This window comes from Castor canadensis, chromosome 11, assembly GCF_047511655.1.
Source record: "Castor canadensis chromosome 11, mCasCan1.hap1v2, whole genome shotgun sequence".
Lineage (NCBI taxonomy): Eukaryota > Metazoa > Chordata > Mammalia > Rodentia > Castoridae > Castor > Castor canadensis.
Genome location: NC_133396.1, coordinates 25,416,338 through 25,553,452, shown reverse-complemented (window position 1 = coordinate 25,553,452; position 137,115 = coordinate 25,416,338). Strand labels below are relative to the sequence as shown.

Genomic DNA, 137,115 nt, shown 5'->3' with positions numbered 1-137,115 from the left:
CAGTCGCCAGGCGCCAGAGAAGAACTGGGGAGAGCACTCGCTCCATTTAGAGAGGGGATGAGCTGAGAGGCTGTTCTGAGAAGTCGGCTCTTCCAACCGCTCAAATCTGGCTCTTTTGTTCTTTGCCCCACACCAACAATCCCCATGGACTTTTTTTCAGTACTGGGGTTGGAACTTAGGGTCTACACCTTGAGCCACTCCACCAGCCCTTTTTTGTGATTTTTTTTTCCAAGTTAGTCTCATGAACTATTTGCCTGGGCTGGTCTTGAACTGTGATCCTCCTGATCTCTGCTTCTTGAGCAGCATAGCACAATCATCAAAATCCATGGGGAGCGGGGGCCAGTGGCTCATGCCTGTAATCCTGGCTACTCAGGAGGCAGAGATCAGGAGGACTGAGGTTTGAAGCCAGTCCAGGCCAATAGTTAATGAGACCCTATCTTGAAAAAACACCAATACAGAACAGGACTGGCAGAGTGGCTCAAGTGGTAGAGTGCCTGCCTAGCAAGCATGAGGCCCTGAGTTCAAACCCCAGAACACCCCCCCCAAAAATGCTCTGGGGGAGAACAAGAAGCTGGGAGAGGAGGCTGAGGGCTGCTGAAGTCCCTGAGGTCACATGGGACAGCATTCTTGGGATACTGGGAGCATTTTCTCAGAGACTTCAGTGTTATCACATTTGCCATTTCTTATTCTCAGTGAATGTCATAAGTCACTTAAGACTTATTCTCAATGAATGTCGTAAGTCGCTAAGATGAGTCATTAAGCTGATTTACCCAATTTATCTTGTGAACATGCTAATAAAAAGATTGTTATTGAATCCCTGTGATTTAAGTAATGAAAGGGTGGTAGGAGTTTTAGGAGATACAATAAAACCCTTTAATTAAACTTGACAATGGCCATTAGATCAGTAATTAGTGTCACTTGCTTAGTAATTGAATTGTTGATATGAAAAATGGCTTTGTATAGGACCTTTCTTTCCTTTCCTCCTCTTCTCCCTTTTCCTTCTTTTCTGGAACTGGGATCAAACTCAAGGTCTCACACATGTGAGGGCTCTGCCTCTGAGCTCTGGCCTCCCCTGGGATTCATCTGGGATAGTGTAGAGACTTCTGCATTTCTTTGTATTTCTTGTGTGTCTGTTACACACCGGGAACTATATTGAGTAACACTCAGAGCAGTGAGCAGGGCAGACAGGGTCCCTACCCTCCCAGAGAGTGTACCCAAGTGACCTGGTTTCATTTCATAGTCCACTAACTGGGAACGTTTCTATGTTTCTTTTCTTTTCTTTCTTTTTTTGTGGCACTGGTTTTGAACTCAGGGCCTCACACTTGCTAGGCAGGTGCTCTACCACTTTGCCACCTCTGTTTTGTGTTGGATACACGAAGAAAGAGGGTCTGGAGAACTATTTGCCCGGACCGGTTTTGAACCGCTATCCTCCTAATCTCTGTCTCCTGAGTGGCTAGGATTACAGGCATGAGCCACAGACACCCAGCCAGAATGTTTTTAACAATTGGAAAGTGCCAGTTTTCCCACCAGGATTCAGGTCAAGCTGCCAGAGAGAATAAGAAAATAATTCTTTGGAAGGGGCTGGACGGACAAAAGTAATATAGTCACAGTGGGGACCCACTGAGAAACCCTTTTGGACATCAACTTAAATATTAATAAGAAGACAGACTGTAAAATAGGTACAATGTGGAGGAGGTACTAGTGGGAGGGCGGAGGGTGAATGAAGGAGATGAAGATGAGGGAATATGGTGGATGGACTTCATACACTTATCTGAAACAGAGCAAAGAGACCTCCTGCAATTGCTTTAAGTGAGGTGGGGAGTGGGTTGAGGGGGAGAGACGATGCGGGTGATCTAACCAATGTACAATATAAGCCTAATTGGAATTGTTGCAATGAATCCCTGCTGTACAATGAATATCCTAATTAAAAAAAAGAAAGAAACTAATTCTTAGTTTTAATGCTCACTGTAGCCCTGAGAGGCAGGATAGCAGGTGGGAACCGGGAGACCTGGGTTCTGATGCCTGCTCTGTGCAGTTTTCTTCTCTTCATTTCACGGAGCCCCACTTTCCTCATTTTCAAGCCCTGAGATGATAATACGCAGCGTGTATGGCATATAAATCGCAGGTATATGTGTACCACAGCCACTCTTAATGTTTTTATTAGCTCATTTTTGAAGATGAGAAACTTGACATAGAGAAGTAAAGTGACTTGCCCAAGATTACACAGTGGTGAACGGCAGAACAGAAACTTGAACCCGGATCTTCCAACTCTATGTCATGTGCTCTTTCCATTTTGGCACCACTACCTGATATGAGGCCAAGAAACAATTCTCCTGAGGTCTAGTGATGAATGCTTACCGAGAGGGTGCAATGGCGACTTGAAGAACTAGGAAAGGTGTGGAGGCTTGGCAGGTGAGAACCAGGCCAGACCCAGGCAGAGGAACGGCGGCCCGCTCACCTGCGGCTCAACACTGACCCCTGCCGCCACTCACCGCACTGCTCCCTCAGCCTTGTCCAGAGGACGCCGGAGCTGGGGGTTTCTCTGCCATGGGCCCCACCCGGGCATCTCCTGGGCCAGGGGCGCTTCCAGGACTGAATTCGAGCCTCGCGGGGAGCGGAGGAAACAACGCTGGAACAACCACTACAGCTCTCGGGCCCAGGGGACACTGCAGGCTGCCACCAAATGAGGAGTTCCTAGTCCTCTCGTCCCCGATCTCCCCTCCTGAGTCTGGTCAAGACCTGAGTCTGGAAGGGTTAACCTTGCAGAGTGAGCTCACAAAGGCTTCTTTTCCCTTCCCTTTCGAAAACAACCAAAACAAAATGGACTGGAGGTGTGGCTCAATTGGTAGAGCACCTGCTTTGCAAGTGTGAAGCTCTGAGTTCAAACCCTAGTCCCACCAAAAAAAAAGTATTCTTGGCTTTTAGACTTTATGAGGCTGAGCACCTCCTTTGCTGTCTGCTAGCTGGGCATTTTTTTCCCTATAACTTGGATAAAAACAAAAAGAAAGGTTTGTTAGCAATTCAAATATATTGATTGAGGAGGTCAGCTCCTAAAAGATTTCAATAATTTCAGAAAGTAACAAGGTATTTTCAAAAATGAGGACTGACATCAGATCTTTCATTTTCTTTTCCCCAGATGAAAAATGTGATTTGGTCTGGAAGAATCTGACAGATTTCTGTGCAGGGAGGGGTGGTAGGCTGAGTTGACCTGCCCAGGGAAAAGCCTGCAATTTACATGTGTACAGAACCTTCCAGCGCATCCATCCACATGCCCTCTGGGTTCTGTGAGGTAAAGGGATGCGTCTGATGGAAAGATAAGGTCAGATGCAAGTTTTTGACACTTTCCAATCCAGCGTATTATTATTTGTGCCTTCTTTGCTGTATTTTTTTTTTTCAGTACTGGGGATTGAACCCAGGACCTTGCACATACTAGATAAGCACTCTATCTCTTGAGCTAGGTCCCCAGCTCTCTTTCATACAGTGTGACATGCGGGCCCAAGGGGAGATGGCTTTGCTCACCCTTTGCAAAGGGATGGGAGCTCACCCTTTGCAGGACTGAGCACTGCATTTTAGCAGGCACTGCCACAAACCATCCCCTCATCATCACTTCAGTCTCACCTCAAACATCTGCTCAGGGAGGTCTTCCCTGGTGGCCCTAGTTTATCCCCACCCCAGTAATGGTTTTTTCACTTTTAGGACAATTCCATCTTCAAGTTTCTTGTTTTATTTACTTGTGTACATGTTGACTACTTGTTTGCCCGTGTCACGTTACCTCTGTAACAGCAGTGGCCTCCTCTTGTATCTTCCTGTGTCCCAAGCGCTTAAGACAGGGCCAAGAGCAGACAAGGTGATCCAATGGAATGTCTGAGTGAGTAAATGAATGAACTGGAGCAGCGGTTCTCAAAGTGTGGTCCACGGCTTCCTAGGGAGCCAGAATCTTCCTGCGAGTCTGAGGGGGGAACACAAGCGCATTTGTCTGTTTCCTGCATGGACACTGATACTCTTGGCAATGACCATGCAAGAGCTTCTGTGGTACCAGATTGTACTGCAGTCACCATGCAATGACAGCAGAAACAGGATAAAGCCAATGCCAGCTGCACTGAGGAAAGCCCTTGATGAGGCCATACAGGTGATTCACTTTATTACAGCTCAACATGGGAGTGCATGAGATCAGAAGCAGAGAGTACTTCTGCTGCCCACCAAAGGACAGTGATTGTAGCCACTCCAGTCCTGCACTGAACTAGTTGCCTTTTTTATGGAACATTGTTTTCACTTGAAAGAATCTGTAATCCTAGCTACTCAGGAGACAGAGATCGGGAAGACTGAGGTTTGAAACCAGCCAGGGGAAATAGTTCCTGAGGACCCAATCTGTTAAAAAAACAACACAAAACAGGATTAGTGGCGGCTCGAGTGGTAGAGCACCTCCCTAGCAAGTGTGAGGCCCTAGATTCAAACTCCAGTGCTGCCAAAAAAAGAAAGAAAGAAAGACAAAGAATGAGCAATAGAAAATTGGAAGGTGAACAAAACAAGCCTTTCCTTTCAAGGAAAACAACTTGCTGTGTTCACTGCCAATCATGAAATTCAAGTTTTACAGCGAATAGTGGAATGTTGGAAAATGTTATCGGCCACCAAGAGCTTAACAGCTTTCCCCAAACCTAAGACTCTTGGAATGAGGTTGGTGGTAAAGTTACCTAATGTGGTATTTTGATACTGAATCATAAAATATATCAGTGTTATAAGAGCAACATAACTCAGTGACATAAATATTTCTCAAAAGACCAAATGAACAATGTTCCAAAATAATGCATGGATAAAATATCCATTAAAAAATATGATGGGTGTGGTGTGGTGGTGCACATCTGTAATCCCGGCATGTGGGGAGTAGACGGAGGATGGAGAGTTTCTAGGCCTTCCTGGGCTACATAGTGAAACTCTGTTTTAAAAAGGAGAGAGAGGAGAGAGGAGAGAGGAGAGAGAAGGAGAGGGAGGAGAGAGAGGAGAGAGAGGAGAGAGGAGAGAGAGAAGGAGAGGGAGGAGAGAGAGGAGAAAGAGGAGAGAGAGGAGAGAGAGGAAAGGTTTTTGCTCAACCAGCAAAAACCCTTGTTCCTTCCTATTATTGCTTATACTCTCTCTACAACAACATTAGAGATAAGGGCAAAATAGTTTCTGCTGGGTATTGAGGGGGGAGAGCGGGAGGGGGTGGAGTGGGTGGTAAGGGAGGGGGTGGGGGCAGGGGGGAGAAATGAACCAAGCCTTGTATGCACATATGAATAATAAAATAATAAAAAAAATTTTAAAAGTCAGAAAAAAAAAAAATAAAAAAATAAAATTAGAAAAAGGTGTGTTTTATGCTCCAGAAAAAAAAAAAAAAGAAAAGGAAAGGAAGAGGAGGGGAGGGGAGGGAGGAAGGAAGGAAGGGAGGGAGGAAAGAAGGAAGGAAGGAAGGAAGGAAGGAAGGAAGGAAGGAAGGAAGGAAGGAAGGAAATGGCAGACCAATAGATTTTAATGTAACAGAGAATGAAAGTTTCCGGTTTCAAGTTTCACATTTACCACTAACCTTGAGAAACTACTCCTTGTCTAGGAGTATATTATTTGCAAAGATGTTAAAGTACTCTTCTTTTCCAATTCTTTTCTGTGAAGTCAGAATTTTCACATATTTCAATCAAAACAATAAATTTCAACAGACTCTAGGAAGAATCTAGAATCTACCCATCTTCCATTAAGCCAGTCATATGAGAGATTAGCAAAAATGCAAAGCAATGTCACTCTTTTCATTATTTTTTTGTTTTGAAAAATAGAAATACTTTTCATAAAGTTATATATGTTAACATGTGGTTTATTGATGCTACTATAAATGAATTAATAAGTACTTAAATCTTTTCTTCAAGTTTTTTTTTTTTTTCACTCCAGGGCCTAATGCATGCTAGGCAAGTGTCCTACTACTGATCTATCATCAGCCCTCTCAGTTTTTGTTTGCTAATTTTTAATTTTTTTGTGGGACTGGGGCTTGAGCTCAGGGCTTTACACTTACAAAGCAGATACTCTATCAGTTGAGCCATACTGCTTGAGTCACACCTCCAGTCTACTTTTGCTCTGATTATTTTCAAGATAGGGTCTCTCAAACTATTTGCCCAGGTTGGCCTCAAACTGTGATTCTCCTGACCTCAGCCTCCTAAGGTTGCTAGGATTACATGCGTAGAGCACGGGTACCCAACTCAGTTTTTATTTTTAACATGGTAAATGTCAGTGGTTAATGAACATAAACACACACACAAAAAAACCAAGCCAAACATACACAAAAGCTGTTTGGGGCCCCCAGTAATTACGAGGATAATGGGATTTGAAGATCAAAATGTTTGGGAATCACTGAGTTGCAGATGAATAAAATATCAAATATTTTTCTTTTTGAGATATAATTCACATATCATGAAATTTACCATTTGGAAATGTACGATTCAGTGATTGTTCATACATTCACAAGGTTATTCAACCATTTACCATGTCTAATTCCTGAACATTTTCATCACCCAGAAAGAACTCCTGTAACTATTGGCAGTTACTTCCCACTAAACCCTCCCCTCCAGCCCCTGCTAACCACAAATCTCAGTGAATTTGCTTCTCTGGACATGTGATATAAATGGAATTATACAATGTATGCTTCTTTCACTTAGCATGTTTTCAGTGTTCATCCATGTTATAACATGTTTCAGTATTTCATTTGTTTTTCCATTGCAAGGATACATTTTGTTTATCCACTCAACAACTGAGAGGACACTTGGGTTGGTCCCACTTTTTGTCTGTTATGAATAATTCTGCCATGAATATTCATACACAAATTTTTATGTAAATATGCTTTTGATTCTCTTGGGCACACGTGTAGGAGTGGAATTGCTGGGTCTTGCGGTAAATGTGTGTTTAAGATTTTTTGTGTGTGAGACAGGTTCTTGTTATGTTACCCAGGCTTGTCTTGAACTTCGATTCTCCTGCCTTGGCCTCCCAAGTGCTGAGATTTCAGGTGTGCCCCACCATACTCAGGTATGTTCAGCTTTCTAAATTAACTGCTTCCCACAGTGGCTGCACCTTTTTAATATTCCCTTTAGCAATATTTGAGGGCTCCATTTCTCTACGTTCTGCTAACACTTGCTATTGATTTTTTCCAGCGCTGGGGATCCCACCCAGGACCTCGAGTACAAGGGCAACTACACTTCCACTAAGCTACACCCCACCCTCCATCACTTTTGTATTTTTTATTATAGACAGGACAGTAGGAATGGCTTTGGTCATTTCTCTAATGACTAGCAGTGTTGATGACGTGCTTTTTAACCATTGGTATATCTTCTTTGGAGAAATGTTTATTTTAATCATTTGTCTAATTTTGTTTTATTTCTTTAATTTATTTATGGGACTGGGGTTTGAACTCAGGACTTCACACTTGTAAAGCAGGTGCTCTATCACTTGAGCCACACCTCCAGTCCATTTTATTCTGGTTATTTTGGAGATGGAGTCTCTCGAACTATTTACCTCAGCTGTCTTGGAACCTCAATCCTCCTGATCTCAGTCTCCCAAATAGCCAGGATTACAGGCATGAGACACCAGCACCCAGCTTGCCCAATTTAAGTTGTGTTATTTGTCTTTGAATTACTGAATTGTAAGAATTCTTATATTTTCCAGATATAAGACCATTATAGGATCTATCACTGCAAATATTTTCTCTCATTCTGTGCTTTTGCACACAAGTCTTTAATTTTCATGAAGTCTAGTTGTTTTTTTTTTCTTCAGTCGCTATACTTTTGGGGCCATTTCTAGGAAACCACTGCTAAGCCAAGGTCATGAGGATTTACACCTGTGTTTTCTTCTAAGAGTTTTATGGTTTTAGTTCTTACATTAAGGACTTTCATCCAGGTTGTGTTAATTTTTGTATACGATGAGAGACAGGAGTCCAAATTCATTCTTTTTATTTATTATTTATTTTTTAATTTGATTTTTATTAGCGTATTATTGTTGCACTGGGGGTACCTTGTGACATTTACATAAGTTCTTACAATATATCATAGTTGAATTCATCCCCTCCATCATTCTCTTTTATCCTCCCTCTGCACTTCTTAGAAGTTTCAACAGGTCTCATTTTTCCATATTCCTATGAGTATATCATATTTCTATCATGTTCACTCTCCTTCAACCTTTCCTTATGTCCTCCCCCTTCCCACTGATACCAGCCCTCAAACAGGACCTGTTTTACCTTTCTGGTCCTCGTTTTTGAAAGAAGGCATTCTTATTTGTTTAATATATGTACACAGGGCGTTTCCTTGTAACATTTCCGTGTATATATGTATTATGATTCAAATTGGTTTATCCCCTCAACTCTTCTCCTTTCTACCTTAGTCCCTTCTTATGGTGATTTCAACAGGTTTAAAAATTCTATTTCATTCTTATGTAGAAAGTACATCACCCCTGTACCTCTTCTTTATTTCCTTCTTTTAAACTTACCCTCCCATTAGTGCATGACCTGTTTTTCATTCTTGTCCTTCTTTGTTTAGGTGTCTGTTCATTGTTCAGTGGGGTTTTGCCTGAGTTTTATACCTGCACATGTATTGTGCGTAAGTCAATGTAACCCTCCACTGTACTTCCTCACCCTTTCCCCAGTCCAGTGTTGGACAGTTTTCAGTGTTTCATTGTGTCTTGTCCCTCCACAGGGGTGACGTACTTCATTCTTACTCACTGGCTTTATTTCCTTCTTTTTCTCCTCTCTTGGTCTCCTCCACCAGTCCCACTTTTGGATACATGCTCTCTATATATTTCTATGTGTAACATTGCTTGTTGAAAACAAGTGCTCTTTGGCTTTCTGAACCTGGATAACTTCACGTAAGATGAAGTTCCATCCATTTACCTGCAAATGACAAAATATCGTTCTTCTTTATGGCTGAATAAAATTCCATTGCATATAAATGATAAATTCCATTCATCAATTGTGGGCTCTCTTGGCTGTTTCCCAAGTTCATTCTTCATAAAAAAATTTTTTTGAGTCAGTGTCTCAGTATATAGTCCAGGGTGGTCTCAAACTTGAAATCCTATCTCAGTCTCCCCAGTGCTGGGGTTAATAGGCATGAACCTAGCCCAAATTCATTCTTTTGCTTGTGGGTATCCAGCTCTCCAGGCACTATTTGTTGAGAAAAAAAATTCTGCCCTCTCCTCATTGAATGATTTTGACACCTTGACCACGGACATATATGTTTATTTCTGGACTCTCAGTTCTCTCCTATTGATCTCTGTCTGTCTTTCTGCCAGGATCACACTGTCTTGATTACTGTAGCTTTTGGGATTGGGAAGTGTGAATTCTCCAACTTTATTTTTTTCAATATTGTTGCTACAGGGCCTTCACCTTGAGTCACTCCACCAGCCCTATTTTTCGAGATAGGGTCTCACATGGCTTTGAACCAAAGTCCTTCTAATCTCTGCTTCCTGAGTAGCTAGGGTTACAGGCATGGGCCACCAACACCAGCCAGAGTAGCAGGGTGGTTTTTTTTGTTTAATTTCGGTACTGTGAGTTAAACTCAGCACCTCATGCTTGCTAGGCAGGAGTTCTACCACTTGAGCCATAACGCCAATCCTTTTTGCTTTGGTTATTTTTTGAGATAGGGTCTCAAATTTATGCCCAAGTTTACCTAGGCCACAATCCCCCTATTATGCTTCATGAGTACCTGGGATGACAGGTGTGTGCCACCATGCCCTGACCTAAAAGCACCTTTTGAAGCTAGACTATCTGATTCAAATGCTGGTCCTGCTGGAAGTATAGCTTAAGGGGTAGAGCACTTGCCCAGAAAGCATGAGGCCCTGAGTTCAAACCCCAGTGCCGCCAAACACGGGTCCTGTCACTCCCTGTCAGAGTGATCGTGGCCAGTCATGAAACCTAGTCATATCATAATCCACAGAATCCGGTAATAGCATGAGCATCACAGGGTTGTTGTGATGATTAGGTGAGATAAAGAGATAATTAAATGAGATAATAAAGATCACAGGAGAAGCATGAGCTCATAGATGTAAACTGTTATTTGCCTTTCCTGCAGTTCTACAGGGAACCATTGACTTGGTGAAATCATTCCACGGGAAGAAAATGAAGGAAATGGAGCATGAAGCTATTTTAAATATCTAAAACCAGATGTGAAAGAAAATATCTTTTTTTGTATACTCCAGAGAGAACCCAACCTCCTGGACTCTGACCAATCCTCCCCAGTCCCCATCCCTCAGGCACCCCCCCAATGCTCAGTGGCCATTTCCAACACTTACTACATTGTAATTTTCTAGGTCTCAGATGTCCTCCAAACACTGGCTACTGGACACTACATGTGTTAGGCTTATGGTTTAATAAGGTACTGCCCGCCCTCCAGGTCACTGTCCAGCAGAAAGACTCAGAAAGTCTGAGGGAGCCACATTTCTGTCTGGTATAGGCACTCGCCTTTCTCTCTTGTTTTGAGACCAAAGCAACAGCTACTTTTCCAGGATGAGTCACTAGACCCAAAGGGAAAGTTTCAGGGAAAGCAGGACAAGCTTTGTGGTCCAGGTCCCTGGACCTGGGAACATGCAGCTTTCTGAGCGCCCAGCACCCTCTAGTGTCTGTCCTTGGTAAGGCACGCCAATGCGAGTCCTTCTAACACTTCTTCCCTCCAGTTAGCTTAGGGCTGCTTAAACCTGAGCTGTTTTCAGTTCTCCACTGCAAACACCATTGGCAGTTTAAAAATAATAAATAACATTGTGGTCAACATTTTTGAGCAGTCCCTGCATTGATTTATTTGCTGGCTTACCCAAGAAGGAGATATTACTATTTACGTACATTCCATATGATGAGGAAATTGAGGCAGGTGGGACAGCCAGCTGCAGGCAGAGCCAGGATTCCACCCACATGGTCAGATCCCATAACCATGGTTTTAAATTTTTGATTTACTGACAGAAGAGCAAGAGCCACAGGCACCAAGACAGTTCCAGTCAGATTTCTCCTGGCTACTTGGAAAATTATAGTTTAAGTAAATTCAGCAGATTTACATCCGAACATCAAGCATGGAACAATAACAAAAGCCTTTCTCAGGCTCATAATAGAGGGGATAGAAGGAAGTAATCTAGATTGGGATTTTAAGATGATGGAGTTTGACTCCTTGATGAGTTGGATAATCACTTTTAGTGGAAAACTAATAATAATGAAAAAGTAAGAAAAATAGAACAAACAAAAACAATTAGTGAATTGCAATCAGCAATTTCAGAAACTGAAATTTAGTGGATCAAGAAACTAATAACATGCATAGCAATCCAGTATACATCTCCATATCACTCCTCTTTCTCCTCGCCTCTTCTCTTCTCCTCTTTCCTCTTTCCCCCTCCCCTCCCCCCTCTCTCCCTCTCTCTCTGTCTCTGTCTCTCTCATTAACTACAAACATTCAGTCCATAGCACTGGTCAAGCATGCTGTCTTTCTCACCCAGGGCAAGAACCAGGCTTCTGCCTCTGTGCAGTGCTGTGGGCAGATGGATGCTCTGACAATGGGGTTGGAGAGCACTGGCTCACTCTCCTCCACCAACACCCTGTCCTCCAGCACAGGCGGCTCCGGGTGCTCCAGTGATCCACCTTCATTTTTCCACAATTTTGTCTGTGTGGTTTTCTACACATAGGGGACCTCTATTCATCCTTTGACATCTACTAGACCAGGTGAGCTCATCACGATGAACGGTAAGTATTTGTAAAATGGTACAAAGAAGGTACATGTGAGAGTACGTGTTTTTCCCCAGTTGTGATGGTCTGTGGCTTTCATATGATTCTCAAAAGAGTATGTGACACTCCCCCAAAATGTTACAGCCAACCACTGCATTTGTTGTAAGCTCTCATGGCTAGGGGCCTAGCTCTCTTAAGCATTTGGTATTTCTTTAGCTCCTAGCAGACAAACCCATAATAACTACTACAGGATGCAGCTAGACCTTGACTGCTCTGTCCGCTCCTGCTGTCACTGGTCACCTGAGTCCAAGTGGTTTCTCCACCTTGACTGCCACAGAAGCTTCCTACATGGTCTCTTCCTCTGCTTGTTCCTGTGAGATTCCACTCCTCACACAGTGCAGTGACCTTCCAACCAGAATCATGCTACTCCCTTGCTCAAAACCTCTCAGTGCCCTCTCATGCTTAGAACAAACTCCCAACTCCTCACTGCACTGCCTTCCAAGGCCCTGATGGTCTGGTCTCTGCCTGTCTCTTCAGTCTCATCCCATACCACTCTCCTCCTCTCTGTCTCTTTAAAATACCTCATATATTTAGCTAATATGTCCTGTCAGATGCCTGTTTCAGCCAATTTGCCTTCATCTTTGAAGGAACACATGGATCTTCACCCAGCTACTCATGGGCACCTCAACAGACCTGCCATTGCACATAGGCTTCACAGCCCAGCACTTAAAAACATCCAACATCATAACAGCTTAGTTAACCAAATTAAAATTTTTTTTGAGTGTTGAAAAGGATACTTTTTTTTAAAATTTTTATTGTTTTATTATTCATATGTGTATACAATGCTTGGGTCATTTAACCAAGTTTAAATTTAATTAAAAGAAACGTGAGACTTTTCAGTCATCCATCAAACATGAGGTGTCCTCCCTTGGCTCTGGCAGGGAAGTCCAAACCACAAAACCCTGGCTGGTGCACAAGACCCTCGTCCAGGCCTCACCCTTGACCCTAATGAAGCCGAGAGCCACTTGCACCTCTTCCTTGTTCTCAAGCCACTCTCAGGCCTGCTTGAGGGTCTGATCCGCTCTCCCAGAGAATGTCATTATACCAGAACTGACTTTGGTGCCCTTGTCGTGTGTATGTGGCATCATCAGTCTCCACCTTTAAACTGAGTTTGGGGTGAGGGAGCTGATCCTTGCTTTTGCAGGGCGATCACAAGAAGTGTCAAGAAAGGAAGCCTAGGGAATTGTCCCAGATTAAAGGAGATCAAGGAGAAAAGACAATTAAATGCAATAAACAGTCCTGGACTAGATACTGATCCAGAAAAAGGACAATGGACAAAAATTGAATAAAGTCTCTGGATTAAGTCAATACTATAGTATCAGTGTTAATCTGATAGTTTGATAATTTTGTTACTATGTAGGTTGTTACCATAAGGGGAAAACTGGGAGAAGGACTTTCAGGAATTCCTGGAGTAATTTTGTGACTCTTTGTGTTTGCAACTTGTAAACTTAAAAAAGCTTTTAGCTGGGCACTTGGCTCAAGCCTGTAATCCTAACTATTCAGGAGGTGGAATGCAGGAGGAGTTCGGCGTGAGGCTAGTCCTGGTAAAAAGTCCACAACACCCTATCTCAATAATGGGTAGACGCAGTGGTGTGCACCTGTCATCCCAGCTATGAGAGGAAGCACCAATAGGATTGTAGCCTGAGCATAAAGTGAGACCCTATTTCAAAAGTAACCAACACAAAAGGGGCTGGGGAAGTGGCTCAAATAGCAGAGCTCCTTCTTAGCAAACACAAGGCCCTGAGTTCAATCCCCAGTACTGCCAAAACAAAGTAAATAAATTTTAACCTTAAAGGTGAAATGACTTTTTCATATAGACAAAAACTGAAAGAAACCATCACTGGCAGACCTCTACCATATAAAATGTTAATGAAACAGGATAATATGGTGGAGCATACCTGCAATTCCTGCACTTGGGAGGCTGAGGCATGAGGATCACTAGTTTGAGGCCAGCCTGGGCTACATAAAATATTCTAGGCCAGCCAGAGTCTGTCTCAAAAAGAAAATTGTCAGAAAGAAAGAAAATGGCCAGCACCAGTGGCTCACCCAAAACAGGGCAGACTTCAGAACAAGGAACAGAGCCATAGGTAAAGAGAAGTATTTTAAGAGTCATGGCCTGGCATGAAGTCTTATGCCTATAATCCCAGCTGCTCAGGAGGCAGAGATGGGAGTATTGTGGTTTGGGGCCAGCTGGGGCAAAAAACTAGTGAGTTCCTATCTCAACTAATAAGCCAGGTAGAGTGGTTCATGCCTGTAGTCCCAGCTATGTAGGAGGCCAGAGATAGGTGGATCACAGTGCAAGCTGGCCTGGGTAAAAACAAGAGACCCTGTTAAAAAATAATAATAACCTAAAATGCAAAAAGGTTTAGAAGTGTGGCTCAGGTGGTATAATACTTGCTTAACAAGTGCAAAGCCCTGAGTTCAAATCCCATACCACAAAAAAAAGTCATCTTACCAAGAAGACACATCAACCACAAATGTGGTACACTCCTAATAAGAGTTTCAAAATGATATGATAAAAAAAATTTAAAAAGCATGATAGAACTGAAAGTAGAAACAGTCAAATCCACAGTTTTAGTTGGAAATTTCAACACTTTTCACTTAGTAACTCATAAAAGAACAAAGTCAGTAGGTATATCAGTACATAGAGGATTTGAGCAAAATTAGCAGATAACTCGACCTTATTAGCATTTACAGATATTCCACTCACAATGCCAAAATGCACGTTCTCTCCAAGTGCACATGGAATATTCACCAACTCTCTCACCGTGGCTCACACCTGGAATCCTAGCTACTCAGGAGGCAGAGATCAGGAGAATTGGGGCTTGAAGCCAGCCTTGGGCAAACAGTTCTCAAGACCCTATCTTGAAAATGCCTAACACAAAAGTGGGCTGGTGGAGTGGCTCCAGTGGCAGAGCACCTGCCTAGCAAGGGTGAGGCTCTGAGTTCAAACCCTTGTACTGCCAAAAACGAAAAGAGATTATACAAAATATATTCTTTGACCAAAACAGAATTAAACTAAAAGTATCAACACTAGACAAAACTTCCAGAAATTAAATATTCCTAAAGAATCTATAGATCAAACGAAAAATTGCAGAGGAAATTAGAAATTATTTTGAACTGGATGAAACTGAATACTATAGCATATTACAGTGCATGGATGCTTGCAGTGGTGAAATGCTGATACCAGAAAAGATGAAAGGTCCAACAGCAATACTGTAAGAAATTAGAAAAACTCCAGGTGTGGTGGTACACACCTGTAATCCCAGCACTCAGGAGGCTGAGGCAGGAGGATTACAAATTCAAGCCAGCCTGGGCCACATAGTCAGACCCTGACACAGAAAATCAAAATCAAAAGCAAAAATAGGAAAAAAGTGAAAGAGAAAACCAAACCCAAAATAAGCAGAAGGGAAGGAATAATAAAGATAAGAATGGAGATCAATGAAATAGAAAATGAACATAAAATCGAAAAAAAAAATCAATGGAACCAAAGGCTTCTTCTAAAAATAAAATATCAACAAAATTGATAAAACCTTAGATAGACTGAGGAAAAAAAGAGAAAACACAAATCATCATTAGTGGGAGCAAATGAAGAAAATCACTACAGAACTGGAAAAGAATACTAAGAAAATGTAGGTCCAGGTACTGGTGGCTCATGCCTGTATACCTCGATACTTGGGAGGCTGAGATTGGGAGGATCATGATTCGAGGCCAACCCAGGTAAATAGTTCTTGAGACCCCCATCTCCAAAATAATCAAAGCAAAATGGACTGGAGGTGTGGCTCAAGTGGTAGAGTGCTTGCTTTGCAAGTGTCTGAGGGCCTAAGTTCAAACTCCAGTCCAATAAAAGGAAGGAAGGAAGGAAGAAGGGAGGGAGGGAGGGAGGGAAGTTAGGAAGGAAGGAGAAAACATTCTACTGTAAGTTACTTGCATTTCCCTCGGGGCAGAATAGTGTTATTTGAGTATGAACTTACACAGTTGTAAATGTATATTCTAAACTGTACAGCAACAATTTTTTTTGTGATACTGGAATTTGAACTCAGGGCCCTGCACAGCATATTTTCATAGTCATATGAAGAGGCACAGCCCCTCCCCCCAACATTCAAGAAAAGGAAAATGCAACAAAGAGAGTGATGGTTTTCATCATATTGGCACAAGTGATAAACCCACAGACATAATCTGTAGGAATGAGGTGCCGAAGCCTTTCAAGGAAACTGGGCTTATGGCATAACTTAGTGCTTAAGCAAACTTTGCATGTACAAGACCCTGGGTTTGATATCCAGCACTGCAAAAAGAGAGAAAAAAAAAAGGGGATGAGGACTAGAGGCAGTAGATCTCCTGACTAGCTTGAAGCCCTGAGTTCAAACTCTAGTCTCTCAAAAAGAAAAAAGAGTAAAAGAACTAGCAACAGCCATTGAAAGCTAAAATTGCATGTTACCACCAAAAAAGTTAAAATTGTATGTACATTATGTACTATGTTTTTCAGAATATTTCTGTGGTGGTGCGCACCTATAATCCCAGCACTCAGGAGGCCAAGGCAGGAGGATCAGGAGTTCAAGGCCAGTCTGGGCTACATAGTGAGATCCTTCCTGAAACCAAATAAACAGATAAGACTTGTACACGTATGTGCATATGTATGTGTAGAAGATCTCCTGCTCTCAGCATCCTACAAGGTATGGAAAAACCACCACCACCGGAAGGCCAGTGTCGATTGCATCTCAGGAATAAAGCTTCGCTTTTATTCATCTTTTATGGGTTTTGTTTTGTTTCGTTCTTACTTGTTACCAAGTAAGTTACTTGGTATATATTAATTGTATAATTTAGGGGGAAAATAATGAAAGTTTATTTTAAAACATACACTAGGACTGGCAGAGTGACTCAAGCAGTATGAGTGCCTGTTTAATAAGTGTGAGGTTGTGAGTTCAAATCCCAGTTCTGCCAAAAAAACCAGAAAACAACCTAAAACACACACACTAACTTGCCAAAAGCACACTGCGTGGTTCAAGCAGATGCTCAATAAGTGCATGGAAGAGCAAATGCACTTTAACTAAATCAGAGACTCCCTCTCCCACCTCCCCTTTCTCAGAGTAAAGGTCTTCCCACCTTCCAAGGTGATGTCAGGCTTAATTCCTCTCTTCTCTAGAGGCCCTGTTATGCCTGTGTACTACACCCCCAATGCTTAGCAGTTAATGATTTCAGAATGAATTCTTTTTCTTGCCCGGGGGGGGGGGTGGTTCTGGGGTTTGAATTCAGGACTTTGTGCTTAAAAAGCAGGCACCCTACCGCTTGAGCAATACCTCCAGTACATTTTAGAGAAGGGATCTTGACAAGTATTTGCCTGGGCTGGCCTCAAATCACGATCCTCTTTATCTCAGCCTCCCAAGTAGCTAGGATTACAGGCATGAACTGCTGGCACCCAGATGAATGAATTCTCTAATGAGAAAAGACAGTCACAGAAAAGAGCATCTGAATGACCAATACACCTATGAAAAATTACTTACTTTCACTAGTCATCAAATAAATGGAAATGAAAACCACAAGGAGGTATCGCTTCATAACCATTAGGATAGTCATTATATTAAAAACAAACAAGTGATGGCCAAGATGCAGAGTAACTGAAACTTTTGTGCATTGCCAAATGGACTGTAAAATGGTGCAGCCATTATGGAACACAGTGTGGAGGTTCTTCAAAATTTTAAAGTACAATTAGCATATAACTCAGTATAACCACTTCAGGTCTGCATCCACGAGAATTAAAAGGATTTTTTTTGTGGTGCTGGGGTTCGAACTCAGAGCCTCAAGCTTGCAAAGTAGGTACTCCACCACTTGAGCAGCTCCACCAGCCCTTTTTGTGTTGGGTATTTTTCAGATGGGATATCAGGCGCTACTTGCCTGGGGCTGGCTTTGAGCCAGCTCTGAACTCTGCCTCCTGAGTAGCTAGGATTACAAGCATGCGTCACTGGCGCCAGAGTCTATTTTGAAAGATGACAAGGTCTAGAGTTCTGAGGCATGGCAGTGTGCCTGCATTTAATACCACTGAACTGTATAATTAAAAATTGTTAAAATGGTAATTTTTGTTATGTGTTTTACTGCGATTTTTAAATGCATAACCCCAAATGAATAAAAACATTGCAAAGTCACTTGTAAGTCCACTAGAATGACTAAGATGATTATGACAGACAATTCCAAGTGTTGGAAGTGATGTGGAAAAAGTGAATCTCTCAAACATTACTGGTGGGAGTGTGAATTGGTCATTCACTGCAGAAAACTGTCAGTACTGAGTAAAAATAAACATATTCCTACCCTGTAGCCTGCATCTCCACTCCTGGGTCTCTAAGTGCATAATGTTCACGGAAGAGTTTTCATAATAGCCCCAAACAAGAAGTAACCCCAAAGCCCACCAGAAGCTCAGTAGGTAGATACATTGTGAGGTGTTCATATAAGGGAATGTGACACAGCAATAAAACGGAATGAATTCCTATTGCATACAGCAGCATGGATAAGGGTGTCCCCACACACACAAAATGCTGAGCAGATGAAGCCACACATAAAAGAGTGCAAACTTATGCCTTCATTTATATGTAGTTCAAGGATAGACAAAACTAATCTAGGAAAAAAAACTAATCTAGATGACAGAAGACTGAATAATGGTTATTTGGGAGGTAGGTGTTGAGAAGATGGTTAGGAACTGGGAGGAGTTACTGAGGAGACTTCTGATAGGCAAGTATTTTGATCTGGGTGCACACATCCAGTGCAAAATGTTTTCAATTGGATGTTTTGCACACCTTCTATGCAAAAACACACTGAACCACGCACTTTGTTTGAGTGCTCTTTATTGTGTGTACATGAATTTAAAAGCATAAAAAAGATAATGGGAAAATGAACTCAGTCATGGAAGCAAAACTTAATTGGTCATATTTCTACATTCATGTTTATGTGGATATAGAGTAAAATTGCCAATTGAATGTTTTTTCTTCCATAGTTTGACAGGGGAGGAGGCTACAAAGGCAAAAAAGGAATCACTCTCCCAGTTCCCATTTTACAGAACAAAAACTGGGAAAAAGAAGGGGTAAGGGCTGAAGGGCCATAATAAGTTAATGGCAGAGCCAGAATTCAAATCTACCCACTTGTGATCAATGCTTGAAGAAAGGGGCTGACTGAAAGCTGAGTCCTCCTTAGCCGCCTGCTGGCTTAGGAGGAAGGTCTGGGACTGGGGTCTGGGGTCACACAGGTAGGACTGCTGCTTGGGACTCAGGAAGGCTTGTTTCACTGATTCTAGGTAAGTTGAACCTCTATTTGGGTCTCAGAGAGAAAGAGCTTACAGTTTCAGAACGACCCTCAGGGCTAACACACACAAAAGTCTCCAGGGCTGGTATAGAAAGTGAACTTCCAAGCTCTTCCTTTGACCTTGGCCAAGGTCGTTCTCTCTGGCCTCAGTAGTCCGGTTCATTCAATAGGGACAACTCCCATTTAAGACCCTGAGGAAAAAAAAAGAAGGCAGGTAGAGGGGCAGTCTTCAGCCTGATGTCGCCCTCCATCCAGACAGGTCTCGGTGCAGGGCGGGAAACCTGGGGTTGAGCTGGAGATGGGCTGCAACAGGGCGGAGGGGAGCGGGGGAGGGACCCGCGGAGACCCGCCCTCTCTCGGGTTCTGTGTCCCAAACGTGAATCGTCACCTCCCGCCAAGGGTCTGCGCCCCCCTTCCTTTCTCAGGCTCCTCTGGGCTCGCCCCTCCCTCTCACGTTCTCAACTCCCAAGGACAACTTGTCGCTCGCTTTAGACGCCTGGGGCTGCTTTCTGTCCCCCGACTCAGCTTTCTGTCGTGCTTTTGTCTATTTTTTTTTTTGCATTTGACGGTTTTTCTGGGAACGTTCCTTGGACCCATCTCCTCTCTCTCTCTCTCTCTCTCTCTCTCTCTCTCTCTCTCTCTCTCTCTCTCTCACACACACACACACACACACACACACACACACACACTCTCACTCACTCTTCTCCCTCTCGGCCATCTCGGCGCGGTTCCTCCCCAGCTCTGGCCTTGCAGAAGAAGCGCGCCAGGCCCATCCATGGAACCCCCCCGCCACTCGGTGATCCGACGGCGCCCCAGGGCCGGGGCAGGTGAGATCGGCGGGAGCCCCGCCCGGGCAGACGCAGTGGAAGGGGGCTGGGTGCCAGTCCTCCTCTCCGGCCCTGTCGCGCCCCCTCACTCGCCGGCGCCACACACACAGACACTGCCCCAGGGGCCCCACGGGGGCGGGGCGGGGGCGGCGACCGGGGCAGCCTCTGGCCCTGGGCGCCGTCACCTCGGTCCCCAGACGCCAGAGCTTCCTGCAGCCTATGAAGACGCGGAGATCGGCGGGGTCCCAAGAGGTAGGTGAGACGCTTCCCGCCCTCGCTCTCGCCGCTGGGGGCCGCGACCACGCAGACCGAAGCGGCGGCGTGAAGTCCCCGCTCCTGGCCGGCGGCCCGATGGCCCGAGCTTTGAGAACTGGCTGCTCGTGGCGGGCACGGTCTGCCGCGCCATCCGCTTAACCTTGAGCTCCAGACCGACCCCGGTTCCCGGGTGGGGTCTCAGGGCGAGATCTCGCCCGGCTCCCCCTCTCCCAGCGAAGGTGCACGTGCGGGCAGGGGGTCGCCTCCCGGTTCTACCCGCAACTCCGCGTCCCCAGAGCCGGGTGCCGAGCGCCCCGCCCAGCCTCAGGCCCGCTCCGCCCGATCTCGCTCGCAGCCCCCGGCTCCGAACGGATGTGGTTCGAGAGCCAGGGGTGTTACCGCTCTGAGCGGCCTTGCGGGTTGGGGATCGCTTGGAAAGGGAAAACGGCCATTCTTTCCCAACAAAAATTAACAATTTCCAACTGGAACTGTGGGTCCAGACGGGAGCCCCCAAGTCTTCGAGGTGCTTGGCCGCCCTCTGCAAGGGCTAGGGGAAGAAAGCTTAGGTAGTCTTTTGCTTCGCCTTTTGGGTCTGCAAAAGGACCTACGTTTCCTTCCCCCCCTCCGTTTGTGGACTGTGATGGGGCTCTGGTGACCTCCTGCCTGTGGCCTCTTCCCTGGGAGAGCGTGCATCTGATTCTGAGGGATACCAGGCGCCGCCATCTTACTTGAAACTCACACTCACAAATACGCTGCGTGTGCATTTTTGTGGAGAGGCCTGTTGTTTATGGGAGAGGGTAGGAGGCAGAAAAAGGTTCACAATCTTTACGGAGTGGCTTATGGGTCAATGTAGAAAAGATTCGCCTTTGCAAAGGGGTGCAGAGAAGCCGCATTGAATGGTGTGCACCTCGTGGGTATTGTGGAGTCTCCAAGGCATTGGGAACCTCAGGAATCGGGGAGGAATCCTACAGGACGGCAACTGCCTGCCTCAGAGTAGTTAACCGCCGTGTGAAGATTGAGAAGTCGTACAAATAAGCAAGAGAGACATGGAATTACGTGCTACCAGTTGTGTTGTGATCAGTAATAAAGGTAGCGGATGAGAAATTCACATATTCACCTATAGTGCCACTTCCTTCCCCAAAATAGGACAGTCCCCAGTGTGTTTCACATACTCCATTTACAATATGTGTGCCAATGTACTGCACCAGGCTATGCTGTCCAGGACAAACAGAAACACAAAGATCCACAGTGGAGAAGAAAGTCCTCTGAGGCTGTTTGAGAAAGAGAGGCTGGGATTTTTCCTGGGATTCTTCCCTTCAAATCCTCCTAGGACTGCCCTTTCTCTAGAGCATGGAGCACTTAACTCCAAGTTCAGTCCTCCAGTCCAGCAGGGATGAGGCTTTCTCCATTCCCAACCCCATCACCCTTGATCCCCTGGAGAACTGGCTGTGTTTTGGCATAAGTTGGAACCAATCTGACACACCTAAACAGGCCCACACATACACACTGCCCAGCAGAAATTTGGGGAAAAGCATTCCCAGCCCCAGATAGGGCACTGTGGAGAGACCCAAAAGACCTTTAGGAAAACCCTACACTGCAATTTGAAAGATTCGGGACATTCCTTCTACTCTTACTACAAATGGCTGTCCATTCTACCTTCCCCATGATTCCACATGGGAGTGGCCATTAGGCTGGAACTCCTGCTCAACCTTCTGCTCTTCCTGGTTGGATCAAAACAAGCACGAGGATTCCAATGCTGTCAGGCTAGAAAAAGGTTGATTATTGGAATGCTCTCCCTCATCCTTCTTTCACTCCCAGGGTTTCTTCTGTTTCTCTCCAAACAAAGAGAAAATTCATGACTTTTCTGGGCTTGGAGAGAAGGAATGGAGAGAGAACGGAAGGGAGAGTTGACCCACCCAGGCAGCACCCAGAACTGTGACTAGGACCACAAAATCATCACAATATACCCTGCTTTCCCAGTTTTAAAGATTATTTGTTTCTATACTCCCTCTCTCCACACCAAGATCCAACAAAACCCTCTTCTCCTCTGGAGGAACTAAGAACTTACTGCAGTTTGCAAATATGAAAGAAGAAATTGCTGTAGTTATTCAGGTGGCCAGATATGGAGGGAGAGTTTGGCAGAGCTGGACTTGCAGAGAAAGGAGTCCTGGGGGCTGGAGTGGAGTGAGCCTTGGCCTAGGGCAGGCGTGGTTCTGACCCTGCCAGTGAGGAACCCTGGGCTCTTTACCAGGTGGAGGTGAGATCAGGCACTGGAGAATCAGGTCCCTGTCCTGCCTAGTTGCTCCAAGGGTCCTAGAATCTACTCTAAATTTATGAATAGTTGAAAGAAAGGGAGGACCATGAAAACATCCAGGTATTAATCTGCTTATACAGACACATCCTGAAAGCAGTAGGAAAAAATTGGTTCCTTGGGCTGCCTTGCAAATTTCCATTCAATTTGGCAATGTGGATGGGACCAGCCTGAGTTTCTGAGCTTGGGGGTCCGGAACTCAGTGTCTAGGGAGCTAGACAGAAGGGCTGGCACCTCTCATCTCTTTTCCCCATGTTTCCTCTTGCTTTCTTCCCCTTGCTTCTAAGAAAGTGACATCTGGCTTTCTTGTAGAACCATAAAATCCCACAATTTCAGAGGGCTCCAGACTCCTTGAACCTCAGGTTAAGACCTCCTCTTTAGACTAATCAGAAAACTTTGTGTATGGAAAGTGCAGAGACCAAACATGGTTACTGACCACAGAACTTCACTTTTTTTTCCCTTTACTGAAATCTCCCTGCTAATCTGCTAATCAGGTCAGCCTTCACCTTTAAAAACACCCAGGTGGCATTTTGTGTGTGTGTGTGTATGTGTGTATGTGTGTCTGCCTGTTGATTTACAAAGGGCCTCTAAAAGTTGCACCTGGAACTCAAATGCCTTCTATCTCAGGAAGATGCAGGGTGCCACCCTCAGCCCACTTTCCATCCTTACCTCCTCCCACCCTCTCCCTGGTGGCAGTTATTTGAAGAACTGCTTTTACCTTGCAGGAATAATTAAGGCCAAAGTGTTCCCACCACTGGTCACCAGCCCTGGGGCCCAGTCTGAGTAGCTTCCGTCCTGGCCCTCCTCTTCTGTAGTATTCTGACTACCATTCCAGTCTGGATCTAGAGAGAAAAGACTACATTAGTCTGAAATAGCCTGCATGATAATGATGGGGGGAGGTGGCCCAAATAATGTATATGCATGTAAGTAAATGCAAAAACGATAAAATAAAATAAAAAACAAAACAAAAAATAATGACAAAAAATAACCATGAAGTCCCAAGCCCCCAACACTTAGAAAAGTTACCCACTAAATTGTCGCCGGGGCAGGCGCTTCAGTGCAGATTTGCCAGGACTGGTCTGAGTGCTGGAAACTCATGGAGAGAGAAGTCAAAACCAGACACCTCACGTTTTAGAATAAAAGAGAGTGCCCAAATTTTAATTCATTAAGCAGCTTACCTCCTTACCTCTTCATCATTCCGTTCACTCCTTGGCCCCGGGACCCAACCACAGGGATCTTGGGTCCACGCATCATCCTTCTCCCTCCTGGGCTCCTTCTGGAGGACTGAGAGGTCTTTTTCTTGTTGTGGCTCTCTCAGGGGAGAGACATGTCACTTAACAGTGAGACACAGTCTCTCGGAGGTAGAGCGGACTGGGAAGTCGTGATGGGGGATTAGAAGCAGCTGCATCTCTCTGCCGCGGACAAGGGATTGCTAGGGACTGCGCGGATGCAGGTCCTGGGTCTAGATGTTCCAGTGCAGACCTGCACGGACCCCCGACGGTGCGCACCGCAGTGTCCGCCTTCGACTTGGGGCTGAGCGGAGTGAAGATCTCTGTGCAATCCGCTGGCAGCCACCGCGACTGCCTCCCTGCTGCGGGCGATAGGACAAGGCCTCGGGACCCGGAGGTGGCAAAGTCAGGAGAAGGATCGGATCACCCTGGCATTCTGTGCGCCACGAACCCAGGCAGCCAAAGTGCAGCGCCACGGGGCTAGCGCCGCATGGGGACCGGGAGGGAAAACTGGAAACCTGAGAGCGCCTAACTGGAAGCCCCCGCAGCCCGCAGGCGTGGGGCCTAGCAGAGTCGGCCTTGGAGTCTGGAAGCGGCTCTTAAAGGGCGAAGAGAGGTCGCGATTACTGTGGTGCGCCCTCGCCCTCACTGCTACACCAAGGACCAGCGCACCCAGAAACTCCGAGCTCAGGGATGGGAGGAGATGCAAGGGGGTGGAGAGGCTCCATCTAGACACCAGCGCAGGGAGCGACTGTGAACGAGGACCCAGTGCCTCGCCCCACGCGGGATATCGACCCGCGGGGACCCAGCAGTCGCAAGAACAGATCGAGCCCAGAGTCGGACTCCCCCGTCGCTAGGCTCCCTCGCTCTTACCGAGTGAGCGTCTTTTGGATTTTCTGCCCAGAGTGGGCAGAGTCCTAGTCTCTGGATCTCAGAGCTTCGGAATACCTGGGCTGCCCCTAAGGAACAGTTCTCTCGCTCCCTCCATGCTCCTGGCACCAGCATCGCGTGCCCCATTTCCCAGCTCTGGGGTTCCTCTTCCCGAGAGGAGTATTCATCCCCACCATTGACAAACGATCTAACGAAACCCCGCCGGGTCACCGGCAGAGGGGCATCTCCACCCTCAGGAGCCAGTCAATTAATCACAGAATATTAAGGAGCCAGAGGAGTTGTAATGGGGCGGTTTGGAAAGAGGGGGCGCCGAGGAGGTCGTTAACCCTTGGGTAAAGATAGGAAACCGAAAAGGGCCTGGACACCTCTGCTGCCCCTCTGAGCCCTTCTCAGCATCCGGGTTTTGGCCACTCCATCTGCCCATAGCGCCTCGGCTCTCTCTTCCTGCCCGGCTATTTCATTTCTTTGTCATTGTTCCATCTTTTTCTGACGTTTGTCAAGGGCCCCTTTCTTTGCCCCTACTTCTGTCTGTCTATCCAGCTGTCTCTTCTTGCTCCCTTTCCTGGACCCTTCTGGAGCCAAAAGAACTCAAAGGTTCTGGCGTTCTCCTCTCTGATCTGGGGGTCTCAGATGCAGCTCCTTAGACCAGATTGTATCTGTGATAGCTGGAGACATCCCCTGGAAACCAACCCCTCTTCAAGAAGAAGGCATTTTCCAGGGAGAAATGGTTCCTGAACCTTTCAGTACAGACCAGCTCAGGCCAGGCCAGCAAATGGCAGGAGGGTCAGATGCAGAAATACTCCATGTTATTTTGATCAGAGACACAGAGTCCTTGCAAAGTATCAAGTGTGCAGGAGGTAAGGAGGGATATCCTAGGCTTCCTTGCCTCAGTTGTAGAGTCCTCAGCACCTGTGAGCAGGTGTGGGATACTCCAGGGAAGGCCAGGTGCAGTACCCACTTGGCCTTGGGTGCAGACCATTGCTCCTTTTAATTTGTCTCTTCAGGCACTGTATCCACTTCACTTCCTTCTCCGACTCACATTTTTGGTTGCCTGTATGTGAATGGTGGAGCAGAGGTTCTTAACCTTTTGGGGGTCACCCACTGATACTTTAAAATTTGATTTAAAAAGGGGGGGGACTGGCAGAGTGGCTGAAGTGGTAGAGGCATGCCTACCAAGCGTGAGGCTGTGAATTCAAACTCCAGTACCACAAAAAATAAATAAATTAAAGGTGCCAATCTCCAGGGGAAAAAAATACACTTATGTGCACCATTTTAGAGGGTTTCAGACTCATCAGAACCTGGGTTAGATTGATCAAAGTAAGTGTCCAGAAAATGCTGAGATCAAATATGATCAGTTTATGTAGGCTTCACTTTTTTCCTTTGGCTGATACCTCTGTGGTTGCTAAGTCACCCTTCACCTTTCAAAATACCAGGCAGCAGTATTCCTGTCCCACACTGCCTGTAGTGTCTGGGCTTCCAGTGGGAGTCAGTCTTTCCTCCTAGGGACCAAGGGGTTAGAGACTGTAGGAAAAGCTTTGCTGGGAAAGTTGATCTTGGATTACTCAGCCATGGTATTTGCCGCTTAGGGAAGTTGGGCTTGGGCAATCTTCTAGGTGCTAAAAGCCCTACTGGAACTCCTGGGAAGGAAGGTTACCTAGAGACAATCCCCTAGCTAATGCCTTGAACCAAGAAAAGGGGATTGCTGAACATTAGAATGTTCCTTTATGCCCCTTATTGAGCCTCCTACTTGGTTTCCTCAGGGACCCCAACTCTGCATGGGACTGAAGGCTTGGGCCAAGATTAGAGGCTGGGGAATACCAAACTTTAGGCTAAAAGGGGAAGGTTTTGCTTTTAAATATTTTTATAATCTGTGTGTGTGTGTGTGTGAATGTGTGTGTGTGTTTATGTGTGTGTGGAGGACTGGGGTTTGAACCCAAGGCTCTGAACTCAGGACTTCATGCTTGCAAAGGAGGCGGTCTACCACTTGAGCCACACCTCCAGTCCATTTTGCTGTGGTTATTTCAGAGATGGTGGATCTCTGGAACTATTTGTTTGGGCTGGTCTGAAACCTGGATCCTTCCAATCTCAGTCTCCCAAGTAGCTAGAATTATAGGTGTGGGCCACTGGCACCCGGGTCATTTTATAATCTTTTTCGTAGGAGTCAAACTCTAGGTAGCCCCTGATAATCCTGGGAGACCTAGTTTTACCCAACTTTTTGTGTTATAGAGTCAAGGTGGGGTTCACACTTCTTGCCTCATGTAGTAAAGGTGTCCTGGCCCTCTCTCCCACCTGTGTGAATTGACCCAGAAGAAAAATCAGGCTTCTTTGAGGTCCAGGAAGAAAACCAACTTCTTTTTTCTGGAATTATGTTCAGACAAATCAGGGGAACTAGAAATTACCTGGTTTGTTGTACATTTCCCCTACACACATACACACACACACACACACACACACAGACAGAGAGAGAGAGAGAGAGAGAGAGAGAGAGAGAGAGAGAGAGAGAGACTCCAAGCCCTCTTGGCTGTTCTCCATTGTCTGCACATTTCAAACAAAGGGGACTTGGAGCAGGTAAGACCCTGACCCATTCCTGGCTCACCCTGTTCTAAGCCAGCACATAGGCCACATACCAGCCCAGCAGTTCTGATCTGTGACAAAAGGCTAATGGTTGGTTAATAGTATTTAAACCCCTGCCTGAAAATAAAAGGAAAAAATAAACAATTTTCTGCTTGGGACAGCTTAAACTGAATCATCCTGGCTCTGAAAACCTGACCTAAATGCTTTTAATCAGAGCAGAAGAAATATATGCCCATTTGCTCCCTACTTTACTAATTAAAGAAAGCTAATTGGTGTTTTCAGGAACTTCCTGACAGAGGATCAGGAGCCTCCAGTCATCTTTTTGCCCCTCCTTGCTCCCCTGTGCCCCACTCCTCCCCCACACAAGGCCATCCCCACCGTGGAGTTGGCCTCTTTCTGGCAGACAATGGGAGGGGAGGGAGTGCTCCCAGCCCTCTGGCTCCACCCCTGCATCAGGACTTTGGCCCTGAAAAGGAAATGCTGTGATTGGCCAGAAGTTCTTGCTCAGCAGGGTTGTCCCCAGTCAGGTGTCCCTGGACTTGTTTCTGGGAGCAGAGACTTCTCAGTGGCTGCTAACTCAGCACTGCCAACTGGTGGGGTGTGGCTCCCACTGGAGCCAGGAGCTCAGCCCAGGGCTGGGCACACAGGAGGCGCTCAGTAAATGTTTGTTGAAAGTCTCCATCAGGCAAAAGTCTGTGACTTGTTTGGAGAGTTTCTGGGGCAGGTGGGAAGAGAGCTACACGGCCTCCTGGCTGACCCAGGAAATGGGCAAGACCTGGTTTTCTCAAGCATTTCTCATATGCTCTGTTTAATTCCAGCCTCTGGCCCCCTATTTCTTTTCTATTCATTTTCTATGGCAGGACTCTGGTCACACCAGCAAAGGGAAAAGGGCTCACCTAGAAGCCAAATAAATATATGCCATCACTCCCCAGATCTTTCCCCCATGAGATCCAGGTACTTCAGGCTAAAGGGAGTTTGAACATGCAATGAACCAGATAATTGCCCCAAATTCTCTGTTCCTTATTGAAGATGTAGTTACAGACCAAGAGGTTCAAGGGGCCTCACTTTTATGGCCATTGCTCTAAGTCAAAAGAATACATTATACACATGCAGGTTGAAGCTCACACCCTCCAACCTCGACTGGGTCTCCAAGAACAACGCAGGCTTCCTCCTCCTCTTCCTCCTCTTCCTCCTCTTCCTAGGCACATAGTACTTGAATCAGTCATTTCAACAACCTTGAGTTAAGACATAAAGCTTTTGCAGATGCAGAAACTAAGAGTTACTTTTAGGGCATGAAGCCGTGTGTGTGTGTGTGTGTGTGTGTGTGTGTGTGTGTGTGTGTGTTGTGGGGGAGGGGTTTGGTGTGTGTGTGTGTGTGTGTGTTCAATAAGATTGATGTGGTACTTGCAGATCTGAATGTTCAAGGATATAATGGGGTGGAAATAAAGAAAACTGAAAATGAGAAGATCTGAAAGTTTTGAAATACAGAATGTTTTAAGAGAAGGCAGAGTTTCTCCTGCCCTAAAGTGAACAAAGAAGTGAGACAATTAACTGACTAATTCCGAGACCCAAATGCTTTTCCTTGAAATGGGCGGATAATGAGGCCGACAGTATGTTCGCAGTTGAATTCGCCTGATGGTGCTCCATTTCCCCCCTAACTTTTTCGAATCCGTTGGGCAATCACAGTGAGACGCACAGACGCCGCGCGGACGCGCATGCACTCAGACCCAGGAATGCTGACATACACAGACCCGACTTTATTCTGCCTCCAGAGTCTTTTATGACTCAGCCTTGGGAATGAAAATAGGGTTTGGAGCGAAATAATGTGCCCGAGGCCGGGTGGGGCGCAGCTGCTCCAGATGTGCGCTGGTAATTAGACTTCCGTGAGAGCCGTGCCGGCTGGGGAACGTGCATCTCCTAGGACCAAAGACCCGCTAGGAGCCACACCAGTCTGTCCTGTGCTGTCCTTTGCTGGCGGGCTCCGGTGGCCCCTAGCCCCTACTCCTCTTCCTCCCATGCTGGGATTCTCTGTCCCCTCTGTCCCAGGGATAACTTTGGCGGAGGACTCCGCGGTGTAAAATGGCGTCTCTGCCACCGGGCAGGAAAGGGGAAGAGGGACCTTAGTTTCTCCCATCCAGAGCTTCCCAGGTCCTGAACGTCTCTGAACTCGGACTCAGATGGGCAGTGTCCTGACTAAAGTTTCTTTGCCTTTGCCCCACCTAGGACTTAACAGAGAGGCCCCGAAATTCCGACCAGGAAGAAGAGTGACCGGGTCACCTGCCTTAACTGTTCCAGGCTTTTTGGCTTAGGAAGCAGTCGTACATCCATCAGGGCCTCTCACAAAATGTTCAAACTTCACAATATCCCTGTTCAATATGTCATTTTCATTTGGGCCTTTGGGGACCTATGACACTTGGGTAGGATCACACAGCTAGGAAGGTTATAAGCTGGCCATTTCCTGGAAGGGAAGGGACGGATTTGTCTTGGCTCCGAATCCTAGCCGAGCCTCCCGTTATCCAACACCAATTTTCTTATGTGCCGCCCCAAATCTGAAATCCAAGAAACCCCAAACTTCCAGCAAAGACAACCTCGGAAGGCTGTCTTTATGGAAAGGAATTTTTCTTACAAAGAAGGGTCGACAGTGTCGTAATTTGGGGTAAAGGCATTGGATTTGGAGGGTCCAGCAGTTCTTCATCACTTTTAATGGCTGCTCTGATCTTGGGCTAACGACTTAATTTCTCCAGACCTCAGTGTCTTCTTTTGCAAGTTAGAAGTCCTGGGAGCTAAAGATGCTGGTGGTGCCCTCCAGCTGGCTGCAGGGGAGATCAAAGGAGATTCGAGCTGTTGGAAGGCTCCCTAGCGTCGGCGATCGGATAGGGGTGGGGGTTGTGGGCGGGTGGGGCCTTGCCTAGCTGTCCATTCCTTTCCCAGCCCGCCACTTGTTTAATCTTGTTTTTCTTGCTTGGCAGAGGGCGCCAAAGGCGACACGCCGGCGGCCAGCTCCAGGCCAAGCCCAGCGCATCGGCAGGAACCTGCCCCTTCACCCGGCGAGGGACGCTGAGCTGCGGGAGCATCTTGGCCGCGCGGACTGGACACCAGGGCGCCGCCTAGAGGTCGCTCGCCGCTTCGGCCTCACTTGCCTGCGACCACAGAGCTGCTTCCCCAACCGCAGCCAGAAACGCAAAAACAAACAAAACAAAATTCCAACTTGGGTCAGGAACTGTGCTTCTGACACTTCTGAGTTCTCAAAAACTGTCATCCCTCAGCCCCGTAATGAACCCCAGAAAGGGAAAAGGGCCATTAATTCTTAGAAATATTTATTCTTGTGACTCTCACTAAATGGAAGAGGGTCTCAATTTCTTTGTTTTCTTTAAGGATTTTGTGTTCTGCGCCTGTGTCTACAATGTCTCCTCTCACCATCCAAATTGTCCAGCCCCCTCCATTTATTCCACGACTGTGCTTTATCTTCAAGGAAGAAAGACAGTAGGGGAAATTACCCCTAGAACGTGCTCGTCGCTTTTCTGAATAATTTGGAAATCAACATGCTTTTGGAAAAGTATTTGGAAAACATGTGGGGGTGAAAGGAAGAATTACCTAAATGACTTTTATTCACTGCACAGTCACCAGCTCTGCTAGTGTCTAAGCCATGGTCAGGAGAGTACTGGCACTAGTACCCCTGCCTGTTGGAGCCTGTGCTGAGCATTTGAAAGCTGACTTCTTTCCCCACTAGGTGACCTTGGAAGGAAACAGCTGGCATCTGCAGAATGAATTTGAGGTGTCCTTTGGTTCCATGCAGAGTTTTAGTTTTTTAAACTGAGCTTAATGGCCTGAGTTCTGGGTTCTGGGTTCTGGGAATAGGAGTAAGGGAAAGCCATGAAGCCCATGAAATGATTGCAAAAGTGCATCGCATAGGTGCGTTGTTCTAAGGCTGCAGCCTCTTCTGTTTTTCCAAAGAGCCTCCTTAGTCAGCCCAGGAGCCAGCATGCTGACATAGCCCTGGGAAGAGATGGAAATAGTAGTTCTAACAGCCGGGAAACTGCCCTCCCCTTCATACTGCCCTGCACTCCTCCTGTGCCTCCAGGAGGCACATCCTAATAGAAGGGCTGACAGCCAGTGCCATCACAGTATTTTAAATAAAAAAATAGCATGATAAAGAGCAAAATGAGGGCACATAATGAGAAGGGGAGCTGGAGGATCCTCCCCCTGCAAATCCTGGGGTGGGAATGTTGGGTAGAGGATATTTTGTGTCCTCCAGGTGTTAAGAGTTCCCCCTTCCCTTCTCTTGGTGCCAAGAAGCCCCTCCAGGGCACCCCACCAACCCTTACCATACCACTGCTCATCTCTGGTCATGCTGGGGTGAAGTGGGGTTGCCTGCAGCAGAATAAGCCTTTCAGAAAAATTTAAAGCGATGGAACACAACCTGGTATTTTCTGAGCTTATTCCATTTTTTAAAAACTGTTTTAAAAAAGTCTCCAGCAGACTTTGGCACCATTTCTTGGAAGAATGGAGTTAGCTGCTGGGTCAGGGCCGCACCTGTGTGTCTGCAAGATAGGGTGCTGCTCCTGGGCCTGCAGCTGGGCCTCAGCCCTGTACCTGAGCAGAGCCTGAGCTAATTTCAGCCCTTCAGTGGGTCTCTCACCTGAAGCCTTGATGTCTGAGGACTGAATAACTTCGGGATAGAATGAAATCCCTTTGCTTCCCTCCTTCTTCTCCAGAAAAGCACCTAACCAGGGCCCTGAGACAAAGGGAGCGGGAAGTCAGTAAGGTTGCTTCCTGTTCTCCGAACTCCAGGTCAAAAGGAAATTTTCTAAGTTTTGTTTCACAGTGGCCTGGTTAATGGAATCTGGATTGCAGAAAGTTTTGGGGGAAAAAATCAGAGTAGAAAAGAACAGTAGAGAGGGAAGTTGAAGCCCGAGTAGAAATGGTTTTGTTTGATTTTGAAGCTTTTTTGGTGAAGCGGGAGAGGAGCGGGTGGTGGAGCTCTGTGCGACTGGACTCTATCCGGCGCTGGCTGTCACTTCCACCCGGACTAAGAGGCCCCTCGCAATTCTCCTCGGAAACCCTAACCCGCTCAGTCCCCTTCAGGCTTTGAGAATTTTCTTATCTCCTGTCCCTTCTTTCAAGTACTTTACAATAAATGGGCGGGATAGGGCAAAGTCTGGCCGCATGAGAGGAAAAAACCCTAAACCCGCTTTGAGCGGAAAGACGCAAAGAACGGAGGCCACAGGGCGTGCCGGGGAGAGCCGGGGCTTTAGCCAGGAGTGCCAGGCGCCCGGCTCGGCCTTGGCGAATTGCTCGGAGCGCAGCCTGAGCCCTTGGCCGTGCACCGGGCTCGTCAGTTCTCGGTTTAGGCGACGGCTTCCATCCTGGCCGTGAGGCCACCGGCGCTGCGCGGGCCGGTCAGGCTCCTCGGAGACGAGGGCAGGCCTGGCGGCCGTCCTGGCCGAGGCCAAGGCTCGAGGGCCGAGGCTGCTTCTCTCCACGCGGACCAAGTCTGTGCAAGGCAAAAGAAAGAAGCCGAAATGGGTGCTTCTTCGGCTCGTAAATTTGTTTCCACTTCCTTTTAACCCGCCCCTGGCCGTCTTTCTTTTCAGGACAGGAGGGGATGTAAACCATTTGAAGTTCATCAACACGGTGAAGTTTTATTGTATTTCCGGTCCCCAAGATTTATACCCGGGAGGGGGAGCGGGCGGACAGGCGGATTTACCCGTTACTTCGGATTTCCCCCGCCGGACACGTGGCCACTCGGACGCTCGCCTCCGGGGCGAGGGCGGAGGGAGCCGAGTTGGACCCGCTGAGGATGGTCAATTGCTCCGCACCTTCCGACGATGCTCCTGCCCAGCGCCCCCGCCGCCGCCGCCCAGGTAAGTCCCAGGTGGGGTGTGGGTCCGTGAGCAGCTGTGAAGACGTGGGAGAGGTAGTGGTGGTGAGTGGGGGACGTCGGGGGCGGGGGCGGAGGCCCCAAACTGAAGGTCAGGGAGGAAGAGGCAAATTTGTTCTCTGCGTCCCAATCCAGGTCCTTAAGGTCCCGGTTCCAAGGTAAATGCAGAATGGATGTCTTACCTGGGGCTTCTCAGCGTCTGTGGAGCCAGGGCCCCAGGACATTTCAACAGGGTGACTTCCCAGCAACTGTTCAAGTCAATCTGCTGTCACTTTCGAATCACTGTGCCTGTTTTTCCTCTTAGAATTCTTGATACTTTCTGACACTCTTTCTTTTCCATCTTTCTCTCTGTCACTTTCTTGGCTCCAATCTCCTGTCTACCTCCCAGTGTCAAAGCTGGGGTTTTGGTGTAAGGCTTGAAGATTTGGCCTCTCAGAACTGCCCTGGGAGGCTGGATGACTCTGGATTCCAGGGACTGACCAGATGGTGAGTGTAGACGCACCTTCCTAACAGTTTGAAGTTGAGAACCCTTTTCATCTGTGGAGATCTCCAGCTGCGGAGAGAGGCTGAGAGGCAGACACTGAGCAGGTATATCAAAGAGGCCCTGCCCAGGCTTGGAGCTGAGCCCAGGGACATCTCCTCTGGCCAGGGCTGCTGCTGGAGAGCAGAGGTTACTGGAATCGGAGCTGCCAGGACCAGCTCCAAGACGCTTTTGCCTGGAATCCTGGGTCCAGTTCTTCCGAATGAGTTTTTACTAGTAACTGGGCTCTGTTGGGAAGAGGTGGAGGAAAATATAAGTTAAGTGGCTGTTTTGGCCCACAGGATGGTGGCAGGGGCTTGCCCCAGTGAGCCCTTGACTTGGAGCTTGAACTGGGACTGCTGAGTGAATTAGGTAGTTTCATGTTGTTGGGCCTGGGTTTCTGAACACAACAACATCAAACCACCCGATTCACTGCAGTTACTGCTCCTCGCTTAGCTGGAGGAGTGGGAGGGGGGGTAACTTCAGGACTGGTGTGTCACCCCTGCAAAATGGTAAAGAGGCTTGAGGTCCCTCATCCAGGAGCAGCAAGAATTTCCCCAGAGAAGAAACCTGGGGAGTTCTGGGGTGTCTTTCCACTTCTGAACATTTTCAGTGCTTGCTTGGAGGGAAAGGGGTAATGGAAGATTTCAGTCCTACAAAGGCACCTTTCCAGTGGGCAGTTCAACAGAGCTAAGAATGGGGGTTCAAGTTTCCTGCCTTAGTTTCTCCCACTCCTGTCTACATTCAGAATCTTCCAGGGAAGGTCTCCACAACTGTACAAAAGCTTAACTTCAACGAAGACACATGGAGGGGGGGCGGTCCTTGAGGTCTGTTTAATCTTTGACTGATGGAGCTCCACCTCAGCAAGAAGTTTCAGATCCTCTAGAGGTTCCTATAAGTCTCATCCTGAAAGACAAACATCAGAATCCTTTCCAGTCTGAGCCTCCAGGGCTTGGGGTGCCTCCTAGGGCCCCCTAGTGGGACAGAACTTCCAGGCATAGGTTAAAAAAAGAAAATCTTTCTTAGCCAGGCACTTGTGATTCATGCCTATAATCCTAGCTACCTGGGGACTGACATTGAGAGGATCCTGGTTTGAGGGCAGCCTGGGTAAGTGGCTCTTAAGGTCTCCATCCCAAAAATAACCAGAGCAAAATGGGTTGGAGGTGTGGCTCAAATTGTAGAGTGCCAGATTTGCAAGTGCAGAAGTCCTGAGTTCAAACTATAGTCCCATCCAAAAAAAAAAAAAAGTCCTTCTTTTCTTAAACTCCAGTTGGCCCCTTCCCCATGGAGTGGCCAAGGGCTTCTTACTGACCCTTGGTCTGGGATGTGGATTCATGTGGGTCCTGAGGCCCACCCTCTGGGAGAGGGGCCTGACTTGTAGACTGTTGGGGAAACCAAGCTGTTAGATAGTTCAGTACAGACTGATGTAGTGACTGGGATGGTGCAGGGGGCTGGAGCAGGACAAGACTGTTACCCTTTCTGACCCCAGCCTTAAGGCTGCTGCTGGCTCTGTGCCCAGGAAAGGAATAACTAGAAGTACTGGTGGAAAGAGGGAAGACTTGCCAAAGCATAAGCTAACTTTTGTTCCCAAACTTTCCCCCTGCTTGAAGCAGAGGAAATGTGCAAAGGGGCCCTGAAAAGAGGCCTGACCGGATGGGGCTCTGGCGCCAGGCTGACTTTAGGGCCAGGGGGGTCTTTGAACAAGGGGCCTCTGCTAGGGCAGAGGAGCACTGGAGAGACCCACCCCCAGCACAGGGAAAATTCAGCCTTCAACCCAGTGTCTTGATAAGCAAAGGTCAACAACACTGTCCCTAGACATTTTCTCTTCCTTAGGTCTGGGTGAAGAGGGTCTGGAAGCCCCCGCAGCCTTACCTTGCTTCTCCGGCCTCTCACCAACCTGACCAGTCACTCAGAGCCTGACTGTCTTCCATCCCTGGCGTCCCTTGGCCACCCCCTCCCAGGAAAAGTGCTGTAAAACAAAAAAAAAGTGGGGGGGGATGTTAGAGAGAAAGGAGGAAATAAAGTCTTTGGAAAGCAGAGAGTTTTACAACAGCCACAGGTTTTATGGAAGCAATTCCGTAATAACCTTCTACCTGCTCGCCTCCTTTCCGCCCGCCTGCCGCCCACCCCGTTTGGCCTCCTGGATGCCCCTTCCTAAGGAGTCAGCCGCCCCCACCGCCTTGGATATCCACAATGGCTGAGAGTTGGTAAGAAGATTCCCGAGGCCACTGACCTCTCTGTTCCTCCTTTCACCTCTGATACCCTAAGAGGGAGGTTGGCAGAAGATCTCGTTACTTTTCAATTAGGATCCCCACTTGGGGGATCTGGAATCATCTATTGGAACCTAAGTGTGGAGATTCGATGCAATGCCTGTTTTGGAGGTCCTTTTGTATAGAGGGTGCGGGTTCCAGAATCTTGATTTCCTCTCCCCATAGAACAAGTGTCCCCATACCTCACTCTTTCCCAGAGTTGGTCTGGACTCTAATCCTGGGGTCTGAAGAAATACCTCCTATGCTCGGGGACATAGACTGGGGACTTTGACAATTTGTTGTATATAGCAGTGTTTTTGCATGACCTCCACAGTTACCTGAGGACTTTCGCACTAAGCTCATGTCTGTCCATCTCTTCTGCACACTTGTGCAGGACACATGTGTGCACCAGTAATGGTACATCCACCCCCGTGCCCATCATTGTCATGAAATAAGCATCACACAGTACATACTGTCCTTGCAGTTTGGGTCAACAACATACACAGTAAAGGATTTCATGGTTAGAAAAAAAAAATCACAAAATTTCATGGCCTCTCCTGGGACAATTTGAAGTATTTCCTTCACCTTCCAGAGAAATGTACTTCAGGAGTTTGTAATAGAATCCAGCTTTGAGTCACAGTCAGTTGTTGAAGGATACGGTATATATTTTGCTTGAATATCAAGCTTTTCAGTGAGGCTTCTAAATCATCTCATATTTTATAGCCACAATTCAAGTATGCAAACACCCAGATTTTTCCATTCTCCATAGGTGTGTTGATGGTTATAAAAATATACACACAAGGTTTTGGGTCATAGTTCTTATTATAGGAGAATTGTTAACCCATATCATTCACAAAGGTTATACACGTATTCACATATGCACAATTACATATTATGTGCAAATATCCAGGAGCATTCAGTATTATAGTTGGGCAGATTTACTCATTGCATATTCTTTTTTTAATTTTACTTTTTTTTTTACATTTACTTACATGTATATACATTATTTGGGCACTTATTACATATTCTGTACACAGTATAGAGCTTAGCACATTTGCATGCTATTTTTCCAATTCAGAAAGAGTGATTTGAAATAGACATACAGGGTAAGTATCTGTTCAAATACTGCATTCCTCAATTTCATCTTAGCGTATTAATTAAAACCAAAATATTTCCCTTTTCTCATTTATTGCTTTTCTTTTTCTTTTTCATCTCTCTTGTATTTCTTTCTCTACCTCTAGATTTTCTGCCTTCTAATTGACAAGGACCCTTCCAAAAGTCCCCCTAAGGCACAGGAACTCACCAGCTGGTTCTGGCCAGCAGTGGCCTCTTCTTCAAACCTCAGCCTCCCTGCTCTTGCCTGCTTTGGGTCTCATTGTGGCCAGGGGCTGCTGCTTTCTCCTGCTTGTTCTTCCCATGCTTCCAGCCCAGAGCCAGCTGTGTTCAGGCGAAGCTCCAGTCCAAGGAATGGCAAGAGGCTGTGGGGAAAGCAGAGTTTTCCTCCTTTCTCTTTAGGATTGGGGGTGGAGTGTGGAGCAGTTTTGCTCTCAGGACAAAGTGACTCCCACTGAAGTGACCCCTCTATCAAATGTCTTTAGAAGCTGGGCTCCAGGGGCCACAATCCTGTCTGCTCCCCTCTGTCATGGTAGGTACCATTGTATGGAGAAAAAAAAAAGATTTGGGGTGCCCATGAGTTCTCAGGGCATCCAAACAAGGGTGCCCTCCCAGATGACCCTTTAGTCATTTGCCATAGTTGAAGTTGAACTCCAATTTGGTGCAGCAGTGCTTTCTAAAAAGCTTGCCTGGGGTGAGACTCATTGCTTGGTGCATCCACGTCCCCACCTAGGGGGAGATGAACTGGGGTGCAGATTCCAGGGACTGGGGGCATCTCTTCCCTCTGGATTACCCTTCTAGGGAAGACCAAGACCTCCAAAACCTGTCCTTTTCAAATTGTTTCCACCTTCCAGCTTCTTGGAGAGCAAAGACTAAATTCTTCTTTCAGAAAAGAGGCCTGGGTTCCCTCCTCACCCCACACTAGGAGCCCCCAGGGGTTGAGGCCGACCCCCCAGGGGTTGAGGCCGACTCCCCAGTTAATCCACAAAGCTGAACTCTAATTGCTGGAACATTTTACCCTTGCAGGGCACAAACCATGAGCCCAAATGTTCTTCCTCTAACTCCTTCCCTAAAGTAAGCGGTCCTCTTGACTTCTCTCATGTTTCAGAGGGGCTGCTGGCAAGGCAGGGCAGGGAATGGGAACCAGCGCTTGGAACAGCCCATCGCTGTGACTTTTTCATAAATAAAAAAGCCCCAGCCCACAGGTCACATGTCCTTTTGGGCTCTAATTTATATACTACAGAAAATCATACACTCAGCCCGCCATGCTTCATAACGCTGTTATTTATGGCGGGGGAGGGGATTTTTTTTTTTTTTTGCCTGAAGAGTATATTTATTACAGGTAAAGCCGACAGCAGACTCCATACGTCTGGCAAATCGGGAACAGGTGCTTTGCCTTAACTGTGATTCATTCGCTGGGAGCCCAGCTTTCTCGCTGCAGTTTTCTCGCTGGCGAGTCCAGGGAGCTTTCTTGACTTTCCCAAGCGGCCAACAGCTACTTAGAAGAATTTGCGTCAGATTTCTGTTTCCCCACTTGGGTCCTATGGAAAAAGCAGATCTTCACGCTGTTTGGTTCCGGATCTGCGGGGCTGTTGCCCTCAGAGAGCGGGGGTGGAAGAGGAGGGGGCCGGCTGGGCGCCAGCATTGATCTTTAAAAAATCATTTTGAAATCGCCATAATGTGAAGAAATATGGCGCTTCGCCCTCGTATTTCACACGTAATGACACGAGATGGCTTCATTTGGAAAGAAAAGCGGGCGGGAGTGTGTCTGTGCGTGTGCGGAGGTGATCCGCAGGCTTCCGCAGGACAGAGGGGTAATGGCCAAAAAGATAAAACCCCAAGTTTAGAATGCTCCCGCTTTTGTTAAAAGGACTGGGGTGGATGGGGGAGCCAGGCCATGGCTTTGGGAACAGCCCGCCTTATAATGACCCACAGTCAGAAAATTGCTAAGAAATCTGTCCCTAAACCCAACCCAGGGGAACGGGTCTGTCTAGGGGCTGCGCCTTCCGGAGCCCCACCAGGAGAGGCGACTGCACCCAGGCAGAAACGAGGAGCAATGGCTGAGAGAGGAACCAGGAAGCCAGCCGGTGGCCCCGGGGGAACCCTGATCAGGGCCGCAGAGCAGATTCTAATAAAACGGACTATTTGGAAGCTCCTGAGAGGGGATCCACGGGAATGAAAGAGCGGGTGGGGAGGACTGATTCCCCGGACTTGCTGCGCAGGCTGGTGTCCTATTCCGGTATTAGGAAGTTGTTCTGAACAGCGATTCGGGGTGAGAAGAGCTGGACAGGAGGACAAAAATTTGGCCTCAACTCCTTTCTTTCTCGGTGGAAGGAAAGATAACCCCGGACTCCTTTCCTTGTTAGTTGGGAACCCTGGTGATAGAGGAGCTCCCTTAATCCCTTCTCATTTTAGCTCCCTTTTCTGGGCTATTTTAGGGGCCTGGGAGACTTCTCAGTGAAGGAAAGGAGAAATGGCCGTACCCTCTCACATTCATAAAAGTCAAAGAAATTTAAAGCAGTGAAATGTGCAGACTTTGGTTAGTTGTATGAAACTCTTGTGGATTCAAGTTCCAGGGCCTGATGAATCCCTTTGACCTCAGGCAGGTTCTCAGTTCAGGACAGAGAGTGGATCCTCAGACATGTATTTTATTCCGTGTTCTCCTCCATCACCCACTGAGGCATCAGAGGAAGCTCCCAGTCTTGTAAATCTCCCCCAATAGTGGACCAAGACCCCCCCAAAAAGCGGATAACATCCTATAACCCTTCTCCAAATTTCTCCCCCTACCCCTCGTCCCTTTTACTTCCATCTCCTGTGGATTGCTGCTGGTGATTTTAATAAACATCTTCTGTCAAGGGAGCAGAGGAGAGGAAATGAGGGCCTGCAGGGTGGAGGTGGAGGTGTTGGGGGGGGACAGGACTACCTCCTCTTTAATTATCCTGTCGGGCCTCTCTGGCAGTTCCCAGGGCTGGGGCGCGCTCGCGCTCGCTCTCTCTCTCTGTGCTTGCTCTCCCTCCCTCCTTCTCCTACCCGCCAGGGGAGAGGGCTCCACAGCTAGCGTCCCTCCCGAGGCAGCCCGCAGCTTGCCTCCGCCTCTCCTCCGCCCCCACCGCCCCATGTCGAGAACCGCCCCCCCCCTTCCTGCAACAGCGGGAGGGGTCTGGGCGGCCGGCAGCTCGGGCTGAGGTTACGTGGCCGCCCGAGCCCTGACGTGATAGCACATTGCATCAGCATAAAACAATCCATCCTCGATATGGAATGCGGTGCAGACGGATGACAGCGAGAGCGCAGCCCCCTCGCCCGATTGATTTATGTCGGAGCTGACGCTTTATCAGGCAGTCGGAAAAACTTTGACCAATCATTTTGCAAGGAGCGCTGAGCCGGGCTGCTCCACTGTACTTTGTTGGCTGAGAAGTTGAGCAGGGGGTGGGGGTGGGAGGGTGGGGGGCTGGGGGGGTCGCGTCCGAAAGCCCTCACACCGGTCCGGGTGCCACCTCTCCCTGCTTGGGCGCCGCCGCGCGAGCGCTTCCCTTCCCCCTGCGAGCGCCCGGATAATGTCTGAGAATGTCCATTTCTGGGACGCTTAGCAGCTATTATGTCGACTCGATCATAAGTCACGAGAGTGAGGACGCGCCTCCAGCCAAGTTTCCTTCCGGCCAGTACGCGAGCCCCCGGCAGCCGGGCCACGCGGAGCACCTGGAGTTCCCCTCGTGCAGCTTCCAGCCCAAAGCGCCGGTGTTCGGCGCTTCCTGGGCGCCGCTGAGCCCGCACGCGTCCGGAAGTCTGCCGTCCGTCTACCACCCCTACATCCAGCCCCAGGGCGTCCCGCCGGCCGAGAGCAGGTACCTCCGCACCTGGCTGGAGCCGGCGCCGCGCGGCGAAGCTGCCCCGGGGCAGGGCCAGGCGGCGGTGAAGGCGGAGCCGCTGCTGGGCGCGCCTGGGGAGCTGCTCAAGCAGGGCACGCCTGAGTACAGTTTGGAAACTTCGGCGGGCAGGGAGGCCGTCCTGTCTAATCAAAGACCCGGCTACGGGGACAATAAAATTTGCGAAGGAAGCGAGGACAAAGAGAGGCCGGATCAAAGTAAGTTATAAAAAGTGAGGAAATACCCAGGCCGAAGGCCAGGCCAGGGGGAGGGGAGGGGAGAGGCAATAAACTGCGGACAATGTGAAGGAAAAAGAGCGGCGGTGGCCCGAGAGCCAGAGGGGGTGGAGAAAAGAGGAAGGAAGGGAGGCAGGAAGGAAGAAGGGAAAGGAAAAGGCTGGATGCCCCAGAAGGGGAGACTGAGGCCGCTGGAGGAGCGCCGCCCCCACTACTCTTACATCCTGCAGGGAGCTGGGGCTCAGGGACCAACTCGCTGCTCTCTCGTCCTCCCTTCCCCCTCTTTCCCCGAAGCCCGTGCTGAAAGCCGGTTAGAGACCCGCGACCGCGGGGAGAGGCACTGGAGGGGGCCGGAGCCGGTGGTCAGGGGAGCCCGCGGTCAGGGGAGCCCGCGCTGGCATGGGTTGGAGCGCACGGGGCTGCCGGGACCGCGCGGCTGGCAGAGGTCCCCGCGCCACGCGCAGACCGTAAAAGCCGGCCAAGGGGAAGGGGGAGGGGGCTCATTAGGATTTTATTTGCGATGCAACAGCTTGGCGGAGGATTGTTCCTAGCAGATCTCGCGCAGTAGCCGTGCAGGGTCCGCAGCCGGCGCCGGGAGGGGCGGGGGAAGCCCAGGATGCGGTGACTGAGCCCCCTCCCCGGATGCGCCGGCCCCTCCCCGGGAGCCTACCCTCCGGTGGCCCCCTCCCATCCTCGGCATCCTCGCCTGGGTCGCCGCTTCCTTTCCTCCAGCACCCGCAGCTCTCCGCGGGGCTCCCTAGCCCTAGCCTGGGCTGTGCGCCTCACGGGGAGTCCAGGAATCACTTCCGAATTTCGGGGCCCACAGCCGAGTGCTGAAAGACATCCCGAAGGGACCCCGGGGAGAGGAGGGGTGGGGGAAGCGGGGGTTGCGGAGAGGCGGAGAACTTTACCCTGCGTGGGTAGTTTCTCATCGCCTCTCACTCCTCCAAAAGCACTCTTGCAAGAACCCCCAAGTCTGGCTAGTTTCGGGAAGGTGCTGCTGGGTGAGAGAAGAGGGTTCTATTTTTTGTTTTTAAGGTTGAGAGGAGCAACGAAGTTGGGGGCTTTTAGCCCCAAACAATACCCACAGGTCAAATCCTCACTTCTTATTCCTTTGCGGAAGTAGGAATCAGATATTTTAGTCTTTGCTTGCCCTACTGGATTTCCCACCAACAGAGCGCCCCACCGGCCTTTGGGATCTTTGCCGGCTAGAGAGTATGGAGCTGCACCACTCCCCTGCAGACCCTGCTGTCTGCCACCTCCGACCTGCCACGCTGAATCATTAAGAGCTGGCATTGGGGGAAACGCAGCTTTTTCCCAAATCCTCCTGTACACAGCCACAGACCCCTCACCCCATACCCCCAAACTCTGCCTGGAAAGCCCATTATTGCAAGGCGGCCATTTGGCTAGGATCAATTATTAACAATTTTCTCCTCTTTCATATTTAATGCAGCTGCGGGTCCCATCCCAGGCAATCACATTAAGGAAATAAAGCTGCAACTTGGTAAGACAGGATACTTAGGGTAGGATGAACTGATTTAAAAAAAAAATTATTCAGTGCTTTTCATTTGGGAAGAAGGAAGCTGGCAGAGGCTGGATGTTATTTTTAATTGGTTCAGCTTTATTTGACAACTTTTCTGAGTCCTAGGGTCTGGGGATAGACGGTGAGGAGAAAGAGAGAAGCCTGATATATTTTTGTGTCCTCTTTTTGCTCCTCTTCTACTTAGTTACCCCTTTCTCTGCCTCCCCATTGCCACACCTAGATAAAAGGCTAGATGTGATGTGAAGGCCTTCTGTTACCCCACCTCATCTCTGGCTCCTACCTTGGGACTGGAGTAATTTTACTCCCCAATTTCCCTGAACTTGTATTAACCAGACTTCGGCGAGCTGAGCAGCAGAAAAAGAGAGGCTATTGCAACCATAAGTTATCTGTGAGCCCCGGCGCTCCCATGTCCATAGGCTGGAATTGATAAATGGTTGCAATTGGGTTGCTTGTGAATTGGAGTGCGATGGGTGCTTTCGGCTCTAACTGTAGACCCTTATTTGTGGTGTGTGGTGGTGGCAGGGAGGGGAGAACATGCATGATGCACATGCCTGCTGCTGTGACCTAGAGAGCAAAGCTCTGATCAAGGCATGGCGCCCTGGGACTTGACTGCAGGGCGAGGAGGACTCTTGGCTGAGGCTGAACAGAAGCCGCCCATCCAACCCTCCTTTATCCTCCTAGACCTAGAGCCACTCCTAGCTAGTCTGGTGGTGCTGATTAGTGGGGCTTCAGCCATGCTGGGCTCTGATCTGAGTCCTAACCAGTTTGAACATAAGTGGAGAAAGGTTGAGAGAGAACTTGAGGCAAGCAGTGCTTTGGAAATGCTGAGGAAGCCCAGGCACACGTTTGGCTCCTCAAAGAACCTGTCAATTTCCTATAATAACTGACTTCTGGGGGCCCTTTCTGGGATCTTGAAGGCCCAGATGCCCTTTCTCCAATGCAAGATGGGGAGTGGAGCTCAGATGCACACCCTCTCGGTCTGGGGCCCCTCACTCTCTTCCTTTCTTTGATTCTATCGCTGCTTCTCTTTCAGCCAACCCCTCTGCCAACTGGCTGCACGCCCGCTCTTCCCGGAAAAAGCGCTGTCCCTACACCAAATACCAGACGCTGGAGCTAGAGAAGGAGTTTCTGTTCAATATGTACCTCACCAGGGACCGCAGGCACGAAGTGGCCAGACTCCTCAATCTGAGTGAGAGACAAGTCAAAATCTGGTTTCAGAACCGGCGGATGAAAATGAAGAAAATGAATAAGGAGCAGGGCAAAGAGTAAAGACCACCCCGCCCTTCCTAGCCCTTCCCCAGCTCACTCTTATTTATGTGAGGGCTGCAAAGCCAGGCTGTCTGGATGTATTCAAGTGAATGGGGAAGGGTGCCTCCTCTTCAAAGTCCCTGCTCTGCACCTGGAGCCTGTCTCCTCTCCTTTGCCTGTACCTGTCCCTCTCTTCTCCCTGAGTGTGAGGAGGAAGTTTTGTTAAGTTAGAAGATAGAAGTAGTTGGTTCCTAGGAAGGTGATGGGCCTCAAGGAAAGAAGGACCCTAGTCAAACTCCTAGCATCCCCTGTAATTTTTTCTGGGAAGCCCCAGCCCTTCACTTCCAGCTTGCTTGTTCCCTCCCTCCACCTATCCAGAACTCACCCAGGGACATTCCAACTACACACAGCTTAGCAGATGCCCACAGACATCAAGTTTGGAGGCCACACTTATAACGGGGAAATGAAGTCACATCCTAGCTGCAGACTTGGAGTTCCAAATCTAGCAGTCCAGCTCTCAAAGCACTAGGCAAACTCAGGTTCTACCCCTGATGCAAATGCACACCAGGAAGATGTCTACAGAGACTCTGCAGCCGAGAGCCTGAGCATCCCAGTACCATCCCCATGGGACCACCAACTACACCCCAGTCTTGTGGGCAAATGAGCCAACACAGCCCCCAAGCTGGAGAACTAGAAAGGGCAGGAAAAGGCAGCAAGTGGCTTTATGAAGGTATCTTAGGTAGAGCCCTTCCCCCAACATTTGTTGCAGGAAATGTTTAATTCTGCACGATATTTTCCTCTACTTCCAACTAAAGGAGGTCAAACTGTGGGTCACAGAGCTGTGACAATGGCATCCCCCTCTTCATCTGTGCCCCACTTGACAGAGACTGTAGCTCTTCTTGCTGTTCCATGGGTCCTGGGTCCTGCATTCTTCCTTACACCCTCCAGCTCTGAAATGAACTCACTGTTCGGCCAAATCCACCTTGCACCAGCAAGCTAAGCCTCCCCTTGTAGAAAGCCCCCTCCACCCTTCACCCCCTGCTAGGTCAACCTCACTGTAGACAAGAAGGCCGGGTCAGGAGAGTTTGATTGAGAATTTGTTGTGAATCGATTCCCCAGCTCTTTTCTTGAGTAAGTTGTCTACTGGGGGGCAGGAGGGGACAGGGAGGAGCCAGGACCCCAGCAAGCAGAGCTGGTCAGTTTCTCCCCATCATGCCAGCTTCCTGACCCAGGGAGAGGAGCCCTTACCTGAGCCTGCCCCTGCACAGGAGGTCAGTCCCAGAACCTCGCTTCTCCTGCCTCAGCCTGGGTGTCAATCAGCGCTTGGTGGATCTTTGCAGTCCCGCATGCAAAGGAAAGAGGCAAAATTGCACCAAAACACCAGGTGGAAGCTCACTGTCAGCTTCCCTGCTCTTTTGACCCTCAGTCCCCTCCAGTTTAATGGACTCTTGTTCCTGCTTCTCCTGATCCTGCAAGGGGCCATTCCTGTAGAACTTTTTTGCTTTGTCAGTGGCTGTCGTGAAATTGTGCTTGTGTTTTGTGATTTCTTTGGGAGTGATTGTTTCGCCTGTTTTCAGTTGTGGCTTATAGGGGAGGGTTGAGGGTGGGACTGGGGAGGGCAAGGGGCCTAGAGCTCTAATTGTTTGTTTTGGAAGAAAAAGAAAAAGTACAAAAATATATATCTTAGAAAATAAATCTCCTGAGTCTTACTCTGTGTTGGCTCTCTTCATCTGGTCGTAAGTAGAGCTCCCAGTTGCAGAGAACATGGCTTGGAAAAAAGAAAGATCACTGTGTCTCTGAGATTTTTCCTTACACCTTGCAGAGCCATCTCCCTGCAAGCCCCTTGCTCTGGTGGAGCTGACAGTTGATCCAGACCCAAGCTTCAAGACCACCGCTTAAACTAAACAAGAGTCTTTCAGTAGGGAAGCTAGGAGACTGGATAGGGAGGAAAGATCTGTGGTTTGGAAAGGCATCGGCTCTTCCCCCAAAGTTGCTCTGGAGTCCTCCCCACTGACTTGACAGCCAAAGATGCTTTGCAGCTTCTGTGGAGCAGCCCCTCTCAACTGACTGGGACCACCTTGATCTGGCCACTTTAAGATGCGTGCAAGGGAAGAAGGCAGCAACCTGGTTCTGTTCCCGGTAGAGGGGGCTGGGTGTAGACAGAGGCCTGGGGGCAAGGGGAGGCTTGGGCTGCTCAGATGGAAGAGCCCCTTAGGATTCTCTGCCCTCACCCCACCCCGCTGGGGTTGGAGCCAGGGGATAGCAGCCTTGGGCTGAGGACAGTTGAGTTTGATAGTGGCTGAGGCCTGGGGACACAGCTCTCAAAGGCTGGAAGAGGGCATTGAGTGTGGAACACAAACGTCTCAGGGGGGAAAAATATTACTTCTCAAACGGACCTCAGAATTAAACTTGGTATCAAGAGGTACCTCTCTGTTCCACTCAGACCGTGGTGTTCCCGCCAGAGCCTCTTGTGAAGACCGCTGTTGGTAGCAGCCCTGCCGTTCCCACCCAGACATTAGGATTCTGCGGCTACAGCCTGGCGGGCGCTCCCGAGCCGGCCTCCTCGCGAGCTGCTCACCCGCTCCACCCTCGCTCCATTGCAGCCCGCTGAGACCCCGCGGGTTGGAGTACAGCCGATGACAAAAGCTGGCCCTAGTGAAAGGAGCCTGCAAAAGGCCAGGCCTACCCCTTTCTAACGAAAGAATGCAGGGATCGGAAAGATAGCAGGAGGCCAGAGACAGCGGCGCTCCCGGCTTCTGAGGCCGGGCCAAGCTCCCTCCAGGGAGGGTTCTGATAAGGATGGGAAATGAATCTAGCTTTAAAGCCGGTGTAGACTAGGCAGTCTCCCCAGTCTTGGCTTCCGGGGATCCAGCAGGCACAGAGAGTGAGCCAAGAAAGCCAGTTTCTGCCTAAAGGAAACGCAAAACGCGGGGCTTGGAGCCGGAGTGAGTCCTGCGGGGTAGTGGCGAAGGAGCCTGGAGTAGCCTCAGGCAGTGGCGTCTGGGTCCCGAGCCCCGGGTGACTTCTTTCAAGACAAACAAAGGCGAAGATGCAGAGGCTCGGAAGGCAGCCAGAGATGGGAGAAATCAGTTGTCATAAAAGAGAGAGATTCAGAAAGAGAGACCGAGAGAGTGCGAGGCAGAGAGAAGGCAGGAGAGGAATTCAATGCCGTGTGCGCAGCAATAAAAGAATATGACCGCTATAAAAGTTTATAGCGTATAAATTTCTGAAGGTTAAGAAACTAAACAGCAGCAAAGCAAACAGTGAGGGGAAAGTTTCCGGAGCTAAGAGCTGCAGCTGGGCCTGGGCTCCCGGCCTAGTGGGGCAATGGGTGGGCCCCGCTCCGGCAGCCCCCACCCTCACCAGTCCAGAACTCAGGGCTCGGGCTTCCCGGAAGGGCAGAGAGAAGGGGGGAGGGAAGAACACTTTGTTGTCACAAATGCTTCAGATCGAAATGAGGACTCTTGTCTTTGTTCTTTACACCCCCTCTAGAATCAAGCATCATAAACAGAGAAGCCCCTGCGCGCGCGCGCGCGCGCACACACACACACACACACACACACAGGTCCCAGGGCCAGACGTCTGGGCCAGAGCAGCCTCTTGGTCCTTTACAGTCCGGATCTATCCTCTCAGGTCTCCTCTCCCCTCTCCCCACAAAAAGCGCAAATGTTACTCCCTGGAATTTGAAACAATCATGTGGGGTTTGCAAAGTGCTTGATCCCCCTTTTACCGGCCATAAATGGCGCACTGCTAAGCGGTCTCTGACAGAAATTAGTAGCTGGATGGATCAGTGGAAAGAAAAAAGCTTATTGCTTTTTTCCTCTTCCCGTGTTTTTTTCTTGTAGTTTATCTGCACAATTTCATGAACAGCTTCCTGGTCTTGATGCTTTTTCTCTGGCCCGCTTTCGTTTTCCTCCCCCTTTTCTGCTAATAATGAAAGTTTCTCTCCTTTATCGCCTCTGCTTCTGGTTCTCAGATAACCTAGCAGAGCGGCTGGCGGGCGCTTTTTGCAAAACGACCGCTAGATGGCACCCTTGCTCCACGCGAAAATCTCCGGTGCTGTGGTTAAGGATTCAGGCGGCCCCACGCTGCACCTTGTTCGGGCCCAAATGTAGGAAATGAGCGCAACCAAAAGTCATGAATAATTTGCACGTAATAAAAAATACAGGGTTTGTTATGGCCCTTTCCCCCATTTTATAGATTTCAGATATAGTAGTGTTCTTCTCTCTCCTCAAATGGTCAATTTTCTGTATTTCCCCCTTGAGGAGGGCTCAGTGAGTCTCACCCAGTTGCTGTGTTCGGTGGGGCAACAAATGCGTGGAAATGGGGAATATTAGTAATAATGGGAATAATGGGTCCAAATCTAAGAGGAGAATTGATTTGGAAAAGCGAGATTTTCCGTGAGGGGGCGAGAGGAATGTCGACGGATGAGAGTGAGCAGGTCAGGTGAGAGGAGCAAGAAGGCAGAAGAAGGTCGGTTGGAGGGGAAGCTGCCCCGAGCCGGGCTGCCCACACCGCGGGAGAGGGAACCCAGTGAGCCATCCCGGGCCCCCCAATTTGGTGGGGGGGAATGGAGCCTTAGCTTTTATGGGGATTCAAAGGTGCCCCAAACCGGCGGGGCCGCTCCGTGTGGGCTCAGGATCCAGGGCCTTTGTACATGTCCGGGGCTGGGCTGGATGCGGTCCTCGGCGACCCAGGTGCAGGGCAGGGTCTCCCCAGGATGTCATGGTGCGGGAAGTCTCGGCAATATCCTTGGGAGGCTCTGCGCGCCCCAAGTTGGTCCCCCAAGAAAATGCGCGTTTTGCAGATAGATGTGGGGCAGGCATGGCGGCAGGGAGGGAACAAGGGGCTCGACTTTCCCCCCCGCGTTCCGCGGCTTCCAGGTGAGAGCTGTGGCTCCCGCGTGCCCTGGCTCTAGCCTGGTCCCCCGGAGCCTGGGCAAAACTTGGGGACACGGGTCCTCATGCAGCTTAACAGCTGGAGGCCTGAACTGGGGCTCTTTTCGTTCTGAGACCCGGCTCTGTCTGTCCACAGACCCCTGGATTCTAAATCTTCCGTTTCCTCGCGGCCCAGCTTAATTCCTGCCCGCCACCCGAGCAAATCTGCGCGAGAAATAGACACCCACCCCCTTGAAATACCCCCAGCCTCGGCCTCTGTGCTTTTCCCGCAGGACCCGGGAAGAAACAAGCGGAGTTTCTCAACTTGAGTTTCTCTAATAAATCTGCACTCCGTTGGGTGTTTATAAATTATCTCCTCGCTCTTTCTTGTTTTTTCTTATAATAGAAACATTTTCCTTCCACCAGAAATTTCTGGCACGGTGTAGGGATGATTTAGATCAAGCCATTGAATTTCTACTTCGCCAGTGAGTCCTCAAATCATGACCATAAAATCCCCCGCACTTGATAAAAATGTTTGCTTCTCCAACAACTTGACTCTGCCTTCCGCTTCCTCGCGGCCCACTCAGGTCTGGCGCTGAAAATTCCAGAGCCCCGTTCTCTCCCCTCCTCTGCTCCTTTCTCTCTTCCCCTTTTTGTCCTTCTCCCATTCTCTGGACTTCTGAAGAATTGAATGACCCCAATTCCCCTTGGAAAGGTAGTAGTTTCATTTTTACAAAGGTTGAGGCATAAGGGAGTCCCCAAAAAGATGCTTCTCTGAGCGCAAAGCCACTCTCTTTTGAATAAACAATGGATTGAATGTACTTGAAAAGCGCCCTGCCTTTGTTGCTAGAATATTCTTTCTTTTTCCTTGGCCGATAGGCTGCCTCAGGAGGCCATTGGTTCTGACTTTCAGTCTGGGTCTTCTAAAAATCTGACCACCATCAGTAGTAGGCCAGGTATGTCAAGAAGGCAGTGGGTATGGAAGAGAGGCATCCAGTCTCAGCATTGAGCCCCTTCTGTGTTTCAGGCCTCATGTCCCCAGGTCTGCAGGGAAAGCCAGGTTTAAACAGAGGTTCCCCAAGGGAGAGAAGAGAGAAAATGGGGACCTCAGCTGCCTGACTCTGTCTGAGTTTCCTCATTCTAAGGTCAGTGCAGGTGGTGACTGTAGCTCAAAGGGCCATAGGGAGACTGAGATGCGCCCCCCAAACATACATCAAGGGCAGTGGAGGGCCCAGGACAGCGGTGACCAAGGCCAGGCAGCAGGGCCTGGGTGGCCAACATGCCTCTGTTGCTCTTCCCTCTTTTGATTTGCTGCCGAGGTTGTAGGTGCTCTCTCCTGGGGGCCTGCATGGAAGATGAGGGAGATTGGGAAGCGTGGGCACCAAATAGGCTTGGTTCCTGGGTCCCAAGGCCTGGGCATAGATGTGGAGAAGACCAAGGAGGTGTTATCCTTTTGGTGGCACCAGACCCTTTCACCTCACACAATCTGCCTTCCAATGGTTGACTGAGCCAGAGCCCCTCTCAGTCCAGCACCTCCCCACCCCCAGCAAGTAGAGATTGTGCAAACTGCAGACTTAGCAGTTGCAGGGTCAACTCTGCTGTATACAGAAAGTTTCCTCTTGCCCTCCCAATCCCTCCCCAGGACTCTGACCCCTTCTCCGAAGAAAACCCTTGCTTGTTTGCTTAATAAAGAGGGAAAAGTTAGTGACTGGCCTGGCTGGGAGAGAGCAGGGATGGTTTGGAGGTCTTCAAGAGAGGGGGTGGTGACAGGTGTCAGCCAAGGCTGAAGGAGGTGAAAAATCTCAGAGAAGTCACCGTTTGCGCCGAAATAATAATAATAAAAAAAAACCCAAAAACCATAATCGTTCTCATTTCGGCTTCATCACCCCCACCGTGCTGCAGTCGGGCGGCGGGGGCGATCGAAGCTGCAGTTTTATAGCTGTAGAGGAAAGAACTCGTAAAATGCTAACAGCTTTTATGCGCTGCGGCGTAAACAACAACAGACTCTGGCTTTATTGCGTTTTATAGTTTGTTAAAGAGTTTACAGCCGTTTTTTGGGGGCCGGTTACCCAGCCAATTCCCTCCACACGATAGTTAAACCTTTATCAATAATAAGGAAATTGATCATTAAAGCTTTAAATATGACTACCTCGTTTGTTTGAAAATATGTTTAGGAGAGGAAGCTGTATGATTTGATAACTTGTATTAAAATACCAATTACATTTATAGGACCTTTTAAAACTCGGCGCAATTAAACCGTGTTCTTTTACATTTTTCTGAAGCGACCCTGACATTTAGAAAGACTCCAATTGCCTCGTTAAAATCGCGAAATTAACAGCGTGCCTACGCCTGGCGCGTTGTGTATGTGAGTGCGTGGTTTTTTCCGTGACTCCCCTACATCACTCTTTGGGGGTGGTCTGCGAAGGTATTTGATTTGTTGTGAGGCGAGAGATATCTCATTAATGTAGGTAGTTAAACAGATTTAATCCGTATTCATTCTCTCTCACCCCCTCTCCCTCTCCCCCTCTCTCGCTCTCTCTCTCCCCCTCTCCCCCTCTCTCTCTGGGTGTTTTTTTTTTTTTTCTTCCCCTCCTTTTTTTTCTCGCTCTCTCCTCACTCCCTGGCGCTCTCTCGCTCTAGCTCTCTCTGCGCTCTCACCCTCGCTCTGCGTTCTGTCCGGGAGGAGTACGGAGAAGCCAATAGGATGCGGGGTCTCTAATGGATGCAAATGATCATGAAAAGACAGTGCAAAATATGAAACAACTCATTTGCAGGGAAGTAAATCACCGAAAACTCTTTATGAACTGGCATTCCCTTCTTCGAAATGTAAAGCGAGGACCTCTTTAAGCGGCGGTATATTTTTGTTTGGGGGGTGGGGGGTGGGGGGAGGGCTAGCGAGCCGCGGCTGCCATGCAAGCTTAGACTTTTGGAGGCTTCTCTGTCCTTTTCTATTCCTGGAAATCTCAAAAAGTGTGGTGGCTTCGAGATCTTCTTCGCCTTTTCTTTTCTTTTCTTTTTTTTTTTTTTTCCTCCTCCCTTTCCCTCTCCTTTCCTGGCGAGGGTAACTAGGAGCCGGCGAATCCGCGTTTTTTTTTTTTCTCTCTCTCTCTCTCCCTCCCTTTCCCCCTCCCCACCCCCTCCCCAACAGCCCCCAACTACAGCCTCCGCCGCCGCCGCCGCCTCAAAATTCAATAAAATGAGCTCTTATTTCGTCAACTCACTGTTCTCCAAATACAAAACCGGGGAGTCCCTGCGCCCCAATTATTATGACTGCGGCTTCGCCCAGGACCTGGGCGGCCGACCCACCGTCGTGTACGGTCCCAGCAGCGGCGGCAGCTTCCAGCACCCGTCGCAAATCCAGGAGTTCTACCACGGGCCATCGTCGCTGTCCACGGCTCCCTACCAGCAGAACCCGTGCGCTGTGGCGTGCCACGGGGACCCGGGCAACTTCTACGGCTACGACCCGCTGCAGCGCCAGAGCCTATTCGGTGCGCAGGATCCAGATCTGGTGCAGTACGCAGACTGCAAGCTCGCCGCTGCCAGCGGCCTGGGCGAAGAGGCCGAGGGCTCAGAGCAGAGCCCGTCTCCCACACAGCTCTTCCCCTGGATGCGCCCACAAGGTGAGCTCCCGTCGGGGCTAGCGGGGGAGGAAGGGGCCGGGAGGGCCCTAGGCCGGGCAGGGGGCTGGGCAGGCCCGGGCGCATTTTCTCCAGCTCCTGGAAGACTTGTGGGCTCCGTTCCAATAGCCTACCTCTTCCTCCTTTTTTCTCTCTCTCCCTCTTTCTTTTTTCTATCTTGCTTTCCTTCCCTTTCTCTTTTGTTTCCCTTGAAGGGGGGTCGCTAAGCGACATTTCCTGAATCCATAAACCCCTCACCCAGCTTTACTTTTTTTTTTCTTCTCCTTCCCCTCCTCCCATCCTTTTACTGTTTTATGGGGGGTAATGGAAAAAGGGTAGTGGGAGTGGGGGCGCTCAACTTTTGCACTTCTCAATTGCTTTATAGTTTAATTACCCTGAAGAAACTTTTCTTCTGGGGCAGAGGCTCTGGGGGCTTTTCAAGGTGGGTCCATTCGTCCCCACCATGGCTTTTTTATTCTTAGCCCCCCCCCCTTCCTTTACATCTTTCCTTCTAAACTTTATGGCACTTTTAATAGATTTGAATCATCCCCACCCAACTCTGGTGCTGGTTACCAGGGGAGGGGGCTTCCATTTCTGGCTCCCTTAGATTCAGTGGTGTCTGATCCCCCCCATCCCTCCCCCAACCGCAGCCTCCCCGTGCCCCCCGCCCCTGCACGGGGTAGAAGATCCCCTGCCCTTATTATACTGGTCTTCTAGGCTGGTTCACCAATCTTCCAACCTTCTCTGTCTCTGCCCCCTCCCCCACCCTCCCCTCCCCTCGGTCTCGCCCTTTCCCCCCTTCCCAGCAGCCGCCGGACGCAGGCGAGGCCGACAGACCTACAGCCGCTACCAGACCCTGGAGCTGGAGAAGGAGTTCCTATTTAATCCCTATCTGACTCGCAAGCGGAGGATCGAGGTATCGCACGCTCTGGGACTGACTGAGAGACAGGTCAAAATCTGGTTCCAGAACCGAAGGATGAAGTGGAAAAAAGAGAACAACAAAGACAAGTTCCCCAGCAGCAAATGCGAGCAGGAGGAGCTGGAGAAACAGAAGCTGGAGCGGGCCCCAGAGGCGGCGGACGAGGGCGACGCGCAGAAGGGTGACAAGAAGTAGGCTCCAAGCTGGGACTACCAGGGCCGCGGCTGTCCGCACGTCCGCGGGTCCCGCGACCTCGTCTCGCCGCCGCCTGCTCCCCGCCTCAGAGAGCTCTGGCCCCGCGAGCGGGGCCAGGAGCTGGGCCTCCCACCGCAGCGTCCCCCGCCGCGCCAGTCCCCGCTAGTGGTAGTATCTCGTAATAGCTTCTGTGTGTGAGCTACCGTGGATCTCTTTCCCTTCTCTTGGGGGCCGGGGAAAAAAAAGGATTTGAAGCAAGGACTCCCTCGCTCTGCGAGTGTGAGCGGCTGCGGCCTGGTTGAACCCCCTCCCCCCGACCCCCTACCCGTGTAAAAAGCCTCCTTGTGCAATGGTCTTTTTTCCTTTGAACGTGCTTCTTTGTAATGACCGAGGTACCGATTTCTGCTAAGTTCTCCCAACAACATGAAACTGCCTATTCACGCCGTAATTCTTTCTGTCTCCCCCCCCTTTCTCTCTCTCTCTCTCTCTCTCTCTCTCTCTCTCTCTCTCTCTCTCTCTCTTCCTCTCTCTCTCCACGTTCTCATTTCCCCTCTCAATCCCTCTCTCCCCGCTGCCCTCCTAGCTCGCTGGCTTACTCTCTTGCTTCTCTTTTCCTCCCTTCCCCCCCCCCCCCCCCCCCGCCCTTTGGTTTGACAATTTCGTCTTAAGTGTTTCTCAAAAGAGATTACTTTAGTTAGCATGCGCGCTGTGGGCAATTGTTAAAAGTGTTCTTAGGTTTACTGTGAAGAGAATGTATCCTGTATCCGTGAATTGCTTTATGGGGGGGAGGGAGGGCTAATTATATATTTTGTTGTTCCTCTATACTTTGTTCTGTTGTCTGCGCCTGAAAAGGGCGGAAGAGTTACAATAAAGTTTACAAGCGAGAACCCGAGACTGGCCCGGCCCGCTCAGCTCTTTCGCTCCCGGGCGCCTTGCAGGGCTGGTGGGGGGGGAGCCAGCCCGGGGCTCCCGGGCCAGCCGAGACTTAGGTTGCAGAGAGGAGGGGGCGGGGGCTGGAGGCAGGTGGTGCGAGTCCCTCGGCCCAGGGGGGCAGGGGGTGAGGGAGGAGGCTGCACGTGATTGGAGGAGAGAGGAACGAGGGAGGGGAGCTGAGAGAAGCCCCCTCCCCTCGCGTTCCGAGGCTGCGGGGCCCGAGAGACCTCAGCTCCCAAGGCCGCGCTGGGAGAGAGATGCGCCAGGGCTGGTGGCTGTATCCCTTGTCATTTCTCTCTTTGTTTTCGAGTGTGTCCTGCGGTGGGGGGGCCTAGATAAAGAAGGAGCGTAGGGCTGCTGAGCACGCTTATATATATATTTTTTATTTTTCTCGGACTCAGGTCGTGGAGCAGGAGGAGAGAGATGTTCCTCTCCACCTCTCCCTCTCTGGGACGTGACCACCTTTGCCCAGCCCCGAGGCCGTGGCTTGCCGCCTTCCTTCCTTCGCTGCCTTTGCTTCTCTGGCAGCCACGCTCGACTGAGGCATCCGCCTCCCGGAACCGGGAAAGCGGCTAGCCCAAACCCAGGCCGCCCTCCTCCCTTCCTTTCTCTCCCCACCCCCACCCCTTCCTTTTTTTTTTTTTTTTTTTTTTTTGCTTCCAAACCCTTTTCTTTAGCTACCAGAAACCGCACTTCCAGCGCCAATGGGCTGGATCCCTGCCCTAGGAGCACCTACCGAAGCCTTGTTCCATCTCCTTCAGAATTACGTGGGGCACCGAGAGAGAACTGTGAGGCCAGGCTCACCTCTAGGGAGAAGTGCACCAACTTCTCCGAAAGGCCCAGCCGGGATGAATTAGCCCAGATTAATAAAGACCTGACCTGCCCCCACCCACCCACCAAGTTGCTCGCATTCAATCCCTGCGTTTGTCTCTCACTCGGTAACGGACAGGGGAAGATGGGTGTGGGGGAATGACAACACGGATCACGCGAAGGTTATTTATTTTCCCTTCTACTCACTCCCTTCCTCCCCAAATCTCGCCTGCAAGCTGCCTACACCCCGCGGAGGTCGATAGCGGCCCTTGAGCCCCCAGCCCCAATCCACAGAGCTCGGCTTTCCCATTCATTATTGATCATATTTTATAAATCCAACGCCACACAATTTTTTCCACATTACCGGGAGCCGTGGGGAAGCGGTCAGGCCATTGGCCGAGGGGATGTCACGTGGGCGGGGTCACGTGGTCCGGAGAGGAAAAAGGGGGTCCTTTTTGGTGTAAATCTGGACTCTAATTCTGTAATATATCAAGGAATCTCGTAAAACCGACACTAAAACGTCCCTGCCTACAAATCATCCGGCCAAATTATGAGTTCATTGTATTATGCGAATGCTTTATTTTCCAAATATCCAGCCGCAAGTTCGGTTTTCGCTACCGGAGCCTTCCCCGAACAAACTTCTTGTGCGTTTGCTTCCAACCCCCAGCGCCCGGGCTATGGAGCAGGTTCGGGCGCTTCCTTCGCCGCCTCGATGCAGGGCTTGTACCCCGGCGGGGGGGGCATGGCGGGCCAGAGCGCGGCCGGCGTCTACGCGGCCGGCTACGGGCTCGAACCGAGTTCCTTCAACATGCACTGCGCGCCCTTTGAGCAGAATCTCTCCGGGGTGTGTCCCGGCGACGCCGCCAAGGCGGCAGGCGCCAAGGAGCAGAGGGACTCGGACCTGGCGGCCGAGAGTAACTTCCGGATCTACCCCTGGATGCGAAGCTCAGGTAACGCAGCGCATCGAGCTGTCCAGAGCCGCAGCGGCGGGGGGCACACTCCCCCGGAAGGTGCCCCCCCTTCTCGGCAGGGCGCCCCGTTCCGCGTCTAGAGCGCTCTTGGCCGGAGGTCACCCCTGGGGACGCGGCATCCCCCGGACTGCGACCCTGCGCGCTGCCTCCCACCCCCCCACCCCCATTTTTTGCTCGGTGCTCTCAGGCTGGCTCTGCTTTCCCCAGGCGGATAACTCTTTGCCGACGCCAAGGCGCTCAGAGCCCCCAACCCGCCCCCAACCTTTCCTCCCGGCCTTTTAGCTTTAAATATTTATCAGTAGCGCCGGCACGGGCTGGAGACGAGGCCGTTTGTCTTTCGGAGGAAGGTTGGGGTTTGCAAAGAATAGCCATTAGGATCTCCCTCCTCGCTCTCCCCCCGCCCTTCCGCGCCTGAGATCTCAGCTCTGGGTGTGTCCCCCAGCCCCAGCTAGGATAAGATAAGAGGAAGGGACCATAGCGCTAAGCAGTTCTCTCCTCCCCTTCCTTTCCAGCCAACCCTGCTCCCCCATTACTCCCATCAGGACAATTAGAGGTGGGCTCTAGAGGCCTAGCTGAGGACTCAGCCAGGGACAGAAAGCCAGAGAGAAAAGTGGAGGAAGAAAGGCTGAGGTCAAGAGGGATGAGGCTCCTGATCCCCCAGTGAATTTGGCGGGGGGAGAAACTAGAGAAAGGAGCAGAGGCCTCATCAGTATAGTTGGCTTCCTCCGGTGCCATTTCTGGGGTTCCTAAGCACCCCTGAAGAATTGACCAACAAGTTTGGAGGTGTCATTCCAGAAGAGTCTATCTACTGACTCTTTGGGAGGGGCCCAAACTAGACTTAGAAAGTTAGTGCAGGCCACCCAGCAGCTGCTACAGAAACCCCAAGATAACCAACACTTCCATGAGATCTGCCAAGTCTGGCTCAGATATCCGTTTTTTAAACACTAGCCCATGCAGATGGACTTGGGAACCAACCCCAAAGCTCAGAAGACCCAAGACTTGTGGTCCGAGGCTCTCAACCTAGTCAGGGTTGGGAGCCGAGAGAAGCCCAGTTTTCTCACAGTCCCCATTACCTGCTCCATAATTCAGCTGCCTTTCCAGTTGATTTATCAAAGCCCAAATTTTTCTGCTCGTAAACATTTCAGCTTGGCTTTTATCTGACTTGAAATTAGGGCCCCCAGCCCCTCCTTTCTCCTGTCTACTTCCCAGGAGGACAGGCACCAGCACCGCCCCCCCCCACAAGTCTCCTCCAGGTTCTGGGCTCAAACCTGAAAGTTCCTATCTGTCCTTCAACCCCCACCAAACAGATCCTTCATGTTCCTCCCTAACCCATGCAGCTTGCTCTCCTCTCTCCTCTTTGCTGTACTGTAGGCCCAAAGGTTGCTTTGGAGAACCAGGTTGTCTGGGCAGACAGGCTGGCAGACAAGACAGTCTGGCCCTGACTGACCCTCAGCCACTCACTGGAAAAGAGTCTTCAGAAGACAGCTGTTCTCAGACCAACTCAGAGCACCAGGCTCCAGGGAAAGCTGCAAATTCTCACCTCCTCATTCCACAGCAGGCTTGGGCAGAGACTAGGCCTGTGAGGTCCCTTTGTTTCCTTTTTTTTTTTTTTCTTGGAAAACACTTAGGGTAGGTCTGGAGCCCCCTCCAGGATCACTTGTAGGTTGTCCATGGCTCCTTACCCCAAAAACCATCAGAATCAGCATCCAAAAGAGAAGACTTGGAGCCCCTGGTCCTAGAGAGTGACTCAGGATTAGCCTCCCCTCATCCCCCAACACCCCTTAGGAGCCAGCTGGTTAGATCTACCTGTAGTCAGAAGTTGGGCTGAAAAAAAGAAACTTTTTGGATGGAAATTGGAACGTTTCCTTTGGGAGGCCTTGTAGAAAGTTTACACTGAGGGAAAAGGGAGGGATGAAATATGGGCTGAGGTATGGAAAGCATGAATCTAGTTTAGTGGGAAAAAGGGTTTTTTAACCACCTGCAGATCTCAAGTCACAAAATCTAAAAAGGAATGGGTGCCGTCTTGGCATTGTCCACACTCATTTTTTTTTTCTTCCCTAAATTCTATGCACAGGGACCGACAGAAAGCGAGGCCGCCAGACCTACACGCGCTACCAGACCCTGGAGCTAGAGAAGGAATTTCACTACAACCGCTACCTGACGCGTCGGCGGCGCATCGAGATCGCCCACGCGCTCTGTCTCACCGAAAGACAGATCAAGATCTGGTTCCAGAACCGGCGCATGAAGTGGAAAAAGGAAAACAAGACCTCAGGCCCAGGGATCACCGGCCAGGACAAGGCTGAAGCAGAGGAGGAAGAGGAAGAGTGAGGGGCAGAGAAAGGGCAAAGGAGGAGAGAGATGAAAGAGGGAGAAGCCCAGTCATGGGAACTGAACCAAGAAACTCAAATAGGAGGGGGGGGGAACTCTATTTAAATGAAGCAGTTTTTTTAAAAAAATGAGAGAGAAAGGTGAATTTTGGTTTCTCAACACTGTAAAAAAATACTACCTATAGGAAAGTCTGTTGAGTTTGTTTTTGTACAGCATGGGAAGGGCATCTACCTGTTCTTTAGCTTTCTGGAATTTACCTTCCCTTTTCTATGTTGCTATTATAAGGTCTTTGTAAAATCTTGCTGTTTTGTAAGCTCCCTTTGATGTCTTTGTGGACGGTTGGTTTGGACTATGTGGTTTCCTGCTCACCCACTCTCTTGAGCTTCCACCTTCCCAGTAGCAGCACTGACAGGGCTTTAGGGAGCCCCACGGACCCACCAACTAGCTCACTAGCTCATGTGTCTCCTTGCACTTGATGGCTGCTCCTTGATCCCATCAGCTTCTTCCCCCACCCTTGTGCTCTTTTTACTCTATGCGTATTTGAAGGATGGAAAAATAAAACAAGATTAAAAATAAATAGAAGCCCTATTTTGTGTGTCTGGATGAGTCAGGGAGGGTCAGGGCTAGCAATGAGTGGGCGTCCCAGAATCCCCTTGCCTTCTGCTGCCAGACTTTTCTTTCTGTGCTGGATCTAACTCTTTACCCCATGTCCCATGCTCTGGGGAATGCCAATTAGTGAACCCACACACATACATATTCTCTTTAAACTCTTTTACACATAATGACATACACAAGTGCACACAATCACACATATTTACAGGCTGACATCACATAAATATACACTGTCACATACAGCCACAAATAAACATAGATGTTCCTATGCTCACAAATACACAGGCATTCATACAATCCGGCCCCATGCCCAGAACACATGCGTTCACATTCACACACACTCACAAGTAAACACACATTCACAGTCACTCACAGACACGTTGATAGAAAGCAACATGCATTCACACATTGGCTTACAAACAGACATTCACATTTGCCCCCAAGAAAATACATCCGGGAGCCCATATGCTCAGCCACGCGCTCACAAAACACAACAAAACAAAAATAAAAAAATTAATCTTCCAGTTCTACAAACTCAATCTTCCTTCTGCAGGCCTTCAAACCAGGCTGCTGCGCGATCTCTGCTGCACCCAGCCACAATTACAGAGTTGAAATCCAAAATGCTAGGCCTCTTAAGAAGGAAGGGCGGATGGAAAGAGAAGGTGAACACCCAAATCCACTCCCACCTCTTTGGCGGTGGTTGGGCAGAGGCCAGGACAGCGCCCGGGGCAACTTCCTGCTCCAGGGCGCTCGGTTTTCTGCTTATTCGGCAAACGTTTTCGGCCAGAGCTATGCTGTGATTTTATTTCAATTTATTTTACTTACATTTGTTTTAAGCCATCTCATTCTAAATTGACGCAGGCGACCCATATTCAAACTTAAAAATGGGGGAAAAACGAGTCTCACGGAGGAGAGCCGTGCTGAATTTACCGGGCTGGTGTGGCCGCATCCAGTTCGCCGTGAGCCTGGCCGCGCCGCCCGCCGGGGCTTCCTTTTCTGCCTGCTGTGTGCGTCGCTGCATCCTTAAACCTTCTCAAGAGCAATCAGAGAGAGAGAGGAAAAAGAAAAGAAAAGAAAAATATCTGGGGGGAGGTTATTTCGTTTTCTGCATTTGGACGCCAGTAACCCAACTCAAAATAGGGATATCGGGGATATTTCAGAGAATTTGGAAAATACAGGGTGAGGTTTTTTTTTTTTTTGCTCCCCCAAACCTCTAATTGTCCGACAAAAACATGAAGAACGGTGTCTACATAACTAACTCTGTGGAGCTGATTTTTAGTATTTATTTGATTACATACCCTAATTGGTTTAAATGTAAAGGACATCTTGAACAGAAAGGGCGGGGGGGGGGGGAATTAGTTTTAGGAAAAATCTATGTAATTTGAATTTGTAAATAAAAGGCCCCTAAACCTGCAGCTTCCTCCATTAAGGACCACTGAACCCAGTGGAGAGCCAATGGAGCTGTCACAGCCAAGGTGGACAAGACAAGCCAGTGTTTGGGCGGGAAAGGCCGGGATCTAGCTTTATCCTCCCTTAGTTACTAGGGTGCCTGGAGGTGGACAATTCGGTTGTTAAAACATGGCTCGCATCCAGGTCACCTTCTCTCCTGGGACAAAAACTAGGCCCTAGGGGATATAGGGTCCCCATACCTGCACTGCTAAAAGTCTCACAGGTGCGTGTGTGTGTGTGTGGGGTCCCTTCATGTCTAGAGCTAGGAATGTGGGGGCAATTCAAAAGGGGTGAGTGAAGATTTCATTTTGCTATGATGCAGATGGCAATTGGCGACACCAGGCTGCTGCTTCCACCTCACCCCCAAATGGACTCAAACCAGTCCCATGCGGAGAATCTGGGGTACATTTTTACTAGAAAAGAGGGGTAGAGCTCCTGAGAAAAATAGGGAGGTTGCAAAGAGAACCCCCTTCCTAGCTGGACCCTTGTGGCTTCTCCACCCCGAATCCTTACACCTCAAATTTCACCCATTTTCAGATTGGGGTTTCCCCAAAAAGAGAGAAGGAGAAGAAAAGAAGATGGCGACTGAGAAAAGGGTTGCTGGTGGAGCAGCCATGAAGAAATGCAATAAATTCCTTGTTGTTTTATGAAAATTTACAACTTTGTGATAGAAGTTTATGAGTGGTTGAATCCAGCGATTGGCCGGCGCCGGTCATGTGGCCGGGCGATCGTGAACATGAACTTTTTATCATTTCCCTGGTGGTTATAATGCAGCATTCTTTTGGACACCACACCTAGGTCGGAGCACTGTCGTCCTTCAGGGCTCCAGCCTCTTGATATTTTTATACTTCAATATCAGTTCGATAGAGAAAAAGAGGGAGAGGAAGAGAGGGGGGAGAGAGAAGAGAAAGAGAGAGAGAGAGAGAGAGAGAGAGAGAGAGAGAGAGAGAGAGAGAGAGAAAAGAGAAGGAGGGGTGAGAATAACACAAAAGAGAGAACCAAAAATAATTTTGATTCCTAAGTTAATTTGCTTGCTGATCTGGGATTTTAGTCATCATGAAGGGTAAATGGACAGTCTGCCCAGGACCGCAGCCCGATATCATTTTTCAAAGCCAGAACTTACTCCATTTTCTATGCAAATGTCAGAAAAGCGAAACAACCTCTCTCCCAAGTCTGAGAAGGGGAAACGACGGCTCTCAGGTTGGGACAATATTATCTGGAAGCTGAAGAAGAAACCGAACGCTCCTTTTTTTCCCCTCCCTCCCACCCTTTTCGATCCGGAGGGGGAAAAAAATCCCCAAGGTCTGCAAAGGTAAGGGAGATTCTACAATTCTTATTCTTTTGCATCGCTTTTTGTAGGGGGTGGGGCTTGGTGTCCTCTCCCTCCTCCCCCCACTCAAAACCGGGCTGAACCCCACCTCTGGGCACTGCAGAGGGAGGCTTCCCAGGAAATTCGGTGGTGGGGAGAGGGGTGGCTGCTTCCTGGAGGGGGAGCTAAGGCAAGGAAGATGGGAGGAGGAACTGAAAGGGGCCACGGAGATCAGCTTCAAGTCGCCTTTTTTTTTTTAGCTGGGAGGAGAGCTCAAGTCAGGGGGCTGCCAAAGAAAGGATGGGGTGTCAGGGCTTCAGCGGCGTTGGCCAGAAGCAGCCAGTCGCTATGGCCTCTGTGGGTTTGTGCCCCCTCCCCCTCCCATCCTCCTTCCATCCTCCTTCCTGGTCCCGGTCTCCCCCAATTTCCCCCGCGGTTTTCTTGCCCAGTGTGGGTATCGGCGGATTTCCCGGCAGCATTGGCACGAGGGGCGATGGCGCTGAGGGACGTCCTGGTCTCTGTAGGGCCTGGAATCTCCGCAGAGGCCCGCAAGGGCGAGGAGGTGGCTAGAGAGACACAGAAAGAACAATTCACAGAGAAACGTTCACTATCTCCCTTCGGAGACATTTCTGAAATTAAAGAGCTGTGGGTGGAGACGCCCAAAGAGAGGGAGATTCCCCAGGAAGCCTGCCCGAGAATGCCCTGGTCTCTCGCCACTCCCGTCGGAGGGAGCCTCGCTCTGCAGAAAGAGAATTTTGTGGTTTTAACGCGGTAGGTTACAGCGTGTTGGTTTCGGTGCGATATTGATTCTATTAGTTGTGTTTTATTGGTATGGGATGTGTGAATTTCGGTGGAGGAGAAAATTGTCATTTGTATCTGATAACGAAACATTTCAAACTTTTCAGGCTCCAAACGTGGTGATTGTGATGAGCTGTTTAGCATGTTGTTCTTTTGGGTTGTACACAAAAATAAAAAAAAAAGAATGAAAGAAAAGAAATGAGAAAAGAATAAAATTAGAAAGAAGCCCAATTAGGGAAGCTAATGGTGTCCGGACAGTAATGTCCCTAGCATTGAGTTCAGAGAACTAGTCCTATCTGTCTGGCGCCCAATTTTATGCCCAGCCAGGCCTGGGGGGAGAGGCTGCCAAGAATGGCTGGGGCGGGAGACAGATTCTTAAAGTAGGTGGAGGAGTGGAAGAAGGTGCAGGCCGACTGGCAAGAACTAAGAAGTGGGGTAAAGGACCAAGGAAAGCTGCAAGCAGAGGGATAGGTGACGATGGGCACAGCGGGCAGGGGCATTGTGATTGTTTGGTTTGCATGACTTTCTGTTTTTTAAAACCAGATGCAGTGCGTTCAGCCTCAGGGCTACTGTGCCCCAGGATTGCGGAGTCCAGGGCGTGTATGAGTATATTGGTTCTCTCTGTCCCGAGCGGGGAGGAGAGGGAAACGCAGCCACTTGTGGCACAGGAGGGGGGCCCTTAGGGGCCCAGGTAGAGGCCCTTAGACACAGGCCTGGACTGGGCTCCCAGAGAGACCCTTTTAACAGAGAGATTCCTTGGCTTTGTAGCAAGACAACTTCTTCGCCAGCACCCATGACACTCGGGGCCAATTCTCAAAGGGAAAATTCCCCCAACCCACTCAGACTAAAGGTCTTTTTCTCCTGTAGTCTTGGTGGGTTATAAATCGTCCTTTGGACAGTTTGCTCTGACCAAAATTATGCGGTTTGCTGCCATCTACCGTCCGTTCCGAGACACGCGGCTCCGGCACCATAAGCCCGGCGACACTGCTGGAGCCTTACGGGTTGCCTGGAGCCCTGTCTGTGCAGTTCGGCAGGATTCGGGGACTTTTGGGCCCACACCGACGTTCTCCACCGGACATTGATTCCCAGGTGTGGAATGGAGAAGAGGCTAAGTCTCCCTCCACATTATCCTCAACCTCTCCGGTCTCCTCCAAACCCCCACCCATCCCAGCCCTAAACCTGGCGGCTGGCAGAGAAAGCGGCTTCTCTTTGGGCATATTAAAGAGGACTAATACTGCAACTCACGGACTGGGGGTATTGAGCCAAACGGGTGGAATATCAAGAGCCAATATCACCACCCAATGCATGGGAGAGGATGGGGCCGCTGGAGAGATCTGAGGCCAAGTCTGTTCAAGGTTTATTTGGTTTTCTTCTCAGCCAAGGGAGGGGGCCCTTTAGGGGAGGCGCCGACCGGGCAGTTCCACTCGGTTGTCAAAAGACAAACCAAGTCTGTGTTCTTCCAGTTGACTGGTGAGTCTTGCCAGTTCCTTAGCTGGTGGGTCCGTGGTGAAGGAATTGAACCGAGTTTTCTGGAAACTGTTGGTGTCTGCAAGTGAGTGTTGATCCCCTCCCCCATTCTCGATCGTTTCAAGCGAAATCGACGCAATATGCTTTTGGGGGAAATTGGGAGTGGGAGTGGGCAGAAATCATTAAGGAACCCTAATCATTTGTAATTTCTGTTTCTGCCGGACCCCTCACACCCGGCTAACGCGACCGCTTTCCCAGAAGGGGGTGGCGAGGGCGGGGTGCGCGCCCCTGCCGCGGCGTTGGAGTATTGGCCCCTGTCTCACGGGTTACTGATTAGCTCGGGCTTTCAAGCGGCAGGAGGAAGCTCTGGCCGCTCTTTTCAAGGTGCTGTGGCCCCAGTTCCTGGGCGGGGGCTCCAGGAAATTGCCTGCGGTGCCAGGCAAGCCGAGGTGTTAGCAGGGTCTGGCCAGGAGCTGGAGGAGCTGCCAGGTCTAGGGGTCAGTCGGTCCTGGAAGCAAACACCATCGCCGCGGCCCCCGCGCCCTCGGCGCCTCTTGAGTCTGGGCCTCTGGAGCAGCTCTTTCAGCTTTTCCGCAGCGAGAGTGACTTTTTGGCGGCTGCATGGCCTGGCTTAGTGAGTCGCTCTGCGGGAGGCCCTGAGAGAAGCGGCGGGAAGGTCTTGGCCCCCCTTGTAGACATTTCTTTGCGGCAATGAGAAAGACACACGCAGAGAGGGGAAGTCGGGCTGTACAGAAGGTTGAAATACTTCATGGCTCTTAGGGTGCCCGTGGACCTGGGAAGAAGGGAGAAGGAAGGAAAGGCGCTGATTGCCACCGGTGGCCCACTCCCCCTAGAAGATCAGAGAGGATGCCTCTCATTTGCATAATGGAAATGAGCTCTTTGTACCTCGATTTGGACCAATTTTAGGGCGGAGTATCCAATGTAAGAGCCTCTTCCAATCTATGGGAGCCACCACATTGCACCTTTGGGACATTTATGATCCCTCAGCCCAGACAAAGTCCAGGGGGAGAATTGAGATGTTTCATCTGCCCCACTCCAGGCAAAGTTGGGGGTGGGGTGGGGAAGGGTACCCACAACGCAAGGATGAGAAGCCTGGACAATATCTCAAACCGCCCCCTCACACACAGGCCAATTTCGGTCACTGAGGTTACCTCATGAGAATTTTCCTCCTGAGCTGAACACAATTTTGGGAACATTTCCCTGGGAGCTGGAATGTGTGTGTGCTTATCCATGGGACTGCAAACTCAAAGTACAGAGAATCACAATTATAAATCCTGCCTGTGGGGTATCCAGAGAATCACTCTGTTGTGAACTCAAGAGTCGGTACACATTTATATCCATCTCTCTTTCGTTGAGGCAGGGAGACACCGGGGACTTGCAGGCTGGCTGTGCCTGCTGTGTATTTACATATTCCCCCATGGAGACAGACAGACAGATGGCTCTGGACGGAACCACAGACAGATTCGTAGAGATCTGGCTCCAGAAACCAGGCGGTCTCTGGCCAGGCCCTGCTTGCCTGCTCTTTTTCCCAAACAAACGGATCAGATGAATAAACGCTCATAAATACCTCTGGGCTTAGATAAGAGCGATGAGGCGCTATTTCCTTTCATGCCCGACTCCAGGCGCCCAGGCCCTGCCCATAGTGGCTCCATCTCCAGACAGGCAACCTGCAGAGGTGAGGTTAATTTAGGGGCTGCAACTCTAAGGATAAGACAATCATTTTCCTGCTTCTATCACAAGGGAAGTCCTCTTCCCTCACCACTTCTTACTTTGACCACACTCTATAGGGAAGAACACACTGACTACTTCTAGGATGGGGACATGGTGACCAGGGAGGTGGGTTGAGGCCCAGGGCCCAGCCTCACTGGTAGGGTGGAGGAAGTTCATGCAAGCACCCTTCTCCACCTTGCTACCCCTGTTCTAATAGCCTCTACTCTCTAGGAAGCTCAACTATTGCTAGATTGGAGTATTTATGCTCCTCCATCATTAGGAGGTTTGAGTTTCTTTTCTTAAATCCTCCTAAAAACCCCCAGAGAGTCAAGGTAAGAAGTGATTGGAAGGACACCCAGGGATGGTCACTTTGCCATGAAGATGCAGCCTAGAAGTTGCCCTAAGTTCAGAGGCCACTTTGCAACCAAATAAATCTTCACTTTTGGTCACCAACCTCAGCCTTCTACCACCTTTTCTTATCGTCAGTGGGCAGAGCTGGCCCACAAAAAGCCTGAAGAGCATGGCTCCCAGCCTGACGCAGACATCTGCTCACATCCTGGCCCCTTCCTATGCCCAAGTCAGAAGGAAGGTTGTTACCCTTCACTGCCTGACCTAGGTATACATATTAATTAGAATGTTGAAACATATTGTGGTTCTGTGTCCCAGCCTGGACTTCCAGCTCATTTTGCTTAGATGAGAGAGAGAGACAGAGAGAGAGAGAGAGAGAGAGAGACAGAGAGAGAGAGAGAGAATGAATGTACTCTCTCACATATACAAGCTTATATGGCAGCAAAGCTGAGGATTCAAGGATGAGACATTGCAGAAAATATAGAGAGGCTGAGAGACAGACTGAACGGTGTGAGTGTCTGGAGAGAGGATGCCCACAAATGGTTGGAAGGTGGCTGGGGAGTCCTCAGGAAGAATGGGACAAACTTCCCTCCTTATAAAACTAAACCAAAACCAAGTCTTGGGAAGGAAGTAATTTCAAAATGACTGCCAACTTCTGGAAAGACCTGGAAAAGAGGTGAGGGATCTTTTCAATGGTTTCTGATTTTCTCCATCATTAGGTGGGTTTCAAGATCCACAATTAGAAGATGACAATTTCTTCCCTGTACTTTAGACTTACTGGGACATCATTGATTCCTAAAAATCTCTAGCTCAGGATATTGCTATGTCATTGGGCAGGAGGCTGAGACCGAGTGAGGCAGGTTAGAGAACAGAGAAATAAAGTCACCTAGGCTGTGGGTTCCTCCCTACTCCTCCACGCCATAGCCCCAAGTGAAGGGATGGCTAGTCTCTTTCCCTTGAGTGAAAGCGGCTGCATACTGCAAACAGACGGGCTGTCTCGGGCATCAGGAGCTGCAGACATCTGAGAAGCCACTAGCCTACCCGCAGAGCCAGAGGAGGAAGCTTGGGTTCAGACCCTGCTGCCATTCCTCCCTCTTCTGGATCTTCTAGGCGGAAGGATCTTGCTTGCCCCCTCATATCAAAAGAGTTGTGGAGAAGCAGAGAAAATAACCCAGTCTTGATGGGGAAAGAGCAAACCTGATAAACAGGAAAAACGATTTTCAAAATCTGGAAAGAGGGTGTTTCTTCTTCGTCTGTTTCTGAAATAATGCAAATTAGCGGACAACTCTGCTTCCTTTCTACTAACACAAAATCCTAGAAACAAACCTTCCCTTTAGTTCTCCCTCATCGAGATTCAGGGACATTTACCCAGCCCTCCCTTGAGGGAACGGGCCCAAGCAACGCAGGGGTTAACTTTTCTGAAAACACAATTAACTTTTTCCTATCTTCAGTGGGGTGTGTGTGGGGGAGGGACATATTTATTTAATCACTGGGGAATGGGGTGGTCTCAACCCAAATGCTCCTTCGTCTCTCAAAGGCACAGACGCCTCTTTCGCAGATCCTACGTAGGTGGAAAAGGACGCGTTGTGCTATTGGAGAGAGAGACAGAGAGAGAGGAGCAGGAGGAGGAGGAAGAGAGAGAGAGAGAGAGAGAGAGAGAGAGAGAGAGAGAGAGAGAGAGAGAGAAGGGAAAGAGAAGGAGGAGGAAAAAAAAAGGTTGATAGGTTTGTGCGCGGGTCCCTCGTGCGGGCTGCGCTCCTCCTGGGTGCTATTTGACAATTCCTGCCTCTGCCATTGGTCAGTGTTGGATCAGATGGTTGTATTTCCTTCTGGCCCTCACTGGCACCTCGCCATCCCCCCTCAGCTAAAACCCAATCTCGGATATACTACTAATAGGCGCGGCGCTCGGACTATAAAACACAACAAATCATAAACCCGGCGGAGCAGCAGCGGCCGTGCGCGCCTCCCCTCCCAATGAGTTCCTATTTCGTGAACTCCACCTTCCCCGTCACTCTGGCCAGCGGGCAGGAGTCCTTCTTGGGCCAGCTACCGCTCTACTCGTCGGGCTATGCGGACCCGCTGAGGCACTACCCCGCGCCCTATGGGCCGGGACCCGGCCAGGACAAGGGCTTTACCGCTTCCTCCTATTACCCACCGGCCGGCGGCGGCTACGGCCGAGCGGCGCCCTGCGAGTACGGGCCTTCGCCGGCCTTCTACCGCGAGAAGGAGTCGGCCTGCGCACTATCAGGAGCTGATGAGCCGCCCCCGTTCCATCCCGAGCCGCGGAAGTCGGACTGCGCGCAGGACAAGAGCGTGTTTGGCGAGACCGAGGAACAGAAGTGCTCCACTCCTGTCTACCCCTGGATGCAGCGGATGAATTCGTGCAACAGTGAGTGACACTTTCCGCTATCGCCGGGTCCCCCGTGATCCTCCACCCAGGGAGGTAAAACTAGCGAACACCCCACTCCTATTCTTCCATAGGGGGCTGGGTGGGCATCTCAGTTAGGAGATAGGGGATTTTTGGGCGCCTGCACGGGGTCTCCCGCTCTGTCCTCTTGTCCGCAGGAGTTGCAAAGTTTGCAAAGTCCCAGCTGAGCAGGGAGCCAAGGGGGAGTGAGTGGGCTTTCCCGAGGGTCAGGCCAGAGACAGGATTCTTGGTTAGGGAAGGGGGTAGGGGACCCAATGACTGGTTTTGCTTTCCTATGCGTCAACCCCCCCCACACACACACACTGCCCTGTTCAGGTTCTCCACCCAAAGACTGCTCCATTAAAAACAGAGTGCGTCATGCAAGGGGTGGGGGCGGCATGACGCTGGCAAGGGCGAGTTGAGTCTGTCCCGGACTGTGTTTCCCTGGGGGTGGGGGCTGGGGAATGGTGAGGCACCAAGAAAGGGGTGGTAGTCAGAAGAGGGAGGGAGAATAAGAGGGAGTAGGCGGAGGGGGAAAGAAGGAGAAACAGGCGCCTGGGTCTCAGGTTGGATTACTTGTCGGTTTTAAGTCCCAATTGATGTCCATTAGTGGGACACCAAAGTGAAGAGCTGTTAATGTGGCCTGTGGATCGATCCACGTCATTACGGATTAAGGGCTAGAATCTATCATTGGGTGGGCCGGGGGTGGGGAAAGCTAGATGGATGGAAAGGAAGGAAAGAAAAGATACAGATAGGAAGACACACACCTGACCAGCCCCTCCCCCTAGGCTCAGGTGGGAGTTCAAATTGCTCCTCCCCTCCCCCACCAAAAGTCTAGCCTGAAAGAAAGCACAGGCCTAGGAGTCCAGGAGGGAATCTGGAGGGGGCGCTGGAGGAGTGGGGAAGGGAGCAGGGAATGAGGAGAGTGGAGGGCACCCCGGGACAGGCTGGAGTCCAAGTTGGAGGGTCGAATGGAGGAGGGGGCTTTGGGCTGGGTGACCCCAGGCCTCAGCATCTTCACTATGCGTAACAGGTTCCTCCTTCGGGCCCAGCGGTCGGCGAGGCCGTCAGACCTACACGCGCTATCAGACGCTGGAGCTGGAGAAGGAATTTCACTACAATCGCTACCTGACGCGGCGGCGGCGCATCGAGATTGCGCACGCCCTGTGCCTGACCGAGCGGCAGATCAAGATCTGGTTCCAGAACCGTCGCATGAAGTGGAAAAAGGAGAGTAAACTGCTCAGCGCGTCTCAACTCAGCGCGGAGGAGGAGGAAGAAAAACCAGCCGAGTGAAGGTGCTGGAAAGGGAGGGGGGACGCGAAGGGAGAGGCCTGTGGGGAACCGAGGGCGTCGGAGAGCCGGGAGATGGCTCTGCGGGCGGGGGAGCCTGGGGACCTGCTCTCCAGCGCGAGGCAGGCGGGGCCCTGCGCGCTCCTGGACGCCCCCGCCCGCTGAGCTCTTGCCGAGTGCTGGCAGGCCGCACGGCCGCAGTACCCCAGCGCCTCCTCCCTCCGCGAAGAACCCGCCTAGGCCCGATCAGGCTCCCTGGTGAGAACTGAGGATCGGACTCACTTGATGTTTCCTGCAAGCAGAGCAAACGCTCTTGTCCGTGTCGAGTCTCATTTCGTCCATGTCCCCCGTGCACGGTTCAATGGTAGATTCGCTGTCCCCTCAGCAGGGGCCTCGAAGACTCCCTGACCCCAGACTTGTCGTCTCTTCCATCCCCTCCCCAAAACCACTGGAAAGAGCACATACTACCTAGAAGTAAGAAGAGGAGCCTCAAAAGAAAACAAAGTTCTATTTTATTAATTTTCTATGTGTTGTGTTTGTAGTCTTGTCTTAGCTCTGGACGTGAAATACTTCGGTAATAATATTAATATTAATAATAATAATAAAGACGTGAAAACTCGCCGCTTAGTCACCTCTAATCCTCCCCTGCCATTTTTTCCCTTCCTCACCCCTAGCCATCCCATCATCCCAGAGCCTGAATTCCGCAGTAAAGGCGAGAGCCTTGGTCCGCCCCAGGGCCTTCCCAGCCGCCAGACTTGGAAGTTACAGTTGAGATAAAGGCTGGAGCGATCAGTCCCGCCCCAGACCCCAGCGCTGTGCCTCGCGGATGCTAAATCTCACAGTCGCCTCTTCCCACGCAGAGTTGGGGGGACACGGAGAGGGGCCCTTTTTCCTTTCCTCTTAATTCTCCAGCCTTCCCTTCCCTGCTGGTTCGCCTCAGGAGGGGTGCCACTAAGGCCCCCTACCACAGAGCCCCTGCGGAGACCGAGCTGGGCGGATCCGGGCACCTCTGCAGTGCTTTCGGTCCTCAGCTCGCCAAGGCCCCTGGCCTTTGGTCCGCTCACATGGCTCTGTCTCCACCAGCCTTGGCCCTGGGCTCCCGGCCTGTGATTCCAGAGACTGAAAAAATGGGGCCACTGGGCATCTCTCCTTGCGCAGCTGAAGGCTCCAGGGTGTCCCTGCCCACTTCAAACAGGATCTCAGTGACAAGTACGAGAAAGTGAAGCGAGGGGAACGGCCCGACGTTTTGCTCTTTGGAGCCTTAGGGCAGGAGGCCAGGTGATGGGGCATTTGGTCTCATCCTCTCAAGCAATATGGCCCATTCTCTGCTCGCCCCCCGCCCCAAGCGGCAAGTTTCAGACACTGCTTTCCTTCCTTCCTCCTCCTCTCCTTTTTTATTTTTAAAGAAAATAGTCGCCTGGCAGAAGGGGCCCAGCTGCGGCGATCTCTGGCCGCCCAGCGTGCTCAGCAAGGCGCTGATGGTCCTCAAAACCCTTCCCAGGGAAGGTGGTAGGCCAGTGGGCAAAGTCTCAAACAGCCACCAGCAACGGACCTCAAGTGGGGCCTCTGAACGCAATAGCCGGCATCTGTGGAGAAAGCAAAGGGGTCCCGCTTAACCCCAGACTCAGATACATGTTCCCACCCAAACCTAAGCCACTCAGGCTTTGACCGCTGCAGTCTTTGGCAACCAGGCCGCTTAGCCTCAGCTGTTACTCTTCTGGGGTTCCTATCCTGCTCTGCCATTCCTAGGCCAAGGCTAAGAAGGAGAGGAGATCAGGGAGAGAATTCCAAACTTCCCAGGGGCTCAGGAAGAGTGAAGGCTTTTTGGCTTCTTCAAGCCTCCAAACCCAGCCCTGCGGCTTGGCGGGAGCTGTGGACCCGCCACTGCAGCCCGGCCAGGAAGCAGGCCTGGCTGAGCTTGCGGGGGAAAACTCGTTGTAATAGTTTTTCACACACAACTTCCAATCCTTCCTCCCATTTCCGCCCCCAACTCGGAGACTTGCAAAGCCTGAGTAAGGAACAAGCAACTCAATCTTGGATCATCTCATCCAGAGTCAAAATAATAATAATGATAATGGCAGAGAGAAGGACACAAATAGAGACCAGCCCTACCCCCAAGAAAGTAGGCAAAAGGCTCAAGCCCGTCCTCTTAAAGTCTCAACCCTGCGGTTTAGCCCCAGCCGGGTTTCTTTCTTGCTCGGCAGTTACAGGGTGCCAGCAGGAAGGCAGCCGCCGCCGCCGCCGCCGCCATGGCTATCTGCGACCCGCTCTCCCGTCGATCGCCGGGAGGTGGCGCGCTCTGCTCAGAGGCCAACGCCAACCTTCTCCCTGTTTCTCCCCCTTCTCCTTTTCCCCCCTCTCTTGGAGGTTCGCATTGAATCGGCCCTAACGATTCTCGGATCGTCATTATTTGTAACCATAGAGCATGAATTACCTCTTGAGGTCATCAGCGAGAATTTACGACTGGTCAACAAAAGCACGTGATTCCCTAACGCCCCCCCATCCCCCTTCCAACCCCCCCCATATTTGGCCGCATACATAGCAAAACGAAGTACAGTGCATCGCTATAATTCATTAATACATCATAAATCGTGAAGCATAGGGTTATAACGACCACGATCCACAAATCAAGCCCTCCAAAATCACCCAAATGAGCTCGTACTTTGTAAACTCCTTCTCGGGGCGTTATCCAAATGGCCCGGACTATCAGTTGCTAAATTATGGCAGTGGCAGCTCTCTGAGCGGCTCTTACAGGGATCCCGCTGCCATGCACACCGGCTCTTACGGCTACAATTACAATGGGATGGACCTCAGCGTCAACCGCTCCTCGGCCTCCTCCAGCCACTTTGGGGCGGTGGGCGAGAGCTCGCGCGCCTTCCCTGCGCCCGCCCAGGAGCCCCGCTTCAGGCAGGCGGCGTCGAGCTGCTCCCTGTCCTCGCCCGAGTCCCTGCCCTGCACCAACGGCGATAGCCACGGCGCCAAGCCCTCTGCTTCGTCCCCCTCCGACCAGGCGACCCCGGCCAGCTCCAGCGCCAATTTCACCGAAATAGATGAGGCCAGCGCGTCCTCGGAGCCTGAGGAAGCGGCGAGCCAGCTAAGCAGCCCGAGCCTAGCTCGGGCACAGCCAGAGCCCATGGCCACCTCCACAGCCGCGCCCGAGGGGCAGACTCCGCAGATATTCCCCTGGATGAGGAAGCTTCACATCAGCCACGGTAATTCTCTGTCTCTTTTTTGTCTCCTCGTCTTTCCTTCTCTGTGTTAGGGGGGCGGGGGTGGCAGGACAGCTTGGCTTTTCCTCCAATATAGATTTAATTTTTTTTCCGCTGGGGAGAAGTCTATGAGAGGGTCCTCACAGCTCCGTGGACAGAGCCAAATAGGGTTTTTTTTTTTTTTGCTGGGGGGGTATTTAAAAACATAATTTGTTCTCAGGCTCGGCTTGGGTTTTTATTCGCCCAGCCAGTAACCAGCTTTAGGGTGAAGAATGGGGTTTATGTAATTTGGGCAAGGGTCCTGCTTATCCCCAAAATTTTGAGACTGCCGCTAGCAAACGAGGGATGAGCAGTAAAAGGAGCTTTCTAGGGCAAAAGTGCAGCCGCTCTCCTCCCTCCCGGGGCGAGCGGCCGCCTGAGCCCAGCGAAGGGTGAGGCACTGGGAGTGAGCAAGAAACAAAGCCAGGCGCATTTGCTGCCATCAGAATTGGGGGCTGCAAGAGAAGGGGGTGCAGAAATGAAGCCTGAATGCGGGCATCTGGAGTAGAGAGGATTGGCGCTGCGGTGAGCTAGATGCTGGGGACGCCTGGGTCCTGCTCCCCGCCCCCTCCCACCCAGTGCCCCCCTCCTTTAACCGGAATAACATTGCCCCGGGGCTTTACTCTATCTGCTCCAGATATGACCGGGCCAGACGGAAAAAGGGCCCGGACCGCGTATACCCGCTACCAGACCCTGGAGCTGGAGAAGGAGTTCCACTTCAACCGCTACCTGACCCGGCGGCGACGCATCGAGATCGCCCACGCGCTCTGCCTGTCCGAGCGCCAGATCAAGATCTGGTTCCAGAACCGGCGCATGAAGTGGAAGAAAGACAACAAACTGAAAAGTATGAGCTTGGCTACAGCCGGCAGCGCCTTCCAGCCCTGAGCCCGCCCAGAGGAGCCCTGGGCGGCCCAAGAGCCCGCGCCACCCATAGCCCCGGCCCCTCCAATCTTCCCTGTGCTGCGGCTGCCCGCTGGGGACCGGTTCCCACGAGCCTGCCTCGCCCCAGCCTTGTGTTACGACTTTTCGTTTGGTTTTAGGTCTTCCTGTGGCTCCCTCTCTCCTGGACTGGTTATCTTGTTATTATTGTTAATAATAATAATAATAATTCTTATTATTTTCCCTCCATGCTCCCCACTTCCCTCTGCTCACCCCAAATCCGCCAGTGTTTCTGAATGTTTGTGTCCGTGGTTGCACTCCTTCCCCCAGGAAAGAAAAGAAATTCGCATGTTTAATGTGAACTCTCCCCTCCCCATCTGTGTTCTAACTTATTTATAAAAGGATGATCGCTGTATTTTGAGTTTCAGCTAGAAACTTCTCTAAGGAGCAGCAGTTGAGTTGGGGCAGTGCCGCAGCACAGGGCCTAGCTGAACTGGCCTCAGAGATGGGGTCCATGACTGGGTCTCTTTTCATCCTCCTCCCATCCTCTTCCTCCTCCCTCCCCACTCCCTAGGCCCAAGTCTCCCAATGGCTTGGTACTGGGGTGGAAAGAGGCCTGGGAGAACCAAAGGGTTGATGTTGAGAAGAGGGAAGGAAAACAGTAAGATTTAAACTCCTGCTGTCTGGTAGGCCCCACAAGGCCTGGTCTGGGAGTGAACCGAAACAGAAATAATCCTGTGTAAAATGTCTTGTGTTTTTCTGTGTGAATTCATGGGTCTGGCTAGAAGGTTCAAAGCTTGTAAATATGGGAATAGTCTGGGTCAGACCCATCTCTTCCTCCCTACCCATTTTGCTTCCAGGACCATTTGTAGTGAGCGAGTGGATGCTGTGCTATGTGTGAAATCTGTCTTTGCCAGGCCTGTCTCAGTGATTCGCTTTTGGTATTTGTTTGTAGCTTTCCTTGGAGTCAAATAAATGTTTCCCCTACTCCATTGCCCTTCCACTTGTCTTTTCTCCAGGGGTCTGCCTCTCCCACCACTGGGCACACCCTAGACCTCTCAATAAAATATAGGGTAGCGGGAAGGGAAAGTAGGGTGTTAACCAGCAACCCCTCTCAGTCACCTAAGTCCCTGCTTTGGTCAATGGTGCTTGGGCTGGGGGTGGGGGGGACACAGACTTTCATACCTGGGGACTGAGAGACCAAGGCCCAGAAACCTCATGTAAGACTGAGATGGACTCCATCCTGGCCTTCCACCAACTAGCCAGAAAAGCCTCTAGATAACTCTCCAGAGAAAGTAATTTGGGCTTAAGTCCTGAATAGAGGCCTGCTCAGTTGCCTGTCCTCTCCTCCAAATCCCAATTCAGCGCTGCCACACAGTAAAGCCAAAAAAAAAAAAAAAAGAAAGAAAAAAAATCAGTTTAATTTGGAAAGTTTCCTCTCACCCTCAGCCTTCTCTACAGTTTTCAAGAGCTCCTTCTCTCCAGGGGCCCAAATGACCTTCCTTCTTGGTTAAGAGTTTGGGTCCCTCCTGAAAGATCTCTGGGTTCCCCGTTCAGCCTGGCCCAGGGCCAGGGTCCAGTCCTCCTCCATCCAAGTCAGTCTCCACCCTGAGCACAAGAGTCAAGTCTGGACACTTACCCGGTCAATCCCTTCCAGCTGGGCCCAACTTCTTACAGGGCCTGGGGGGAGGGGGAGCTGGTGAGGAGGCAGCGAGGGTCCTGGAGGCAATATTGGGCCCTTCTTCCCCTTCACCCCTTGACTTTGTCCCCCTTTGCGATAGCAAACTATCCCAAAAGTCGCTATGACATTTAGATGTCAAATGGATAGGGGTTTTATCTCGAAGTTAGATCGTAAAAATCGCCGAGAAGTCAGACAGATACCCCTCACTGGCTCGAGAAAGTCACGTGAGGTCCATAAAGTTAGTTTTATGGTTTTGGGGAGTTGACACCGCGCGGTATATTTCACATTCTCCAGAATGTTAAGTGACACTTTAACTGCTCGCTGTGGTGGGGAAGGGGGCAGAGGTAGGTGAGCGTTCTCCCAGCTTAGAGCAGCCGGACCAGCCCAGAAGGCGGTAGCGGTGGCCCTGGCCTAGCAATCTCACAGTAAGTCGCTTCCAGCTTTCGCTTTCTCCCCATGCAGTTTTGGGGCTTGACTGGGGGAAGGAAATATTTGCTTCCAGCAGGGCTGTGAGTGATGTAGAACAATTTCGTTGGTTTTTGTACTAGTTCTGAGAAATTGGGTGCCTGAAGTGGGGGTGCTCAGGTCCATAAGACTTCAAGCAGTGAGAGGGGGGAGGGATGACTGGTTTTTAATTATAGGCGTGTTGGATTCTGTGGGGGAAAGGGTTGTCTGGGATCCATGTTCCTTCAGCACCGTTGGAAATTTAGGGGGTAAGAAGGATTAAGCGTATTGCTGGAAGAAGGCCTGATGGGCCTGATGTGGGGGGCCATTTCACTGCTGGCTATCTTCAGACAGATATCACTCCGCTCCCAGGAAAGAAACTTCCATGACATTCATTTGTCAGAGGTGTGTAAGGGCGCGCCGCTGGGCACTTTTATCTAGATATTTAAGCTGAGAAAAAGCACCAGGAAGGCAGCTGCTGTGGGCCGCTTTGCTCTGGGATAGTCTCTGGCTTTCGGATCTTTGAACCCCATGAAAAGCAGTTCTTGGTTCTCTGTGGTCTCATGAGGGTAATCCAGAATGGGGAGCGCAGATGTTTTGCACCCAACTTTGGCCAGTTGGTCCCAATTAGTCCCTTTTACTGGGTTCAAAGAAGGATCCTGAGGTCAGGGAGTACAGAAGGTAATCTCCAATGACACACCTAACTCCTGACAGGAGAAGAGGCGCTTTGGCTCTGTCCTACGGGAGTTAGGTGTTTAACTAGATCTCAGGCAAGCTTTCCACAAATAAAACCTGCTCAGAGGCATGGACCCCCCAACTGTGGGGAGACAGCAAAACGATGCAAGAGCTGGGAGCGGACATAGAAAGGTGCTCTTTTCTTTCTCCTTTTCTTCTTCTCTACCCGCTAGACACTCTGAGGGCCCTTTGTTTTGCCACACCCCCAAACCTAAGGGACTTTGATCAAATGATCTCCAGGAAGCCTATATTTTCTAAGGAAAAGTCACCCTTCTTCTAAAAGCCAGAGGTCTCTTCTCCATCAAATTGACTTTCCCCCAATTTTAAGATCTCTGGGGCCAATGACTCTGTTATTCCTGCTTTTGCCAACCCGCTGTCTCAGTTCAGATCACCAACTAGGGTGTACGGTCCCTGGTATTAGACAAGTGGCATTTTGAGGGGCTTCCGATCTTTGGGACAAGGAGGGAGGTCATGAGATTCCCTCTATTTCCCATTAAGGGACACTGGCACTCTCTTCCTCTCCTGCCTCACTCAGTTTTCTGAACTTGGCATTCCTTGCCCACGCCCAACTCACAGGGAGGCCCTTCACAGGCTTTGAGAGCAGAGGAAGGGGACAGAGGACTTGGGGTCCTTGCCCGGGTTTGAAGACATGTCTCTCCAAGAATGATGGGCATTTGCATCCTTTGGAAAGGATGCACTGGTCAGCTCCCAAAGGATCCCCAGCAGCATTAAAATAGGAATAAAATTTGGAGGCATGGCTTCTACAGGCTTCCACTCTCTGCATGGCAAAGGAGTTGAGAGAGGTGCAGAGGAAGAGTGTACAAGGGGTAGAGTCTGATCTGAGGCCTCCAGAGGAACTCCATTCCTATTGTTCCCTTGGCCTCACTCTTGCTTCCCTCCCGGAGGCTCCTCTTGAACCTGAAACCCAGACAACCAGGTTTGCCCAGGAAGACTTTTTTTTTTTGTCCCCTTGCATGTCTATTCTGCAAACACTGATAAAGAGTGTGTGAGGCCTAGGGACATCTATTGGGCATATCTGGACAGATTTCCCGAATGGCAAAGAGCAGCCCCGGACAGAGGTGCCACTTCCGCCTCAGAGACCAAACCCTTGGAGGATCTCCTCTGGCTCTAAGCCTCTAAGCGGAGCCCTGGCTGGGCTTTTCTCTTCTCCTCTTCAGGCTGTCTGGGCAACTGTCTTTCAGGGCAAGATGGGGAAGAGGATGAGAGATGCAAGGGGTTTCTGAGGCAAAGATTTCTCCTTGCCCCAGACATGTACCCTTCTCCTCCCTCTGTTCTCAACATGTCTCTCTTTGGAAATGCTGCTTCACTCTCTCCAGATCTCTTTCCCTCCTCGCCTGCCCACTGCTTCCTTTCCCCTGCAAGGCCAGGCCTCAACCTCTGAGCTAGGAGCTAGCACCCTCTGGCCAAATCCTTCATGTGAGGGGGCAGCCAGAGATGAAGACTGCTGTTTCCCTTTTGCTCCAAGGCCAGCCTAGCCACCACTCAGTGGACAATTTGATTTTCATTTTTGGTTTTGTTTTATTTGGTTGTTTGTTTTGTTTTGTTTCTCTGTGGCTACGGGGTGGGAGGAAGTATAAAGAAGTGTAAACAGGAAAGCCAGCCAGGCCTGGAGTTCCAAGTGCCCATATTTCATCAGCTTCCTCTCTATAACTGCGGTGGGGACACTTAACCCTTCCCTGGCTGTGAGAAGTTATTTACTGAGGGATGAGAGAGCAGGAAGTGCAGATCCAAGAGCAAGCTCCTTTCCCAGCCTGGTTCCTTTATCCCTGGGATCTGGATGCTGGGGCAGAAGCCAAAGATTCACAGCAAAGGAGAAGACAGCCGGCTCAACACAACCTCCTCATAGTTCAGTCCCTTCCCAGGACTGCTCTCCCAGCCTGGGCTTCCCAGTTTGGGACCAGTCAGGCCAACAAGACGCAGAAGGCTAGTAAGAACAGGCTCCCCTCTTTTAGGGGAGGGGCCAGTGGTCACCCTCCATTTTTGGAGCTTCTCAGAGTAATCGGATTTTGAGAGTGGGATCTGCCCACAGCCGTGTTTATCGATTGCTGCAGCGCTGTTACCCATCCATATTAATTAACCCAGACACCGCCTGGAACCCGAGCTGTTTGGGAAGGGGGAGGGGAGAAATGGGGGCCCCTTAATGAGAATGGACATTTCTCCCTAAGTGCGCCTGAGGCCCAGATTGGAGAGTCACTCCCTACACGAATTATGCGTCCCTCACCAAGTCCCTGGACTTTTCAGCAAGGGTAAGGGTGACTCAGTCGCTTCAGTGGACTCCACACAAATCTCTCGGGGATGGAATTAGCCACCTCCCAGGCCAGTTCCTCACTGGCTCTGACCGGACTCCACCTTGTCAGAGGTCGGTCTCCTCAGCCTTCTGATGCTCTGTCTCTGGTGGAGGTTCCCAAAGCGATCTTTTTAGAGGAGTTAACGCATCTCCCCACCTTCCTTTCAACTTCCCCAAGGTAGAAGCTTTTGATGGTCTTCGGGTTTGTTTTATCTTGTTTTAATGTCCCGTTTGTTGGTAATGGTGGTGATGGTGTTACGGCCTTCCCCTTCCTCCTACCCCTCCCTCCAAAAAGTGATTAAAATCTGTTAAAGGATTTAATTAAGACAGTTAAATGAAAAGGAAGGAGGCGCAAATGAGTTGGGGGAGAAAACCCACACCAAAGCTATTCTCAACGATTAAATCGCCATTTTAACAATATAATGGAGTTTGCATCCTGAAAGGGGAAATCAACGCTCATATCTCATCAATAATTCATAGAGTCAGGGATCACGCAGAGGTCAGCAGACGGGGGCCGCAGAGCCTGCCTACGTGGGGCTCCGCGCCATTGCCGCATACATTACGCGCCGGCCACATCGCCGCCACCTCCGCCGCTGAGGCCTGGGGGGCATGCCGACAGGTTTAGGGGATCTTTCCTCCTATCTTTTGGCGAATTCACAGAGACCCAGACTGCAAGCTCTGAGGGGGGTGGGGAGGGGGAATCTGTCGGATCCTTCTCAAGTTTTAATCTTTTCCTCCCTCCTTTTTCCTTTTTTATGGTTTAGGCATCTCCCATCCTGCTGTTTCCCTCCCTAAATTTCCTCTAAGAGAGGGACAGGTACTCTTTGAAGCATCCTGCAGCTTCTCCTCCCTGGAAATGGCTTCCGGTCCTCCCGGCCGCGCTCTGGCCTCACTCTCCTAGTGGGTTGGGGTTGAGCCCACGGGTTTGCAACCTGGGCGATGGTTGGCTTTGGTGGTAAGGGGCCCTGACCTCAGAGGCCAGTTGGGTAGAGATGAATCAGTGAAGAAAGACACCGCAGGCCCCAGGCCGGTTCGCCTAGCCAGCCACCAGATGACCTCGGCCAGGTGGGAAGGTGGGCAGTCAGCATACCAAGAAGTATTTAGCCTACAGGTGGAGGGAAAGTTCCAGCGTGGGAGGGGGGGTTCCCTCTGAGGGAATATGGAGGCACCACGGGGATAATCCCTATATTTGGTCTCTCTCTCTCTCTCTCTCTCTCTCTCTCTCTCTCTCTCTCTCTCTCTCTCTCTCTCTCCTGTTTTCTAACTCCCAAGGGCCTCCCCAGGGAAGGAGAAACGAGGCTCTTTCCTGCAATAGACGTGGGCCTGGGAGATAATTTTGGGCAGAAGGGAAACCGAAAGGACGCTGTTGCGACCGCAGGGCTGCTGTTCTGGCCGAGAGGCAGAGGCTGTAACATCCCCGAGCTGCCAGTAGAGTCCGCCTTAGACCAAGTTCACAGCCAGACTGGGGCCTCGGAGGCGCCAGCGAGTGGCCGCGCAAGGTGGCCCCGGGTCCCGCTGGGTTTCGCATTGTTGGGACAGAGCTCTTCCCCCAACCCCAAGGGCACAGTGATCACCTCTGCTCCCAAGGAAACCCTGCTCCAAACTCTTTCCATTCTTAACTCCAGAAATCATACCCTTCTCCAGGTCAGCCTATTCTACTGCTCCCATAGGCGCCTGAATGAAGAAGGGTGGGTGGTCAAAAGCCCTCGTAGGCATTTCAGCAGACGAGATGGGTGAAAATGTGGGAAGTGGGGGTCGATTTTTATTTTCCCTAAGGAGTTATTTAATAATCAGACTCCTATTTCCCAGGTCTAAGGCTCTTTCTTGGGCAGCAGAGGCAGCAGGGGTGGGGTGGGGGGCAAGGTGGCGAAGGGGGAGGAGCGCTTGGGTTTCTGCAGCCGGCTCAGCAGAATGAAGCCCTGGGCGGTGAGGCCAGTGTTATTGCCGAAGGGGTCGCAAAGTTGGAGGGTCAAAAGTTTACAGCGTGCGTGTGCGAGGCACAGGCGTCTAGCGGCGGGGGCGGGGTGGAAGAGGGGGAGGGGGCTGTGTGTGTGAAGAGAAGAGAGAGCATGGGATGCTCGAGGTAAGGGAGGCGTGTGGGCTGGGAGAAGTTGGGGAGGGGAGCAAATATCTGGGGAAGGGGAAACTGAGGAAGGAAGAAACCCCTGTGCAAAAACTGCACCACTTGGTAGTGAGGAGCTGCACAAAAGACAGAGCTCCCGGGCGTGGCAAATTCTCCTCGCAATTTTCTCTCCCAAAGATAACCTTTGAGTCACCATATAAAATTTAATTAAAACCTACCCAGCCGCACACATTTAAAAAATCCAATTATCCACACGTCCTTGCAGGACGTTTGGCAGGGCCAAAGAAGGCTTCCAAGGTGAAGGCTACATTCTAATCTACATCAGTCCCACCCTGCTTGCCCAAAAAGGGCCAAACTGCTGGCTCTTCCACACACCCCACTCTAGGGATGTAGGCCTGTTGTCTGAGATCCCTAATCCCCAGGCTAGATCCAGATAGCTGGGGTTCAAGACCACAGGCCAGCCCCAGAGACTTTCTAAATTCCCATTCCTCTCTTCGAATTGCTGGGTTTAAGAACTGAATAGTGGTTTGCTACTTCTCTGACTCTCTCCTAAACCTCCATCATCCTGACTCCCTTCTTTCCTGTCTCAAAGAGGGAGAAATGGGAAGGAAAAATACTGAATGGCCTCCCAGAGATCTTTGTAAGGAGTTGAAACAGGCGACCTGAAATGAACCTTCAATCCACGCATTAAGCTTAGCTCATAAAATGCTTCAAGAGAGACCATAATTATAACACCAAGGCATACACCTATTTTGGGTGTTTAAATGACTGTTGCATTATGAGATGTTATCTTAGTCTTTTCTGAGCATTTAATATAGAAGGTGCACTGTGGGCATTTGTTCTTCTGGAATGGAGATAACCTGAGAGTGTTTGTAAAGAAGGCATTTGAAATATGGTCAGAAGAGAAAGGTTTAATATGAAACTTCAAATCAATTTGACCCATCTTTAATTAAAACAATTGAATGTTGGGTCCTATTTTTATTTAGTTCTCAAGTGAGTTTCTCTGGGGTGTCAGGCCAGAGAGAAATTCCTAGGGTCCTGAGGACACAAAGGTCAAAGCCTGAACTGAAGAATCCATCTCTTTCTGTCTCCTTCCTTTTCTCCAGGACAGAATGGTGGTCAGTGTAGGCATCTGTGGAATAGACTAGAGAGTCGGCCAAGGTGCTGGGATGAAAGGACCTGGGGATGGGAAAGGAGTGGTCTTGCCTTCCCAGACCAAGGTGGGTGCCATAGGTAGCACTTTCCAGAACCCTCTATAATAGGGGTATACCACGTGCCAGCTCACTGAAGGAGTCACCTGACCTAAATCTGCAGGTCCACTGGGGGCTAGAGAAAGGGAGAGGTGTGTTGTAGACTTTCCACCAGATTTTAATCCTGAAGAAACAAGCCCTAGAAAATTTTTGAGTGTTTTAAAACCTCTTTGATATGCTCCTGAACTTCCTTGTGGTGGTGATAGAGTAGGCAAAGGATATAGATAATGGTTTCTTAAAAAAAAAAAAAAAAGAGGGGAGGACAGTTAAAGCCTCCCCAAAGCCAAGTAAGTCCTCAGCTCTGACCATTGCAATCCAGCCCTTCTCCCACGGTTCTGTCTTTTCCAGATGCCTGGCTGTGGACCAAGCGCTTCACCCAAAGAGGTGCAAGACTCATTCCTGGGGTCCTGGAGCCTCCAAAGTTTTGGCAGATGTGAGGGTGTTTCTGGTACTTAGGGGAGCAAATAGAGCAGATGAACTGGGTAATAGGATCAGAATACGGGCCCTGCCCATGCACGCACTTAGGGCAAAGCTTAGGGAACAGAGCCTCTGGCAGGCCTGCACTCTGACGTCCAGATGTCCAACGCTGCATTTTCAATTCTTCTGGTACCAGCCTCTTCTTAGGCCTCAAAAGGATCCCTCTCTCTCTTGCCCAAGAAAGCAGAGCCAACAAAAATATAGAAATGATGGAAAATCAAAGCAGGGGCGGGGCGCCTGAATCCTATCTGAATAGGGACTTTTTGGGGTTGGGTTGGGGGTTGGGTGAGGGAAAGAGAAGTTTCTGGCAAAAAGTGGAGCGGGAGAGGATGATCTGAATCAAATTCCTGCTCTGTCATTTTTCTCCCAAGTAATGACCTGCGCAAAATTCAATATGACCGAGCGAACTGCGTGAGCATATTATAGTAACTGCCTGCTCGTGGGGGAGGTCCGGAGAGGGGTGAACCGCAGGTCACGGCGTCTAAAAATTATTAAAATGTTGAGAGCCTCGTGACGCGCCTAGCTGTTTAACAAAGACTGCCAAAGTATGAGATTAATACGAAAACTTGAGCTTCAAAAACAAAAACACACCAAAAAAAAAAAAAAGTCTTGTTCCGGCCGAGGGGCCAGTGGCTCCACTGCCCAAAGCCGCGGTTCGGTTTTCCGGACACACAATAGGGGACAAGAGCGAGCTCAGCTGTTGCTCAGCGGGTCCCGGCGGATCGGCCCGGAGGGCGCAGGGAGCGGTCCGGTGAGTACTCCTGCCCGCTCCCCTTCTGGGCCTTCCTCTTCTCAGCGCGGCTGCCAGTGCGCCGGCCGGCTGGAGACTCGCCTCGGCTCGGCCCTTCTGATTCTCCTCCTCGCGGCGCTCCTTTCTCCGCGCCGACAAAAGGTAGATGACTCCTCGCGGCCTGGGCACTCCCAGGATGGCGGAGAGGGGCTGGGCAGTGAGAGGTCACGCTAGCAACCTGTGGCTGCCAGAAGGCGGCCGGGAAGACTCCAAACAACCCCGGAGCGCTGGAGAGGTGGCTCGGAACGCGCGCGAGCGCCTTGTTCTTGTTATTTTGCGTATGTCTGTTGATATTCTTCTGGGTGTGGAGGGGAGAGGCAGTCTCTTGCTCCCGTGAAAGCCGTCCTGGGATTCGCAGATAAACTCAGTCCTCCGACCCAGGAGGCTGCACCCAGCTGGACTCAGGGTGTGTGTGGGGGTGCGGCACCATGGTGAGATGGCAGGTGGCGACTCCCAGCGTGCAGAGGAGAAATCTCTGGGCTTTGGCCCCATGATCAACCATACCCAACCCCGAGGTGGCTCTGACCCTTAGTCCTCTTTCTTGGCTTGCTCTGGGCACCGGGGCCGCGTCCCTTGTGAAGTGTACAGCAGCAGAGAGGCCTGGCGGCCAGCCTACCGGCCCTCCCAAACTTCGGAAAAGCCGACGGGTTGGACGGGTTTCCGAGAGCTGGCGAGTTGAGAAGGACAGGAGGTATGGGGTGGGGGAGGGGCCTGGCCGGTTGGAGTGAGTCATGGAGCCCCCTGATTAAGTGGTGTTTGAGAAGATTTAAAAAGGTCTTTGCTTGGTGCCAGGGAGCTGGTGGGATCCTAACCCACTTTCTCTGTGGGCCCAGGGCCCATCTCCAGTCTCCCTGGGTGCTCAGATGGGGTCTGAGATTATCAATTCGGCCCTCTCTTGGCAAAGATAACAACTACAATGTAATTGTTTTCCCCCAATTATGTGTGGGTCTGTCCTAGTTGGAAGAGCGTTGGTGTTAGAAATCAGGCCCAGAGGCCAATATTGGCAATGCCTAGACTTGAGACAAAAAACAAACAAACAAACAAAAATCAGAGGATCTCTGGACCTAGTTACCTGTAGGTGTGAGCTCTTTTGCAGACCTACAGAATCCAGGACTGGGGATGGGCAGAGACCTCTGCAAGGTGGTGGTTAGAGGATTGTTTTGCTTTTGTTTTTTGCTAATGAAATTGATAGTATTCTGACTTGCTCAGTAGGGACCCAAACCTTGGGAGATGGGGGAAGGAGGTCTGGGTTAGGAGAAGGTTTCTTTGGGCACACTTCCCCTCACCTGGTGACAGCTTTCAGTCTAAGCTTCAGTCCCCTCCAGCCCAGTCCCCAGTCTCCCACTTTAGTAAACTCAGCAAGTTGGTTCAGAAACTCCAGATTCCCATTTTGGCCGCAATGCCAGCGACCCAGGCAGGTGGCTAGGATGAGTTAGTGGGTGTGTTTAGACAGAAAGCATCAGCCTGAGGCTAGGGAGGTGGGCAACCCTGGGTCTTCCCCACACCTCTGGGGATTGTCCCCTTATTCTGGTCCCCAGAATGTATGGGAGGCTGGGAGGGGCCAACCCATCATCTGGCTGCATCTTTTATGGTTCCTCATTGCCCTTCATTCGGAAATGAAACGCCTTTGATCTTTTTCTCAGGTTGTAAACGGAATTGCCCGTCATTAAATATCCGGGACCCCATCTGCTTGGTCTCCCAGCATTTTTCTTTACAGCTGTTTCTCTCTCTTTTTACCATTGAATTTTTCCAAAAGGACTTTTATTACACCCCTTCACACCCAGCCGCCTCTCCCTCCTCCCTTTTCTGAGACGTGCTTTGGAAAATATCTAGATATTCGTTTGATCGCAAACTAAAGGCAACTAAAGGCTGTGAGGGGCACGAAAGGAGCTCTTGGGGGTTTTTTTTGTTGTTGTTTTGTTTTTTTGGTTTTTTCCCCTTAAAAAAAAAAAGTCTAGGGGAAGGGGAGGGCGGGAGGGCACCCAGAAGGGCCTGATTCAGACTTCGCGGCAGCCTCAGGATGACCCTTCCTCCTTTTGTGCTTAGCTAGTGTTGTTTACATCTCATAATTCATGCGCCAGAGTTGCGAGAGTTGCGCGGCGGCCACGCGGTTCGAGTCCCTTTTGGGACAGACTGCTTCTATTTCTAATAGAAGAGAAGAGTGGAAAACCTTGTAATCCCAAGAACGGACCCTCAGTGCCTTTTTTCTGCTCCCAGAGCTCAAAACTAGAACAAAACGAAATAAAACGAAAGCACTCAAACCACCCCAAAGGAAGAACGCGCTTGGAAAGTAGGAGAACTGGAAAATTTTTCTGGGCAAAGAAGATCTGTCTGTCTTCTGTATATACCCTGTAGATCCGAATTTGTGTAAGGAATTTTGTGGTCACAAATTCGTATCTAGGGGAATATGTAGTTGACATAAACACTCCGCTCATTTTTTTCCAGAAGAAAAAATATTATTTTTCTAGGTGAGGACAATCCAGTGACTGACCTCGAGAAGATTTCTTCCTTTTTTTTTTTTTCTCTTTCTTTCCCTCCCTCAACTGGTTAGAGAGAGGGGGATCAACTACCTGAACTCTCTCCATGCGCCCTTGGAAGCCTTGTTCCCTTTTTCATTTGTCTTCAGAGGTTAATGTGATTTTTAAAAAAATTTACCCTCCTATCCCAAGCCCACCTATTTTCTATTCTGGGCTGGGGGGGTGGTATTGGAAATTCCGAAAAAATGATTGTTACCTACAATGGGCAAAGGAAAGGAAATTCGCATTTTAAACGGATGCTGAGGTCGCCTTTCCGTTTAGGTTTAGAACAAGATGCTCTGGAAATATGGGATTGCCAGGGGTGTTATTGAGTGTGTGTGTGCAGGGGGAGGGAGCGGGGGGTCACCGCTAGGGCTCCTATCCCCAGCATCACAAGGATGTGAGATTTCTATTTGCCGCGGAGGCGGCGTCGACTTTAGTGGCAATTAGAACGTCTCGGCGCCATGGTTAGTATTGCTCGGTTGGTTCTGGAATTAGCAAATTGCTATTCAATTTGCTCTCAAAAAGTTGCAGGGTTTTTTACTCTAGCGCTTCAGTGTGGGAAATCAAGTCGTTTCTCTGAGCTGGGGCTATGTGGGGGAAAAGGAGGAGTGGACAGGAGAAGGGGGACAGACGGACTGACTGATACGGCCAAGTTAATAGCGCAGCTAAATGCGATTTGGAAAGCAAGGTCTCCCCGAATTAGTGCATGAATTTCCTATCGATCCGCCCGCGGTTCCATTCATCTCTGACAAGTCCCTCGCGCACCGCCCTCTAGCTCCCCACGCCTCCTCTCTCACCCCCTACCCCTCTGCATCTGGCTGCGGAGAAAAACCCCAAGCTCAGTGCCCCTCGCCCCCAGTGGGTGCCCCTTTTGAAGCGGAACCCTCAGCCCACCAGTCACTTAACTCCCCACACAGACGCAGGTTGCATGGATCCCTCTCGCCCTGGGGAGGAGCGGAGACCCTAAGGGAACAGAGAATGCTGGGCGGAGGTAGGGCAGGACAGGAGGGGATACACCGGGAGCCTCAACTTCTTAGGGGATCCAGAGATTGCGCTCTGCCCAGCGCCCCAAGAGGCCCTCCAGTCACAACCTGCTCGCTCTCGCGCTCTCCCTCCCTCTGCCTCTCTCAGACGTCGGAGGCAGCAAGGCGAGGAGGGGGTCGCCCCGCAGGAGCCCTATGTAAATCCTGGTGTTGGGTGGGTGGGTCGGGAGGGGGGGAAGAGAAGAAGGGGAAATAAACCTCTTTGGCTGGAGTAGGGTCCGGGTGAGCAGATTTCCTTATCCGGGAATCGCAGGCGGGGTGGCCATTGGCTCGGAAGATCACGTGGTCCTCTAACTTTGTTCACTTGACAGTAAGTAGGAGGGCTTTCGGAAACAGGAAAACGAGTCAGGGGTCGGAATAAATTTTAGTATATTTTGTGGGCAATTCCCAGAAATTAATGGCTATGAGTTCTTTTTTGATCAACTCAAACTATGTCGACCCCAAGTTCCCTCCGTGCGAGGAATATTCACAGAGCGATTACCTACCCAGCGACCACTCGCCCGGGTACTACGCCGGCGGCCAGAGGCGAGAGAGCAGCTTCCAGCCGGAGGCGGGCTTCGGGCGGCGGGCGGCATGCACCGTGCAGCGCTACGCGGCCTGCCGAGACCCCGGGCCCCCGCCGCCTCCGCCACCACCCCCGCCGCCCCCGCCACCGCCTGGGCTGTCCCCTCGGGCTCCTGTGCCACCACCCGCCGGGGGCCTCCTCCCGGAGCCCGGCCAGCGCTGCGAGGCGGTCAGCAGCAGTCCCCCGCCGCCTCCCTGCGCCCAGAACCCCCTGCATCCCAACCCGTCCCACTCCGCGTGCAAAGAGCCCGTCGTCTACCCCTGGATGCGCAAAGTTCACGTGAGCACGGGTGAGTGCGTGGGCACCCCTTCCCCTCCCACCCCTGGCTCTTTACACCGAAGGGACCTCGGAGGCATGGGGGCGGGAGCTGGGGGAAGCCAATTGTCCCCGCTATAAACTCGCCATTGCCAGAGATTTACGGTCGCCTGTTTTCAGAACCACATAATTACATCCCCCATAAATTTTTATGGCCTGGTGGGCCCTGCGCCTTTGAAGTCGGTTCCCCATCCTCTTCCCCATTCTCACCAGCGACTTTTTCGCCAGGGAGATGCAGTCTCAGTGAAGTTGGAAGTTGGGGAGGGGTATGGGAGGAGGGGAGGAGAAGGAGGAGGAGGTAGTAATCCGTATTTAAGCAGAGTTGAGTCAACTCCCGGTATTTATTTTTTTCCTTTCTTCCAGTCTGGCTCCTTGACTGGAGAAGTGGGCAGAAGTTTTTACTAGGGGAAGGCACTGCTTGGAATGTGAGCAGTGAGGGTGGGAACTAGACAGAGGCAAGGTTTAGGGAAACACCCCTCCCTGTTCCACCCCTCATTCTCCCACCCCGGGGCCCCAGGCCCGGGAGGAGAGAGGAGCGATTGAAACCTTAGGACAATTCCTCTCTGCCCCTCCGCCCCAAGCAACACCAACGAGGAAAGAAAACACAATCTTCCAAAACTTTGAGGTCTTTCTCTTCCTGTGTCCCGCTTTCTTCCCCTTTCGCCTCCCCCCACACCCTCCTCCCAGGAAGAAGAGGTGGCGAGAGAGAGGAGGGAGGGCGACACTGTTAGCTGGAAGAAAAGGCTCTCCCCCCTCCCTTTCGGGGGCAATAAAACTTTCTCTTTCTCCCTTTCTCTGTGTGTGTCCAGTAAATCCCAATTACGCCGGCGGGGAGCCCAAGCGCTCTCGGACCGCCTACACTCGCCAGCAGGTCTTGGAGCTGGAGAAGGAATTTCACTACAACCGCTACCTGACGCGGCGCCGGAGGGTGGAGATCGCCCACGCGCTCTGCCTGTCGGAGCGCCAGATCAAGATCTGGTTCCAGAACCGGCGCATGAAGTGGAAAAAAGACCACAAGTTGCCCAACACCAAGATACGCTCGGGTGGCACCGCAGGCACAGCCGCAGGGTCCCCTGGCCGGCCCAACGGAGGTCCCCCCGCACTTTAGGGTCCCCCAAGCAGGAGCCGCGAACCTGGGGAAACGGGGGTGGGCAGCGAGCGCAGAGGGGAAGGGTGCGGGGTGCGGGAGGGGGCCCCACCCTCGGGCTTGGGCCCGGAAAACCTATCTCCCCTCCCCCACTTTATCTATATATGAATAAACACAGAGAAGGAGGGATAGGGGAGCTTTATTTATAGAAATGACAATAGGGAGCCGGGTGAGGCTCCCCAGAAGCAAGATTCAAGTCTCTTGCTTTCTTCCTTTAAAAAAAAAAAAGAAAGAAAGAAAAAGGAAGAAGGAAGAAAGAAAAAGACAGAAAGAGAAATAGGAGGAGGCTGCAGCTCCTCGTTTTCAGCTTTGGTGAAGATGGATCCACGTTTCATCTTTAATCACGCCAGGCCCGGGCCCATCTGTCTTGTTTACTCTGCCGAGGAGAGGACGGGCCTCGGTGGCGACCATTACCTCGACACTCGGCTAACAAATGAGGCCCGGCTCGGCTGCCGCCGCCTTTGCTGCTGCCGCTGCTGGAAGACAGCCTGGATTTTCTTTCTTTGTCCCCCACTCCTGACACCCAGCCGAAAGCACCCTCTGACTGCCAGATAGCACAGTGTTTTGGCCACGGTAACAAACACACACACAACCTCCCTCACTCTGTGCTTATTCATGGGGGACAATGACTGCTCCCCCCCTTCCACCATGGGGCTGGAAGGGGAACAGAAGGAAGAGGGGTGGCCTTGACAACGCAGGAACGGGCAGGGAAACTGAGTCCGAGAAAAAGAAAAAAATAGAGACCAGGACACCCCGGGAGGAGAGGGGAAGGCGAACCATGCCTGACAGGGTGAGGTTCCAGTTGAGTTCTGTGAGCTGGGCATGACCCTCTGGCCAGTCCAGAGGCCCTCTCTTAGACTGAAAATGAATGTGAAACTAGGAAATAAAAATGTCGTGGCCCTCCCACCCTGGGGGGGACAATGTTGCAGAGCTCTCTCCCACCGTTTATCATGTTGCCTCCTTTATTATTATTATTAATATTATTATTACTATTATTTTATGTCATGTGTGTCTTCTGTTCTCTGACATTCCAAACCAGGCCCCTTCCTACCTCTGGGGCTGCCTGAGTCTAGAAACTTTCATTGGTGTGAAAATTTGTGTCCTGTACAGAGTGACAATAGAAATAAATGTCTGGTTTCTTGTGACCATCACATCGTGTTTTTGTTGGAAACTTGATGGTAAAATATGGAGAAATGCCGCCCAGTGAATATGTTAAGCACCTAGTGGGTTTAACCTCACTGTGTATGTGGTTGAAGTTTTTTTGTTTTGTTTTGTTTTTTTAAGACTCTGATGGGAATTTCTTTCTCAGAGGATTCCAAATTGTGGTATAGCAGGTTTGTTTCCCTTTTGGGGTGGGTGTGTTTGTTTGGGTCTTTTAATTTTTTTCCCCTCCAGCCCAAAAATGGATTGGAAGGACTGGGAGGGCTGATTCCAGTCCCTAATGGGGGGGGGGTAATGTTTCACTGTAGGACACAAGAGGCTTAAGTATGGCAAAGCCTTTCATATCGTGATTTATTTGTCATAAGCAAATAAAATGCGGTTAAGCTGTCTCCTTCTAGACAGACGGCTCTTTGGTTATTAAAGTTTGGAGAGGATTCCACCAAGCCGGCCTCTTTCCTCCCTGCGTAAGAAGGTATTGCTTTCCTCTGAGGTGTTTAAGGTTTTAATGAGTCTAATTTTTTGCACAGATGTTTCTGGGTGTTTGCAGGTTTTTCAGAGTATTTTTATATTACAAAGGAGCTAGCCGGTGCCATAGCTCAAACTCTGACAAGCAAATAGATAATCAAGAAGACAAATGGCCTCTTTTGTGAAGCCCTGCTCCTGTATTAATTTTCATTTTCTTTCTCATAGAAAGTATCGAAAGTATGACTGGGGACCAAATAGCTGTCTGTCTCTGAGGTCCCAGTCACCCCTAGAATGGAGTGGGGGAAGGGAAAGGGGTGCAGGTGATGCTCAGAAAGCTTGGACTGCTTTTGTGCAACACTGCTAAGAACTTCTAAGGTCTGGGACTACAGCCTCAGGGTCTCTGTGGTGGTCCAGGGTGCCACCACCCCTCATCCAAAAAGCCTGGGACTGCAGAAAACATATGCAATTATAAGTTGTTTTGGTTTTGTTTTTTTGGTCCCGTTTCCTTCCAGAAAATAAAGAACCAATCTCATCCACATGTTTTATTGTTATTTATGTTGCATTTCTTCAGTTTGCAGACCAGTGGTTGGAGGCTGGGTAGGGCTGGGGAACCCATCGGGCCAGTATCCCCAGTGCGGGAATGGGCGATTCAAATACCGGTATTTGATTAAAATTAATAATAATAATAAGACTCGCCCCAGACCTGGAGGAGGGTGAGGGGGTGAGTGTTGGTTCCGTCGGATCTTGGTGTGATGTTTTAGATGCAAGGGGGTGCAGTGGCCTGTAGCTGAGGGGCAAAATAGTTCTTAAAAAGCAATATGCACCCCCCAAGAATGTCTCTATAGAACCAAATCAAAGCTGTTCCCTGGAAGGTATGAATAGAATTAAAAAAAAAAGATTTCTATGGAGCTTAAAGTTCACAGCCATTCTGTGTAGACAAGAGCTAAGAAAAATGTGAGAATTATACAGAAAACCATTAATCACTTCTTTTCTTTAAATACGTATCCTCTCTCCTTTGTTATTATTCAACAGCAAATCTCCGCAGACCGGCTGTTGGGGGAAAAAAGTGTTAGCCGTCTCTCCCAGATCTGCGAGGGGGACAAAATTTGGAACCATAAAGTTGAAAACTTTTTTCTCTCAGTTTGGAAGAAGCCGTTCATCATGAATGAGACCGGCAGAGCTCAGGCGAGAAGAGGCAAGAGGAGCAAAGGTAACAAAGCCCCAGCCTGGGCTGGTGTGGTTTTTTTGATCGTTTTATGAGCTCTTTTCACAAACAAAAGAAGAAACACTCTCTCGCCTTCTCTCCTTTTTCTTTTTCAACTATCTTTGTGGGGCTTTTATGGTGGATACCGGTGCAGGTTTGCTGCCTTTTATGTTGACTGATGTTTTGAGAGAGAGAGAGAGAGAGAGTAAGAGAGAAGCCTTGCTGGACACCTGGAAAGTGTTTGAACTGCTTAGAACTGAGGTGTCAGGGCCACTGAAAAACCCCAGAGAAGAAAATTGTGAGGCAGCTCAGAAGTGCTTTTCTGCTTTTGGAAAGCGCAGGGCTAGGGAAGAGCCTGCCTGTGTGTATGTGCACGCGTGTCTAGCAAAGTGCGTGTGGTCCGTGTATTCCTAGGACTCTGTTTGCATTCTGCATTGAGGACTTATGTCCCTATGCCTGTGTACTGGTGAGAAGTTGTCACTGCTGTCTCCTGGAAAAATGGAATCAGTTCTTGGACAGAGTGCCCTAGTCTTGGAGCTGATAGAAAGGGACGTGGCCAGTTTTTTCTTGCGTCTAGCTTGGGACTCTAGGCAAATCTGTGCTTTCCCGTGCTCCTCTCTGGAGCAAGAAACAGCCCAGTTCCCAGGCGAGGTGCACTGACAAAGAAATATTCCTCTTTGGCTCTGTCCCCTGGCCTTCTTCCTGGGGCTCAGTGTTCAGTATGGCTTCCTTTGGCTTTCTCGACTTGGGGGCTCTGTTCTTTCCACTGGGGCCCAGCTTCTCAGGCTGAGGGAGTCATGGGCTCTGAGTCAGACCTGAATGTTCTGGCTCTTTTTCCCTGAGGCCTCTCTTAGTTTGGAGGAGGGAGGCTGGCAGGAGAGAGAGTTCATGGAGAGGCCACGTTTTCTAGGCGATTAGCTCAGTATTAGAACCACAAAATGACCTCGGAAGCCCCTTGACCTCTCTTAGACTGGACATTGTGTTGGCTCTTGCCTCCTGCCCAGGAGGGAAAGTCACACCTCTGCAGGGAGGGTCCTTGAGCTGTCATATGTCCCATCTTCTCCATCCCCCTCAAGTCCCCAAACCCTTCTTTGTCACCTTAGAATTTCTGTATTATTTTTCTATTTATGGTCCATTGGGGAGAAAACATAAAAATGTTAGCCAAAAGGTTCAGTGGGGGGCAGGGGCAAGTAGGGTGCTGGTCTGTCTGTACATAGCCCTTTCCTTAAACCTCTCCCCACCATGTCCAGTTCATCTCTCTTTCCAGCTTCACTTGAAGGAAACTGAGGATAGAGAGACAAAGGGATACAATACAAGATATTGGACAGGCTCAATCTACCGGGCTCAGGAAGGTCAGACGAATAAGCCCCTGAGCTATAAGGAGAGAGAGGGCTCCTACAAGAACATTTCTTTGCAAATCTCCCTTCCCTTCCCTTCCCTTCCCTCCCTTCTCTCTCTCTCTCTCTCTCTCTCTCTCTCTCTCTCATCCAAATCCACAGCCTCTCAATTCATTATCTGAAGTTCCTTTGTTTAGGAAGCTATTCCAATAATCACCTTTTCCCTTAATTCCCACTCCTACCCCAGCTACTCAGAATCTTGAGTGCCTCAGCTACTAGGGGAGGGGAAGGAAGATCAGTACAGGGCACTCTGACCACTTCCTAAGGCAAGCTCTGCCAAGCTAACCAAAGTTTGCAGCAACTTTTAATGCTGAGAGATGGGTGGAAGCTTTGCTAAGAGGGGAGCCTAGAACATAGAACCTTTCCCAATTGTGCTATTTGCTGTATCTTAAGAAAAAAAAAAAAGGCAGCCATGGGTGTGTGGGGGAGAGAGGGGAAGGAGATGGGGAGAAGAGAGAGATAGCGATAGAGAGAGACACTGATTGTGGTTTTACTCTGGCTGGAAAGTAGAAACGCTCCCCTTGAACTGAGACAAGGAGAGATAGAAACTTTCTGGAATGTCTGTGAGGTGTTGGTTTGCATTTTATAAATTGTTTCCTATAATTTGGGGACTCTTTTAGGGAAGACATAACCTAACGGGGTGATTGGTATCCTCTTCTTTGTCCCTGAGTGGCATAAGGAGGAACTGGAAGCCTCAGGAAGGAAAAGGGTGAGCAGAAAGGCAAGCTGGGCTACTCCTTGACTAAAAATATTTGGGACTTGGGGAAAATGTGCACTCATTATCAAAACAGACAGATAAACAATTATGGGCCCCCTCTGTAGGACCAGTGACAAAGACCTAGTCACCTATGATTTTATGAATTGCTCTCTGCAATATGAGGATTAGGGATCCACCAAAAGGAAAGAAGAGAGTTGGGGATGTAGCTCAGTGGTAGAGTGCTTGCCTATGAAACCCTGGGTTCTATCTCCAGCACTGACAAAAAAAAAAAGAAAATTTTAAAACTGCGATGTGCTCCTATAACCCCAGAACTCTGAAATCTGGGTGGGGTTCAATAGAGGCCAACCTGGGTTATATAGTGAGACGTGACTCCAAAAAAAAAAAAAAAAAAGGCGACTGTAGGAGAAGAAGGCTGGGCTTCATTAAAGGGTCTTATCCTCCTGCCCTATGCCAAAACTGCAAGATCTCCCCTTTCCCCCATTCCCAGACCCAAACCTTCTTAGAGACAGCTTTCTGGGCTCACTTTGTACAATTCTAGGGCCACCCTGAGCAAGCGGGTGCTAGGCCTTCCAATCTTTTAACCTATCTTTCCCCGCCAATTCCCTGAGCCCTCCCCACTCCCTTACTTCTACCCTCCAGCCTGCCAGTCTGGGCAGAGGGGCTGCCCAGTGCAGTCAGAGCCCTGGAAGCCGCCTCAGCGCCCCGAGGTGGGTCTCCTTGGGAAGCTGCGACTGGGGAGGGGGTCTGGTTGGAAAACGGAGTTGGGAAGTTTCCCAGCGTGAGTTGAGCGCTGACGGATTTGTGATCGGCCATAAAACCGGTGTGTTCAGATGCGTAAATCAATCTTGCCTTTCTCACAGTCTAAACGTCCGCTTTATCGGCAGCAAGAAAGCGCTCAGCTCGAGCTCTGGTGCTTGTTTATTTGAACGTGGACATTCCCAGGATCCGAAAAGAAGTGCGGGCATTTTAACACGACTTGCCCGGAGTGACTTCGTGTCATTTTGCCCTTCTTTTTCTTGTCCTTAAAAATAATTTCTAGATTTATAAGATTGCTGTGTTCTCATGCTCTTGCATATAGTCTCATTTCTCTCTCTCTCTCTCTCTCTCTCTCTCTCTCTCTCTCTCTCTCTCTCTCGGTGTTTGTCTTTGGGGAACTGTTTTTAATGGATTTGTAGCACCAGGAGTGCGGGTGCACATGAAGCTGAATTCAATACCAGCCTGTGTTTTGTATCTGCACAATCAAAGCCGACCACCTCCCCTACAGAGTCTGGGCCCCGCCGGCGCCCACACCCTGTGGGCTGGGGTCAGGATTCCAGTCGGTTCAGTAGGGGCCCCGGTGCCGCTGCCTCTGGAACCTTGAGGCCCACATGGGACTGCTGTTTCTTTGGGGTTTGTTATGGGCGCCAAGAGGTCCTCAGCCTTTGCTTTTGGCTAAGACCCCTTCAAACAAACCAATGGAGGGCCCTCAAGCCCAGGCTCCCCTACCCTAAACCGTACTTGTTCTTTCCCAGTACGTGCTGCCCGGCGACTGTAGTCTGCAGGCTACCCAAGAGCTGCTGAAGCTAGATAAGGCTGGGAATGTACAGCAGAGGGCTTCTTAGGAATGTCTTTTCTGTTTTCCTTTGCACCCACACCTCACCCCCTGCTCCAGCGGTGGACTCAGATTCTGGTTGTAACTTGTGAAGTTTAGGGAATTTGGGTTTGTTTATATGTGCAGTGAGGGAATCTGTGCATTTCTTTCTAGGCCTAGGGGATGGGTTTTTCCCATCCTGGATGTTTAACTGTTTAACATTTACCCCTCCCCATCTTTAGTCCTCCATTGATCAGTCTCTGTTTTCTGCTGATTGGAAACCCAGTGTACTAACACCTGGGAAATAGAGACCCAGGCTGCCACACCAGCCTCAAAGCTTTCCTTCTCTTTTCCTCTGTTGTTCAGATCTCCAGCTGTCTTCACTGGTGTGTTGTGGGGACTGAAACAGGGTGTGACATAGGTAGAGAGAGTCTGGGTGACCACTGCTTTTGTGTAGAAACCTTAGTCCTGGGTCTTTGTCTCTGGAGCCTAATTTCAAATTGTCAGTAGCCTTTGCTTCCCTATGGCAGCACTCATACAACAGGGGAAGTTCCCCTTGCAGTTATTCTCAATGTAGGGAGCTCTGTCTTCTTTCTGTCCCTTCCTTGCCCCTTCATAGGTACTACAAAAGATAAAAAAAAAAAAAGAATTAAAGCCAGAAGTCCCATTCTTGATACATATGTAACAAGGACTTATGGAGTGTTTCTTTTCAAACTGATCCCTTTAGGAATCTTGTTGGTTATTTAGGAGAAGGGGAGAGTGGGTCCCACTAAAATAAATACCCCAAGAGTTGGGGAGAGAATGGGGTTGGAAGAAAATCTTTATCCTAAAGGATACACAGGACAGAAGAATTGGAAGCTGAGAAAACCAGGGGCTTGGGGAAGGGCTCTGCGCCCACCCCACCCCCACCCCTGACGCCCCTGCAGACTATTTCTGCACCTCCAGGAACTAAGCAGAAGCAGGAGGAGAAGGGAGAGAAGAGAGGTGGGCTGTGGGTAAGTGTGTCTGGAGTGTAGGAGCTGTAGGTCTAGTAGCTGTAGATGTGGGAGCGGGAGAAAGGAGACTTCACTGCTGTTCCATTGGTGGGTTGGGGGGGAACCTATTTTGCAGGAAAATTTCTCCTCCTGAAGGGGAAGGTCATAGTGGTCCTTTGAGCCTGAAATCGAAAGACCCCCTTCCCCCTCCCAGTCACGTGATTCATTAAATAATTAATGCCGAGGTTGCAGAATAGATATGTATTCGTCAGGAAAATCACAGGCTCGGTCTCCCTGTTTCTGACGTGCAATTCAACTGTCCTTTGAAAAACAAGCCTGTACCCCAAGAAAAAAAAAAGAGAGGGTAAGAGGGAGAGAGAGAGAGAGAGAGAGAGAGAGAGAGAGAGAGAGAGAGAGAGAAGAAAGAAAGAAAGAGAGAAAGGGAGGCAGCAATAAAAGAGCCCCGCAGCCGGAGCCACACCACGGGCTGGGGTATTGTAAGTAGAAGGGATTTCTCACTACCTACCGCGTCTTATATGTCCATGTAAATTTATTGTTTGTTATTAATGTTATTGTCGTAGAATGTGACAAATAGCCATCTTCATTTCCTGCCATTTCTCTTCACATGGTGCTCTGTGTGTTTATACCCATTGAGGCATTGCGTAGAGATTTTAGGAATATTCTTCTCTCTCTCTCTCTCTCTCTCTCTCTCTCTCCACCCTCTCTCCCTCTCCCACTACTCCAACCTTTTTCTTGATTTATAGCAATATGGGTGTCAGCTTCTCGGCCAGCATGCCAGCCATTGTGTGTGCGTGTGTGCGCGCGCGTCTGTGTGTGTTTGTTAGCGAGTTGTGTTGTTTACGGCCATGTCTTCGATAAATCATTTCTCATGGAAAATGATGTGGAAGCTGGGCTGGTTCTGCGGCCGGGAAAGAGTTGCTCTCTGAGGCACTTCCTCCCTCTCTGCTCTGCTCCCAGGAGTTGGTTATTTCAAACGATTTACAGTAATAGATCCGCAGTTAATATGAAAGCTCTATAGCTGGAGGTCTTAAATTACAGAGTCTGTGATTATCAATTAAGGCGAGATTTGTATAAATTTGGTAAACCAGGAATGCCTCATTGGCATATAAGCCCAGTCAAAGACCACGACCTAACGTAAAAATTATATTTCTGGGCCTGATAGAGCCAACATTCCTGCAGCAAACAGAACTTCTTTTTTTTCAGAGAGTCCCTTCACGAGTGTGGCTTTTTCAACTCCTACCCTGGGTGCCTAAACCCAACTCTGAAGGCAGCAGGAGCCTGGGGGCCAGAGAGGTGGAAGTGGAGGAAGAAATTAGTGGAGTTGAAGGCAAAGATTTTTGTAATTGATGGAGACCCGATAGAAAGACTGCAATTGGAAGGGGACAAGAGGGTTTCTATTGTAATATTAAAGCTTCATTTATAGGTTTGATACATATGGGGTGATACTGAGGGTACAGAAGAAGCTACTCAATTTGGGGGAGACAAAAGAGGGGCAAAGGGTAAAGGGTAGGGAAAGAAACTGAAAGCCTTAGCTCCCCACCCTCCCCACTAACAAAACAAGGAAATGAATTCACACCCTAGGAGCCTTCCTTCGACCTTCTGAAACAAAGAAAGTTTCCTCTGCGGTGAGAGACTCTGTGTGTGTGTGTGTGTGTGTGTGTGTGTGTGTGTGTGTGTAGACTCTGTGTGTGTGTGTGTGTAGACTCTGTGTGTGTGTGTGTGTGTGTGTGTGTGTGTGTTTAGGTCTAAAGCAGGAAGAAGTTCTCCTAAGTTTTTCTACAAAAACAAAACAAAACAAAAAGAGCACTGTAATCAGGTGGTCCTGGGAAGTTGAAGAGGTGTTTGTGCACATGGGGTGGGGTATTCCTTTCTTAAACCCCCATCCAAAGAGGGGGCAAATGAGGTGTAGACTAGGAGGGGGAGAGCTGGTAACTTTTCCCTAGGGTTTCATGTAGAGGTCACAGTCCTTCCTCCATTAGGGAAAAGGTTGCTGATCAAGAGCAAAGCCAGAGGTGGCTTCTGGGGATATCTTGTACTGTGCCCCAAAGTTGTGATGGATGAGGGGCAGAAGACCAGAGTCTTTGTCAAGTCAGGTCCAAATTGCTGGCTGCTCGCTCCCTGGCTGGAATCAGGCCAACTGACTTTATAGCCATTATTATTTATGATATTTAACTCTGCCTGCTAGTGTAAACCTTTGAGCAGGAAAATTAGAGCGCTGCTGCTCCCAGGTGTTAATTATTCAGAGCATCAGCCTCAAGGAGTGGCAGCACAGGCCCCAGCCCTGGCAGCATCTAGGAGCTTGCTCCACACTCTGCTCCAAGTAGGCACTGAGCCTCAACCTTTTTCACAGGACATTTGCGGGTGGGTGGCAGTGGGTGAGGTCTCCCAATTGGGAGTCTGGGTTGAAAAAGGTATGGAGGGGAGGAGAAGGTAAAGAGGCTGGGCTGAGATGGATAGGGGTACTGCCTAGCCTGGATAAAAGGAATTGTATTTGGGAGCAGCTTTGACAGGGCTGGATTGTGGGAAGGTAGGAAGGGTTGGGGGTGGGCAGCATCCAAGAGACCTGGGGATAGGGGCTTCTAGTCTTAAAGACTAATTTCCTACCCACACTTGAATATTGAAGAATCCACCACACACTCAGTGTGGGCGGCAAGTAAGCACTTCTACTTCTCCTTCATCTGGGAAGAGGTGAGTGTGTGAAGAAGATGGTGGATTCACCACCAAATTTAGGCCAAAGTCTTGGAGTCCTTGAGAGAGGGGGGAAGGAACACATCCTTCTTGGAGAGGAGGAAGAACATGACGAAGAAGAAAGGTAGAATTGCTTGTATTAGCTTCTGAATTCAGCCAGCTTTGGAGGATGGGGAACAAAAGTGTGTGTGTGTGTGTGTGTGTGTGTGTGTTTCTGTGGAGGGTGGGCTAAAGGATCTGCATTTTGGGCCAGACCATAGCTAGCAGGGGTCTGCTGGGAGCTGGCCCCACAGGCCCCTAGCCCCATGTTTCCAACTCCTCCTCCCACCCCTTTCCACTGTCCCTCTTCCTGCTACCTTTGCCTATGACTTGGAGGCCAGACACACACACACACACACACACACACACACACACACACACAGCTTTTCCTCTTTATTCTCTCAGCCCCCCTTTACTTCTTTGTCTCCTCTGGCCCTGGGGAAGGGAAGTGGCACTGATACCCCTCCCCCTCCCTTTCCCCAACTTGCACACAGACTTCCCCAGGAGACAAAACATGGAGAGCATCCCTTACCATCTTTCTTTCAGTCTCTGGTCCACTGCTGAATCCCCATATGAGGCCTGATGCTTTCCATCCAGACACCTAAACCAACTGCCCCCCCCCCCCCGCAATCAGCAAGTTTGAAAAGACTTTGTTGCTCCCTATATACGCATTTGGTTCAGTTTGACATTAAGCCCTGCCTCTTATCAGAGCTGCATCCTTTGCTCTGATCTGTTCTTGTGTTGTTCAGGAGATGGGGTAGAATGCATTTGGTAGACAGGGCTCTTGGAAAGCTGCTGATGCCATCTTCTCCCCAGTGTCTATCATGTCCTCTCTCATCATAGCATCTTTCCCTGTGCCTTAAAGATGCCAGGCTGCTGATACTTTAATGACCAAAGGAACTGGATAAAAAGATGAGGCGTGAGACAGAGGATGGAGAATAAGGCAAGGGACCCAGAGAGACAACAAGTAGCATCTCTTGTTTCTGGGGTGGAAAGTCAAGACTGAGTCCAAGGAAAGGATGCTAGGGAGAGTGGAGACAAAGGGGAGTAAGAGGAGAAAGGAGGTTGTTCTGGAAGGACCCACAACTTGGAGGGACACACAGACACAGAGTTAAATGAAAGAAGGGAACTGGAGAGGAAGCTGCTCACTTTGCCCCCTTCTCTCTGGAAGAGGATCTCTCTGTGACAGAGGGTGGGTTCCCCAGAGGAAAGGGCCCCAAGGTGAGGAGGAGGAGAGGAGCAGCCTAACGAGTGAGCCCAGAAGTGATTTCTAGAGACACTCAGTAAGTCCTTCGCTTGGCTCAATTCAAATTCACTTGAGTAGCAGGGAGAGGCAGAGTAGAAGACAAAGGGGCTGTGAGAAATTGACAGAGAGAGAGAAAGTTTTTTGAATTTTGTTTTCCTGCAGTAAAGAGGAAGAGCCTAACCTCCTTGGGGGGCAGACACATTGGAAAAGTCCTCCAGATGCCATGTGCCCTGTTTTTTTTCTGGTACACGCTGCTTTCTTTATAGGAAATTGTCCGAAGCTGAGACCATCTCAGAAGCCACTGTCTATAGAGTAGGCCCTGGGGGTGCTAAATCAGGTGTCAGGCAGCTGGGATAGGAACTGAAGTGCCTGGGGAGGGCCGAGATGCTCTGGACCTCCCTAAACAATGCCTTGGTGGAGCGGGAGGACGGGGCCAAGTCTCTCACACCTGGACTGGGGATCCTTCCACAGCTTCTCCCCTTCCCAGATCTGATCTCTTCTTTCCATCTTTAGGGACTAGGGTGGAGTTGATCCTAAGCCGCCCAAGAACTTTGACCTCCAATCCACATTACTTCCCTCAACCCCCAGATTTTAACGGATACTTTCCTTACTAATTTCCCTCCCTCATCTTTCAGGAAAGAAAAGGAAAAAGGGAAAGTTCCTACCAACCTAAGCAGCTTAAAAAAAATTCCAGGGAAACGGAAAATGCAATCCTTTCTCGCCCTCCAGCCCTTCTCATTACCTCCTCATTGCTCCGCTCCTTCCATCGCACCCCACCCCCTCTCGTCCTGCCCAGAACTGTCTCCCGTTCCCTCCCTTCTCCGCCGGGTCGGACATATGGAACCCATTTCGTTGGTGACATTGAAGAGCCGCCGGTGCGCCCGCCTTCCGCCAAGGCGCCCCCGAGACCCCGCTTCTCGCTGTGCCCCTGTCAGTCGCCGCTCCTCTCGCCTGGCAACTTGGCCCGCGCTCAAAGCCCGAGCCCCGCTAGGTGCCAGACCAGCCCGGGTTACCCGCAGCCCCACGCGGGCCCTGGCCGAGCGGGCGCCGGGCTTTTCAAGCAAGGGGCACAGGCCGGCGGTACCTCGAGCGCAGGATCCGCGCACGCCTTGGTCCCCGCGGCCGCCGAGGCCGAACAAAGCCTGGGGCGGGGGCGGGGGCGGGGTGGGGGCGAGCGCATCCGGGCCTCTCCCCCAGCTCGGCGGGTCGCTCGGGGGCTGCAGGGGCTGGTGTGACCAGGATGCGACCGGCCGCGGCGGCACAGCCCCAGTCGGGGCCCAGGGTCCCGGGCCTGGTCATCGGCTCCCGCGCTTCCACCGCGCACGGGCGCCCGCAACTGCCGGCGCTCTAACGGGAGCCCACACAGGTAAGTGTGGAGTCCTGAGCTGGGCGTTCTGGCCTGGCTGGGGTGCCGAGGGGAGTGGTTGAGACCCCGGCTCCCAGGTCTCTTTCAGGTCAGGCCGGAATAATGGAAGACAAAGATAAGAGCAACTCAGAGGGGTGGGGTGAGGCTGAGAGAGGGTGTTAAAGCCATGAGTGTGGGGGAATGTGGAGCTGTACCTGTGGATGTGTGGACAAGATTGGGTTCGGGGTTGGGGAAGCTCTTCCCATTCAGGAAGGGTGCAGAAGGGAAGGTTTTCCAGGAGAGAGTTGAGAGCTGTAGGTAGGGAGGGAAAATGTGCGGGGATTCACTGGGGGTGGTGAGGGGGAAGGCTGGGCCCAGCTCCCACAATCCAGCTGCCACCGTCGTCCAGTCCTTTAGCACCTCGGGGTTATTTGAAGCTGAAATTACAAGGAGTTGCGCTGAGGCTGGGTGTTAAGCTTAGAAGGTAGGAGAGGGGGTGATTTATGGCTTCAGCGGAGCTGTGTTTACTATCTGCCTGCCCTGGAAACCAAAACCCAAACAGAGCAAAGGCAGTAGAAGCCCCTTTCCTTGGAGTGGGAGGTGATACAGGCTGATGCACTGGGATTTATTTTCCCAGATGTGAAGAGATAGTGGGAACTGTCCCGCTGCAGGCACAGGGTGTGGTGTTTCCGAGTCAGGCATGAAGAGTGTGTGCAAACAGGCACACGTGTAGAAGTGTTTGTGTAAATGGATCTGCACATTGAAGCATGTATGTGTGTGCTCTGATTGGGGTTGGTTGGGTGCATTTATAGGATCACTTTGCAAGTATACACATTGGGGGGGGGGGAGCCAGGAGGGAGACTGTGGTGTTCTGTGGTCCTGGTACCCTGGGTGTAATTTGCTGCCTCTTGCCCTGTATATGAAGTTGTGCTCCTTCTTGCCTGGGCTTTCCTTCCAAAGCCACAGGCAGCAGAGCCCACTTGTCTTGGCTCCTGGCCCTTGCTCTTCTGCCCTTTCCTCACTGTGCTGTCTGCCCACGCAGCCTGATCTTCGCTTTGTATTTGTAACTTTGCAGTAGGAGACATAACAATTAGTGAACATGGTTGGGTAGGGAGAAGAGAAAAAGACCAGGTATGGTAGGGGAGATCTGCAGATCTGTGGTTTGAGGCTGGGCCTTGGCAGGGTTGGATCCCACCACTACTGCACAAATTCACAAAGGTGAACAAAATAAGGGAGCCATGCAGGATGATGGGGGTGGAGAGAAAAACATTCTGACCCCCAGATAGTTATTTCCGCAGGCCAACTAGTGGCTCTTGCATTTCTGTCCAGACGCCGACCCGGCTTTGCCTGGAAATTGTTTTGCATTAAATTTTCTCAGCCGCAGAATTATCTTTCCTCGCCTCCAGCTAAACTTGCATTTTTCCACCAGACACTTGGGCCCCGCACCAATGAAATCTGAGAGGAAGCGGCTGGGCCCTAAGTGGCTGTAATTTAATTGATTTTATCATAAATCATCAACTTGATGAAGAACCCGAGGTTTCAGTGAAGTAAATTGATATTAATGGGAGTTTCTTGAAATGCAAACTCGCTGCATTGTTGGGGCATCTTGAGCTGAGGAGGTGGATTACATGTTTCCCAAGAGCTGAGAGAGGGACCTGGAGCCCAGCACCGCTTTGGGGGTAGGGCAAGCAAGCAAGCTGCCAGGGGCATCTGTCCGCACACAGATTTCTGTGAGGGAGCATAGCAGAGAATGGAACTTTGTTGGGATGGGAGCTGACTCTGGCTCTGTGGACCCTTCTGGCCATTCTGGGAATGCTATTCTCCAGTTTTGGGGAGGGGAGACTGGGGAAGCTGGTAGGTGTGTGGGCAGGGGTGGGGGTAGGGTGAGAAGGCCAGAGTGGTACAATGGGTGCATTGATGCCTGGTTAAAAATTGCCAGGTCCAAGCATTCCTCTTCTAATTATACAAATTAATTATTTACTGCTCAGGTTGCTGGGTCCAAAAATAGCACTTTTGATTTGGTAATGAGGATAGAAAACAACCCATCCCCCACCTAAAAGAGGACCAGTAAAACCCAGTGCATGATCCTCTGCAGGGGGAGGGAGGCCAGGAGTGGAGTTTGTGCTCAATGGTAAGGGTGTAAGCATTTACATACCAATTGGAAATGTTCTGCATTTGATCACCATGCCTTATTGTCTGAACTCAGTTTATTATTGTTTATTGTTATGCATTTTTCTTATCAGTACATGGAGAACCACTCAAGTTCATCCCAAAAGGAAACTTTTAGCCCAATTGCTCTACTGTACACAAATTCCTAGGCTTTACAGAAGGGCATACTGAGGCCCAAGGAGTGCCCTGCCTCATATCACACAGCCAAGCTGGAACACCTAGAATTCAAGCCTCCCAACTTCCAAACTTGAGACAAATCTCTTTCCTTTTCTAGACCTTGGTTTCCCTATCTGTAACAATGGCAGAGTTGGACTGGATAGTCCCTGAGTCCTTCCCATTTCTGATTTTGGGTATCTCTCTGAATATCCATCCTTCTTGGGACAGTACTTGGGAGTCACTTCCTTGGATGTCCTAGAGTTCTCTGGGCATCTGGCTGTAGACGTTACCACATGCTTTATTAGCAATATTCAGAGTTTGTCTATGCCCAGAGCCATGGATGGTTACTTAGACTGGCTCTAGGAAATTCACTGGGCTCTGAATTATTCCTCCTCCTGAAGGTGTACTTATTCTCAGCAAAGAGGAGCCTAGGCTGAGAACAATGATAATAAGAAGGCAATGGAGAGGGCTAGCTGATTAAATTGGGCTTGGACTGGCATTTGGAGAAGGACTAAGGGAAAAGGGACTCAGCCTCACTAAACAGGACTTTTTCCCGGCCAGGTGGTAAGCTAAAGCTGACATTGTTCAGAATGCAGCTTTTGGGATGCTTCCTACCCTAGCCTAGAGCCTGAATTGTGGTTTCATTTCAGGGAGTTTAGAATCTGTGGCAGCAGGTGCACCCCTACCCAACCTCACCCTTCACCTATGGACCTTTGGACTTACTCTTTCTGGGAGGGCACATACAGGGTGCCACAGCACACTACTAGGTCTCCTTCCATGGCAGCCAGGACAGAAGGCCTGCAAGATGGAAGACCCTTTCTCTATTCTTGCTCTTATTTTCCATCTCTTCCTCCACATGGGGGAAAAGAAAACTTGAAAGTAGTGGCTTCTCAGTTGCATAGCTGTGCGCCTTATTTCTTACGGGATTCAGGATATGAAGAAGCCAGCAGGGAAGGGAAAGGCTTCAGGTTACCTTGGGAAGTATGGCTTGGGGATATGGATTCTAGGGCAGGAAGTAGGACGAAATGAGCAACAACTTCATCTTTGGAAGCCTCAGTCTCTGGTTAGATAATCCACTTCCCAAAGCCTCACCCACACCCTATTTTGAGAGAAAATAACAGAAGAGTTGGCAGGCCTAGACTCTGGCCCTGTCTCATTCTGACTTTGGAGTTTTATATTTGGGGGCCTTCCACTGATTGGTCATTAATCCAGTGAGTGGATTAATTAGTGTCTGCTAAACTGAGTTCACTGGGAAAGAAATGTCCAGTTGGTCAGGAGAGACCGCACAGCCATTCACAGTGGAGTCCGGGCCCAATTCCTTTCTTGCCTGCTTCTCCCTCTCTTTCCTAACACCCTCCCACAGTGTCCAAGATTTGCAGCCTCCCCCACCCTCTTCTCTTTCCAATTCGTCCACCTTTGTCTCCACACTGGATAGGGGTGGGGTTTGCCAGGACCCAGCTTTTTGATGAGGCGGGACCGGGATTCAGAATAGGGTCTTTGGATACCAAGGAGCCAGAGTGCTCCAACCCTGCCGTTGCCTTGTTACATTCAGGCAGGCTCCATGGTCACCTAGAAGACTTTGCAGACTCTTTTGACTACTGTTTCTTCCTGCCTCCCCCTCCAAGCCTCTGCCTGGGACAGGGTAGCAGCCCCATGCTTGTGATAGGGGGAAAGTACAGCTTGGATTTTTCTTCTTCCACCATGATGTCCTTTTTCTTCTTTCCTACTGAGCTACTGCAGAGCCAGATCTACACCCGCCTCGCTGGGCTGTGAGGCGCCCAGTGCTTCTCCTTCCAGATACCCCTTTGTTCCCTCCCACTCTGGCATTTTAGAGAGCTGGGGACTGAAGAGACAAATGCCAAGAGCCACCTTCATTAGCAACCCCCCTTTTACAAACCATACTTTGAAATCTTTATTAATATTTAAGAGGAGACGGAGATTCTGGTGCGTTTGTGGGCTTTACACCACTCCGTTGTGGTCACAAAGTCAGGCAGTGAGGCCGGAAAAGAGTGTAGGACAGGGGACCCAGACAGGGCCGGCAAGAAGTAGATTCCTAAATTTCTCACCCTAGACTTCTAGCTCCCAGGGGTCCAGGGGAGGTGTTTTTTCTTTTTCTGTTTAAGCTGGGGGGAGGATCCTTGGTCACCCCAAGGCTGAGATCAGAAATTTGTTTTTAAAGGAGCCAATCTATTTGCCCTTATCGAGAGAATTTTTGTTTGCCCTTTGATAGATTTTTTTAGGGTAGGGAAATAGGCAAGATCCCACCAAGGTTTAGTGATTGTTCATGGGACATTTTCAGTGCTCCTTGTCCCCCAATACTAGGTACTCAACAGAAGTGGGGGAGGGAAGTGCTGGAGACACTGTGAGACCGAAGAGGAATGGATGTCTATGAAGGGGGACATTTCTCCCAATTTTTACATTTATTATTTTATGTCTCTTATTAGTTTACTTTAGTGACTGTCTCTTCTCTCTCTCTCTCTCTCTCTCTCTCTCTCTCTCTCACACACACACACACACACACACACAAACTTACCTATTCTGGATGAAGAAGTTGGAAGTTGTTCTTTTTTTTCTCTATGTAGTCTACCCCTAAATCATTCTTCTCCCCATCTTCTCTTTTCCCAGACCCCAGAGTCTTCCTGCAGGTCCCTCTGAGGTCACCACCCAAGTTCCCTGCCCAAGCTCCTCACTACCCCACCTTTGTCCCTTGAAATTTGAAAGATACCTAACCTGCTGAAGCACTCTAACAAAATAAGCACCCTCAGGGCTGCCTGTTCCCCTCATCCCCGCCACCCTCCAGTTTCCCAGCCCCAATGAGGGGCAACCAGCCTGTAGCCTAGAAACCTCTGGGAAAAGAAGAAAAAAGGCCAGAAAGAAACCAAACTGAGATCTGATTGCTTTCCAAGCACTCAGAGTGGGCGCTGTTCTCCACTCGCTTTATCTCCTACCGCTTTTGGGGATGCATGTCCTCTGAAATTTTCTCCAGGCTCATTTTGTTTTCTTGCTCCCCAGTCCTCCTTTTCGCTCCCACCCTGTGATCTCCCACCATCTGTGCAACCAGAAGGGACCACAAGGTTTGAAGTGGCTGGGGAGGAGAGGGTCTCCTGCTGTCTTCAGAGCACTTTCTACACCCAGCGCAACTCCAGGCCCGGCTCCAATCACAGGCACTGGTGAGGTGCCTTCAGGGCTCTTTCTAAAATTCTTCCAGGCAAAGTTGTGCAGTCAGAAAGTGGCCAGGTTGTCCTCTCAATTTCACAATGACCTTCTGTAGCCAGTGGTGACCACTGTTAGAAGCGCTGAAGTACATTCTTGACTTTTTATTTTGGGGAGCAAGAGAAGAGATCCAAAGGTACTGGTTTTCTTAAGTCTCTGAAAGCCTGAGTCCCTCAGGCTCAAAGTTCCTTGGTGTCTAACCCTGCAGGTCTCCAGACCACGAAGGTGTATAGGTCTCAAGAGAGCTCCTTGGAGTCACAAATTCAGGCATCCTAAGCGGACTCCTTAGGAAGGTCCTGGCTTGAACCCCAACACTTCTTCAGGATTGGGTATTTTCTTTTCTTGATACTATCAATTAACACAGAAAAATGCCTTCCATCTTCCACCCTCCCCTTCCTCCGCCACCAGCTCTGGGCAGATGATAGGATCCTCAAAACAGACATGTAAGGTTTTACATGTGATTCCTGATGCTGAAGAGTAAGGAGGCCACAGGTTCCTCCTGTTCAGCAGGACCCCAGGAAACCAGCTTCTCCAGCCCACCTGGCCTAACTCGGTGGGTCTGGAAAAAGTGGGAGACAGAATTTAGGGTCATTCCAGACTCAGCACCCTCCAGGAGGGAAGATAGCTGGAAATCATCTCTCACCTTTGTTTTCCCCAGTCCCATTGCCTGTCCTGGTACATCCAGATGGGGAAAGGCAAAACCAAGCATTGTAACCAGGAAATCACAGGGTGGTGGTTGGCTCTGTCTACAAGAAGTTAAGAGAACCAAGTTTCCAAGCTGCCCTTATGGAAGAGAGAGACTGACTGCCTTCTATTTTATTCCCTAAGCCCCTAGTCAGCAATTAGGCTGTGTTGCCAGCACTCCTCCAGGAAATGTCCCGGTGTCTTTTTGTCCTCTCCCTCCTTCGTGAATGGCTCTTCCCCACCCCCCTCCCCAAATCTGCAGACACCTACATTCTTGGCTCCTGTCTTCCTCCTACAGACCTCCTCCTTGCCTTTTCCTACCCTGCTCAAACACACCCTAAGAAAACTTTAGTTTTTGTAGCCTTCCTCACTTGTGCCAAGAATCATAAATCTCGAAGAGCAGAGAGAAACAGGTTTGTTCTGACTAATAATAATAAGAGCCATCCTCCATCTCTTCTGCCAGTGCATTTAAAATGAAGCCATTCGGCTAGTTCGCCTCATCTTCTCAGAAGTACAAATGTCTTCATCACCTCTTCTTAGCCCCTTCTACTCCGAGGTGAGAATCTTAACAGAAACTTCTCTGTGAAGTTCTTACAGCCCCAGTACTGCCGCCTCTTCTGGAGCTCAACCTGAACGGCAAGGGTCCTCCTTTTGTCACATCCCCCAACCCCACTCCCCCTGCAAGATGTTCTTGGTTTTTTAAATCATCACTCACCTCTAGTTGTCTGTTCTCAAAGAAAAAAAGGGGGCATTAAAAAAAAAAAAGGTCTGGCTTTGCTCCCTCCCGCATTAGAGACTGGGCCTGGAGATTGGGGGGTGGGGTGGGGGAGAAGAGAGGATGTGGAGGAGAGAAGGAGCAGAGATTGGAAGATTCAGAAGGAAGGAGACAGACTGAGAGCGGGAGACCATCGGTCCCGAAGGAGTAAAACTACTTAAAAAAAAAAAAGTCCTGGTGTTGGTGTTCCGTCTATGAATTAATACGGACAGGCACCCTGCACCCCCACACCAGTATTTGACTAGGCCTTCTCAAATTAGCATAATGGGTCACTAGTAGGGTTTGAGGGGGGGAGCTGAGAACACTCCACCGTTTTTCTTGGCATTTGCTCTCCTCTTCCTCGCCCCCTCCTCCCACATCTCAAATTTAAAATTGACCTGCTTTAAAAAAAATAAGATTTCCTCTACCTTCTTTTCTTCCCACTTTCTGGGGGTATTTAAAATACACCCCCCCCATCACCACCATCACCTTCCCTCTTTATCAGGCATCTAAGCTAGCTAAAGGGGGAGAGGTGGGGGTGTGTGTGAGCTTGTGTGTGAGTGAGTGAGTGTGTGTGTGTCTGTGTGGTTTTTTTCCCTGTGCAAAAGCAGAGGCCATTGTTACGGAGAGTAGGGCGTACCAGTCTTATAGGGCAACCACACTGTAGCGGCTTGGCCGTGCTGGAGCCCGGAGCTGGATTCTCGGCGAGCCAGCGGCCCTAGCACCTTTCGGTCTTCTATTTTTTTCCCGCTCCCCAGCCCCCCTCCCTCCTGCGCACCCCCGCTCCTAAGCCGAGTGAATTGAAGCGGACGCCGCGCGGCTCCTCTGGCCGGTCTGCCCCTCGGGCTCCCCAGCCGGGGTGGCTTTGGGGAGGGGGGGGCGACGCAGCTTTAAACAGTGGTCTTTTTTTCCTTTGCCTTCAAGGAGGGGAGATTTCTCGCCTGCCGCTCGCGCTGGGGCTCGATGTGAATATATATTATGTCTGCCTGTTCTCCCCTCGTCGGTGGCTAAGGTAAGCTGGACTGAAATAGGCTATCAGTTTGTGAATGGCGGAGAGTATGTCTCAATGATTTATGGCCCATATGACTCCAATCTCGGTTCAAGAAGAGTTCACAAGCTTTAAGCTTCCTTCCACGCAGCGACTGACTCTCTCTCTCTCTCTCTCTCTCTCTCCCTCTCCCTCCCTCCCTCTCTCTCTCCCTCTCTCTTCCTGCTTCTCTCCTTTTCTCCTCTTCTTTTTCTTCCAGCAGCCAGAATCCAGGGCTGAATTTTTCCCCCCGGTTGCTAAGAAGAGGCTAATCTTTCTCTTCATTTCTTGCTCTTTTATTTTTCTTCCTTCCAATAATTTTTTAAGTCCTGGAAGGTGGCCTATCCTCTCTCCTGGGGCTTCACGAGCTATTGTTACCCTCCCTGGCTCTCCCAGAGGTGAGCCGGCAAGATGAGGTTCTTGGGGGGTTCACCTCTCTTCTCCAGCGAGACCCTGAGGGAAAGCCGGGAGCCACCGTCTCCCTCCCACCCTCAGAGGAGCCATATGGAGCCTGAATTTTTCCAACATGGAGGCAAGGGAAATAGACATGTTTGGCTGGGTAGAGCTGCTCCCCACCCCCTCTTCTCTGGATCCCAGATCTCAGATCCCCCATGGCACCTTTCCTCTTCTCACGGTCCCGTCAGCCAGGCCTCGGCGCGCTCCAGCTCGGAGCCCGGCTGGGCAAAGTCCCGTTGCAGAGTTGCCAAGGCGCCTTTTAATTCGGTTACCTCCAGCGCCCAAACTTGCTGCCGCGGGGCTGGCCGCCGTCCCGGTGTGCTTGGAACCTGCCGCCGCTAACCATTTCCGTGCCCCGATCGCTTTCTCGTCGCCTCCTTGGGCCAGTATAAACGGTTGGTAGTTCCTGGCCAGCCACCGCGCAGCAGCGGCCCGAGACACCCCGGCGGCGGCAGCCAGGGGCTACCGCGGTGCACGAACCTTCCCGGCCGCCTCTGTCTCACCACCGGCGGAGACTCCATTCTTTTCCTATCACGTCTCTGGCTCCTCTGCTTCCCACACTTGCCTGGTCTCTGTCCTGCGATGGTTTGGGGTTTATTGCAGAGGGAGCAACAGAAATTTCGGCCCCAGGCGTCTAGTCAAATTATTGTTTTTTTATTATTATTATCATCATCATTATCGCTGTAACAATCATTTAGACTAAATAAAGCCAGGGCCCAGACAGCTAACCCCCTCCAACGTTTTTATTTCATTCTCTTCTCAATCTATTAATAACAAACTCAACTGATGTCTGTTAATTAATTCCTCCTTCAGCCAGGGCTTCTCAAAAGCTAATTTTGGTTAAATCATCAGAGGCTAATGGTAATAATAATAAAGGGATTGGGTCAGCCTGGTCAATTGAACTTCAGTTCTTCCTGGAAGGACCTACTGCTTTGCGGACCCATGTGTATTTCCAGAAACAAATTCCTCCCAGAAACCAATCGGAACTCAGGACTATCCCAGCTCCCTTTTGACTATAAATCTATGCCATTAAGAAGGGAGTTATGTGTGGGAGGGACTTCCTTCACCTTCATTCCTTTTATTTTACTAATTTTAGTTTTCCTTGGAGTTGACCACCTGGGCTGAATGAGATTTAAGTTTTCCAAACACACATAATAGAAGAGAGGATCAGCCTGGAGATTTTATGAAAAGTGGTGGTGAGGGGGAAGACAGAAGGAAAAAAATTGCAGTCAGAAGTTTCAGAACAAATACACAAAATCCCACGACAGCTTGAATCTTTATTTTGCTGGCACACTTTTTAAAAAGTTGTATTAAAATAGTGATTGTATTTTTATTTTTTGCCTCAGGGAACCTCTGTAAACAAGGGTTCCTTCCATTTCCAACCCAGAGAATAATATTGTTCAATTTGCTTTGTGGGTTTTTTTCCTCCTGAATAATTTTCTCTCTTAATATACACTGTTCATGTCTCAGTAGAGAAGTCCAGCAGCTATAAACAATTTCCTTTTTAAAAAAATTCTTTTGGGGAAATCAAAGAAAACAGACCGTCAAGGAGAGGGTGGGGAAAATTGATGATAAAAAAGAGGGGCGGGTGATGGAGAGAGACCCAAGCCAAATGGTCACAACACCAACCGGTCTTGCCTGAGAAATCGAAACAATCCTGCTCCATTTGGAGGCTCCACAGGGGCCGTTGGCTGCTGGATCCCAGACCTGGTTCAGCAAAGACACCCACTGGAGGTGGTGGTACCTGCAGATGGACCAGGGATGGATGAAACTTCATTCCACTGTGGCTCTGGGCACTAAAAAATTTCAGGAAGTTTCTAGGTCAGACTGTTGTTGGCTTCCTGAGAGGAGTGATCAGGAGAGGGAACCTCCCAGGAGAAGATTCCCGGATGAACTTGCTTCTTGAACCTCTTGTCTCTGTCCCAGATTGCTGGGATCCTCCAGGCTAGACTTTGCTTAGGTGAAAGGATATGGAGGGAGGCAAAAGGCAGAAGGCCAAGAGGCCTCTTAGCTGGAAGGAGTTCATGATGCTTTTATTTTGGAGTCTGCTAGTGCCTTCTCCCTCGAGCCACCCTATCCCAGAGTTTGGGGAGGGGGAGTTAAGGAGGGAGTAGGAGAGGTCAGAGGCTAGTGCACAGGCAGGAGAGAGAAATCTTGGCCCTTGTAGCAATAGGATTCTACTCCTAGGCAGTCCCCAACGGAATATAGTTCTTATTTTTTAAGTGGAAATGAAAACTGGTGGGCTTTTTTCCACCCTTAAAATTAAAGCATTGCAAAAAGAAAAGTCCATTTCAGATAAACATCTGCTCTGGAGATATTGGGGAAGGGAGGAGGAAAAAACTCTATTGATGTCAGTTCCCTTTTCAGTTCCTAAGATGGATTCGAGCCCCAGTCCTCTTCTCCCTCTTGTGTCTCTTCTCTCGCCCCGCAGGTCAGCCGCTTGGAACAGACCCGGGCGAGGGGGGCAGAAAAGGGAGGGGGGTTCCGCGTGTCACGTGACCCCCAGGGGTGCCAATGTCCGGTCGTGAGGGTATCAGGCCCTTGCAAGTTGCCACCCACTGCCCGGGCTTCGCCCAGCGATGCAGAAAGCCACCTACTACGACAACGCCGCGGCTGCGCTCTTCGGAGGCTACTCCTCGTATCCCGGCAGCAATGGCTTCGGCTACGACGGCCCTCCCCAGCCCCCCTTTCAGGCCGCCACGCACCTGGAGGGTGACTACCAGCGCTCAGCGTGCTCGCTGCAGTCCCTGGGCAATGCTGCCTCTCATGCCAAGAGCAAGGAGCTCAACGGCAGCTGCATGAGGCCCGGCCTGGCCCCCGAGCCCCTGCCCGCGCCACCGGGCTCACCCCCGCCCAGTGCCGCACCTACCAGTACCACTAGCAACAGCAATAATGGGGGCGGGCCCAGCAAAAGCGGCCCCCCCAAGTGCGGTCCCGGGTCCAACTCCACCCTCAGCAAACAGATATTCCCCTGGATGAAAGAGTCGAGGCAAACGTCCAAGCTGAAAAACAGCTCCCCCGGCACAGGTACCAGCTCTCTGCCTTCCTCCTAGTGAGCTTTTGTCCAGTCCAGGAATGACACTGCTATTCTAGCACCCAGTCCCTAGGCGCCCACCAGGCGGCCTGGGAACAATGTTAGGTGGCGGCAGCACATTTTTCGTACTTCTCACTACCTGATGACCCCTGACCCCGCCAACATCCAGTCCCTCCAAGCCATCCTCCACCTGGGCTTCCAAGAGCTCCAGGAAGTGGGGCGCTAGGCCTCGGAGCCTTACCCAAGGCTACAAAGCCGAGAGGCACCACCAGGAAGACCCAAGAGTCGTCAAGGATTATTATTAAGTTTGATTACTGTGGGTATTAATCACAATCGCTCTGGCTACCCCGGGTCCCGGCCTCCAGGCATGGCAGTCTCTTCGAGCCACACTTTGGGGCCCTGCCCACGAAGGCCTATCCAGCTTCCCCCACGTGTTCTCCTCAGTCACCCATCCTGTCCATAGGACAGGGGTAGGAATGCCTTCCAAGACCTGGAATTGGGAATAAGGAGGAGAAAGCACGCACGTAAAATCCAGCCCTAAATAAATGGCCATGCAGCTCTGTCTGCGTGACATGATCAAATTTTCATAAGCTGGGGCAGTGAGAGGAGAACAGGTCTCTTAATAAATGCCACTATTATAGAGTGTCCGCTAATGCGACGGGCGGTGGGGAGTGTGGGGGGGGAGTGAGGAGGAGGCGGGGACGCGAAGGGGAGGGTGGCGAGGGCTCAGAGTCCAGGCCTGGATTTATTAAGAAACGATACATTCAATTTCGGCGTGTTCAGTAATTATCTTTTATTTCATTTTCTCCCCTTCCCACCCCTCCCCCTCGGATCCAGCAGAGGGCTGCGGCGGCGGCGGCGGTGGCAGTGGCGGCGGCGGCGGGGGTGGCGGCGGCGGCGGCGGGGGAGGGGACAAGAGCCCCCCGGGGTCGGCGGCGTCCAAGCGGGCGCGGACGGCGTACACGAGCGCGCAGCTGGTGGAGCTGGAAAAGGAGTTCCACTTCAACCGCTACCTGTGCCGGCCACGCCGCGTGGAGATGGCCAACCTGCTGAACCTCAGCGAGCGGCAGATCAAGATCTGGTTCCAGAACCGGCGCATGAAGTACAAGAAGGACCAGAAGGCCAAGGGGCTGGCCTCGTCGTCCGGGGGCCCCTCTCCTGCCGGCAGCCCCCCGCAGCCCATGCAGTCCACGGCCGGCTTCATGAACGCCTTACATTCCATGACCCCCAGCTACGAGAGTCCATCCCCGCCCACCTTCGGCAAAGCCCACCAGAATGCCTACGCGCTGCCCTCCAACTACCAGCCCCCTCTCAAGGGCTGCGGTGCCCCGCAAAAGTATCCCCCAACACCCGCGCCGGATTACGAGCCCCACGTCCTCCAAGCCAACGGGGGCGCCTACGGGACGCCCACCATGCAGGGCAGCCCTGTGTACGTGGGCGGGGGCGGCTATGCGGATCCGCTGCCGCCCCCTGCCGGCCCCTCCCTCTACGGCCTCAACCACCTTTCCCACCACCCCTCTGGGAACCTGGACTACAACGGGGCGCCCCCTATGCCCCCCAACCAGCATCACGGACCTTGCGACCCCCACCCCACCTACACAGACCTCTCCTCGCACCATGCGCCTCCTCCTCAGGGTAGAATCCAAGAAGCGCCCAAATTAACACACCTGTGACGGGGGGACATAGGGGCCAGGTCAAGGGCGAGGAAGGCTGTAGAGTTCTGGGGGGCAGGGCGGGTCAGGAGGTCTGAAAGCTGGGGGGAGGAGGAGGGAGGCAGAACGGGCCTGGAACTGCTTCCCTTCTCCCTGGCTTGAGGGGTTGTTTTTAAGTCCTCCACCCCTGTTCCTTCTGCCTGCCAACCCATCGGAAAGGAATCCACAGCGGACTGAGCATGACCTCCATCAATCCCGGGGCTCCAGCACCACCCAGCTGGAATTCCACGCTGGAGAGGGAGGGGGGGGGTGGTAAAGGAAGCCGAGATAGGAAAAGAAGCACATTGAAAAAAAAAAGACAAGATGGCTAGGCCATCATCAACCAACTGACTTACCTTCCATCTCTGTGGTTAACTCCCCCAATTCTTGATTATTTTCCCCCCTCTCATTCTCCTTAAGAAAATAAGAAAACACATTTAAACCCAAGGGCACAAAGCACGTTCCCCTCCCACTTCCCTGGAGACTCAAATTTGCTCCCATCTACTTGAGGTTTCTTAGGGCATGCCCTCCATTTCTGCTCTAAGACATTCATATCTATACCCCGCCCCCATCAATTATAGTTTTCAGAGGGCTCAGGGATGGTGAGAGATCCTGAAAGTCAGAGCTGCCTATAGTATAAATATATATATATTTTCTTTTAAGGAAAAGTTAGGAGGCCAAGGCAGGCAGTTGTCAGGACTGAAGGTTTGCCTGTTCTGCAGCCTCTCATCTCAGCTCCAGGTCCATCCCCCTCTCTCCACACAGAAAGCAATCCACCACGTGAGGTTCTCCACTTTTCTTTTCTTCTGTTGCTCTCTTGACTTAACGTGAAAACAGGGTATATTTGAACAAACTGACTGTCCCAGGCAGGGGCTGCAGCTGGGCCTGTGTGCCTTGCTCAACCTCCTGACAGGACACTTTTGTTGCACTTAGAGTTTACATTTTAATGGATATAAAAACAACTGTGAGAGATGCCTGGGCCTGCAGAAGTCCAGCATTGCTCAAAAAGCGTGTGTTCTAGTGAACATTTTCATATATATTTATTGGTTATAGCCTGTTAAGAGATTTTCTTTTTTGTATTATTTATCCCCTACATTATGTATTTATATGAGGAAAAGGAAAAATTGTACTTTTTTTAGTATTTACTTGTTATAAAGGACATTGTGTTTGTCATGTAAAATCAGCTATTTTAGTTTTAATTGTACTCTAGAGAAGAGCTGTAGATTTTTGTTAAACTCGTACTTATGAGCAATTGTAATTAGTTCTAAAAGGCATGAACTCAGCTCCTAATCGTCACTGTATAGTCTTGAATTTGTAGAGTTAGATTAATTCCCTCTTGGAAATTTCTTTGTTCTTCAGTAGTTACTTTTTCCCCCCTTACTTAAAAAGGGTTGTCTGTCAAACAATTCTTGAATAAACTTTCTGTTATCAATTTTATCTTGTCCTGGTGGTCCAATTTAGATAGCAGAGCAAGCCTGCTGACTGCCAAATTTCCCCCAAGGGAAGGAGGACATGGAAGACCCTTTCCTGGCCTTTTTGTCCTCTGCTCAGGCCCCAGTCTCTCCTGCCCACCCCTTTTTTTCCAGGCTAAATATTCTTTTTCCTCACTCATAGGAGCCTGGAACATTCTGCCAACTTCTTTAAGGTTTCAGTAACAAGTTGGGGGAAGAAAGGGAACTTTTGGGTGCTTTCTGTATTCTTTCTGTTTAGCCTCGCCTCTAGGTTTTTCTCATTCATTGACTTTTTCTTTTTGTCTGCTCCTGCCTTTGGCCACAACCTCTGTGCATGCCCCCTCACACCCACTCCACCACACACAAAGCCCAAAACAAAACAAGCAAAAAATCTGGCAGATTACTGCTTCTTCCATGCAACCTAAACTTCACTGTCCTCTTCCGGAGCGACAAAGAAGTCGTCACGTGACCCGAAGCCCAACCACCATTGGGTCTAAAATGAAAACAAAGGAAAATGATTAATCTAAAAAAAAAAAAATCTGAGGCCTAGACTTCTCAGGTCAAACCTTAAACTAAAGTGAAATTAAATCATTAAATAAAACTTCAGGCAGAGAGAGAGAGAGAGAGAGGAGGCGAGTCTTATTCCCCTGCCCGAGGGGAGAAGAGGGTGGTAGAAGCTGCTGGATGCAAGTGTAAATAAAATGGTCCCAGGCTAATGTGCAGCTCCATTTCCACGATCCTTGGGAAAACTTCATTTCTTAGTCGTGGTTCCATAAGAGTTTTATCACACTGGAACGAGGGATAGAGAGGGTCTGTCAAAGATGAAATGTCACCTCTGAGTCGCTGGAGCCGATAAGAACGAGGAGATGGGCGGCTGAAATATGGAGCTAATTCTTTGAAAGAAGCGATGGCTGCTTGCAGAAGAGTCGCACGATTCTAATTGTAAGCGATGCACCCGCACTGCTTAATTAGGAGCATATATTTGGCGGCAGTGGTGTATGTGGGGGTGGGGGGAGGGTGAGAATCGTTCCAGACCCTCAGCCTTAAAGCGAGGGCTGATTTTCATTTTTATGTTGCATCCTGGCAGTCCAAGGTTAGTAATTACAGTCCTTATGCAACAATAAATAACAATAAAAAAGCAACCTGAATTCTCACCTCCTCCCCCCGCCCCACAAACCAAGTAGAATTTTAACTGGACTCAGCTCACCCAGGCAGCAAGCAATTTAGCATTGGGCCAGGCTATCATTTTTAAAGGCAGAACAGCATGCAAAGTTTGATTGGGATCAAATAATGCTCAAAGGTCTTTCTTTTTCTCCTCCTCTTACCTGAATAACATTTTCTGAATGATGTAACTAGATGAAGGGCCATGTTTGGCTCTGGGGGTGGGGTAGGTTGCTTATTTATCTAGAGCAAGGGAGGCAGGCCAAGAGAGAAATTTTAGCTACAGTATGAAAAGCGGAGTTTTGGCTTGAGGCTCCGACTCCAAACAAGAAAAATCAGACCAGTTTGGTGCTCCCTTTCCTTCTGTCTTCAAGATTTCCCGCACTCAGCTAAAGATAAGGGTAAAATATCTGTGCCATAATGATTCCTAGCAGAATTGCGGGGGTGGGGGGGGTGGAAGAGCTGTCTCTGGAAAGGAGGCTCTCTTGGCCCTTTTTTAACACCCAAGTTTCCACTGTTCACTAATCTGGCCATAAAATCTGTCAGCGAGGGTTAGGGAGTTGTATTTTCTGCAGGGACAGTCCCTGCTCGAATTGCCTAGAGGAGCTCTGGGTCCTGCAGCCAGCTGGAGTGACTGTCAGAAAATGCAGAGAGCACTCTCTCCTAGGCCTCCCTGAACAACTTCCAGCTACAGCTACTATGTGGATTCTTCCTTGCCCACTCCCACCTCCAAATGGCAAAAATGGTTTTCTTTGGAGCTGAGTTGCAAACCACCCTCTGGCCAGTTGGCTGAGTTCAGAGCAGCTCTCTGTTCTGAGTCCTCTGGAGCCTGTCCCTCAGCCCCAACCTCCAGCTCCTCTGTCTCCCCTCTGCCCCCACCCTTCCACTCAGACTTCTCTGCCCTTCTTTTTAAATACTCACCACCACCCACGCGGATGTTACAATGACAGAAAGTTTCTAGTTCCAGCTACCGGCTGAGTTGCCATTTCTCTGCTTATCAGCCTGCTCCTGCAGGCTGAGCGGCAGAGAGCAAGGAGGGGGAGGGGAGGCCAGAGCCGTGGGAGTTCTCGGCAAACTTTCCACTCAACTTAGCGCCTTCCCTCTGTCCCCATTTCCCATCTGTTTCCTGGCTCTTCCAGAATCACCTTTCTCTTTTGCCACCCCCTCCCTCAGGCCTTTTTAAGGGATGTGGAATTTAGGCTGTTCCCTCTTGCTTTCCCAAAGAGCCAAATTCTTTGATGCAATCTGAGGGAGCTGTCAGGGGGCTAAGATTGATCGCCTCATCTCCCCTCAGTCCCTCTGACCCACTTATTTAAAAATCTTCTCCCAGATCGACTTTTCATTTTCTGCTTTGAGGCCTAGTTTCCCACCAATTGCATGTGGCTGAGTTTTGTGCCTCCTTCCTTTAGTAAATTACAGCACTCTAAAAGTTCAGACTATCTTGGTCTCTTCATAATAAAATAAATTTTAAAAAATTTCCCCAGGGGCTAAAAATGGAATATCATTTCAGTGGTCATTATTTCCACTCCCTGTGTCTTCAGGGAATTCTTTCTTAGTAGGGATTTATTATTTTTTTAACTAGCACAATGGCAAATATTCCAGGGAAAGTCTCTTTGTCCTAGGGAAGAATCCCCCCATCCCCATGTGTTGACCTGAGATTTGAGAGTTAAAAGATTGCTAAGTACCTTGTTTCTTGCTCATGCCTATGGCTAGAGATACAGATAGGGCTTGAAGGTTGAGTGGGTAGGAATGAATTTTAGACTCTCCTGTTGTGGGGCTTGGGGTGGAGTAATAGAAGAATATAGATGCCCCCGAGAGGGAAGGCAAGTGGACTTAAGAGGCTGTCTGTAAACACTGGGCAAAGAAGGGAACCAGGGCCACACAGCTATGGAGGGAGGCCAGAAGCCCCAAAGTGCTCTTTCACATCTATCTCACTGCCTTGTGTTAGCCTGGGCATGCATTCCCCAAGACTGAGCTGCTGATTTCAGGGGGTGGAGGTGTTAGTGCTGTAAATGTAATATCTTTCCTTCCTTGGACTTGCACCTTAAGTGATCTTTCCCAAAGACTGGAAGCCTTTCCCTATTCCCTCCTCTTCCCACATTGCTATCTCACTGTCTCTGTTAGGGGCAGGGAAGGGAAGAGAATGTTATTTGCCTTGTAAAGAAAGCATGAATGTACTCTACTAAAATCTTTTTTAAAAATGAATATTTCTCTGGATTTGGTTGTTTCCTGGACTCCCACAGCCTCCCATTCTTCCAAGGGAAGAAGGAGAGTCCTCAAGCTTTTCTGGAGAAAGGGATCATTGAGGAAACAGAGCTGGAGGCACTGGTATAGGAATGGGAGGGGGGGGCTGGGGGCTCATAGTGTCCAGGTCCTGGTCCTCTGGAGTTTTTGAATCAATTAAAGCAAATAATGCTTTCTGTTTTCCACCAGGCCCAGACAAGCGATTGGCCAAGGCCGATCCCGTGACCATGAATTCCCTGCAATTTTGCCAGAGTCCTGGGTTTAATAGACAGAGTCCCCATACGCTTGTATTTATCAGCAATATACAATTATAAAGGCCCAAAATTAAAAAGAAAGAAAGAAATCTCCCCCTCCCAAAATCGCTCCATCGTATAAACCTGGGGGGGGCAGGAGGGGGGGTCCCTTCCGATCCTCCCTCCTGACGCCCCCCCAACAGGCCCCCTCCCCCACCATTGAAAGCCATGAATTTTGAATTTGAGAGGGAGATTGGGTTTATAAACAGCCAGCCATCGCTCGCCGAGTGTCTGACTTCCTTCCCCGCTGTCTTGGAGACATTTCAAACTTCATCAATCAAGGAGTCGACATTAATTCCTCCTCCTCCTCCTTTCGAGCAAACCTTCCCTAGCCTCCAGCCCGGCGCCTCCACCCTTCAGAGACCCGGGAGCCAAAAGCGAACCGAAGATGGGCCTGCTCTGCCGCCGCCGCCACCTCTCCCCGCCGTCCCCCTCGCCCCCGAGTTCCCTTGGATGAAAGAGAAGAAATCCGCCAAGAAACCCAGCCAATCCACCGCGTCTCCTTCCCTGGCCGCCTCCGCTGTCCCGGCCTCCGGGGTCGGATCGCCCGCAGGTCGGTAAGCGTGGTGGGGGTGGGGTGGGGTGAGGGGCAGCTAGAAGAAACCGGGAGAGCCGTGGGGGGGCTGGAAAAAGGTGACAAGGCGGTTGGGGTTCCCGGGTTAGGTGATTCCCGGGATAGAGAAGCAGAATATCCCTCTGGGGTTCGGGCCTGGCCGCTGCCAGCATTTTTTTTTTTTTTTCTTTTTCGTATAGCAGGTTTTGGAAGCTGGTTGGAGAAAACCTGTTTCTATGCTAGAAGAAAAGGATTCGATTGAGGTTTTTATTTGTGTCTGTGCAGGAGAATAAATGTTGCTGAGATTTAATCTGGGGGCAGAAAAAGATGCATCCTCCTACCTCTCTCAAACCCTAGGAGAGGAGGGGGGAATTTGAGATGCAGGAAGGAAAAAAGGCGAAGAACAACATTTGTGAACCTTCTCCCCGGGTTGAGTTGGGAAGTTCCGAATTGAGGGGTCCACTGGGAGGACGTGGGAGGGGGGGGGCTCTAAGATTCTGGGAACCAAAGGGAACTGCTCCCTGTCCCCTACGTGGCCCGTGGGCGGCTCTGAATGCTTTGCCCTGCCCTGGGCCCAGTCTGCCAGCGACCTAGGGAGCAGAAAGAACCGAAAAGCAGTAAGAGCGAGCCTCTTTGCGGGGGTAGGTTGGGGGTTGGGGAGACTGCTGACAGTGTTTTTGGCGGATGAAATTGTGTTGATCTCAGCTGAACTAGAACCCGGCCCGCTGTGACGCCCAGCCTTGCTTTCCCTACAGATGGCCCGGGACTGCCGGAGAGCGGCAGCGGCTGCGGGGCGCGCAGGCTGCGCACGGCGTACACCAACACGCAGCTGCTGGAGCTGGAGAAGGAATTCCACTTCAATAAGTACTTATGCCGGCCGCGGCGCGTGGAGATCGCGGCCCTACTGGACCTCACTGAAAGGCAGGTCAAAGTGTGGTTCCAGAACCGCCGCATGAAGCACAAGAGGCAGACGCAGCACCGAGAGCCGCTTGACGTGGAGCCAGGCTGCCCAGGAGCCCTGGAGGACACCGGAGACCCAGCCGAGGAGCCCGCCGTCAGCCCAGGCGGCCCCTCCGCCTCTCGGGCGGCGCGGGAAGCCTGCTTTCACCCTGCCGAGGTCGCTCTGGGGCCCCCAGGCGCCCCGGGACCAGGGCCTTTGGCTGCTCACTTGGAGGGTGCGGGCGCACAGAGCCCCGGCTGCGTGCTGCGCTCCGTCGGCGGGTTGGAACCCGAGTCGTTGCCAGAAGACGCTTTCCCCGAGCGGCAGGACTCGCCTTTCCTGCCCGACTTCAACTTTTTCGCGGCAGACTCCTGTCTCCAGCTGTCCGGAGGCCTTTCCCCCAGCCTACAGGGCTCGATGGATAGCCCGGTACCCTTTTCCGAGGAAGAGCTAGACTTCTTCACCAGCACACTCTGCGCCATCGACCTGCAATTCCCCTAACCCGCTTCCTTCCCCGACCCCTTCCATCCCCGTCCTCCTTGGCTGACTGTTGGAAAAAATTGAGCCTCCCCCACCCCTAGTCACATTTACTTACGTGTTTTGCTAAAATTCAGGTATTAATGAATTAGTATTTAATCATCTCCCTTTTTTCTTTCTCTTTTTAAAATCACAGAAAAATTCCGTTTGGTAGACTCCTTCCAACGAAATCTCAGGAATAATTAAACTCTAGGGGGGGCTTTCTTAAAAAAGAATTAGAGGGACCTAGTTTCCTTCTTTTTTAAGTTTTAGACTTAGATTATTTATTAAAATTCTTTGATAATAGGAAATGGGGAAATATTTATTGTACATTATTTTCATAGATTAAATAAATGTCTTTATAATATGAAAACGAGTGTTTGAGACCCAGCTCCTTTACCACGTTGCCAAGGACATCCTCGACCATCCAGAACCTGAGCAAGGTTGGTGTGGTTGAGCGACCCATGTGGCGGTAAAGCCACCCTCACCCTCGGCCTGGCAAAGTCCGGATGGTACAAAGATGACTCCGCTTGACGACCACTTCTCCGCCCGCGACTCCAGGAAGTGTTTTTTGTGGTTTTTTTTTTGGGGGGGGGTGTTGCTGGATGCTTGGACACCTCTCTGTCCCTCAACAGACAGCTTTGGGCCCTGCACAGATGCTTCCTAGCCTCTACTTAGAAATAAAGGTGGATGGATGCACACAGGGTGCTGAGAGTAGAAGCGGGTGCAAGCTGGGGACAGGCCAGCTTGTCTTGGGGTCGTGGCCATGGCGGCGCGGAGGTAACTAAGTTTGTATCGTAGGGCTTTGCAGACTTCTCCCTTAAGGCCCCCGAAGCTTGGCGGAGGGGCTTTCCCCATACCTGGAAGGATGGCGACGCGAGGCCTGGGGCAAGCGCCGGAGGCAACCTCCAGGAGGCTGTGGGTGGCTAAGGAATGGAGTCTGGGTTGAGAGGGTTCTTGGGGAGCAGGGCCCAGTGCCCAGGAAAGGTAACTTGGCTTCCAAGTGTGCGAAAAAAGAGGGCGGCTGAGAAATGTGGCGCGGCTGATCACCGATATTCCTTGGTCCCTGTTGTCACCCTGGCGCTCCTGGAATTGGGAGAGCATCAGAGAAGCAGCGAGGTGACACGCTCGGGGAGGCCGGAGAAGCGTCGGGAGGCGTTCCGCTTGCTCGGAAGAAAGGAGAGCAAGAGGGTGACAAGGAAGATGTTCAAAATGGCGCTGGGGCCCGGCAGCAGGGAGGGCGAGGGACGAGATTGTGGCAGCCATGATAGTTGCTGCTGGATGCCAGGGACTAGCCCCGGTTCCGCCCCCGCTGGCACTTTCTCCCCTTGGGATCTTCCAGACCTGAGGGAAGAAAAAGCGCCTGGGAGCCTTCCTCTATTTTTTTTTTTTCTTTCCTCTCTCCTGAAATGACCCCAACGGATGCTGAAGTCGAGAGATGGAAGGAAGGTCTGCGTGGGTGTGGGGAGGGGAGGGGGCGAGCGGGTTCTGGGGATGGGGACTGCCTCGCCCACTGTGACTTTTGATCCTTGGAACTGGGATTTGAAGCCTGGATAGAGATTTCTCCAAATGCAGACCTTCCAGTCTTGGCCAACAACTTCATTCTCCATCTCAACACCACCCCCCACCCCCACCCCCACCCCCCACCGCACCCTTCCCAGCTCCTTGTAAACCCGGTAAGCGGGAACCCAGGATCGATCTCCGTCTGCCTCCTGGTTTGTTCTTGGGAACGTGGAGATTTAAAGGGCCCTGGAAAGCCATTTATTCTCCTCAGGTTTATTTAATATTTCTCCCACTCAGAAACAGACACCACAGGGCCACCTCCCAGGCAGATGCTAGTTTCTCTAAAAGCAGGGCTTTTTTTTCCCCATCCCTTTGGCCTCCCAGACTTTCCTGGGACCAACAGGAACCTATCTTGGAGCACCAGGCACGGAGGCACAGCAATTGCCAGGACAGGCCAGAAGCCAACGTAGGTCGTGACATGTAGGACCAGAAAGGCCCACTGTGTACTTTTTCAACCGGTCCCTCAGTGTGGGAAGTACACACATTTTATTCAGCTGGAATTTAATCCCTTAAACTGTCTTAATACAGATTCGTCTCGTGCATTAAATAATCTTATGTCATGTTAAATTGCACTTATTTCTCTCATAAATAAATTAATATAGAACAATTAGGTGTGTTATTATAATAATATCGTGTATCTTATTAGTTTATTTTCCCTCATAAAATATACAGGTATGAAATAAATTCAATATATTAAAGTAATAATACACAGCTTATTGGCTTGTGTGTTTATTTTCCCCATAAATAAGTGATATACAATATATTAAAACCACTCTATACATCTCATTGGGCTGTGTGTTTATTTCTCCATAAAATATACCCACAGGCAGTGTTTAACATCTTAAAAATCACAGCACATAAGCCATCTCTATACTAGAAAAATGAAAGAGACATATCAGCTGGGACTTTGATTTCTACAGACAGCCAAACTAGATAATTTGGTCTAATTAAAAATGCTCTTGCAGCTATAGTAAGTTACTACAAAGATCAAGGGTACCAGAAGGATCTCTCATTGCCCACCTTCCAGCTTTCTTTGGTCAAAAGGAGAGCACACTTTATCAATGCCAAAATATACAGGATCTGCTCTGTTGCAGAGAAGCCCCATTCTGGGATTCTGGCCTGTAAACTCAGGGACCTCTGAGACTCCAGTTTTCTGGGTTTGGCTGCTCCACAGCCAGCAGCATCTGCATTACCTGTGAGCTAGTTAGAAATGTAGAATCTTAGGCCCCACTCCAGACCTACTGACTCTGAATCTGCAGCTTAGTAAGTCCCTAAGTGATTTATAGACACAATAAAGTTTGAGAAGTAATGCTAGATCACTAGTGGCACCTTGCTCTCTGCTTTCCTCCCGTGCTTAAAAACTTTTGACCCACTACCTCCCAACCCACACCAGGGAATCTCAGCTGCTGCCTGAGTCTACATCAGTCTTGATTCCTCCTGGCAAAATGAATGGGAAAGCTAGGAGGGTCTGCCCAAAGGCTCAATCTACCTGTCTAGATTCATGCATTTCCAGCTGCTAGGAGTATGTAAGAGATTGTGGTGGTCATGACAGCCACTGTAGGTGGGTGGGTTGCACAGATACAGCATACAATCCAAGAAATCCTGAGATCCAGCATTTCCTTTGGCTGGTTATTGGAGAGGAGGTGGAATTCTGTTTACAGAAAACAGTTAGCCTTTCTGTTTTTCCTTTCCAAAGTTCACAAACTCACCATCTTTGGTGTTACCACAGTAGAATAAACAGACAATGCATTTCCGGAAGGAAAGGTCTCCCATCTTTAATCTTCCCATCCAACTTTGAATTCAAGAAAATGACTGCCAAGGTGGGAGTCAGAAAGGGATGGGATTCAGGTGCTAGTGCTCCAAATTAGCTCCTTTTTTTCTTCTCTAGGGTGGATAGACTGTAGGTTCTATCCTACAGTCTATCCTCTGTAGACTGAGGTTTTCCAGTTGGCTCTGAAGAAGGGGAAGAGGAGTGATTCCCAGGTACGCAGTGGATCCCCTAGTGGAGGCAGGCAACTGCACTCACTTATTCTGTCCTGACTGGGGCAAGGGCTCCTCTTAGGTCAGGACCACCTGTGAATGGTCTCTAGCATAGACATGTAAATTGGCTGTGGTTGAATTGGGAAGGTTTCAATGTAGCCCAGAAAGCTGGTCAGTCTGCCCTGCTCTTGGTGAATCATTCTTTTAAGAAGAATGGCTCATTAATATTTTGGTGAAAGCAAAGTACCATTAGATTGAGGAATTACTTGCAATCGTGATAACCCCAAGTCATTAAAAAAAAAAAGTTAATTTATGCCTGGGCAAGTCCCTGCCCTCTCTGGTCTTCAGTTTCTCTATGGAGGAATTAAATGTTTCTAATGTACTCTGTATTAACATATGCCAAAAGCAGATCTGTTAGTCTTCACAAATAATGTATTAAATGTTTATTATGGCTGGAGTCATATGCTCTTAAGTGACTCTTGCTATTAGGTAATATCCTGCTTCCCACATTTCTGGTGGGACCATTTTAACAAATTTGAATTTGTACCTTCCCACTAACACCCATGGCACCATCATTACTTAAATGAGTAGGGAGAGGAATCTTTTCAATAAGCATAACACTGAATGCAGTGCTACTACGTGCCAGGTACCAGGCATCAATACATATTAAGTATTCAGAAGTGTCCTAAGCCAAGTTTCTCTGCCACCTTCTCCTATGTTTGACCATGTTTACTCTTGTTTAAACAACAATGGTCCAGGGCTGGAGACATGGCTTAAATGGTAGAATGCCTATCTTGCAAGGGAGAAGCCCTGAGTTCAAAGCCTAGTACTGCAAACAAACAAACAAATCACACACACAAAAAAGTGGGACATTTCATATAAAAAAGTCACTGAACTTCCTTGACATGGTATAGCAGATTTTAATCCAGTTACTGGGCAACAGAACATAGGCACAAATTCTGAGTTTCCCTAAACAGCCTACTGAATTCCCCTTTCCCCCATTCCTGCAGGTCTCTGACAAGTACTCATGGGCCCCACTGCATAGTGTCCTGAAATGTGCTGTCAGTCAAAGGCATGTCCTCTCTTGCAGAAGGTGTCCCCTCTGCCTGCTGTGGCTGCTGCCTAGATCCTCCATCCCCCATTGACCTCTCCAGCCCTGCTCTGCCTGTCACAACTCTCCCCACCCTGCCCGCCATGTCCCTCTCCACTGTCAGTCCAGTGGTGAGGCGTGTACTTAGTGCCTGAAGGAGAGCTAAGGAACTCCTCCCTCCTCCCCAGAGAGAGTGAATAGTGAAGGGTCTCTCTTAAAACCTTCTCTCTCAATTACCACTACAGAAAAATCAGTTTGGATGGTCATTCAGATCCAAATTCAGCTTGACCAAAAAAATTTTTTGTAATAATGGGATTTGAACTCAGGGCCTCATGCCTGCTGGAGATACTCTATCACTCCACCAGCCCTGGATTTTCAAGACAGGGTCTTCAGAACTATTTGCTTGAGCTGGCTCCCAACTGAGAGTACCAGCTGACTTGAACAAGTTTTGTTTTGTTTTTTCATTACTGGGAATTAAACTCAGGGTCTACACCTTGAGCCACTCTGCCAGTCCCTTTTTGTGATGGAATTTTTTGATATTTGCCTGGGCTGGCTTCAAATTATGATCCTCCTGATCTCTGCCTTTTGAGTAGCTAGGATTACAGGAGCAGGCCATTAGTGCCTGGCTCAACCAAGTTTTGATAAGGTTTCCAAAGGGGATATTTTGGTCAAAACTATCATATTTGAATAAATGTAATTATTATTATTATTTTCAGTGCTGAGCATTAAACCTAGGGCCTCATGTATACTACCATTGAGCTATATGTCCATCCCTGGGTAAACTTAATTAAACAGAAAATAATTGTCATGTCACTCTAAGTTTTTCTTTTTTTTTTTTGACAGAGTCTCACTATGGCAGCCCAGGCTGGCCTAGAAGTTGTAGTCTTCTTGCCTTTACCTCCAAATGCTGGGATTACAGGTGTGCACCACAACCCCTCTAAGCTTTGCTTTTAGAAAGATCCCATTTTTTAAAAAAAATATAGTCTCACTATGTAGCCCAGGCTGACCTCAAATTCATAATCGTCCTGCTTCAACCTCCCAAGTGCTGGGATACAGGCGTGTGCCACCCCGTCTGACCCCATCATTTACTCCAGATGCAGGTTTGCATCCCGTTAGTCTATCTAGATTCCAGAAGTCTGGTTCAACCTCTTCCCCCTATGGGGAGGATAGTTTCTCAGTCAAATACCCTTAAGGAAGGAGAGACACCATCTTCCCTAGAAGACTTTCCCCAAATATTTGAAAAATCAGGAAGTTCTTGCTGGTGGAGTGGCTCAAGCAGTAAGAGTGCTTACCTAGCAAGCGTGAGGCCCTAACTTCAAACCCCAGTGCCACCAAAAAACCAAAAAGTTGTTTCTACATATAGGCATAGGCAATAACTTCCTAAATAGAACTTAGTGGCTCAGCAATGAAGAGAAAGGACTGACAAATGGGACTGACAGAGGTCAGGAGGATTACAGTTCAAGGCCAGCCTGGGCAAATAGTTCTCAAGACCCTATCTCAAAAATACGCAACACAAAAAAGCACTAGTAGAATGATTCAAGTGGTAGAGCACCTGTCTAGCAAGCACCGGGCCCTGTTGGTGGAAATGTAAATTAGCATAACCAGTATGGAAAACAGTATGGAGGCTCCTCAAAAACTAAAAATAGAACTTCCATGTGATCTTTTAATACCATTCCTAGGCATATATCTGAAAGAATGTAAGTCAGGCTACAATAAAGACACTTGCACACCCATATTTATTGCAGCATTATTTATAATAGCCCAGATGCCCTATAACTAATGGACTAAGAAAATGTCACACACACACACACACACACACACAAAATGAAATATTATTCAGTCATAAAGAAGAATTAAATTTTGTCATTTGCAGGTAAATGGATGGAACCGGGGACCATCATGTTAGGTGAAGTAAGCCAGAGTCAGAAAGACAAAGGTTTTATGTTTTCTCTCACATGTAGAAGATAGATTCAAATACAAATACAAGCATTATCATATATCTGTATCTATATCTATATCTATCTATCATCTATTTATCTATCATCCTTCTATCTAGAGAGCATGTTTCCAAAAGTGGGACTGTTAGAGGAGAGTAAAGGAGGAGGAAAAGAGTAAAACAATGATAGGGAGTGAATAATATTTTATTTATTTATTTTAAATTTTATTAGCATGTAATAGTTTTACAGGGATACATTTTGATATTTACATATGTGCTTACAATGTATCTTAGATTTACCTCCTCTATCATTCTCCCTCTTCCTCCCTTCTTAGAACAATTTCAACAGGTTTCATTTTTCTATTTTCATATATGGATACAAAATACATCCACCATATTCACCCTCATCTCCCCTTTCCTTGCACTCATCCCCTTCCCTTTAGTACCCACCCCTGGAAAAGACTATTTTTCCCCCTCCTGCCCTTCATTTTTTTTAAAGTATGTATTAATAATTCAAGGGGGTTCTGCCTTGGTACCTCAGGCCTATAGGGAATGAATGATATTAAAATACACCACATCTGTGTAGGAACAAGATACAATGAAACACTGTTGAGCAACATTGGGTTGGGGGGGGAAGATAAGGAAGAGTAATAGAAGGGGCTAGACTGATTAAAGTACAAAATATTTACAGGTATACCAAGGCAAACCGACACTAAAGTAATGGAGGGTAGGTCACGTTAAGAGGAAGGTAGTAGTGGGAGGGGGAGGGGAAATGAAGAGAGCAAAGGAGGTGAATGTGGTTGGGATACTTCTTTCCGTACATGTATGAATATGGGACATTGAAATCTGTGAAAGTCCTTTTAAGAAGGGGGAGGAAGAGAGAGAATAATGGAGGGAATAAACCAAACCAGGGTACAATAAATGTACATATGGAAATGTCACAATGAAACCCCTGTATAATTATCATAAACTAATAAAACATTATTTAAAGAAGTTCTTTTTAATACCCAATCTCAAACCTTTGTACTGTAATTTTAATTATTTGAATTTTTATAAGTTATTAAATATTAAGCTTTAGTTTTTCAAAAACCCTTCAGCCTAGAAGAAATTCTTTGTCCAAACAGAGCTAGCCTTCTCTATCCTCAATGAAATTTGCATATGATAAATGTATATTGTATAATATGTGGTGCTATATTACATAAAAGAATAGTACATATGCTACTCTTCTATGACATATTTCCATATTTTAATATGCTAGTTATATTAAAAAGCAGAAGACTGACTCAGACTATTTCAGAATGTGTATGTAATGTTATTACCATACATCTATAAAAGTTCTCTATAGCTTATATTTTCTTGTTTGCTTTAATCCTACTAACAATGCAATGAAGTAAGTAGCATTAAATCATTCTTCTCTGGAGACTGAACCTCAGAGAAGAAAAGAAAGGTGTTCAGGGTCCTAATGCTAAGAAATAGCCACATAAGGAGTTGAAAGCAAGTAATCCAGTCCCTAAACCCGGTACTCATCCCATCCCAGTATACACTGTGCACAGACTTGCTTCTCAAGCAGACTCATGACAGTTTAATTACCCTGCATTCAAAGAAACAACACTGAATTCACATTCCATCCTTCTCCCAACAGCAACAAGAAGCCACCACTTTCTTATAGTGGAAAAATTATAACTTCAGATACCCTTCTAGTTCTGAAGCTCCAACCTGTGATCTTGGTTTTGATCTCCCAAAATTTGAGCTGGGGACAGCAGATAGAGACACGTAAGGCATAATGAAAGAGTTATTATATTGTTCTGCTCCAGTAGCCTCCTCATGCAAGGACCTGAATCTGACCTATAAACCTTCTACTAAATCCCTATTCTGGTTAGCATGACTTTACTGTTTGAATTACCGGCATAAGGAACCACAACTTTCAAAGATAATTTCAGTTCCAAGCATGTCTACATTTCCCTACTTATATATAAGCAGATCATACAAACTAGGAAATCAATTTTATTGCATTTTGGGTGTTGAGTCCATTTGGACCCTCTTGGGTGAATTTCATTTAGCTAACCAGAAAATTCTATAGTCCATAGGTTATTCCAGCCAATGAAGCTTATAAAGAGGGGGACACTTGGGAACTGAGGGAGACAGAACTTTTTGAATCCCAGTCCTTTCTGCTGGGACTGGAAAGGCCAGCAGCAATTCTGGAAAATTTTAACACATCTGTTACAAGAAGGCAGGTGGCAAGATGTAGTGATGAACTAGAGAGCATAGTGAATTTGGAGGACTGAGGCAAAAGCAGACATGACCAGTGTAACTTGGGGTACTTTTGGCCCACCCTTTTCTTCCTGTCAGTAATGACAGAATATTGGTGTCTTCAGCTGCTACAAGGGAGAATGCCTCTCCCTGACTCCCAGATTTGTGCAGTTTCATTAAACAGATTTGGAATTTGTTTTTCTTTACACCTCAGATTGGTCCTTTATTTAGGAGGCCAAGAGATAGGGTGAGAAGGTTCCATCTAGGATAAGGGAAAGGCAGGAAGTAAGGCAGAGTGGCCAAGGTCAGACATAGGCTTAGTTCAGATTTGTCGTTTGAAGAGCCATGGGTCTTATCTTCTGTGATCTTATCTTAAAATGAAAGGAGAAATTTGGGAGCAACTACAAACTATCCCCCCAGAAAATTGAAGTATAAGGAAATTTGCTTGCTCCCATCTCCATAATCTTTTTCTCTTAATCCCTCTGTAGCCACTTCCCCTCCCTCACCACCACCACCAGTCCATCTCAATTCTCTTCTTCTTTGTCTGTCCTCATCCCTTTGGCAAGTGACCATCCTCTCACCCTCCCCCATTGCATATCTTAAAGAAGTTACTAGCTGATCCCCTTCTGTTTTGTTTGGTAATATAGAATGCATAGCAGTAGGGGAAAATATAGAGACAAATAAGGACAATGAGGGGAATGGGAGCCAGAAAGATGGAGAGCCAGAGAGAGAGAGAACACTTTGGTGTCCCTTGTGGAGACTTGAGTGTCCACCCTGCCGTTTTTGAGATGGAAAAACCTGAGAAGTTTTGAAGATCCTTCCTGGACCTGTTCCACCTGTTTCCCCTTCCTCTCCTGAGCTCCATTGTTTACAAAGATCTCTCCCTGAACTCTTGCCCTCCTGGACTTGCCCTAGCTCTGGCCCCAGGCCTCCAGCCAGGCAGACACCCTGACAGGTTACAAATGAGTGTGGGTGTTGGATTGCACCAAGCTCTTGTCCTCTGAGTCCGGAGGAGGAGAATCAATGGGCTCTACCTAAGAGCTTCTCTTCTAGTGCTATCTAGGGTCTGAAAGAGTGAGGAAGGCACTTCCTGTTTCTCCTCCCCCAACACCAACCCTACAGACAGAGCAGAATTGTCAAAGTTCTACTCCTTAGCCTGAAAATTTGGAGCCTCAGGGCCTCTGAGCTGATTCCCCCATTTTCTGAGCAAACTCACTTTATCTATTCTAGAACATTCATGGAAATTTTGGGTAATCTTTAAGATTTAACTCGTATTGAATTTGTGGATTTGAAGCTTGGATTTTTTTTTTTTTTTTTGGAAGGAGATGGAAGCTGATAGAGGAGAAGAGTTGGAGGGAACCAGAGGAATGCAGGGTGTCCACTTATTTTAAACACTTTGGAAAGAGAATAAAAATTCCCCTCCTTTTCATCTCCCTGTAAACATCACGTAGCTCTGTGCATTGCTGCTCTCTGGAGAGATATAGGGAGTTATTTAAGTCTGAGTGAGTGAGCCAGCTACAGCTATGGATGGCTAGAGAGAGGATAAATACATCTAGAGAGATGAGTTGATGGATAGGTAGGGAACGAATATAAATATGGAGAGAGATGGACGAACAGAGAGATGGATTGAGACAGAGAATATAAAGAGAGGCTGAGGGAAAGAAATGGAGGTGTGAATGAGGAGAGAGCGCCTATGCAGAGAGATGGAGAGAGGAATGGGGCAGTCCTCATGCTCCTCTCCACATTTGTGTAGCCCTGGCTTGCTCCCTTGAAAAGTCATTTTCTCACCTCTCAATTAATGAATTCTTCCTCTGGATTTTTAGACTCTGCCTCACACCCTTAGGTGTTTTTGCACCCCCTCCTTCACAGTCATCCATTTGGCCCAAGATAACATACCTCACCAGGCTGTCCCAGCCAGTCACCCCAAGAGAAATTGGGAGAAAGAAACACTAAGTGGGAGTTGTGGACAAAGTAAGAGGGCTGGATCCCCCACTTCCAGGTCTTGGGGGAGAAGGCTTCTTTGAGGGGTGGGAAGAGCGAGGGGCAGCTGGATTGAATTTGTTCAAATCTAATAATCCAGGAGCCTATTGAAGGCCTTGGGGGTTGGGAGGGGAGCAAAGTCTTGAATATTCTTCGACCAACTCCCTCCTCCCTCTGGTCCCTTCTTTCCAAAAGTCTTTGAAGAAAGATGTTTTTGACGCTTCCATGTCGCTCTCAGATGGATGGGCTGTGGGTGATTGAAGTGTCTTTGTCATGCTAATGCTTGGGGGGTGATGGATGGGCGCTGGGGCTGCCAAACTCTGGCCCGCTTAGCCCATTGGCCTGGGAGAGATCACATGTGCCCCCCCACCCCCACTCCCTACCCCCTTCCTAGGGGAGCGCGGGCCCAGGCGAGCTGGCCCAGGCCATGGATGCAAGCCTCAGCGCTGTGACATACTGCCGAAAGGTTGTAGGGCAAGAGGGTGTCTCCCCCAAACGGGCCGACCCTCTTGCGGCCTCCACGCATGGACTATAATAGGATGAACTCCTTCTTAGAGTACCCACTCTGTAACCGGGGACCCAGCGCCTACAATGCCCACAGCGCCCCAACCTCTTTTCCCCCCAGCTCAGCTCCAGCCGTTGACAGCTATGCAGGCGAGGGACGCTATGGAGGGGGGCTGTCCAGCCCAGCGCTCCAGCAGAACTCGGGCTATCCTGGCCAGCAGCAGCCTTCAGCACTGGGGGTGCCCTTTCCTAGCTCTGCGCCCTCAGGGTACGCCCCGGCAGCTTGCAGCCCCAGCTATGGGCCTTCTCAGTACTACCCTCTGGGCCAATCGGAAGGAGATGGAGGCTATTTTCACTCGTCGAGCTATGGGGCTCAGCTAGCGGGCTTGTCCGATGGCTACGGAACGGGTGGAGTTGGCCCGGGGCCCTACCCTCCGCCACAGCCGACTTACGGCACCGAGCAGACAGCCGGCTTCGCACCAGCCTACGCTGATCTCCTCTCCGAGGACAAGGACTCATCCTGCCTGACAGAACCCTGCACGCCTACGACCCGGACTTTCGACTGGATGAAGGTTAAGAGGAATCCACCCAAGACAGGTAGGGCTCAAATGTGGTCACCCCCTTTCTGGGGCCCAAGGCAGCTTAACTGCCCCATGCACTGAGGTGACCTGGGCTTGGGCTGGGCTCTTCTCTCTCGTACCCTCTGGTGTAAGCAGGTAAGTCCACTCCACCCATCTCTGGTTAGGTGAGATCTTCCCACCCAGTAAGAACTGGGTCACCCCCAAGAGTAGGTCTCCATCCACACCCTACTTCTTGACCCGGGCTCCCAGTTTGGGCTCAGGACCTGGTACATTAGGGTGTGTGTCGGGGGGGGGGGAATGGAAGTATGGGGGTGGTAGTTCCAGATTTGGAGATCACCATGGGAGTGCCAGGTGATACGCGGAGACTGAGAACTGAAGAGGACAGAATGGTAAATGAGGGTGCACAGTGGACTGGGAGGAGCGGAGGGGTGGGAGAAAGAGGTGAGAGAACTGACGTGGCCTTTCTCCCTGCCCCGCCCCTAGCGAAGGTGTCGGAGCTGGGGCTGGGCGCGCCCGGCGGCCTCCGCACCAACTTTACCACGCGACAGCTGACCGAGCTGGAGAAGGAGTTCCATTTCAACAAGTACCTGAGCCGGGCCCGGAGGGTGGAGATCGCCGCCACCCTGGAGCTCAATGAAACGCAGGTCAAGATTTGGTTCCAGAACCGGCGCATGAAACAGAAGAAACGTGAGCGAGAGGAAGGCCGGATGCCCCCAGCTCCATCAGGCTGCCGCAAGGAGGCAGCTGGAGACGTCTCGGACCAGTCGACTTGCACCTCTCCGGAAGCCTCACCCAGTTCCATCACCTCTTGAACTGAACCTTTTAACCAAAGGGGCTTCCAACACTGGAGCGCCCCAGTCAGGCCCTCTCCTTGGGTTTCCCCAACTTCACTGCCCTGGCGATCCTTTCCAAGGCTGGGATGCCAGTTTAGAACTGCCTGGGGAGGTGGGAGAGGCTCTGGGGAAACATTTTTCTCAGATCTGGACGGGGAGGAGTGATGACGGGGATCCCACAGGACAGAGGCCTGGGAGACACCCCAGTCTGTCAGAGGTGGAGGGAAAGGCTTCTGCCTTTGATCTGGGGATCCACTCAACCTTAACATGTGGGTAGGGTGGGAGCCAGTCCGTTCTCCTGAATTCTCGTTTCCCTTCCATCTTCAGTTCAGTGCCTTTGAGCTTGGAGGACTCTCCTTATGCACTCATCCTAACTCCCCTTTCTAGGCCTGGGATACAGAGAAGGCCTTGGATTTTCTTGTGTGGGATGTGTTCCAGTGCAGGCACATCCTTAATCTTAATCCTTAATCCAGTCACCACAGACCTTACAATAGCACCAGCTGCCTTGTGATAGACCAAAAAGCTCCCCCCCATATAACCCAATTAGCCATCTCCTAGCACATTTCTATTGCACTAATGCAGCCCCCAGAGGTTGTTTTCTGACACCTGCCTCCTTCCACTAGCGACCTCATCATTAAATCACCAAAGTGTTTTGGAACTTGGTAGTTCAGAGACTTCTGGGGAGGCCTGCCCCCAACAAGTCTCAACCAGGAAGTTTCAGGCAGGCTCCCACTCTCCTTCACCCCCTATTTATTGCCTCCTGGAAACCCAGGATTCTCTTCTCCATCTCCATTCTTATCCTTAGGGCTGCCCAGAGAGGCCCAGGAATCAGTGAGACCTCCAAGCAGCCACAAAGATTTCTTAGAACCTAGGAGACAGTGGAGATGCCATTCGGAGTTTCTGGGAAAACTGAGCCCCAAGCAAGCCAGGTTCTCTCTGTATCTCCAACTACCTCACTTCAATAAAGCCCGTGTTTCGCTCCTCTTCCTTCCTGCCTGTGCTCCTCCATTTAGGGGTGGAGGAGGCCCTCATACTCCACGAGCCCCAAAGAGCTGAGCTTTATCTCAGCTGGAAAACAAAAGGACTTACTGGGTGTGGGCATAGCAGAACTGAGTCCCAGGCACCTTCGCTGGACAGTAGGCAGTCTTGGAAGAACCCAGAAAACATGGAGGAAGAAGGTGAAGTGACATGATCAGAGATGTTCTTGAGAGGAGGGCAGGAAAGGAGAGAAACAGATCTGTTTGGAGGAGGAAGTGTAGGGGAAGGTGGAGGGGGACTGTATTTCTTCCCTTTTCCTCAATTCCCCTCCCTCCCGCCTAGAGCTAGGCCTAGCATACAGTGGGCGCTCTGAAGGAGTGAAGCGGACAGGGGTGGGGCTGCATGATGCCCCCTGCCCGACATCCTTGCTCAGAGAAAGCCAGAGGACCGATCGCTGACCAATTTCCGACTAGCACACAGGTTAACACACCTCCTCTCTCCCAAGCCACTGCCCTTCCACTCAGCGACTCCACCAGGACGTCGGAGAGGCTGCCCACTCGGGGCGCAGCTCGCGTGCCTCCAAATGCCTTTCCGCCCGGGCTCGGGCTCAAGGTGAACGCCCTCCGCGTCCGGGCAGCACCGCAGGAAGGTGGTGGCCGGGAAGGCGAGGGGAGGAGGACAGGCCGGCGAAGGGAGATGGGTGGGGAAGGCGCGGGGATCCGCGGACTGTGGGGCCTAGGGTGGGCGGAGGCCGCGGAGGTAGGTACGCCAGGATCGTCTCTTTTTTACCTCCCAGCGCCTCTGGCCTTTCCAAACAAGCTCGCGTCACTCCCGGGAGCGACTATTGTCCCATTGGCAAACCTTTGGTCAGCGGAGGCCAGGGCCGGGGCTCAGGATGCTCTGTGGTCGCCAATAAACCACCA

General features: G+C 50.0%; 9 protein-coding genes and 3 long non-coding RNA genes across 23 annotated transcripts; 9 read left to right on the top strand and 3 right to left on the bottom strand.

The window, feature by feature from the left end:
• Positions 1-31,117: 31,117 nt before the first annotated feature.
• Positions 31,118-37,377, bottom strand: LOC141413749 (uncharacterized). Its single transcript, XR_012438621.1, has 3 exons — positions 37,083-37,377; positions 35,403-35,499; positions 31,118-33,778 (listed from the first exon to the last, which is right to left on the bottom strand). It is a non-coding gene; the product is annotated as an uncharacterized lncRNA (long non-coding RNA).
• A 2,982-nt stretch (positions 37,378-40,359) lies between these two features.
• Positions 40,360-45,491, top strand: Hoxb9 (homeobox B9). Of its 2 annotated transcripts, XM_074045958.1 has the most exons (3): positions 40,360-40,973; positions 42,445-42,495; positions 43,568-45,491. In XM_074045958.1, the coding sequence occupies exons 1-3, from the start codon at positions 40,457-40,459 to the stop codon at positions 43,801-43,803; spliced, it is 804 nt and encodes a 267-aa protein (XP_073902059.1). In that variant the 5' UTR covers positions 40,360-40,456; the 3' UTR covers positions 43,804-45,491. The 2 variants fall into 2 exon arrangements, with proteins under 2 accessions (XP_073902059.1, XP_020029527.1); XM_020173938.2 differs by lacking the exon at positions 42,445-42,495.
• A 6,037-nt stretch (positions 45,492-51,528) lies between these two features.
• Hoxb8 (homeobox B8) lies at positions 51,529-67,868 on the top strand. 4 transcript variants are annotated; one of them, XM_074045955.1, is made up of 3 exons: positions 51,529-52,279; positions 53,086-53,314; positions 67,747-67,868. In XM_074045955.1, exons 1-3 carry the CDS (start codon positions 51,856-51,858, stop codon positions 67,865-67,867), a joined length of 774 nt encoding a protein of 257 aa, XP_073902056.1. In that variant the 5' UTR covers positions 51,529-51,855; the 3' UTR covers position 67,868. The 4 variants fall into 4 exon arrangements, with proteins under 4 accessions (XP_073902056.1, XP_073902055.1, XP_073902054.1 ...); XM_074045954.1 differs by lacking the exon at positions 67,747-67,868 and adding an exon at positions 61,361-61,527; XM_074045953.1 differs by lacking the exon at positions 67,747-67,868 and having other exon boundaries at positions 53,086-54,002.
• Positions 55,570-59,012, top strand: Hoxb7 (homeobox B7). Its single transcript, XM_020173948.2, has 2 exons — positions 55,570-56,083; positions 58,179-59,012. The coding sequence occupies exons 1-2, from the start codon at positions 55,684-55,686 to the stop codon at positions 58,430-58,432; spliced, it is 654 nt and encodes a 217-aa protein (XP_020029537.1). The 5' UTR covers positions 55,570-55,683; the 3' UTR covers positions 58,433-59,012.
• On the bottom strand, positions 63,536-75,834 carry LOC141413748 (uncharacterized). Its single transcript, XR_012438620.1, has 3 exons — positions 75,610-75,834; positions 65,656-65,755; positions 63,536-64,860 (listed from the first exon to the last, which is right to left on the bottom strand). It is a non-coding gene; the product is annotated as an uncharacterized lncRNA (long non-coding RNA).
• On the top strand, positions 67,914-70,462 carry Hoxb6 (homeobox B6). The gene is made up of 2 exons (XM_074045956.1): positions 67,914-68,535; positions 69,587-70,462. The coding sequence occupies exons 1-2, from the start codon at positions 68,121-68,123 to the stop codon at positions 69,844-69,846; spliced, it is 675 nt and encodes a 224-aa protein (XP_073902057.1). The 5' UTR covers positions 67,914-68,120; the 3' UTR covers positions 69,847-70,462.
• Positions 70,617-92,125, top strand: Hoxb5 (homeobox B5). 2 transcript variants are annotated; one of them, XR_012438613.1, is made up of 3 exons: positions 70,617-73,055; positions 73,729-76,076; positions 91,986-92,125. XR_012438613.1 is itself a non-coding variant. In XM_020173939.2 (2 exons), the coding sequence occupies exons 1-2, from the start codon at positions 72,494-72,496 to the stop codon at positions 73,974-73,976; spliced, it is 810 nt and encodes a 269-aa protein (XP_020029528.1). In that variant the 5' UTR covers positions 70,617-72,493; the 3' UTR covers positions 73,977-79,808. The 2 variants fall into 2 exon arrangements, 1 of the variants encoding a protein (XP_020029528.1); XM_020173939.2 differs by lacking the exon at positions 91,986-92,125 and having other exon boundaries at positions 73,729-79,808.
• Hoxb4 (homeobox B4) lies at positions 87,489-91,967 on the top strand. Its single transcript, XM_020173950.2, has 2 exons — positions 87,489-88,154; positions 88,990-91,967. The coding sequence occupies exons 1-2, from the start codon at positions 87,698-87,700 to the stop codon at positions 89,286-89,288; spliced, it is 756 nt and encodes a 251-aa protein (XP_020029539.2). The 5' UTR covers positions 87,489-87,697; the 3' UTR covers positions 89,289-91,967.
• On the top strand, positions 92,114-115,321 carry LOC109680128 (homeobox protein Hox-B3). The gene is made up of 4 exons (XM_074045950.1): positions 92,114-92,163; positions 110,056-110,143; positions 113,046-113,641; positions 114,486-115,321. The coding sequence occupies exons 3-4, from the start codon at positions 113,194-113,196 to the stop codon at positions 115,319-115,321; spliced, it is 1,284 nt and encodes a 427-aa protein (XP_073902051.1). The 5' UTR covers positions 92,114-92,163; positions 110,056-110,143; positions 113,046-113,193.
• Positions 114,525-119,306, bottom strand: LOC141413747 (uncharacterized). 6 transcript variants are annotated; one of them, XR_012438617.1, is made up of 6 exons: positions 118,873-119,301; positions 118,116-118,194; positions 117,212-117,283; positions 115,696-115,753; positions 115,253-115,315; positions 114,525-114,631 (listed from the first exon to the last, which is right to left on the bottom strand). It is a non-coding gene; the product is annotated as an uncharacterized lncRNA (long non-coding RNA). The 6 variants fall into 6 exon arrangements; XR_012438619.1 differs by having other exon boundaries at positions 114,594-114,726; positions 118,873-119,306; XR_012438615.1 differs by having other exon boundaries at positions 115,696-117,283; positions 118,873-119,300.
• Positions 117,392-122,523, top strand: Hoxb2 (homeobox B2). Of its 2 annotated transcripts, none has more exons than XM_074045951.1 (3): positions 117,392-117,732; positions 120,385-121,041; positions 121,797-122,523. In XM_074045951.1, exons 2-3 carry the CDS (start codon positions 120,657-120,659, stop codon positions 122,480-122,482), a joined length of 1,071 nt encoding a protein of 356 aa, XP_073902052.1. In that variant the 5' UTR covers positions 117,392-117,732; positions 120,385-120,656; the 3' UTR covers positions 122,483-122,523. The 2 variants fall into 2 exon arrangements, with proteins under 2 accessions (XP_073902052.1, XP_020010719.2); XM_020155130.2 differs by lacking the exon at positions 117,392-117,732 and adding an exon at positions 117,810-118,352.
• An 11,297-nt stretch (positions 122,524-133,820) lies between these two features.
• On the top strand, positions 133,821-135,193 carry Hoxb1 (homeobox B1). Its single transcript, XM_020155122.2, has 2 exons — positions 133,821-134,397; positions 134,865-135,193. Exons 1-2 carry the CDS (start codon positions 133,821-133,823, stop codon positions 135,191-135,193), a joined length of 906 nt encoding a protein of 301 aa, XP_020010711.1.
• The last annotated feature ends 1,922 nt before the right edge of the window (positions 135,194-137,115 follow it).

Coding starts and splice junctions, on each gene's coding strand:
- Hoxb9 (XM_074045958.1), top strand. CDS start 40,457: ATGTCCATTTCTGGGACGCTTAGCAGCTATTATGTCGACTCGATCATA. Junction 40,974..42,444: donor CAAAGAGAGGCCGGATCAAA/GTAAGTTATAAA, acceptor TATTTAATGCAG/CTGCGGGTCCCATCCCAGGC. Junction 42,496..43,567: donor GGAAATAAAGCTGCAACTTG/GTAAGACAGGAT, acceptor CTTCTCTTTCAG/CCAACCCCTCTGCCAACTGG.
- Hoxb8 (XM_074045954.1), top strand. CDS start 51,856: ATGAGCTCTTATTTCGTCAACTCACTGTTCTCCAAATACAAAACCGGG. Junction 52,280..53,085: donor CCCCTGGATGCGCCCACAAG/GTGAGCTCCCGT, acceptor CCTTCCCAGCAG/CCGCCGGACGCAGGCGAGGC. Junction 53,315..61,360: donor AGCAAATGCGAGCAGGAGGA/GCTGGAGAAACA, acceptor TCAGTTCGATAG/AGAAAAAGAGGGAGAGGAAG.
- Hoxb7 (XM_020173948.2), top strand. CDS start 55,684: ATGAGTTCATTGTATTATGCGAATGCTTTATTTTCCAAATATCCAGCC. Junction 56,084..58,178: donor CCCCTGGATGCGAAGCTCAG/GTAACGCAGCGC, acceptor TTCTATGCACAG/GGACCGACAGAAAGCGAGGC.
- Hoxb6 (XM_074045956.1), top strand. CDS start 68,121: ATGAGTTCCTATTTCGTGAACTCCACCTTCCCCGTCACTCTGGCCAGC. Junction 68,536..69,586: donor GCGGATGAATTCGTGCAACA/GTGAGTGACACT, acceptor TATGCGTAACAG/GTTCCTCCTTCGGGCCCAGC.
- Hoxb5 (XM_020173939.2), top strand. CDS start 72,494: ATGAGCTCGTACTTTGTAAACTCCTTCTCGGGGCGTTATCCAAATGGC. Junction 73,056..73,728: donor GAAGCTTCACATCAGCCACG/GTAATTCTCTGT, acceptor TATCTGCTCCAG/ATATGACCGGGCCAGACGGA.
- Hoxb4 (XM_020173950.2), top strand. CDS start 87,698: ATGGCTATGAGTTCTTTTTTGATCAACTCAAACTATGTCGACCCCAAG. Junction 88,155..88,989: donor CAAAGTTCACGTGAGCACGG/GTGAGTGCGTGG, acceptor GTGTGTGTCCAG/TAAATCCCAATTACGCCGGC.
- LOC109680128 (XM_074045950.1), top strand. CDS start 113,194: ATGCAGAAAGCCACCTACTACGACAACGCCGCGGCTGCGCTCTTCGGA. Junction 113,642..114,485: donor AAACAGCTCCCCCGGCACAG/GTACCAGCTCTC, acceptor CCTCGGATCCAG/CAGAGGGCTGCGGCGGCGGC.
- Hoxb2 (XM_074045951.1), top strand. CDS start 120,657: ATGAATTTTGAATTTGAGAGGGAGATTGGGTTTATAAACAGCCAGCCA. Junction 121,042..121,796: donor CGGGGTCGGATCGCCCGCAG/GTCGGTAAGCGT, acceptor CTTTCCCTACAG/ATGGCCCGGGACTGCCGGAG.
- Hoxb1 (XM_020155122.2), top strand. CDS start 133,821: ATGGACTATAATAGGATGAACTCCTTCTTAGAGTACCCACTCTGTAAC. Junction 134,398..134,864: donor GAGGAATCCACCCAAGACAG/GTAGGGCTCAAA, acceptor CCCCGCCCCTAG/CGAAGGTGTCGGAGCTGGGG.